The sequence below is a fragment of the Fukomys damarensis genome, unplaced genomic scaffold (assembly GCF_012274545.1).
Source record: "Fukomys damarensis isolate Sample0158 unplaced genomic scaffold, DMR_v1.0_HiC HiC_scaffold_38, whole genome shotgun sequence".
In the NCBI taxonomy this organism is placed as follows: domain Eukaryota; kingdom Metazoa; phylum Chordata; class Mammalia; order Rodentia; family Bathyergidae; genus Fukomys; species Fukomys damarensis.
The window spans coordinates 73,418,542-73,528,804 of NW_022900950.1; the positions used below are offsets into that span (position 1 = coordinate 73,418,542).

At 45.6% G+C, this 110,263-nt stretch overlaps 2 protein-coding genes and 1 non-coding gene across 7 annotated transcripts in view; 1 reads left to right on the forward strand and 2 right to left on the reverse strand.

Annotated features, from left to right (window-relative positions):
• The window catches only part of Fam160a1 (family with sequence similarity 160 member A1), a 256,696-nt gene extending 233,936 nt beyond the window's left edge, over positions 1–22,760 (forward strand). For all 4 annotated transcript variants that reach the window (XM_033760037.1, XM_010627911.3, XM_033760038.1 and 1 more), the window contains 5 exons: positions 851–1,041; positions 3,583–4,698; positions 10,847–11,025; positions 11,356–11,494; positions 17,024–22,760. In XM_033760037.1, coding sequence (XP_033615928.1) covers positions 851–1,041; positions 3,583–4,698; positions 10,847–11,025; positions 11,356–11,494; positions 17,024–17,277 — 1,879 coding nt within the window. In that variant the 3' untranslated portion in view covers positions 17,278–22,760. The remainder of the gene's footprint in view (positions 1–850; positions 1,042–3,582; positions 4,699–10,846; positions 11,026–11,355; positions 11,495–17,023) is intronic.
• Positions 22,761–24,164: 1,404 nt separating this feature from the next.
• Gatb (glutamyl-tRNA amidotransferase subunit B) lies at positions 24,165–101,589 on the reverse strand. Of its 2 annotated transcripts, XM_010627914.3 has the most exons (13): positions 101,356–101,589; positions 99,523–99,673; positions 74,783–74,896; positions 71,651–71,849; positions 71,117–71,239; positions 64,026–64,139; positions 61,847–61,931; positions 60,815–60,859; positions 58,893–59,082; positions 49,511–49,644; positions 42,097–42,175; positions 25,949–26,083; positions 24,165–24,644 (listed from the first exon to the last, which is right to left on the reverse strand). In XM_010627914.3, exons 1-13 carry the CDS (start codon positions 101,529–101,531, stop codon positions 24,519–24,521), a joined length of 1,671 nt encoding a protein of 556 aa, XP_010626216.1. In that variant the 5' UTR covers positions 101,532–101,589; the 3' UTR covers positions 24,165–24,518. The 2 variants fall into 2 exon arrangements, with proteins under 2 accessions (XP_010626216.1, XP_010626217.1); XM_010627915.3 differs by lacking the exon at positions 71,117–71,239.
• Positions 40,564–40,692, reverse strand: LOC117284673. The gene has a single exon (XR_004515764.1). It is a non-coding gene; the product is annotated as a small nucleolar RNA SNORA11 (small nucleolar RNA).
• Positions 101,590–110,263: the final 8,674 nt, after the last annotated feature.

Consider the following 110,263-nt stretch of genomic DNA (forward strand, 5'->3'; position numbering starts at 1 on the left):
AAAAAAAAAAAAAAAAGCCATGTAAATACTGCACTCTACCCAGGAAGCCCACTGATGTGTTCCCGCTGTCTTGTCTTCAGGTCCATGACACTAAGATGCTTTGGTCCCTAGCCAGCAGAATCTTGGGTGAAATGGAGTCTGGTGCTATTTGCCAAGCCCTTAGCCACCACGCTTTTTCCTGGCCACTCATGAGAATGTAAGAGGTTTACACTAAGCTAGGTATGGTGATGCAGCCTGTAATCCACAGTATGCTGGGAGACTGAGCAGGAGGATCCTAAGTTCCAGCCCAGTCTGGGCAACTTAGAAAGACCCTGTGTCAAGATTTAAAAACAAAAAACAACAAGTTTACGCTGCAGAGTTGTTGCGTGCTGTCCACTGAGCCAGAGTTTACAAGATCAGAAGACAAAAATGCTGAAGCAGGCCCTTTCTCAGGTAGCATATTATTATGTAGAGGCAGCAGATGCTCAAAGTGTGATACAGGCATAGTCCTTTACTGGGAGAGTGGGAGAGGTCCTCTTTGCCTGGGAACAGGGAGCTGGGAAGTCAGCTCAGAGCAGGTGGTGCTGAAGCTGCAGCTTTATAGGATGACAGTGTCAGGAAGGAAGAAGGAAGCGCACCCCAGGTGAGGGTCACAGTGGGTGAGAAGGTGCAGAGAGAGACAAAGGGAGAGGAGGAGTTGAAGAAAGGGAGCGAATGGATCCCGCTCTGGCCAACGTGATGAGCAGAGGAGAGTGTGGTGGTGGGGGCGCGTGTCCTTCCTGGGGCACCACTGGTCCTGAACGTGCTTCACCCTGTCCCATCCTGGGTTAGGACCCTGTGAGACTGAAGGCTGCTCTCTCTGTTGTTCTAGGTACCTGGTCCCCTGCAATCACATGATGCTGAGTCAGAGGTGGGCTGTGAAGGAGAGAGACTGCTACTCGGTGTCTGCTGCCAAGCTGCTCGCCCTGACCCCTGGCTGCTGCGCCAGCGGCATCACCCTGACTCTCGGGCACCAGGAGCGGGATCACATTCTCTGGTCAAAGGGCGCCCATGATGGCTCAGGTAGGAGCTTGCCAGCGATGCTCTTTAAACAGCACACCAGACCCCAGCTTTTTGGGCTCCTGTGTGTGCAGTCCCGTTTCTGTGGTGAGGGACTGGGAGTCCTCTGCTTCATGAACTGACGCCTGGTCAGTTGTCTCAGACCTTGATTGTAAGTGGCCTTGGTAGTGGCACTGTGTAACGTCTGTGTGTGATAATGTTCCTGTGCATGTCTTCCAAAGCAGAATCAAAGTTGTGGGTATGGGCATGGCTGTGGGAAAAATGAAATTAGGCCTTACTTTCATTTCCAAGATGATCCATGTGTGGATTGTCTGCCAGTCCATAATATATGACTGTAAAATTGAAAATTGTGATATGGCAACATTGTCTGAGTAATTTGATTGACATAATGGGGGTTCCATAAATATTCTGTTTTTATAGGAGTTATATTATGCACGGACTCTTTGCCAGCTATAATTCACTTTGTATAAGTACAATTTTAATGCTGCCGCTGTTAACCTCAGTCCTCTAGCCGGCAGTTGGTGGTGAGGGGCAGACATTTGTGTGTCTGTGATGGTCACATGGCTGTTTCAGTTCAGGAGCGCTCAGCCTATCCTGGGACCACTGGGAAATGGCTTGGGCCTGTTGCTGAGTCAAGTGTTTCCAAGTTATACTCTGATATTTCCTCCAGTAACGTCATCCCGCCCACCCAGCCACACCATTCTTTAAAGTGCATTTAAAGGCTGGGCTGCTTAACTAACGAACTGTAGCACATTTGATATAAATGTAATATTGAGAAGTTAATGTTCTTATATATGATCTTTAGATAATGATACCATGGATGCATGGAAATTAACAATTTATGTGACTGTATCTTAAATATATTTTTCTGTTACTCAAACTAGTGTGGATATCTTATTTTCTCATTCAGAAGTTATTTTTAAAAGCACATTTGAAAATGGGTGTCATTTTTATTTACTGTGAAAGTTGTTTCAGGAATGATTTTGTAGCTAAACTTGCCTCAGAATTCAAAATTCAAATTAAACGTGATGTCCACAACTTGCCCGGTTCTCTCTCTCTCTGTGACAATATTTAATGCTTTAAAGAAAGTATTTCATTTTCATAGATGAAGAAAACTCGAGTGGGGAACTGGCCTGCTTGAGGTGACATTGATAGGAGACGCACTGACTCCACATTCCGTGCCTTCTGCACGTCCTGGCAACCAGGGTTACCCTGCAGCAGGTGGAAACCTGAGGGTGGGCACATGGCTGGCCGGTGTAGTCCCCGTGCCCTGGTTAGCAGCTGAGGTTCTGAGTCATGGCACTGCCACTGTGTGGGGCAAATTACGTCACCTTCTGAGCTGTTCTCATCTGGAAAACAGGAGCTACCCCAAAGGGCTGTCCAAGGACAAGTGAATTAAGACACACAGTTCCTAGGAGACTGTGCGGCCTATAGTAAGTACCCAGTAAAATTGTTAGAAGTTGTTTTGGGCGTATTATCATTTAAGGTAGATAAGAAACATTAACCTTTTTGCAGTACAGTGGTAAAAAATAAGTTACTTACCGACATGACAGTGTGCACTCAGTCCTGACCCAGCTCTGTTCAGGTCCTGGAGGGAGCGACATTGCTGTGAGCACGAGGCCTGCCTTGAGGGCACCGTATTTTTGCCCTGGCCCTGGTGGGATGGGGGATCAGTGTTCTTCACCTGCAAGCCTCCACTTCATCTGTGTGTGGGGAAAGTAACGCTTACCGCAGAGGGTCCCTGGTTAAGGGTGACTGGATAACGTCAGTGCATTGACAAGGCACCTGTGCCATTCTGGCTGGTCAAGAAATGGTAGAACACGGGCTGGGGATTTAGCTCCGTGGTGCTGCCGCCAGCTTCCCAGGTGCAAGGTCCTGAGTTCGATCCCTGATACCAAAAAGAAAAGAAAAAAGAGAAATGACGGAATTACATTTTCCTAGTCTTTTTTTCCTTTAGGGGAAAATGTAAACTTGAAAATATTTTCACAGTTATTTGAGTAATGAGTAAAATAACTATATTGGCAGTGACTATGACTTTTAATAGACAATTTGGTAATGTTCATAGCCTGAGAGTCCCCAGGAAGGCAGAATGAGTTAATTGGCTTTTCTAAAAGATCAGTGTTTCTACAGAAGACCTGGTTCCCAAATTGATGGGTTACCAACCTCCCACTTTAGAGTCAAAGTGCAAAAACTGATTATTATGCACTCTGTGGGAGGGGCCCCGCCAAGTAGTTATGTATGGTGATCCCCTCACCTCGAGAGGTAGCCCTGTAGCTCTTGCTTCTCTAAGGACTGATGTCAACAGATAGTCTTCTGTGGGCTGTGGCCAGGATTTGGACATTTGGTTTTATATCTTCTGTGAGGTCAGACTCTCTGTTCAATTCTCAGTACTTCGAAGCAAAAGGAAACAAAAACTAAGCACCTTTTGTTATTCAGATATCATTTTATCAGAAATCACCAGCCACATGGTCACAGCTGGCACAGGTCACACCCCAGTCTTGCACACTTGTCACCTGTTGCTCTGACAGCTGTTTGTCCCCTCAGGGCCCATGGAGCCGCTGCCCGAGGCACCCTCGCCTTCGGCCTGCATCGTGGAGTATGGGAAGACCCTGGACATCAGCTACCTGCAGTACCTGTGGGAGGCCCACACCAACATCCTGTGCTGCATGAGGGACTGCCGTGTTTGGTCTGCGCTGTACGATGGGGACTGGCCCAGCTCTCAGACGTTTCTGCACAGCCTGCCGGAGGATGGCCACGTGCGATCAGAGTGCCCTGGCCCCCAGCTCCCACAGCACCCGGGGACAGGCGGCTCTCAGCCGGCTCCAGCCAAGGACAAGGGCCAGACAGAGCTGGAGTGGGACGACAGCTATGACACTGGCATCTCCTCGGGGGCGGATGCGGGTTCCCCTGGGGCTTATGATGGCCTGGAGACTTCTGACCCCCCAGTGCCTCTGGATCCCCCTAAGCACATCCAGGAGATGAAGAAGAATGCCATCTCTCTCTTCAAAGGGTCCTACATTGAGGAGTCGGACTTCCAGGATGATGTGATGGTGTACAGGCTCTGTGCAGAGAAGGATGCGGAGGAGGAAACTGTGAGTCTGCCCGCTGAGGCCCAGCCCGAGGTTCAGAGATCCCCTGTGAACAGCGGGCCCCACAGTCCCCTGCCAGAGACAGATTCGGAGGGGGAACACAAGAGGGACAGTGCAGACCTGTTTCAGAACACGTCCAAGGGCCCGGTGCAAGAGGATGACACGGCCCCAGGGTCAGAGTCAGAGCCAGCAGCCCCCACCTCTGAGGCAGAGCAAGGCCCAGACCTGCCTGGAATCAGCCCGGAGAGCAGAGACTTCAGTGTGCAGTATGACCAGATCATTCGAGAACTGGATTCGGGCTCCGAGAGCTTGATGGAGCAGAGCTTTCCCACGCTGGAGCCCTTGCTGCTCCCCAGAGAGGAAGAGGGTGGGGAAGAAGAGCAGCACGGAAAGGAGGAGGATGAGCAGGAGGAGCAGGAGAGGGACGTGGAAGCAGAGGAGGAGGAGGACTTTGACTCTCTCATCGCAGAAGCTCCTACTGCAGAGAGTGTACCTTCCCCGTTTGGGGTGAGAGAGGAGACTACCCTTGCCGGGCACCATCCCGGGAGGACTCTGGGCACTCCGTTCACAGGTGACCATCTTAAATTGCTCCGTGTGGTCAGGGTTTGAGAGTACTGTGCCTGAGGGAGCAGGAGTGTAAGGCACGTGAAAGAGCATTATCTGCTTACCTAGCAGGCAGAGAGAAGATGTTTGGAAAGAGCAGAGAGGGGTAGTCTTATTTTTATTTTGTCAGTTTTTGAAACGATCGCCTGATTTTTTTTTTTTTTAGCAAGTTGGGGAGGGGTTAAATTTTGCTATTTAGTAACTTGATATGCCTGTGATGAACTAATCGGACTGATTTAACCCACCGGAATCCAGTCTTGTTTATTTTTTAACCCCATATCCTTTAGTCTCATTTTTCTTCTTACCACTTGTACGTGTACTCTTTTTTATTACGGTCTCCTGCTCTCGAGTGCTGGTTTCATGCAAGGAGAGGTGTTTGTTCTGAGCTCTGCGCTGGGCAGTGAACAGAGCATACAGCAGGTGCCCAGAGCACTGTGCAGCGGCAGTAACTGTGCGTACACATTGAGGCCACTGGGGTAGTTGCGCCTTTGCCTGGGAGCTCATCCTGATAATCGTAGAATCTCGCCCCCACACAGGGAGACCAGAGCTGCACAGGTCATCACTCTTCTGCAGGTGTACGGATAGGTGACGCACTCACCGCTGCAGCAGGTCGGAATCACAGGAAGAGGCAAAGGTGCAGGATAGGTGATCAGAGGAGCAGGTCAGTGAGGAATTGGTTAGAAACATTAGATATTAACCAGTAAAACCAGAATCTGCAAGTGAAGGAATCTCTACAGATGAAGGCCCAGTAAGGTCAGAGAGGGACCCCTGATGAATGGTAGTCAGTAGTGAGGCACAGTGCTGGAAGAAGCTGGCGACACAGACAGTGCGGTCCCGCCTGGCCTGGGCAGTGTCCTGACTCTGAGCCGAGCGGTGCAGCCTTGGCAGGCCCAGCCTCACTTCCCACTGAGCACGGACCGGGTGGAGGTGGGGGCATGGCCACTGCTGCTGCAGGTCCCCTATGGCCTTGGGGCTGCACATTGCCTGGCATGGGAACCAGCATGGTGAGAAGGGACTGGGCCCCACTCCCCGCTCCCAGGAGGGGATGAAAGCAGTCTTCCCTTGGTCCAGACCAGTAGGCTTAATGCGATTTCAAGGGGCTCTTCCACCTCCTCCCCCAGTATTTGTTCTTTATTTATTGATGCCTGAAGACTTGTTTGAACAGGGGAAAGCTTTTAATACCACAATTATAAGGCTTGAGGAGAGATCTGGCTGAGATAACAGTTCAGTGTGAACAAGTTTTAATTAAAACTCAATCAGTCAATCCTAAGTAAAAAGGATTAGATCATCTCACGTTTCCCAGTTGTTGCGGGGCAAAGGGAGGCAGCTGGAGAGATGAGTCAGGAGAGGGCAGAAGCAGGAGCTCCGTGTGCTCTTCTGGCCTTTTGGGGCATCGGGGTGCCTGTGTGTCTTAGCTTTCTAACATTGTGGAAAATATCCAAGGATAACAACTTGCAGGAGGAAAGATGTATTTTGGCTGATGGTTTCAGTCTGTGATTGTCTGGTGCCATTGCCTTTGGGCCTGTGGCAAGGCAGAAACAGCATGGCAGAAAGGGCTGTAGAGAAAAGCAGGAGAGCAGAGAGGGCCAGGGAGGAAGGGGCTGGGAATGGGTGTCCACAGGGTGGTGTCCTGGTGCCCTACTGCCTTCAGCCAGGCCCCACCTCTTCCTTTCCCATCACCTCCCAGTAATGCTCTCGGATTGGAGTCTCAGTCCATTCATAGGTCATCCACAGATGAAGTTAGGGCCTTCCTGATCCACTCATGACCTTCCAAGAGCCCCACTGCTAATGCTGCTGTCCTGGTGATCAGGCCTTCCTCATGAGCCTTTTGGGGACTTTTCAGACCCAAACCAATAATGCCGTGGCTATGGAAGCTGTTCTTCAGGCTGTGAGCTTTCTCACAGTGGAGCTGCACCCCTGGGAAATGTGTAAATTAAGGAAACAAAGTATAGCTGGGGGCTGGGGCAGCTAATGAGACACCTTATTAAATAACATCAGTGCTTTACATATGATACAACTGAAAGTGGATGAAGCACCCTGGTTCTTTGATACAGCTGTGTAATTATAATGAAAGCCTTGTCTTTTCCCTCCTCCTTCCTTTGGAAGGAATTTATACACAGCTTCAGGAAACATCTTTTTCTTTCTGTTTGTGAGCTTTGTAGTTTCCGGACTTTTGAGTGTGTTCTGTAGCATTTGGCTTAACTTCCTTCTCTCCAGTGAATACTGATTTTTTTTCTGAAATTAATGCACATTCTAGCAAAATCAAAGCATTCCATTTATCTAATTTTTAAAAAATTCATATATTCAGCCTTTTTTATTGATCTCATAATATTTGGCAGGTTCTATACTTAACAGCTAAGGACATAAAATGAGAAGTGTTCAATCTTTCAGAGGAGACACCAGCAAGGAACTGTATTCTCTCAGTGAGAGTCCTTATCAGTATTGTACCCCAAGACCAAGGCGTCCAGAGGAGGGGCGCAGAGGACCCAGGGGTACATAGGAGCCCCTAGCAGGGAGGAGGGAGAGAAAGCCAGCATGTGTGGCTGATGTCAGCTTGCAGGGACTTCTGGGTCAAGCTGAAGAATGCAGTTCTTGTGCACCCAGCCCTTGAAGCATTAAAGTTGGGAGAAATGTGGCCAGGTCTGAAAAAGCCAGTCTTGTAGTGGTGTGGGAAGAGGTTGGTGCAGGAGAGGCTCCTGTTTTGTCAGAACTGAGGATGCATTGGTGCTTCAAGCTGCTCCTTCTATTTCTAGGAGTGGTCTCACTCTTCTGTGCCAAGCTTTGTATGTAGAGATGTTCACTGCAGCACCCAGTTTATAATAGAAAAGGGCTGGAAACAACCCCGATGCCCAGCAGGAGGAGTCCAGTATGTTATGGCCCTGAGATGATTGGGACAGCTCTGTATGTGCTGGTGTGGGGCAGTCTCATGTGTGAGCATGCTACACAACAGTGTAGAAAGGACATTGTAATTTCTTTTTAAAATACCAGGGTGCACACATACATGTGTGTATACACACGGGGCAAGGTCGTGTGTTGGCTAAGAGCACTGAAAATAGGGTCTCAGTTTGAAATTCTTACTCCATTTACTATCTGTATTCTCTCTTGCCTTCAGGAGAAATAATAAACATACTTCCTAGGGTAGTTGTATTAAGGGAGATGATACATAAAAAGCGTTTAGAACCCTGGCTGGCACATAGAATGTGCTTAATAAATATTTTCAAAAATTCACCTGCTTTATTCATAAGACATTTCTGGAGGTATACGCAAGAATCTGTTAGTACTGGTTTCCTGAGGGTGGGGTGGATTTCACTTTAAATCCTCATACTGTATTTAAAAATGTGTGTGTCTCCCAACCTGTATCTATTTTTATAATCATTTTAATTGCTATTAAAGTAGAAGTCCAAACAGGAAATGATGAGACTGTGGCTTCAGGCAGAGCTGGTAGGGAGTGAAGGTGAAGACTCACACTCAGGAGAGGTTTCCTGGGTGGAGTTTGGTGAGCTGGGGCACAGAACTGATGGCAGGTCTCTTCTTGGGGTTGGGACATGCAGGGCAAGGGAGCACAGGGACCAACGCAGGGGTAGGGTTCCTTGGGGAGAGAGAATAAATGACAGGGGTAGATGGAGATGGCCTTAGTCATCCTGAAAAATTGAGTATTTTGTGGATGGTATGTTAGCTTTCTGCTATGATAAGAAGAAACCTGAGAAAACAAATTTATAAGGCATGAAATTTTATTTTCGCTCACGGTTTTAGAGGTTTCAGTCCATGCTTGCTTGGCCGTGTTGCTTTCCGGAGAAGGACAGCACCTCATGGTAGGAACATTTGGCAGAGGAAGCTGCTTGCATTATAGTGGCAGGAAGTGAAAAAGAAAGATGGGATAAGGTCTCACTGTCCCCTTCAAGGGCACACCCCCAGTTATAAAACTAGCCCTGGGTTCCACCTCCTAAGCTTTCACCACCGCCCAGTAGCACCATAGTCTAGGGACCAAGCCTTCAGCACCTAGGTCTTTGGGGGACATTCAGGACCCAAGCTAACAAATAAGGCATTTATATGTCTCAGGAGAAGAGAGAAAAAACCCATCACACCTGTGGCTTTCTGAGTTACAGCTCAGCCTTCCAGTTTTCAGCTGTTTACCAGTTGCCCTAGCAACTGCTTTTTTGCCAAGTACTTTTTAAAAAAAAGTTCTAGAAACCAAGAATAAAGTAGGGATTTGAAATGCTTTATATCTCCATGCCAAGAAGCTAGCATCATTGGTGGATTGCGATGGCTTGGCCTATGTGCTGTTACTCACGTGAGACAATGACCAGATCCCGTTCTTCTCTGAGAGTGTGCTTCCAGCTGTTTTCCTCCCTCTCTGCAGTAGTGATGGGATGGATGGCTTATCTTCTTGATCACCGACAGTCAGTGTGTTTCACATCTGTAGGATGGCTGGGTAAGGACAGGCATAGATTGGGACTGGGGCAGTGGAATTAATTGGCCATTCACTTTAAGGACTTCACAGAGACTCTGCTCCCTGTGTGTGCCTTCACTGACCTGTTTCTGGCCCATCTAGACAGAGGCAAATAACAAGTCAGGGACTGCAGAGGAAGAGATAAGGAAGAGGGGAGACAGTGCCCCAGAGTGGAGGGTGATAGAAGCGTTCTCCTGTAGATCCACCTGGAAAGCCAGAACCATGCTGGGATGCATTTGGAAGAGTACATGAGCATTTCTGGGGTTCTTAACAGAAAATGGTTTGCTTTCCAATGGGGGTTTCTCCAAGTCTAGAGTTTCTGAATGTGTTTGCCAGTCCCTTCCAGGTTTTTGTAGGCTTCTCTAAGCATTTATTGACCCCCCTCTGCCACGAAAAGTGAATGTAGAGCTCTGCTTCTCATCGCATAGATGAAGAAGTAGAGGCTAAGCCTACACACACCACAGCAGGTGGTGCCTCTCCTGGATCTGAGACCCAGTGGAAACATCCTCAATGTCCTTCAAGACAGGAATATCAATCGTAGTTGCCCTGTTTGTCACCCACCCGGGCAGAGGTTTGGTGTTCCCATTTCTCGTGGTGACTGTTTCCCAGCAATGGACCTTACCCTTGCACACTAACAGGACTTCTGAGTGAAGCACCTCGTGTTTGTGTTAAAGTCACGTGGATGGTGGTGAGGTCTTCATAAGGCCTGCTTAGTTACTAAAGGTTATGTGATTTTGTTATAAATATGCCATAGTTTAGTGGCTTTATCAAGAGCTCCAGTGGGGGAAATACAAAATTCTCATTGATTTTGCTTAATGGAACATTTTTATGGCAAAAATTTACAACATCTTTAAGTAGTTTTATTAATGCCAGATTTTTTTGTTTTCCTTGCCTTTAGTGAATGCAAACATAAAGTATATTAATTTTCTAGTGATCCAAAGTAGCAGAAGCACTTTAATGCCTAATATTTGTATGAACAGCTTTGCAGTCATGCATATGGGTTTTCTTTCTGAAGAACTCCATGGCATACCAGACTGCATCCCCTAAGGCTGAGTCCCCTCTTTCTTTCTCATCTGAAAAATTAAAGTGTGATCTCTGGTCACAGTTGCTAATGCTGTAGTGCAGAGCATCCTCGTGTCTGTCTTTCCCGTCCTTCCCCATTGTTACACTCAACAAGCAGTCTTTGTAGAATGCCTGTTCAGGGTTTACAAGTTTCTGTTCAGTACATTTGCTTTGGTTGTGTTTGGTATTCCTTAATAACAAAGATTTTTTTGTTCCCCAAACTTTTGATGGGCTCTGATGTTTGTGCAAAACCTTACATAGTTTATAGCGTCTTGAGATGATGCGTTATGTTTGAGCACTGGTGACCACAGGAAAATAGAAACAGTGTACAAAAGCATATTTTTATAAATGTCTGATTTTTCTCAAGATCCATGATAATTTTAAAAGTACTAAATATGCTTATGGCGTCAAAATACTAGTCCCCATGAGTGATGTCTTGTCTTCCGCCTGGGCCTGGTGGCAGGGAAACTCTGGATGTGTGTGTCCTTTGGGTTTGTACTTTATGGTCCATGGTGATTGGGCTGTGGCTCTGGAGGCTCTGCAGGTGATGAGGAGACAGGTCCCCACCCGCCCAGTCATCCCTGCAGCTCTGTTCTCCCCACAGGCCCATTCATCAGTGTGGTTCTGTCAAAGCTGGAGAACATGCTGGAAAACTCGCTGCACGTTAACTTGCTACTTATCGGGATCATCACACAGTTGGCCAGCTACCCCCAGCCCCTTCTGCGCTCCTTTCTGCTCAACACCAACATGGTCTTCCAGCCCAGCGTGCGCTCCCTCTACCAGGTGTGTATGTCCACAGAGCCCACAGCGTACCTGGCCAGTTTCTACTTCCTCTCATGGTTTTTGTTGTTTTCCAGAAGTCCCACTGTCCTGATTGCTTTCCTTCCTTGTTTATTATATAGCTGTGTAGATTATTCCAGACAAATTGCGAAGCTCCATATAGTTTGACATTTTGAGGGTGTCCTACCATGAACACCCAGGCAGTGAAAAATGAGCAAATGCCCAATATCATAATAGTTCTCATAACGAGGGCCATACCCGAAAGATATATGGATAACTGAGAGTGGAGTTCCATTGTGGAGCACTTAACATCTTTACTGTTGCTCTTGACAGGTCCTTGCATCTGTGAAAAACAAGATTGAGCAGTTTGCCTCTGTGGAGAGAGACTTCCCAGGCCTCCTCATCCAAGCCCAGCAGTACCTGCTCTTCCGGGTGGACATGTCTGATGTGACCCCTGTGGCGCCAACCAAAGGTCAGCCACTTCCCCCACTGCTCCCTCCTATTCCCCACATGGGTTTGCATTCACTGTTGCTGCCCCTGCCCCAAAGCATCCAAAGACACTTTCACTTTCCCCAGCAGCAAGGAGCCTCCTCTTAGTGTTGCTAAATGTAAAGGCCAGCAGCTGGCCTGTGTCCCCCTTGGAGGGTCTGGTGAGGCACTGGTTTTCTTGAGTGTGGTTCAGGGAAGGAGCTGATGTGTGGGTTGTCACTGGGCTATGAGAAACAACAGCACCTTTGTGCCATTAGCGGTGTTACGTGCACTCCCTGAGCCATTTTTTTTGGGCAGCTCTGTCCTGAGGTGAGCTTCTGTTCTGTTTATTGTGTTTTCAGAGGCTCTGAGGCCAAAAAACAGATGTGCTTTAGGACTGTGTGAGGTGAGAACTGCTCCTCTGGACCAGGAGGAGTAAAGTTTGTGTGCAGCCCAGATCCCTGATGATGTCTTTGTCGGCCCCAGAGGATAGGCGAGGCTGGGCCATGCGGGTAGCTGTCACGAAGCAGGATGAGGGCAGCCGAGAGTGGGGCCTGGCACTGCTGCCTCCTCTCGGCTCTGGGTGGGCGGATTTGATGTCTGTTGTCTTCTGAGTTGTGACCTGGGCCTTGGTGAGCACAAACATGCCTCACTGCCTTTTCCTGGCGCATAGAGTCAGGCTCTCATGGTGAGTGGGTGGTAACAGGATAGGGCCCTTTCCTCTGGGTTTCAGACAGATGGTCAGGAATAGGATTGGGAGTGAGAGGCAGAAATAGCACCCAGCAGTTTTTAAATCTTTAAAAGAAGCCGAAAAGGACCCCAAACTGTGTGTTGCTACCAGATCCTGCCTCTGTGTGGCTGTTTGATCTTAATCATCTTGCCTTACTGGGCCCTTGACCTTTCCGTGGGGCTCAGGTAGGGGTGGAACCCAGGGCATGGAGCATACTCAGCACATGCTGTACTACTGAGCTGCCCACACCCCCTTGCTTTAATGAAGGCTTTGTCTCCCATCTCTCAGGTCCTTTCTGGCCATAGCCAGACTGGGTGTGATGAGTCCTTGGGGTTCTGCGAGGCTGACTTTGAAGTGGGCCATGTGCCACTCACTGGTAGACCAAGGGTCAGGCTCAAGCTGTTGAACTTGGAGCAGAGCAGGCACAGCTGCAGGGAGGGCAGGCAGCACCCTCCTTTTGGGAGAGGTGAGCCTGAGGCCCTGTGAGTCTCTGGGGCACACAGATGGTCGGTCTGTGGGTGGAGTCCTCCTGACTAGGGCTCATGCTGTGACATACTGTATAAGGAGGGTGTCTGTTGACTGTATGTGGCACAACCACTGACACAACTCAGTGGCTTAAAAAATAGCCCTTGACCATTGTGTATGTGTGGGTGTCAGACCGCTCCTGGGTGCCGTCGGGGTGGCTGTCGGCCAGGGCGACGGTGGTAGGGGTGTGTCTCACTGTCCAGCAGGTTAGTCTCAGCCACTCAGCTTGTGGGCAAGGAGCATGGCAGACTTCCTGATGCTCAGGCTGTGGGCTCTCACAGGGTTAATTAAGCCTGCTGCTTTTTGTCAGCTAAAGCTTGGCACAGGGCCAGCCCGGTTCAGGAATAGAGCAGAAGCCCCACCTCCCGATGGAAAGAGTTGCAGAGGACTCTGGCCACTTCTGCAGTCTGCTATATAACGAGGTGGCTTCTGGCTCTGCGCACAATGTTTTTACCTCTTAGGCTTGGTGTTCACTTATGTTTGACAGTTTGTAAGGTGCTTTCCCAGGCAGTCAGTGTTTATTGTCATACTGTGCTGTGAAATGGGGAGGAAAGGGGACATTAGCGCCATTTTCAAATAGGGAAGCCAGAGAGAGGCCAGGCCAGTCAGTGGGGTCATGGAGCTTGGGTGCCTGGGGGGCTGGACAAGGGTGTGCTGAACTGGAGGCATTGTGTTCTGGGTGGGCGGTGGCAGGTGCCGCTGTCACCTTGGGCTCTGGCTTCAGGCTTCCCAGCAGCCATGGGGTGAGGCATGTGCCTGGAGAACTTGTTCTCACTACATAAGGTCATCAAGTCAGTCAGCCAGGGTTGTGCTTTTATTTATTTATTTGGTGGTACTAGGGATAGAACCCAGGGCCTTCATACTGAGCTATATCTCCAGCCCTTTGTAAAATGTCTTGAGGCAGGGACTCACTAAGTTGCCCAGGCTGGGCTCTAACTTGCAGTCTTCCTGTCTCAGCCTCCTAGAATGCTGGGGTTACAGGCATGTACCACCATGCCTGGTAATGTTGATGCTTCTTAAGGTCTGGGACACTGGGGACTTTGGCTTGGAGGAAGATTCGCTTGGGAAAGAAGGCTCTCATCCTAACTTCTTTTATGTTATCAAAGTGACACCCTCCCTTGCAATTTGAAATTCTCTAAACTCACAGTGAGGTACTGTAGTTGCTGTCTCTGAAGCACTTCCTGTCATGCGACTGCCTGTAAGTTAGCAGAACTGGGGAGTCCTGGAGTCACTGGCACACTGAACAACTTAGAATCACGGCAGAGGGTAACATAGTAGGCTCTCTGTGTCCTTTCCTGATGCTGCTGCCAGATGAGCTCCTAACGCACTTCCCTCCTCACTTCCGAAATCTCCCGGGTATTAGTCTGGAACACCTTCTGTCACAGCTTTCAGGAAGCACTCCTCACGCCGACCATGATACTTCCCCTCCTCCGAGCCCTTTCCTTCCGGTACTGTGCATGTGTGCTAGACTCTTGCGTGAGGGGCGTAACTCAGGTTTGTGCACCCACTCGCCTCCTGGCAGCCTCCTCACTGGTCCCCAGCAGCTGGGAGAGGACCGCTGCTCACGGAGACTGCTTCCTGTTACCAGCTGCCACTCCCCGTCAGTGAGACTGTCGGGTCTCTCAGATTCCGCCACTTGCAAGGCTTCTCTTTTCCCCTTCACATGCTTTACAAACCGGACTGTATGTATATGCAGTCCTTTAGCTGACTCTCATTCTAGAAGGGAGGCCTGGTAAGTGGCATCCTGTTTTACAGAGAAGGAGACTGGGGCCCTACACGACAAGCTGGTTGCCAGGAAGGGACCATTACTCAGTCTGCTTGCACTTGACTCAAGAGCTGAAGATGCTTCGCAGGCAGCGAGAGGCTGCTTCCCTGTGGCAGTCCTCACGGATGCGGTGGTTGTTTGTGGCTGTCAGGGTTTCCCTCTTGTCCTCAGGCTGGTGCTCTTCTTCAGTAGCAGGGACTGGATGCTGGGATTCAAGCTGCGTCGGTCAGCCCTAGCAGTGACACAGGTTACCCTAGATTAGTGAGACATAGTAAAGCCTGTTTAGAGGAGAGCAGTGACTCTGAGTGGAAAGGTGAGCCTAGCTCTGCAGAGGGTCTCCAGGAGTAGGAGGACTGGTGTTGGTCATGCCTTCGCCCCCTCGCCCAGCAAATGCTGATACAGAAGAGTTGTAGGCTGTGAAACACATCATCAAAGGGCTCAGCCCTTACACGGCTCAGAGTGTATGTCGCAGAGGAGACAGAACATGAACCACAGTGCCAGGCTGAAGAGCAGTGCCAGCCCTCGTTGGCTGCTAGACTTCCCGGACTGGGAAGCTAGAGCAGGGGAGGACTCCTGGGACAGGGCTGGCGGTGTGCTGTGTAGTCAGCGGCAGATGACCGGAGACACTGTGGTGTTGCACTCCCCAGTGAACATACCTGTGGTCTCATTTAATTCTTAGGGTACTCCGTGGGCTTTTGACAGGTGAGGAGCTGAAAGTACAGAGGTAAAGCAACTTGCCTGAAGTAGCTCAACCAGTAAGTGACAGTCTGTGTCTTTACCACTCTAGTAGGACCTCTGAAGCTAGCAAGATCTAGGTGAACAGATCTGGAGGAAGGGAGCGCCAGTGGAGGAGCCAGCATGGGCTCTGTGGGTTTCGGTGTGGGTTTGGGAATGGTGCCTACCTGTGTCCCATCCTTGGTTTCCAGGCCTGTGAAGAGTGACAGTCGCTGAGGGCCAGGGCAGGTGGCGGTGAGCGGTGCTTTCCCAGCCTGACCATGGTCCTCAGTGACATCAGCACCTTTGCCCTCACTGTTGTCAGGGGACAGTGGGAGCTCCTGCCAAAAGGCTGTAGGAAGCAGATTCTCAACAACTTTTCCACTTCTTTATGGCATGAACTGTGCTAAGCTTTAATCTAAAATGATATTTAAAGCAGTAAAGTGGAAGATTTTTTTTAACACTAGAGACTATAGTAGTGAGATGTGGAAAGTACTATAAATGTCAAGAATTTTTAGTACTATAGTTAAGCAACACTTTGAAAAGAGTGTTGAAAAATGGGGCTGAATTCTAAAAGCAGCCAAAATAATGAAGAGCTTCAATATAATGATTTAGAAGGAATAATGAGAGTGTTTGGGTAGGGGGCAGAAAAAGGCATAAATAATTCTGACAAATATATGAGGGCTGGAGATGTTCAGGAATTAAATAGTCGGGAAGTTGAACCATTTTAATTAGTAAAACTGATTTGGTATGAAAATGTAAATCACTTGAATGTGTTAGAGCTTGGGCTCCTATCAACTTACACCTTAGACTGAAACTGAGACAGAAACTCCTAGAAACCTTCTTACATGCTGGCTTCCAAGCCATTTGTTGCCACTAGATTCCATTGGCCGCAGGAAGTTCTGACTCTAGTCTCTCCAGCACCCCAGTGTCCTCCCCATCATTCTGGATGAGGAGAAATCTTCTACCGTCCTTTTGTATGGAAGACTGGAGGTCTGACGGGGGGCGGGCAGGAAGCCCTCCAGGCCAGCATGGTGCAGCAGCTGCAGGGTGCACCGACCTCAGGGGCGGGGCTGCACTGTGTGGCCTGGGCTGGCTTGTGGAGATGGCACAGCAGTCGGCTGGGCACAGGGACCCCAGGAGAGCAGGCCGGCCACACAGTGTCCCTAGAGAAACATCCCAAGGATCCAAATCTTCACCCAATTGATGGAGTGGCAGGAGATGCCTTTTTCTTTTCTGCCCTTTTCCCACAGTCTGGGTGGAGAAGTCTCTGTCTCTCTGTCTCTCTCTCCCTCCCTCTCTCTCTCTCTCTCTGTCTCTGTCTCTCTGTCTCCCTCTCCCTCTCCTCCTCTGTCTCTCCTTCTCTGTCTCTCCCTCCGTTCCTCCCTCCCTATCTCCCTTTTTCTCTCTTTCAGGTGGGTATCACTGTTACCCAGACTGGGCTCCAGTGACTGCTCCCTCCTGAACGTCCTTGGCAGCTGGGATGAGAGGCACACACCACTGTGCCCAGCTGGGAGGCTTCTTGAAGAACCTGTGTTCTTGCCATAATTTCTACTCAGGGATGCTTAGATTTTGGGTAAATCTCACATCACATGTTGTATGCTGGGTACCTGCTGAACAGATAGGTGTGTCACAGGTGTGTAAGGGCTGTGTCTTCAAGATTTGGTCAGTTAGGGCAACTGCTGCTAAGGCTGACCCCTACAAGAGCTCTCCTTGCCTCCAAGCACACACACACTTCATGTAGAAGGTAGACGGAAGGTTGTGGAGGTTCTCCATGACAGTCTTCTTTCTGGTTTCAGATCCAGTTCCGGAGGCTTCCAGAACCGGAAGTAGCAGGAACCTTTTGGATGGTCCCCCAAGAGTGCTTCAGCCCTTCCTGACCAACAGAGCCAAGGTGGCCGGGGCACCCCCAGACCTGCCCCTGCCGGTGAGGAACACCATGCTGGCTGCCGCCCTCTTCCCCGAGTTCCTGAAGGAGCTGGCTGCACTGGCGCAGGAACACTCCATTCTGTGCTACAAGATCCTGGGGGACTTTGAGGAATCCTGTTGCTAGTGTTTTAAAAAATTGTCTTCGTAGACTCTTGTTTTGTAAGGTTGTAGTATCTTGACTGAATGTTAAATGCAAAGCTGCTTGTCAGATTCCACTTTGATGTTTCCTGACGATACTTGATTTACAGGGAGATTTCTGTCTGTCTGGCCGGGTCTTCCTTCTGTGCATTATATAGAATGTAAGTCTCATAAGCTGACTGCTTCCCTAGGCGGATCGTCTTTGCTCATTTTCCCCACCTCACACGTTTCTGTTATCTTCCCTTCCCTCTGAAGCACTCGGCCTGCTGCTCAGATCGTACCGAGCACCGATTCCTGACGTGCTGTGGCAGAAGGCCACTCTCAGAGCACACGAAGGTGGCTCCCCAGCATCTGCGCCCTGCTCTGCTGCCTTCCGCATTTTGGCTTTCATTTTATAAAAGGAAGAATTAAGATGGAGCTGTTCTCGCCTCCGTCACAGGAGCACACATCCTGTGCCCCTCTGAATCTTCCTTCTGGGACTCGTGTTCTCTCCACACTCATTGCCTTACGATACAGAAAGCCCCCCAGTCCCAGTCTCTGCCTGGGTTGTCACTTGGAGTTGGAGAGGAATCAGTGCAGAGAATAATTTCTTGTTGCTTGAGAGCTTTCTTTAATCCCTGCAACACTGCCTAAACACTGACGATAGCCTTATTTCAGTAAGATTTGCACTAAGCAAAGTGTGCCTATGCAAACTGTTACTTTAGTTTTTAGGAGTTCGATCAGATGGAGAAAGTGTGCTGTTTTATTATGCAAGAAGACAGTCATCATTTTTTCCAAGTGTTTTAGGAAACATTAAGTTGTGATGTGCTTCCATAGTGAGTTTTTTTTGGGAAAGACCGGAGTGGGGGCAAACGATAAAAGTCAGCTAAATGCAGCCTGTAAAAACCCTGGTCATTATTTTGAATTGTTTTCCTTTGCTAACATGTTGCACCTTATAGAGAAATAGGTGGGCACAGCCCACTTAGGGAGCTGGGACATAAACGTATCCAGGTCACTGCAGCCCTGCAAAGCCGAGTGCCTGCTGGTGGCTGCTCCACAATACTTCTGAATGCAGCTTCTCCAGAGGACCCTCAAGCCATCACTGCTCTTCAGCCTCCTCCAAGAGGCAGGATGGTATCCAGAGCCATGGCCACCCCAAGCTACCACCAACAGGGAGATGCACAGATAACGGTGGGTTAAAGTGAGACCGTACACAGCTGATGTAGATGGGTATCACATTGCACTCTCATCTGTCCTGGGCCCAGGTCTGTGGGGGAGAAGCAAGGCACAGGATGAGCCTGTTTGGAGGGAGACTGGAAAGCTGGGCTCCTTCTGATCCCGTTGTCGGCGTCTGTGCCGGGCCTGAGGCCAGCTGCAGGTATGGTGGTTGTACCCAGGGCACTCGTGTCTCAGGCCCCTGTAGAGAAGAGAAGTGGGAAGGTGATCCTCTGTGCTTTGGGGATCTTGAAGAGGCTGTGTACTGAGAGATGCAGAGCCAGTCTGGACCAGGAAAGCCATCGGGAGTCACCTTGGCATTGTTTCATAGCCCAGGCAAGAAACCCATTTACCTGTTTGTGGCACACGTCTGACTTCACATTTGCTTGTCATGAAAAAGGGTTTTGCCCGGCTGAGGCACCACAGCCAGAACATCTGAGGCACAACTCACTGGTCTGCCTGTGGCTTCCTAATGCCTCCTTGTATTTACACAGCCCACACATCTCCAGCAAGAAGAAGGTAGGGAAAGAACGGTTAAGCTGTAATATATTATGCTCAACTTAGTTTTGCACAAGTACACATCTGGTTGGTTGGACTTACCGGTCACAACATAGTGTTCTTTAGCTGCATTATCTGGTGGCAGGAGCTACTGCGTGGTGAGTGTTTCTTTATTGTAGAGCACCATGGTGCCCCACGTGGAAAGTGCCCATTAGGACGGGGATTGACTTTGTGCCTCCTGTTTTTTTCAGTCAGTACTGAAGCAGTTACTTTAAAAGGGGGACAGATGCTTGGAGCAGGAGAGAGGTGGGAACATGTGGCTTCTGTGGTGGGTTACCCGTGGCCCACTCACCACTGCCCTCCTCACATCCTGAGCTGGAAACTGGCTCCTGTTTCCGTAGCTATCACAGTTCTCCGCCAGGGGACTGTGCCCAGAGTATTGCAGAATGAAGTCGGAAAGCTGACCTGGAAGTACACTGCAGGACATCAGAAAGGCCCGTGTGGTTGGGCACAATTGCCCAGAATGGCTACTTGGGGAAAATAGAGAGTGGTGCTGGAAACAGGACTGGAACAGACCCGCAGCCGTTTGGAGGAGGAACGCTGTCTTAGGCAGATGTGAAGGTGCCAGCCAGGTGGGTGGTGACGAGACTCCCTGAAGGGGAAAAGACCACCGAATGAAGTAGAATGCTCCAGTCCTCAAGTCAACAGGCAGGACCCTTAGAGGTATCTTATTTTTGTTTCGTTTTTGGAAAAAGTTTTGGGAAGAATTTTAAAAAGCTTTGATGTCCAAGCTCGTGGCTCCTCTCCCTGTGAGCAGCCTGTGTCCACTGCCCTGCTCCTCACTGGAGGGAGACCTGAGGGGCACAGAGCTTCTGCTGCAGTCCTGGGCTGGTATCACTGTCTCCCCCCATGTCCCAGGAGGGAAACTGAGTGGAGGGCTCCTGGAACATCCCAGCATTAACCTCAGTTCATAATTCAGGGACTGACGGCAGTCTAGACGCAATCTTCTGGTTCAAAGTATGAGAGCACTGGCATATTTAAAATTGATTTTTTGAAAATGTCCATGTGATGTTTGCAAAATCTAAAACAGAAATTCCACCTTAGGTCCAGCCTAAAGCACAGTTTCATGAGAGGAGATTACAATTTCCCAGCCGTTAGGTGGAGAGGCTAGAATACCTAGCTACTCAGAGGTGTGACTTTCTTTTTATAGAGACTTTCTTTCCCTTGTATTTAGGAGCACTGTGAAATTGTGCCTGTTAGGTTGAGCATTATTTTAGAACCTCCCCTGACATGCTCAGGTTGGACTTGAGGCATTGGCTGTGTGCGGAGGACATAGGCAGCACTTTCCAGGCCCTCGTAGTACCCTTTCCCTAGCAGGGTTTTGACTGAGGTCAGATTTAGTTGGTTTTTGGTGCTATGACTTCACGAGGCCTGGGTGTGGTCAGGAGTGTGCTCTCATGCACGTGATCTAGAACCCAGATACGCAGGTCTGGGGTCCCACCCGAGGTGGGCATCCAGTGTGGTCAGGTTGAAGTGTGCAGTCTCTGTGCAGTGTTGTGTGGACTGACCGCCAGACCTGCGTGGAGGTTCCGGTGGCAGACGGGCTGCTCTTCACGTCGGCGCTCAGGTCGTGTTCAGTAGGTGGTATGTGATGTTAAATACCTTCCAGTGCCCCAGTTAGCATTTAAGGGCAGTTCAGTTTGACTGCTAAGTACCAGCTCTGTATTTACAGAAATGTCTGTCACACTCGCCATTTTTATGAAGTACTCGATTGTAGGACAGCTGTTACTGCATGTGCTATGCCAGTCACTGGGGGGATCGGTGTGATGTGGGGGTGCTGCAGGCCTGGGCCAATTCGGCAGTGTTGTCTCTGCCCGAGGCCTTGTCAGCTTTTAAGTCACTGGCCCCTTCTTAGGTGCCGGTCTGTAACTGGACAGCTTAGAACACGTCACACCAGTTCATTCCACCCCAGCACATCAGTGACGAGTTTTAAGAGGATGGAATTGACGTTTTTTCTTTCCTTTTGAATGACCATTGTAAACCTAATGCTTCAGAAAAAGCTCTTGGAAGGCTAAGAATGGGCTTTTGGATAATTTTGCCTCAGTAAATCCTCTCTACATTCAGACATCTACTAGGCCATTATGTTTTGGAGGACAGATTATCCTGGCAGTTCATTTCCTGGTAAAGCCCTGTTTACTCAGTTAAGCTTTCAGAGAGGTTCTTTAGGGAAAAGGATGACTGGGGTTCGGTGCGGGGGGGCTCCCAGTTTGGGCCTCACTCTCATGCCCCCAAACTGATTTTAGCAGGGCGATCTTCCTGTCCCATTAGGATCACTGTGAATGTTGCTCCTAGCGGAGCTGTCAGTGCAGTCTGCAGTGCTTTCAGGCATCTTTTGGGGAGCCTGGGTTTAATGTATCATTTCAGGACTCAAAGGTGAGGAAGCTCTTGGGCCGATCACACATTTCAGGGAGCTGAGGCTGACATTTTATTGGATAAGTGTACAAAACAAAGACCCCCCCCCATAACCAGGCTCCCCCTTTTCACTGGAGGTGTTTGAAGGAGAGAATTTAGTGTTGATGACCTTAAATGGTCTTTGCTCAGCTGCGTGACTAGGGATGCATTTGGCTAAAACTTGTGGCCACTTCCAGGAATGGGTGAATAATAGCATGACCTTTCACAGAGGGCCGGCACCTCCTTCCCCATAGTCATGGGGGGGCGTCCCCTGAAATGATGAAAAAGTCAATAAAAACTGTGGGTCGTAGTCACAAGTCATATGACAAATTAACCAAGTTAAGCGAGGGAGGGTCTGAACATTTCAGTTTTCTTGCAGATTAGCAGTAACTACTGAAAAAAACAAGGGGTGAGAACTCAGCCAAAGTCTTGTCTTGGTCTAATAACCTGAGTATTTTTCTATCTATACCTCGAGAGGCACAAACATTCACTTTGATGCCCAGGCTTGGACAGATGCAGAAAGCTCCTTTCTAGAGCCAGTGACCCAAAACTTCCTGTCTAGTAGTCGACCCCCCAGAAGACTGTTTTGTGAATCAGACAAGTTTTTCTCGAACTCTCTTTGCAGCGGGGTGCAGTGTTATCTTACCTTCCTCCAGAACCATCCAGCCTCCGTACACAACAGAACACAGGGCTCGGCTTCGCAGAGCTGTCCCGGGCAGCCTTTCCAGCACACCCCTCCCACGGTCTCATCATTATACACCAACCTACCTGTCGGCGTGTGTACAGGGCTGTGTACACGTGTGACTCCGTGACAGGTGGCAGTGGTGTGAGTGTGGCACCAACTCATACATTTTACTAAGTTCCCCTAAATGGCAGAGAAGGACCAAGCTAAATTTGTGCTCCTGCAAAAATGAAGTTGTATTTTACTGAGGTGCGTATAGCAGAGCTGTACTTGGTGAATTTCTTAGGGTGTTATATAAACATACCTTTCAAGTATCTCGTCAGCTGTGATAGCAACACACATTCTGGTTTTCAGGGTTTCAGAAGTGACAGAAGGCAGTGGTCAGAGCTAGTTAGGAAGTAGTCTTGCAAAGATCAAGTGTTTTTAATGGCGTTTTTCTGTGGGAGTAATTGGTCCATATGCAGTTTTCACTTGACATAATAGTTTGGGGACGCTGTCTGAATCTGACTATACCTCCACTTAAAGCTCTAGGTTTGAAATGGTCTGCAAAGATCCTTCAGTGCTTTCCATAAACTTCTGGTGAAAAGAAAACTGAATTTTATTTTTTCTTCTAAAATAAAGGGCCTGGGCCGGGGATTTAGCTCAGTGGTTCCACCACCTGCTTCGCAAGTGCAAGGACCTGAGTTCAATCCCTGGTACCAAAAAGATAAGATAAAGGTCCTGTCAGATTTGAACCTTAGCCGTTTGTGTTTAACAGACTTGCAGGGAGAGGGGGGCTCCACTCTCTCTCTTGTACAGGGGTTTAGCGCACATTCTTTGGAGCCCCAGTAGTGTTCAGTATTATAAAACGTGGGTTACATGGCTTCTTGAATTAAAAAAAAAAAAATTCCCATCCTCATGCTTGTCCAAGCTAAACTACACAACTGGTTTTCTCTACCCCTGCTTTCATGGCTGGGCAAATGGGGTACTTTTCCCACTCTTAACTCAGGGAAACTTTGAGCACTGCCTCCAAGCCAGAACCATCAGTTGCTCAGTTGGTGACAGAGGGCATGGTACTTTTCTCCGGGATCGTTGTGCCCCACAAAAATGCTGTTTCTTGTTCTTGGTATGTTAGGATTGAGTTTTAAAAATCAGGGTCTCAAGATATGTTACTATATCAGTCTGACAGGTACTTTTACAAACAGCACTTGCAGCCATGAGTATGACACACATCTGTAATCCCAGCACTGAGAGAAGAGGATCACAAGTTCAAGTCCCACCAGGGCAACTTAGTGAGACCTGCCTCAAAGTTCAGAGTGCTGGGGCTGGTAGGCCCTGGTGTGTGTTCTACCATAGTCTGGGGCTGGGGACGGTGTCACCAAGCATTTACAAAACTGGTTGGTAACCCATTTATAATGCCAAAGGTTACAACTTTTTGAATTTTTGCATGAAAGTCGTACGTTACCTAGGGGAAAAAAAAAAATCAGGAACAAGAATTTGAAGAGTAACATTTTTATGTTCCATTGTTACCTGCCGTTCCAAAAATGGAACACTAGACATAAAAGGATTAAAGGAAGCATTGTGAATCTGAGGTCCTAGACGTGTATGAACAAAGGGGCCTTGTGTTCGAGAAAGTGTTACTCTCACACAGAAAGGGGCAGCGGTGACGAGGCCCTCATCACGATACTGTCAACTACACCTCAGTTATTGTCAAAGGTCAAGATTTTATTAGTTTATAATCTTTTTCTTTACAAGCAAAACAAATTGTTATAGCTTTTTTCTTTATCTTTTTTGGCCTGATGGTGTGGGGGTGTCAATCGTACACAATCTTTGAAGTGTAAGTTAATTTTTACGTGATGTTTCCGTATATATTTTATTCATTAAATTTATTTGAAAACTTATGTTGTCTTTAAAAAATTCATTGAATCTCCAGCCTATGCGTTTAGGGTCCTCAGGAAGTTGAAAGGGCAGTATTACCTTTGCTCAGTAGATGGGTAGCTACTCTCCCGACCCTGGTGCCCTAAACCGATGTGTTTACATGGCACCGATCTGTTTTGCTTTGATCTTCGTTAACCTACTTTTAGGTCTGCACATACTGTATCCACATTCCAGTCTTTCTTGATCATGGTTGATGGCCAGCACTTGGGACAATCCAGGCCTTAGGAAGCACGCACCGTTGGCCGTGGAAGGAATTGCACAGTGGAGTGCTTGCAAAGTGGTCAGTCTCTGAAGTATGTTTTACTCAGCGGAGAACTACCCCACAGAATGTGCCCTTGCCTCACCACTGCTGCTGCAGCAAAGGGCTGTGGGGGGCTGCTGGTTTCCATGGAAGCTGCACCCCAAGGCCCAGAGTCTCAGAGAACCAGGGCACAGGAAATGCAACTCACAGAAAGTGAGTTCTCGGCAGGAGGAACCCTCACACATTACGCCAACAGCTTCTCCAGGAGGGCCTTTATCATAGCTGGGTCTGCTCGGTTTAGGGCCGCCTTCCGGACCAACCCGATCAGTTTATTTATAGCTCTGGGGTTTCCCTTCTTTATATCCATCACCTATGAAGAGAAGAAAAATAAAGACCCTCTTAACTAAAAATCCTCCAGTAAAGCTTAATTTTACTGCAAATTGAATGTTTGTCATTCCTGAATATCAGATATAAAATGAGGAAGAGGAAGAGATGGGGGATTAGCTAGTGAGGAGGCTTCAGGCTCCTGCAAAGCCAGCTCCAGCTCTACCTTCTACTTAATGAGCACAGAAGACCAGGAGGGATCTCGGTGACTGACACCAAAGCAGCAGGTGCGTGGGCACCAGGACCCTCCTCCGAGGCACCACACCGACAGGAGGACGAGGAGTGTGTACGTGGGGTGCCTCAAATGCCCCAGTGACGTTCGCCAGGCGCTCCTCTGCCTGCCCTCCTTGCCAGGAAGACGTGCTGAGTAGAAAACACTCTCCAAAGTGACAACCCTGGCAGGGTGTGCGCTGTGGGGGTGGGATGAGGAGGCAGGAGGTGCCGGGCTCCTGTCAACCATGCTGGCAGGGCCACCCGCACCGACCTCCCCTCAGCTGCAGTTAGCGACGTGCACTCGGGCGTCTGACTCCAGCACCACAGGACCGGCCTGAAACTAAGCGTCCTTATCAGTCCCTGCAGATGAAGAGGGGAGATGGAGATTCCGGGCCGGTGCAGGCTCATTTTCCATACCGAGAGCTCTGTAAAGAGCTCTCAGTGTCTCTGGCACACTGATGAGCAGGTGGGCATTATTCTGAAAGAGATGCTAGCAAGTTTTCCCCACTGAAAACCCCCTCTAGACAGTACGATTAGACGTGGGGAGGGAGAGCTGCCACATGCAGCTTTTCTGTCTTGTTGTACTTCTACACTAGGAACACAGCTTCCACCATGCTCCTGTCAAAGGACATTCTCCATCACTTAAAAATAACTTCTACCTTTCTTCTCCCCTCTGGAAGGCACGCTAAAGCCCTGTCTCCTTCCCCCTGCACCCAGGCCAGGTGGCTCATCACTGCAAGGCCCCTCCGGGGAGGCAGCGCTGGTCACATGGACTGGTAATGCTGACCCGGGAGAGGGTGACAGTCTGGGAGCTGGAACCCTGGAGTGCCGAGTTTGACAGTAAGCCGTCAAACTACCTCCGTGACAGCAAATGCCAGAGTGGAATTTTCCTTACAGGAAAGAAGTGGTTTCCCAAAATCCACCTCATTTCATCTCCTTTGGGCTGACACAGATAATTAAGCAATTACTGATGAAACTGGGCCAGCCCTTAGAAGAGCAGCCTTGGGCTCCCGAAGGACCTCAAGCAGGCATCTGGCTGTGTCCCCAGGATGACCCCGCCCTGCCCACGACAGTCACCACTCGAGGGTGTCCCTCCACCGTGGACTGGCAGAGCTGCTCCAAGGCCTCGCGGTCCTGCATCAGTCCCAGCTGCTTCTCTGAAACAATCTGCACTGCGGTCTTCCCCTCGCCCTTCCACAGTTCCTCGAACACCTGCGGCCAGAGTAGGGACAAGGGGAAGGAATCAGGAGTCAGTGCCTCCGCCACCTCCATGACTGCACAGCAGTGCAGAGCCAGGGCAGGAAGCACAGATCGAAATGCCATCCAGCCGTGCGCCCTGGCCACAGGAAAAGGGCCCTGGGCTGCATGGCCCAGCCTGACCACTCCCCGTGTCCCCGACAGAGCAGGGGACGCTGCCACCCTTGGTGGAGGTGAGTAGACTCAAGGCTCTTCCTGCGGCAGATTTCTCCTGCAGAGGTCCCAGGCCAGCCAGGTAGCCCTGGTGGCCAGTGAGGGGCGTGTCCACCCCTCTTGCTAAGTCAAGCCGGGCAGCTCCTCCCCACACATCACTCACAGGACTCCTGCTGCCAATGGCCCTGTGTCCACTGAACTCATTGATGGAGGCGACGTTTAGAGGAGGACAAGCTACTCAGGGGACAGGAAGTAACCACTGAACTTAAATCCACAAACTCGGCCTGCTGGGAACTGCGATTTTAGGAGGCAGCAGAAAGGAGCCCCACAATGAAGACAACGTGGAGAGTAAAAACCAGAAATTACAGTCGATGGGAACCCCTGGCCCCCCATGTTTATCCCTTCGGTAGAGCCAGACCCAGATCTGACCAGGATAATTTACAGGTAATGGTCTATTTTCTGCGTGAAAAATGCTGATGACAGCAACCAGTCCCCAAACTGATCAAATCTGGGGAAAGAAAAGCACCTTCAGGGAAGGCATTTTCTAGGGTGGTGGTTTTCCTCATTCCTCTTATTTTTCTAGTGTGAGCTGGGTGGGAGCTACAGGGTTCCTTGGCAGCTGGCAGCTGCCTCCTCTTGGCCCATGGTCACTGCTGCACACTGGAAGCTCTGTCACCATGCTGGCTTGGGCCCGGCCTGTGGGAGCCACTGTACCTGCAGAAAGAGCTCTGCAGTGATCAGCCCACCCATCAAGGCTGGCAAGGGGACTGATGCTATGCATCTCAGCAGGGTTCGAGTTCTTCCCAGTCTGAGTCAAACCACAGATGTTGCCGGGTGTGGTGGTGCACGCCTGTAATCCCAGCACTCTGGAGGCTGAGGCAGGAGGATCACTGAGTTCAAGACCAACCTGGGCTACAAAGTGAATTCTAGGTCAGTCTCAACTTCATAGTGAGACCCTGTCTCAAAAAAAACAAAAACAAAAACAAAAAAACCAAACCCCACAGGTGTTTATTGTGGCCTTGAGAGACCTTGTGCCTCTGTCCAGTGCCTCAGATGGTGCCATGATGTAGCCATGAAAGTGTCTGCCACAGTGTCCCTCTAACTTCTCACATGGTACCTCTTAGGCCACCACCACCCAGCCCTGGCTACTCAGATCTAGCTGGGCCAGGAGGGTGCCAAGTGGTGCAAAGATGGAGAAGTGAAACATAGCCAGAGCAATCAGACCAAAGGAATGAATGAATATAGATGGGAAAGGAAGAAGTCAAATTATTATTTACTGATGACATGATCCTCTACATAGAAGACCCTAAAAACTGCACCAAAAGACTCCTAGAACTAATAACCACACTCAGTAGATACAGTAAGTACAAAGTTAACACTCAAAAATCAGTAGCATTCCTGTACACCAATAACAAGCTCACCATGAGAGAAATTAAGGAAACAATACCTTTAACAATAGCACCAAGAAAAATGAAATACTTAGGAATTAACCTAATCAAAGAAGTGAAAGACCTCTGGAATGAAAACTACAATACTCTGAAAGAGATGGAAGAGGGCATCAGAAAATGGAAAGACAGCCCCATTCCTGGATAGGCAGAACCAATACAGTAAAATGGCTATACTTTCAAAATGGTAATACAGCTTTAATGTAATCCCAATCAAAATAGCAATAGCATTTTCCTTACAGATTTAGAGAAAATAATCCTAAAATTCATATGGAATCAGAAGAGACCTAGAATAGCAAAAGCAATTCTGGACAAGGGAAAGATGGGAGGCATCACAATCATTTATAGTTCTACTATAAAGCTACAGCATGGTATTGGCAAAATAAAACAAAACTGGACTTGTGGATAAATGGAACAGAATAAAGGATGCAGAAACTCCAGGCACACTCAACTGCCATTCTTTGACAAAGGGGCTAAACACCTCTGCTGGAGGAGAGACATCCTCTTTAACAAATGGTGCTGGAAAAACTGGCTTTCCACATTCTGAAGATTAAACCTGGAACCATCTCTCTCACCATGCACTAAATTAAAATCAAAATGAATAAAAAAGTATTAAAACAGAAGTACTTAATCTCTGGAAGACAGAACAGGTAAAATTCATGGAGATGTAAGTGTAGGTTAAGACTTTCTGAACAAAATCCAAGTTGCACAAGAAATATAACAATGAATCAACAAATGGGATCGCCTCAAATTTAAAACCTTTTGAACAGCCATAGAGACCACTGACAGAGTGAACACATAACCTATAGAACGGGGAAAAATTCTGCCAGCCGTTCTTCAGATAGAAGACTAATATTTAGAATATATAAAGAACACACAAAAAATTAGACCCCTCAAATTTAAGGACCCAATCCAAAAATGGATATCTGAAATGAATGGAAACGTCTCAGATGAAGTACAGATGGCTAATAAATACATGAAAAAAATGTTCAGCATTGCTGGCCATTAAATAAACGTAAATTAACACTGAGAGACTTCCAGGAAGATGGCAGAGCAGTAAACAGCAGCAAATCAGCCTCTCCAAGATTAGGAACCCAGACACTGGCGTATAACAACTTGGGGAAGAGGAGGAGGAAGGAGGTAGATCCCCAGGACTCAGGAAGGATCTGAGAAGAGAACTGCAGCCCACAGGCAAAGTGAAGAGACAGACCTCAATGCAGAAAAAGGAGATGGGAAACTGCACTTTCTCCCTGACTACCAGAGGCTCGAATTTACAGAGACAGAGTGAAGGCAGGTGACGCCAGAGGCCTCCTCGAAAAAATGAACTAGTGGAACAGAACAGTGGATGCTGTGAACTACAATAGCTGGTGAGTGACTCCAGTCCAACTGTCTTCTGGAGAAAATGCTGGGCCAGATGCCATTTTAGGGAGGGGCTAATTGAACCTGGGGCTCACAGCAGCCATGGGTTGTCTTCATCTCAGGGCTCCCCATAATTGGGTGAGGCACAAACACGGAAGACATCCAGGGTCAGGGAGCTGAGTTCAGGCTTGCAAGATACACAGTGTTGTAGGCTGAACTACTCAGGCTCCAACTGCACAGCCAGAGGCCAGGATCAACTTGAACTTCTAAGGAGTTAAAAGCACCAGAATCGGTACCCCACTCTGACCGTACTGAAGGCTTGCTGGGATTATCCAGCGTGGATCTGGGCTTTGTCTGCCTCTGTCTACCAGTGACGGCATCAAGTGAAAGACTTCTTAAAAATAGTAAGGGACTATGAGAAATCAATCCAAAAGCTGCTAGATGATGCAAATAAGGATAATATAAGATTGATTATCAATGAAAAACTACAGAAAACAAGAGAAATGAATAAAGATAGAAAAGGAAGATGTTAAATTATTATTTGCCAATGACATGATACTCTACATAGAAGACCCCCAAAACACCACCAAAAGACTGTGAGATTTAATAACCAAATTTAGTAACACAGCAGAATACAAAGTCAACACTTAAATCAACAGTATTCCTGCACACAAACTCAGAGAAATTAGGGAAACAACACTTTTCATAATAGCACCTAGAAAAATGAAATACTTCAGAATTGATCTAACAAGGGACGTAAAAGACCTTTACATCAAAAACTACAATACTCTGAAAAAGGAGACAGAAGAAGATATCAGAAAGTGGAAAGATATCCCTTGTTCTTGGATAGGCAAAACCAACATAGACAAAATAGCCATACTTCCAAAACTCTTATACAGATTTAATGTAATCCTGGTCAAAATACCAATAGCATACCTAACAGAACTAGAGAAAACAATCATTTAGAACCATAAGAGACCTAGAATACCAAACACAATTCTTGGCAACAAAGGCGGGGGGGGGGGCAGGTGTCATAATCACTAACCTGAAATTATACTAGAAAGCTACCGTGACTAAAAAGAGCATAATACTGGCAAAAAAGAACCAAGGATCAGTGGAGCAGATTAGAAGATGCAGAAACAACTCCAAATACACTCAGCTACCTTATCTTTGACAAAGGGGCCAAACACCTTCACTGGAAAAAAAGGATAGCCTCGGTGGGAAAACTGGTTTTCCATATGCCAAAGATTTTTAAGCTTAGACCCATATCTCACCATGCACGAAACTAAAATCTAAATGGATCAAAGGTCTAAATATTAAAACAAACACTTAATATGCTGGAAAATAAAATAGGTAAAACTCTTGAAGATGTAAGTGAGGCAAAGAGTTTCTGAATAAAACTCTGTATAGAAAAAATTACAAAGAATCTGCAGCAGGGATCTCATATTAAAAAGGCTTTGCACAGCAAAAGAAACCAACAGTGAAGCAACAACCCAAGAGAATGGGAAAAATTGTTTTCACCAACTGTTCCTCAGACAAAGGTCTAATATCTAGAATATATAAAGAGCCGATCAAAAAATGGGCACCTGAAATGAATAATTCTCAGATGAAGAAGTGCAAAGAGCAAATATCTGAAAAAATGTTCAACATCACCGGTCACTTGAGAAATGGCAAATTAAAACAACACTGAGATTCCACCTCACCCCAGAAAGAATATCTATCATGAAGAAATCAACCAGTAACAAATGCTGGTGCAGCTGTGGGGAAAAGGAACTGTGCTCCACTGTTGGTAGGAGTGCAGAGTGGTACAACCACTGTGGAAATCAGGAGAGATTCCTCAAAAAACCAAAACTATAGAGTTTCCAGTGGACTCTGCTAGTCCCTTACGAGGTATCTTCCCAAAAGAGTTAACTAAGTCATCATACAGAGGGATACATGCATATCTGTGTTAATAGCAGCACAATTTATAATACCAAAATCGCACACATAGCCCAGAAGCCCATGAACAGATGAAAAGATAAAGAAAATGTGCTGTTTATATACAGTGGATCACTACTCTGGCATAAAGAAGGACAAACAAGGCATTTTTAGGTAAATGGATGTACCGTGAGACCATAATCTTAAGTGAAACAAATCAGACACACAAATTTAAGCATCACATTGTTTTTCTTGTGTGAGAACCTCAAAGTAAGGTGCAAAATAAAGGATAGGTATTAAGGAGTAGGAAGAATTTTTTTCAAGAGGAAGGGGAAAAAGCGATGAGGGAACAGAGGAGTAAGGGAAAAGGGATTTAAAAAATCTGAAGGAAAAAAATGGAAATAGAACTTTTATAAACAGTGACAAAAACGAATGACGTCTTATGTACATGTACAAATTTGTACAAATGATAAATGTGATCCTTATGTACTGCAAACATTTACTGAAAAGCCAGAGAAGGACCCCAAGCCTTCTGTAAGGCAGGTGGCAGCACAAAACGGGGCGGAACAGTGTTCAGCGTGGATCACCCAAGGGAGCTGTGCCTAAGCAGGTGTCGGAGTTTCTCTGCCCCCTTTTTCTGATAGTTTTCTTTCTTGAATAAGAATAAAAATTTTAAACATTTTTCTAATTATATGTTAGTACGTGTTCACTTCAGAAAATAAGGAAAGGCAGACTAGATTTTTTAAAAAAACCTGCATTTCCATTTCCTGGAGATAGCTAGTGTATTTTGTTTTCCTTCCCATCCTTTTCTGTTTTGTAACATGGCTGTGATTACAGGTTACGTGCAATTCTATCCTGTTCTTTTTCACTTATTACAGAAGTATTTGTATTCATAAAAATCCAAGCTGGGGATTTAGCTCAGTGGTTCCACCACCTGCCTCACAAGCACAAGGACCAGAGTTCGATCACTGGTACCAAAAAAAAAAAAAAATAAATACCCACCGGGAAGTACGTGTTCACTTCAGAAAATAAGGAAAGGCAGACTAGATTTTTTAAAAAAACCTGCATTTCCATTTCCTGGAGATAGCTAGTGTATTTTGTTTTCCTTCCCATCCTTTTCTGTTTTGTAACATGGCTGTGATTACAGGTTACGTGCAATTCTATCCTGTTCTTTTTCACTTATTACAGAAGTATTTGTATTCATAAAAATCCAAGCTGGGGATTTAGCTCAGTGGTTCCACCACCTGCCTCACAAGCACAAGGACCAGAGTTCGATCACTGGTACCAAAAAAAAAAAAAAATCAATACCCACCGGGTGTATTTATCATAATTATTATTCCCTATTGGTAGGTATTTAGACTTGGGCAGCATTCACTTTCATTTGCATACCTCCTAAAAATATTTCTACCTGAGAGCACCCCACATTCAGGGAGGGAGAGGAGGTACCGCAAACCCTGACTCAGAACAGAAACTGCCAGCCAGGATTTCGCCCACGGAATCTACCTGTGGCCCTTTCCTGCCACGAGGTGGGTGCCTGGCCTCCCCAGCGTCGCTCTTGGGTTGGCCTCGCATGCACAGAAGAGGGAGCCATTTCTCTTGGCCCAGGACACGCCTGCAGGCGGACGAAGGCTCAGTCCTGGCTTAGGACAAAGTCCGGCTGGGCCCCTGTGGCTCAAATGTGGACTGGATTTGCCTGGGCGGAAATAACCAGAGCACGGCGGTGTGCTGGGGCCCAGAGGGAACAGTGCCTCGCTGGAAAGGAGCTCTCAGATGCTGATGCGCTGGCCGCTTCCTGAGAAAGAGGGGCAGGCGGGGTACAAAGCAGGGACATTACAGAGACGTCCTTCAGCCGCCTCCATTGCGCACAGCAGCTGAATGACTTCCCATGTTTATGGACTGGCCCCTGCAGCCCAGACAGCGGACTCTGCTGGCTAATCCTGCTCAAGACAAGGGCTGCACCCTCCCGGCTGGAGCCCAGCAGCGGGCACCCCCGCCAGCCCGTCTCCTGAGCCACTCCCTGGGCAGTGCTCTCCAAGTACAGCTGTCCTGCTGCTGCCACTCGGGGCAAACGCACCGACCAAGGGATTTCTGGTGCTGTGCTGATCCTAGACATCAATAAACGGCCCCCCAAAGTCCGGCATGATGCAAAATGGGAAGCCCCATAACACATACAAGGCTGAAACTCCCCTTCTGAGTCCCTGTGGGCTAAAGCCACACACTGTTCCCGCTGCCTCTTTCTCCAGCTGATATTTTTATTCTCATGCTGCCAGGCTGTCCCTTCCTGCCCTGAGCTTCTGAGGTCAGGGTGTGGAGGAAAGGCACAGCTAGAGAGGCTGCCCCTCTGGCCAAGGTGGCTACTGAGGTCACTCTTCCAGGAGGGCACAGAGGCCGCCCCCAGGGAGGCACATGGGAGAATGTGCAGGGAGGCCACAGCCCCAAGGGTGAGGGCAGTCGTGTCGTGCAGCTTTAGGGTACAGAGTTTTGGTGATTTCTCTGTTAAGCGCGATTTCTGTCTCTACAGATCCCCAGAGGCCCGGCCTGGTCCCACCAGAGCCTCAGCTGGCAGATGCTCAGGAGAGAGTGGGCTGCCACACAGAGCCGGTAAGGTGTTCCTTGAGCTGTGGACCTGCAGTGCCCCCTTGGTGAGGGGAGGACGCAGCGACTGCCACCTCACTTCAGTACACAGACACAGACCCTGTGAGATGAACGCAGAGTGCTCTTTTCTACAGTCACAGGAGGTTGTGCATGCTGATTTGCAATCTCAAGTTTCTATTTCTGTTTTTTAAAAATGGGGCTGTTTCACAGCAGCAACCCTCTAACAGCTCGGGCCCCGGAGTGCAAGGGACGAGACTGCAAATCTCCACAGCTCTGCTGGGGCACCGGGGAAGACGGTGCAGTGTCATGTGTGAGGGTGGGAATAACCGGCAAGGATGCCAGTGAGAGACGAGTGGAGACCGGCGGATTAGTAAGAAATCAAAGCACAGAATGAGAGAAGCTCTAGACTTGAGAATGTTCTCAGGACTGGATGGCTCTTTCTGCACCCCTAGGCACACAGGCAGCTTTCTTCTGCCTGCCCTGGTTCTCCCTCCGCTGCAGGCCAGACCAAGAGCCAGGAGATCCCAGGAATCTGCTCTTCACTCTAGGTTTCTATGCCCAGGGCATACTTGCACTTTTCAGTTAAATTTAGGAACATTAATTGCACTGCACTTTTTTCCCTTTTTAAAAAAGTGCGCTGTTAAAAATAAGACACAAAAAGATGCTCAATGTAATTAGTCATTAGAGAAATGCAAATCAAGCCTACAGTGCAATGCTACTGCACACAGGACGCTATAATAAAGAGGGACAATATGTCCCTAAGACTTCTCGGTGAGAATGTGGAAAAACGGGACCCCCACTCATGGCAGGTGGGAATGTAAATGGTGCAGCCATTTTGATCAACGGTTTGGTAGGGGTGTGGTTTAGATCCAGTGTCCCCCAAAGTCTCATGTGTTCAGAGGCGACTGGATCACGAGGGTGCTCTGCTCACGACGAGTTCGTAGCTGAATGCGCCGTCAGGAGGAGGGGCCTGAGCAGAAGGCTGCCCTGGCCCGAGGCTGACCTACAAGGCCGGGCCCTTGTCCCTCGCTCCTCCCTTCTCGCTATGCTTGCTGGCCGCCAAGTGTTGGACAGCTTCCTCCACCACGCCCTTCGGCCCTGCTGTTTCTGCTTTGGAGCCAGTGGACTGAACTATCTGAAACCGTGAGCCAAAATAAACCTCTCCTGAAGTTGGGCATGTTACGTGTTTTGTGGTACTGAGAGAAAAGTGACCAGTATAGCAGTTCTTCAACACAGAATTACCACATGACCCAGAAAGTCCATTTCTACACATCTATACCCAAGAACTTTGAAAACACATATTCAGATTTATACATGAATATTCAGAGCCGCATTATTTAGGACAGCCTGAAAATGAAAACAACTCAGATGTCCACCAATCAATGAACAGATAGAAAAAATGCGGTATATCTGTACAAGGGAATATTATTTAGCCACAAAAGAAATGAAGTACTGACACATGCTGCAGCATCAGTGAACCCTGACAACGTTAAGCTCAGTGACAGAGCCAGATATAAAAGTCCACATATTATACAATTCCACTTATACTCAATGTCAGACATAGGCAAATCCACAGAGACTGAAACCCGAAGAGGAATTTTCTAGGATGGAGAGTCACTTGGGAGTAATGAGCAGGGGCTTTCTTCTCTGGGAGGATGAAAATGTTCTGGAGTAGCTTTGTGAATAGAATAAACACCAATAAGATTTTCCAAGATGGCAGAATAGGGGCACCCAGCATTCATCTGCCCTCTACAAAGAAAAACCCAAGCAACAGGTACATAGCTGCATGTTTAGGTGAGTGACCACAGGGGAACACTGGAAATCAGCAGTTAAACCTTGTAAGATTTAGAGACCTGGAACCGTAGCACAGTAAGAGAAACCAAGCCCTGGTTCTGCAGTTAGTGGATGGGAGCCTCCCCATTGCAGAGTGGGGGGTGAAAGAAAGAATCTCATCAAACAGTCTGTTTGGATGCTTGTAATCCCCACCACCAGGAAGTTTTATAGCCCCAGGCTTGTTCATCATGTAGATGAGTAACATGAAGTCTGTAGAGACTTGTTTTGGAAAAGGGTCACACATTCTTAGTCATCAGTAGACTTCTCAGTGGAAACATCCAGGCCACAAGCAACTGGAACGAAGTCCTAAATCAAAGTAACTATCAGCCAGTATTACTACACCTAGCAAGACTATCCTTTTTAGAAATGAAGATAAAATAAAGAACTCCCAAGATAAACAAATATTGAATTTATGACCACCACAGCAGCCTTACAAAAGATGCTTAGGAGAGTTCTACATCCAGAAGCAAAAGAAAGATAACTCCCATCGTGACCACATACAAAAGTATAAATCCCACTAGAAGAACAGACACACAAGAGAAACAAAAAATAAAATTACCAATACAGTACACCATCAAAGTATAAAAGATGAACAAGGGGGAAAAAAAAAAAACGACAAAGAATATCTAAAAGAAGAAAATCAACAAAATGACAGGCATAAATCTGCAACTTTCAATAGTCTTGTAAATATATAACTTTGTGAATGTAAATGCACTAAATTCTCCAAGTAAAAGATGCAGACTGATTAAAAAAAGACACAGAATTTGCTGCTATGTGAAACTAACTTTACAAGTGAAGAAACACACGCTGAAAGACGAAGGCTATAAAATGATATTCCAAGGAAATGCAATCCTAAAACAAGCAGAAAGAGCTCCAACTATATGCTACAAAACAGACCTTAAGATAAAAAAAAAAAATCTTAAGAAGAGTAAACAAGGTTACTATATGATCAAGGGATCAAATCAAGAAGACATAATAATTATAAAATCTATATGCACGTAATAGCAGAGCAAACATTTTACAAAACATTACTAGAACGAGATAGGCTTCAATACATCAAAAGTAAGGACTTACTTCAACATCTCACTGTAATCAATGAACAGAACAAAAAAAAATCAAATTTCAGAGTTAAACTATATTTCAGATCAAATGAACTTAATAGATATTTACATAACACTCCACCTAGCACTTGTGGAATACATTCTTTTTAGTACCATTTGGACCCTTCTCTACAATGGCACAAAACAAGTCTTAACAAAGTGTAAAACAAAAGAAAACAAAACGAAACAACAAAAACTGAAATCATATCTTTTACCTCTTCTGATCATGGTAGAATGAAACTTTAGAAATTATCTCACTACATGGAGATTGAATAACACACATTTCAAAACAAGTACTGGGTCACTGAGGAAGCCAGAAGGGAAATTTAAAAATGTTTTGAAACAAATGAAAATGGAAAGAAAACATACCAAAAGCCTATGGGATGGAAGAAAAAAAAAGTAGTACTGAGAGGAAATGAGAGAGAAAGTTATAGTAATGAGTGCCTACATTAAAAAAGAAAAATTTCAAGTAACCTAACTACAATCTCAGGGACTTAGGAAAATAACAACAAACCAAACACCAAATTAGTAGAAGAAATAACAAAGATTGGAACAGAAATAAATGAAATATGCTAAAAGTTTAAAAAAGATAAATGACACAAGAGTTGGTTCTTTGAAAAGATAAAATTGACAAAACTTTAGCTAGACAAAGAGCAACTGTGAGCCCAAATAAAATTAGAAATGAAAAAGGAAACACTGCAAGTGATTCCACAGAAAAATAAAAGGTCATTAGGAATTATTTTGAAAAACTATATGCTACCAAATTATAAAATCTGGGCAAAATAAAAAAATTACCAGACACATGATCCATTTAAATTGAACCAAGAAGATACAAAAAACTCAAATAGACCAACAGCAAGTAATAAAATTAAATCAGCAATAAAATCTAACAAAGAAAAGCCCATGGTTGAATAGCTTCAATGCTAAATTTCTACCGACTTTTAAAGAATACCAATGCTTAAAGTATCCTATAGCACTGAAAGGTAAGGAACCTTTCCAAACTCATTTTATGAAGCCAGCATTATCCTGTTACCAAATCAGACACAGACAGACAGAAACTCATACGTGTGCAACAAAACCGTACACAAATATTCCTCATGAACACAGATATACAATTCTTCAACAAAACACCAGAAAATTGAATTTAATAGCACATGAAAAAGATCATGATCAAGTTGGTTTCAACTCACAGATTCAAGGAAGGTTCAACAGGTGCAAATCAAACAAAATACATCACACACATAGGATGAAGGATAAAATCATGATCTCAGTAAATGCAGAAAAAGCATTTGAAAACTTCATTAATGAAAATCTTGAACAAATGAGGTATGGGAGGATCATACCTCAGCATAACAGACTATTATTTATGACAAATGCACAGCCAACAACACACTGAACAGGGAAAAGCAGGAAGTGTTCCTCTAAGATCAAGAACAAGGTGAGGGTCTATTCTCATTGTTCTTAGTCAACAGAGTACTCAAGTTTTAGCCAGAGCAATCAGGCACAAGAAAGAAACAGAGCATAGAAATAGTGAGGACAAAGTCAAGTTATCCCTGTTTGCAGATGACATGATTTCATATAGAGAAAAACCTACGGACTCCACCAAAAGACTATTAGAACTGATACATTAATTCATACAAATGCATACAAATGTTGGGAGCTTTTCTTTATACCACTAACAGACTGGAAGAGAAAGAAACAGAAGCAACCCTATTCACAATAGCTACAAATACAACAATATCTAGGAATTAACTGAGGAAAGCTCTCTACATTGAAAATTATAAAACAGTGATGAAAGAAATTTAAAAACACATTAAGAGATGGAACGACCTCCCATGTTCATGACCAGAGTAATATTATTAAAATGTCCATGCTACCCAAAGCAATTCAGTGCGATCTCAAATCACCAATGATATTCTTCAAAGAACTAGTGTGTTAGTCACTTTCCACTGCTGTGACAAAACACTTGAGACAACTTAAAAGGGGGCAGGTTTCTATTGGCCCATGGCCTCAGTGGTTTGAGATCATAATAGGTTCTAGTTTGGGGCTTGTGGCAGGAAGTGTGTGGTGGAACAGATCTACTCACCTCATGGTGGCTGTAAAGGCAAGAGACACAGAGGAAGGAAGGAGATGGGCCCCATATACCCTTCAAGGGTACCCCACAACGGCCTGACTTCCTTCCACAAGGCCACTCCTTAAAGGACTTACCACTTTCCAGAAGAAAATCACCTTGGTACAAAGCCTTCAACAGTAAGCCTTTGGAGACATTTAAGATACAAGTCATATCAGCTAAAAAAACCCTAAAATTAATATGGAAGCACAAAAGACCTCAAGTAGCCAAAGCAATCATGAGCAAGAAGAACAAAACCAGAGACATCACACTAACTGATTTCAAAATATACTACAGAGCTCCAGTAACCAAAACAGTATGGCATAAAAGCAGACACAGAGACCAGTGGAACAGAACAGAGACTGGGAAATAAAGCCGTGCATCATGACCAACTGATTCTTCCCAAAGGCACCATCCCCTGAAGAAAGGACAGCCTTTTCAACAGACAGTGCAGGGAAAACTGAATGCTCATATGCAGAAACTGGACCTCTTCAGATTTCTCACTATGTATAAAAATCAACTCAAAATAGATCAAGGACCTAATGGTGAGACGTGAAACTCTGAAGCTATTAAAAGAAAACAGCAGAGACACTTTAAGACAGTGGTACAGGCAGTGATTTTCTGAATAGGACCCCACATGCATATTTGCAAGCGCAAAAGTCCCAAGTTTGATCCCCGGTTTAAAAAAAAAAAAAAATAGCTTCAGCACAGCAAAGGAAACAGAGTGAAGAGAATCTACAGAGATGGGAGAAAATACTTGTTAGCTATCCATCTGACAAGGGGCTAATACCTAGAACATTTAAAAGATGAATCCGATTAAAAATGGTCAAATGAGAGCTGGGGATTTAGCTCAGTCGTTCCGGTGCCCGCCTCGCAAGTACAAGGACCTGAGTTCAATCTCCGGTACCAAAAAGAAAATAAATAAATAAGTAAATAGGACAAATGAGCTGAATGGACACATCTCAAAGAAGAAATACAAATTCCAATAAACATGTGAATAATTGCTCAATATCATTAGCCATCAAGGAAATGCAAATTAAAAACTACAATAAGATAATATCTCACCCCAGTGAGAATGAATATTATGAGAAAAAACGCTGGCGAAAACGTGGAGAAAAAGGAACTCTTGTAAAAACTATTAATAGGTGAGTAAGTTCAGCCACTATGAGGTTCCTGGAAAAGGAAAAGAAGAACTACCATGTGATCCAGCTCGCCCCTCCTGGGCGTACACCCAAAGGAAGTGAAGTCAGCACACGGCACACCTGCCTGCCCGTGTGCATTATGGCACTGTCCTCAACATCAGCTAAGTACACGACAAGAGACAGAGAAAACATGTTTACTAGAGTCACAGTGGAGCACTAGTCGGCCTTCAAGAACAAAACCTGCTAGCTGTTGTAAAGTGGGTAGAACCGGACGACACTGTGTTAGGAGAAATAAGCCAGACACAGGGAGACAGGACTAGAAGTGGGAAGGGTGCCGGAGAGGAAGTGTGGTTGGGTGTGACAATGCACGCTGCAGGCGGGGGCAGACGTCACACTCTCACACGTGTAATACACATTACTAACAATAAAGTGTGTCACAGAACCGACAAACAGTTCACTTGGTGAACTCTACGCAAGCACACTAGAAGCCTGTGTGGAGGTCTCTGACTCCCTGTCTGTCCGCGCTTCTTGCTCATATGCGTCAACGCGCCTGGGATGAGCTGCGCTTGATGTCAGCGGCAGTTATTTCAAGGGTGTTTAGATGATTAACAAATCGTATTTTTCTGTTACTGCTTGTAACCAACATACATTATCTGCCCCAGAAATTCAGTCACCTTGTCTCTTTCCCTTCTTTCTTTGGTTCAGACTTTATAACTGGGCCTCCTCCCCTACCAGCCTTGCCCCTGGCCCCGTCCTGACACCTCCCGCAAGAGCACGGGGTGTGTGTAGGGCGTCTGGGCACAGGGAAGCCACAGCTGTGTCCCCTTTGTCCCAATGACCCCCGGCTTCCTGTTGGGTGTGTTGTAAACAGGGAAGCCATTCTTCAGGCCTCCTGCTCTGAGCACACTCCACAGTGATTTGTCTTCAAAGCAGAAAACAAAGAGCAGAAAACAAAACAATAAAAAACCCAAGGCAATGGCATGGAAGGGAGAGTCCCTTATGTGCAGCCCAGCATGAAACACCTTTCTACCTTTCTCCTCAGGCCTGTTTTAGTTCACCTGCCTCCTTTAAACTCGCTGGAAGCCGAGAAAAAGCAAGCCCGTGTCCATCCGAAAGCAAGCCCGTGTCCATCCGTCTGAACCCAGCCTCAGCAGCTCCGCCCTGCCTTCCTCACTGCACGGGGGTTTTGTTTCGTTGGCGGGGGAGAAGGGTGGGTTTTCCCTTCAGATGCTCAGTCCATCTGCGTGCGTGTGGATGTGTATGTACACAGTTTTTCTGCCCTGAACCAAGTAATCTTTCTACAACCGCTGCACTGTCACGGACATCTGTACCTCTCTGACACCGGCCCAAAGCCCTTTCTAAAGGGTGGGGCCGAACCCGGCAGCCGACAGCCTCGCCCAAGGTGGCTCCGCAGCGCCTTGATCGGCTCCGCCCTGACGCACAGCAGAGCCCCAGTGCAGGCTCGTGGCTCCTGATAATTAGCCACAAGCCACTCTTTGTAACCCGCCACTGCTGTCGGGGTGTATAAATATTAGATGCGAAGGCGCCATTAAAATAACATTAGGCTCTGGCTGCAGCACTGACAGCTGCGATCTCTGAAGTTGAGAAGAGGCTGCTGCCGAGATGTTCTTTATCTTGCTGGCTACCTATTTGTCCCGGTTTTCCCACTTCCAAGAATCTGGCACATTCAGCACCGCTGGATGGACTGGAGACAGGGAGAGGCCGCCTCACCTCAGCCTGCTCTTCTGACTTTGCTCCCTGGGTGCGTGCGAAGCCTGACTGGCTGGGTGTGCAGCAGCAGCGTGCCCTTGCCCTTCTTGCTGAGGACGGACCTGCGAGGGCAGCCTTGGGACACAGGCAGCCTCGGGAGCACAGTGAGGACATGAGAAGAGCAGGTGGCTGGGAGCCAAGCTGAGGCTGCCTTTGGCCTGAGGAAAACCCTTGAGAGCTACAGCGCCCCGGCCTTTTATACAAACAAGTGTTTGGGGAGACATCCAGGCAAAGCCATACAGTAACGATGGCCCCCAGTGAGCAGGGTGCACATGCTGCCTTTCTACCTTTGCTGAACAGTCTTTCTACCTTTCATTGGTGGTGACACATGCCTTGAATCCCAGCACTCAAGAGGCTGAGGCAGGAGGATCACCACACCTGGACTACACAGTGAGTTCAAGGCCAGCCTGAACTCCACAGTGAGACCCTGCCTCAAAAAACCAAAACAAATAAAGCACTCAATTACGAAACTCACTTAGTGATGGCATCTCAGTTTCATAGCAACGTTTACTGGGAGAGAGGAGCTCTGGAAGTGTAGACATACCTGTTTAGCTGCTGACGAAGAAATTGCCTTACTGTCCAGCAGGTCGAGAAGTCCAGCGAGTGCAGAGGGCGTGATGGGACTGGTGGCCACCAAAGGAGAAAGAGAAAGTGAGTTTGCATCCAAACTGGCACAGGACCCATCAATTGCTAGCAGAATCCAACACTCGCTCTTGCACACTTAAATGATCAGGAGCGCGCCCAGAGACAAAAATAATGGGCCAAATGGGCCATTTTATTTTACTTACTTTGTATTTTAGGATATAACAAACTCCCATGACTGGTAGTATTTTTCCCCCTCATTTTACCACCCAACAATGACAGCTGTTTGGCAGAATTGTAGCAATAGACAACTGCTCAGTATAATTAGTCAAAGAAGGAGGTGGCTGAAAAATTCATGAACCACAAAGAGAAAGGGAAACAAATCCAGTAATTATTTTCAACTGAAAGATCAGCCTAAAAATTACTTCAAACAAAGCAGCTAACAAAGCCAGTTTTGCGAGTATTTCTGTGCAAATATAAATTCCTTTTAATAGTAGATTTCCAGTAAGGGGACACAATGTGCACCAGCCCTGTGTCTGCCCGTCCTCACCGGCCCTCTCTATTCGCTATCAGCGTTTGGGACACTCAGGGGCCCAGATTTCATTACATCTACATTTCCACAACAGGATGTATGCACCAAGGTCCCGAGACGCAGAAGGTCAGGGGGAGCTAAACACACACAGTGTCATCAGTTCACAGCCGCAGCAGGGCGAGGGTGTGCAACAAGATGACTGAAAAGACAATGCATTACAGGCTTCTTAAATACACGGTTTTGCTAGAGTGCTACTGTACATAAAGCAACTAATGCACGCTGTCTGAGATCGTGAGGGAACCAGTTTAGAACAGGAATGCCACACAGAGCACACGAGTGCGTAAGTAAGTGCAGACTTCTGAAATACTCAAGGCCACTGAAAACACCTCGGGGCAAGTATTGGTTCCTGCCATTCCCTGTTAATTTATTTGGAAAGGAACAACACCTTAGCCCTGATGTCTGTTTCCGTGAACTCTAAACTAACAGGCTCATCCTTAAAGTGTTTGTCCAAAGGATGGTTAAAACGTGATTCCAAGTGGAAATTAAGTCAGGAGAGCATCTGGCTTACTAAGGTGATTCAGAATGTCTGTGCTCACCCTGATCAAACCCCAAAAGGAAGAGTGGCAGAGGACTGAAAAATCAGCCAATGTCCTTTCCCGACTTCCCATCTTTATTGAGAAGGATAAAGAGTTAGGTTCTTCTGAGAGGGTCGGTTGTGTAGATGTTCTGCAATCCTAGACAATACACCACTTATCCTACAGTGCGCACTGTGCAGAACCCGTAAGCACTGAGGGCAAAGTAGGTTTCCTGAGAGCGTGTAAGAGATGAAGTCCCCAGCCCTGTATGGGTCAATCATTATCTTGGTCCGTCCGGGCTGCTGTAACAGAACCCCACAGGCGGGTGGCTTATAAACCACAGGACCTTCCTTCTCATAGTGCTTCCGGCTGGGAAGCTGGAGACGAAGGTGCCGGCAGATTGTATCTGGTACCTTCTCAGGGACGGCACCTTCTTGCTGTCTTCACAGGCATTAGGGGTGAGCTAGCTCTCTGGGGCTTCCTTCAAAAGAGCATTAATCCCTTGTAGGGGCATAAATCCCTTCATCTGAGTGACTTAATCAGTCCCCCTGCAGGCCCTATAGCCTAACACCATCATCACCCTGGGGGTGAAAATTTCAACATAGGGATCTTGAGCAGAAACAAACATTCAAGCCATGGCAATGATGAAAGACATAGGTGGAGGAGGACAGAAAAAGAACACAAAATAACTGAAAATATTTCCCCCATGGAAAACTATCCGTGGACCCTAATTCATTAGTTATATTATAAATTTACACTATAGGTCTCTTGACTGACGTAACAGACCTCTGGAGTTCTCAATTACCTCTGTTCCCTGTTATGGCTTCTATCTAGATGTCCCCCCAAAGCCTCATGCACTTGTAGGTGGGGCTTTTCACAGCGGGCTGGACCCAGGTTGTATGAATATGCATTAAGAGCTGTGGTACTAAATGAGCCCACTGGTTTATTGGTTTAGTATATTTCTGGGTGTAGATACAATGGGAAGCTCTACCCTGGGTGTGAGTGGCACCAATCAACAGCCTGGATAGAATATAAAGGGATATAAAGAAGGTCACCATGCAGCTTGCTGCTCGCTATTTCCTGCCTGCCCTGCCATGGACTGTTTCTCCTCTGTCATGCCACCCTGTCTTCAAGCCAGGCAACTATGGACAGAAGCCTTGCACAACCTCCTGTATACTTTAAATCACTCCCAGATTACTGTATGTAATACAGTAAAATGCTATACAGTCATTAGACTATGTTGTTTAAGGAATATAATGAAGAAGAAAGTCTGAACATGTTCGGTGGAGATACAATTTTTTCCTTCAGATATTTTAATCTGCAGTTAGTCGAAGCCACAGATATAGAAGGCTGACTGTCCTAACTGCAGCTATGCCAGGGTTAAACTTGAGTAAGATGGCGAAGATCAGTACCTGTCATATGGACCCTTAAAGACTCCCCTCATCAGTTAAATAAACAAGCTGTCAGATTCAGGCATGACGGCAGCAGAAGCCCAAGCCACAAATTTGTGTTGTCAGATAATACTGGATTTTGGACAGCAAACGTGTCTCTAAAGAAGAAAGTGACATTGTAAGCTTAAGCTTTAAGTGCTTGTCTCTCTTCTGATTCTCCAAGCCAGTGTATCCACAGAGGGAAATGGGACCTTTCAAATGGACCAATTTCATCCAATCCCTTAGAGCCTTTTGGGATCACAGCTCCATATCCAGTCAAGATTCTGGAACAGAACCCTTGACAACTCTCAACCATGCCCACCCTGCAGAGAACGGCTGCCCACCTCAGTCCTACCTACCCTCATCCTAGGTCAGCATTGGCAAACCTATGGCACGCGTGCTGCAGTGGGCTGTTTGTATCATTGAAAGCCCTGTTATTGTGTTTTCCTTTTCAGACAAAAGATGTTAACGTATGAGCTGTTTTTTCTAAACTAAAACCTCAGTATTCGGGTTTAATGAACAGTCAGCAGTTTGCAGTAAGTGGCTCTTGGGTTGTGGCTTGGGGACTCCTCTCTAAAAGGTTCACCGTCATGGTCCTAGGTCCAAGTCCCCCTCCTCTGCTCCTGTTGAAAGAACCCAAGAAGCCCCTGGAGGAAGATGCAGGGACGTGGAGCTCTGGTGGCTCGTGCTGCTCACCGATCCTTTGGTTTCTCTCTCATTTCCCGCTGCCCCACACCTGGCATCCCGACCCCCTGACTCCCAGCAACTGCTCCGAGATGGCCTCCTCCCACCCGTCCCCTTCCACTTCCTGGTCCTGCGTTTTCTAGGATGGTCTCCTGCTTCCGGCCGACACCCCCTTCAAGCGTGCTCTCAATTCCCCCCATTCTATTCCTAGATTCCTCTCAGACCCGTACTTTCCTTTAATCTCACTGTTCCCAAATGCTCAGATCTTTTCTAGCTTCAAAGTGCCTCCTGTCAATCTGTCTTTGCAGCTACGTGATCTGCCTGGTTTCTCACCAGATTTTTGCCAATAAAAATCCGGCCTTAGTGGCTGCTGGTGCTATAAGCACATGTCACTTGGATTCCACCCTACCTCTCTACAGAAAACTACCCCTCATTGGCTGCCAAGTATTCAAATTTCCCTGTTTTACCTGACTCCAGGTGCAGCCCCTGTGAACAGCCTGGGCCTCCTGGATAACTTCCCCTTGGCTATCGCCTTCCACTCCCTGCTCGGAGCTCTGGGTGCCGGCATTTCTTCAGGGTACACAGGGAAGTGCGTCTGGTTCCTAGGGCCACTGTCATGCTCTGGATCTGCTCTCTACCTGCTTCATTTGCTCCTGTCCTGGGAGGTCCCGTGCTCAGCCAACACAGGCTCCACGCCAGGGGAGTGAGCTGGGAAGAACGACAGTAAACACTTGAGTTCTGTGGGCCTCACGCGGTCCAGGTCAGTCTTCACCGCCTGAGTGACTGCTGCTGGGAACTGAAGGCCTTGCAAATGCTAAATACACCCCCAGCTGAGCCTCAGCCCAGTAAGCCCCCTTTGGAGAAAAGGAAGGCAAATACTTCTCCCTTACAGGCTACACAAAACAGGCACCTGGCTTTCTCGCCAGAGAATGCCAAGACTTACTTTCTGCCCCACGGTTTCGGTTTCTGTCTCTCTGGACGACAGGACTGTTCTTCTGGTTACCTGGGTGCAGACCATCATGTGGGCTTTGCTTTATTCCTTGCCTACTCCTGCAAATCCAGCCCATTATTACCAAATCCTAGTGATCCCTCAACACACAAATCAGAGCCAGCCCTTCCTCTGCATGCCCTTCGCCATCTATGACATGCTGTCACCAGCCTCCAGGGGCCCTAAAAGGCTCCTGGCGCCTGCTGCCCCAGTTCTGGATGCTTTCCCAGATCACACTGCTGGACTAATCTCTGGGTCACCACCACTGGCTTCTCGGCTAAACAGTCTCCCCGGCTGGGCAGCATCGTGTGACTGCTGCTGCCTCTGCAGCGACAGCCCTACTAAGCGTGGGTCCAGGTGCCCTAGTGGCCGAGGCTGTTCATTAATCAATCACTTTCTGGTCCAATCATTTAAATACAGGATGGCCAAAAACTGCCTATTTTTTCATTAATTTTTATAAGATCACAGGAAATGTAAAAATGAGTTTTATCAAATTTACTCATTACAAGAATCGGGGTAAACTGTTCTGGGGCTAGTGTGGCCCCGTCAGGCTGGTCTATCAGGTGCCATGCGCTGCTAACACCGAAATCCCATCACCAGGGCGGGGCCAGGTGAGACCCTGCACCCCCAAGAGGGTGGGCTGTCTCCAGAGGGTCTGCTCTGAGGCCAAGGGGACCCCTCACCTGCTGCGTCACTACTGTGACACTCTATGTGGCTTCGGGACCGTGCCTGTGAGAAGGGCATCACCCGAGGCAGCCCCTCAACCTCGGAGCAGAAGCATGTGCGAAAACAATCCTCTTAAAAACAGATGTACCCAGTCTGTGGTGTTGCTATTAACAAGAGAAAATGGACTGAGACGCTAGTCTGGGTGAAAGCTCTTCGAACTGCGTAAAAGCAGAACTGCAATAGCTTGGTTCAGGCTTCTCAGTTCCTGTTCCACATAAATTACAAAACAGAATGGCTGCATGGCTTCTTTACTTACTTTGGAAAAACCTTGTGTATTTTTATTTAAAATTGGTACTGCTGGGATTCTGGGGCGAGGGCAGAGGCTACATGTTCACTCAACAGACCAGTCTGTCCCTACGCTCCAGCAGAAGCTACAGAGGGGCTGTACAGCACGCCCTTCATTTCAGGGACCGACACTGCAGATGTCCTAAGGCCTGGGTTGGGGATTGGCTTCTGGTCTTGGCCACTGTGCCACTGGGGGGAAGGCGCCTTGTCTCTGAGGGCCTCGTTTCCTTGGCTACTAGAGAAAGAGCCGAGCCAGAAGATGTTACGTTCACTCCCAAGACTGAAAGCGAGCAGCTCCATGAACTACAGCCCATGACGGGGTGAGTGAGACCTCCGAGCTGAGGCATCCATCCGTCCTCTGGAAGCGCAAGCCTCTTGTCCTTCCGGGGCCCTCCTGGGCTCTTCTGGCCTGAGTGAATTTCACTGCTCTCTGCTCCCACCACGCGGTGACTAGTTTCCTTGCCCTCTCTGTGTGACTTCCAACACTCAGGCGCAGGTCCACCCTCCCCGAAGACAGGGTCCTGCTCATTTCCACACTTGCACCACTGCGACCCACTCCCCTCGCCCCCAAACACAGACTCCGCCATTCCACCCTTGGCTTCCCCAAATCTCCCCAGCCTCTAAGGCTTTGGTAGCGTTGTCTCCACCGCCATTCCCGATGGCTCCCACCTTCTGAGTGGTCACAGCACCTTCAGGTAAACAGTGAGGTTTATGAACACAGAGGTCACACCTCGGAGGACGGGCATGAAAGACACGGCAGAGCGGAGGACAGGGACTCCGAGGCCCACCGTGTGCAGGCTCAGCACATCTTCCTCTCCAAACCCTTTGCGGAGGATGGCGGTGTTGCTTAGAAGGAGGGTGCTTGCCCAGCATGGGAGAGGAATCCAGGCCTGGCTCCCGTGCCCACCACTGCAAAGTTACACAGACCCACCAGCCAGAACACCCCTGCGAGGCCAGCAGCACCATATTCATTTCACACTGAGAGACCGAGGGTCAGAGTCAGGGGCCGAGGCAGAAGTGACCGGACCTCGTGTCGTCACAGCTCAACGTGGACACACACGCAAACAGTGTGGTGTTAACTGTGCACAGACACCTTTCGGAGTGCTGCAGGCACTGCCGCCCGGCTGTCCGCATCAAGGCACCCTCTTCCTTGTGCCCCGCACTCCAAGCTGGTGCTCATCCCTTCCTCTTGGAAGGTGCCCTCGGGGGAGCCTCAGGCTGCTCCCCAGCCAAGTCCACTGCTCTGCACTGCACACCCGGACGTCACGCATGCTGCTCCCCACGCCACTCCCGCCCAGCATCCCAGTGGCCCTGCCCGCCTCAGGTCTCCTGCCTCTGAGCAGCTCCTCCCCACTTCAATGTCACCAGCTCCTGCATGGTGCGAAGGCACCGCAGACGATGGCCACGTGCACGCAGGAAGTGACCCGAACTGGGAGGAACCTTGATGTGGGACATCCCCAGCCGGGAACAGGGGTCCGTCTGAGCCACCCAGACTGGAGCACCTGTGACAGCAACACAAGCTGAGTGCTGTACGCTGTACCCCAGTGTGGACGTGCAAGTGGAGCCCTGAGCTGAGGCTTTGTCCAAAAGCCCTCCGGGTGAACCCTGGTCTCTCCAGCTGTTCCCGCCGTGCCTCCTGCCTGAGCATGCTGCAGCCCCTGGGCTTTCTGAACCCACCGTAGCTGCGTGCCCCCGGGACGGCATTACTGCTGTCTTTGCCCGGATGACCGTCCTTCCCACCCCTCCGCAACTCCCTCTAGTTCCTCAGGGTGCAGCTCACGCATCAGCCGGGAGCAGCTCTGGCTGACTGCTGTGGCCCAGCTCAGCCCCCACGCCTCGCCTAACCCCATCACACGGAAATGACTGTTTCTTACAGGCTTGCATCTGCCACAGTGTGTAAATCCCTTGTTTGACTGATCTCAGGCTGCCACCCCCGGCACAGCACAGAGGATGCAGTGAGCAGCCAGAGGTGTGAACAGACAAGTGTTCGGGGGATGTGGGGTATTTTTAGAATCTGGAATGCACAGGGGTTTGTTGTCTTGTTAGGAGACGCTGGTGGAGAACAGGGAGAAGGGAGAACTCGCCCTGCCCTATTTCAGCTGCTTCTGGACACGGAATTCACCATAAAGAAGAAAGAATCCCCCGCCCTCACTCACCTCTCACTGACGGCAAGGTTCTGGTGCTTTAAATAGCCCAGGAGCACGTTGAGGACCCAGCTTGTCACCGTTTTTGGCTCTGCCCTAGTTTCTTTCATCACATTTTGGAAGAACTGCAGCAGGCCAACTTCGTTCTGTTAAAAAAATTACATAAAGCATCCAAGAAATGAAAGATCAGCATTCTGAAGGCAGAGCTGCAACTGCCACCCTCTGCCTCCTGCGAGACAGACATCCACTCCTTTCCTCAACTCTGGGCGCCACCAGGAAAATCGGATCATTCTCAACAAACAGCAAATATTCTACTCCTACCCTCTCACACAGCATTTTCTTTTCAAAGGGATAAAAGCCCTGACCATGGGGACCAGAGGACGGTGAACATCACGTCCCCAGCTTGCCTGCCCCTCCGGTGTTGTCCCACACCCGGCAGCCTCAGCCCACAACGTCTGGCCTGAGTCTGATGCCCCCTCTTTCCAGGCCTGGCCTCTGCCAGGGCCCTAGTGATTTCTAGAGGACAAAGTAAGGAATGGAGAAAAGCAAGAAGGAACGAACAGAATATCCATCTCTGAGAAAATTCGCAGTGCATCGTGACACCAGCCCAAGAGCCAGTATGGCCGGCCAGCCCCATAACCAGTGGAGGCACCGTTGGCCCCAGGCCTTCCAAGCCGAGCTGCATGGAGCCGGCCCTGCCTCAACCCCTGTGCTGAGCAATGGCAGAGCAAGGGAACCCGTTTCAAGGAGAGACTGCTGCTAGTTGCCCTCTCAACAGAAGTCAGAAACACACAGTTCTGCTCATTCCATACACAGTGCCAAGTCAGCGCTTGGGAAGGACCGGTAGATGGAACCAGAGGGTCCCCTCGCCACGGGCTCGCCAGAAGGCACAAGTGAGAGCGCGCTTGGTTTGCCTTTGAAACGCTGGAACTGCCACGGCTGTGCATGTCACTACTGGGGCACTCATCAGGTCACAGAGGCCAATGGCCAGCTCAGAGGGACCTGGCAGAACCAGAAATTTAGCGAGTCCTCCCCTTACCAGCCACACACATCAGTTAAATAACAACAGCATGTTTCACTTTCACGGGGAGGCCGGAGTTTCCCGATGCAGAAGGCACGCATTTTAAGTAGGTTTCCCTCACCTGCTGAAACCCAAACCAAACCACACTTTCTTTGAGATATTCTTTTGATACTACAGCTAGGGCTCCCACCTCTTTTCCTTTCTGAAGAGCCTTCATTAACTGAAAGAACCTTTTGGAAAAAAAACACTGGGAAGGAGCAAGCCACACGAACACAAGCTAGTATCCGAAGTTTAGCTACTGCAGAAGCTTTGATATATACACAGGTACACAGCTGCTAAGGTAGAAATTCCATTATACAAAAAAAAAAAAAAGCTACATGTCTTTTGTGACATAAATTATCTGGTGACAAGCCTGCTGAATACTCCCATAATAATGTTGCTGTCCTTTCAAGCCCAGGCTGCTGTTCTGCTCATGCTGACCCACGGCAAAGGCCATCTCAGCACCCCCCAGCTTGACTGGAGAGAAAGGCAAATCCAGGGACACAAAGAGGAAGTGTCGCCCAACTTCCGGGACAGAACTCAGACTTCCGCAATGTGTGCGAATCACCAGGCAAGAGGAGACCACCATGGGGCCCCAGTCAGAGAAGCAGAATTCCCTTTGTTCTGACCCAGGCACACAGGCCGCTGGGGAAGGGAGCTGTCAGAACTCTGCTCTGCCTAGGAAAGGCTCCCAAATCCACCTAGAAATACAACGCCACAGCCTTGCAGGCTTGGCCGAGTGGCTGAGAATATCTATTCCTCTACCCTTGGGTGGTTTTCTTATCGGATGGATACCGTGGTAAGTCAGATTTCTGTTTGTCTTTTCCTGTCAGTGCTGTGATGAAGCTCTCCGAGCTGGAACCAGACTTCAGTTGGCCATACATGGTTTCAGTGCACGATTTAAAGCAGACGTGCAAATCTGCTACGGGCAGCGGGGCCGAAGGAGGCTGCGTGTCTGCAGCAGCTGCCTGGAGAACGATGGATCAATAAGAGCTGTGCGGCTGCCGGCTCCGGCTCTTTAGAACAGCCAGGGGGAAAAACGCACAGGCGCTCTGCTTTTCCAGGCTCCTTAGTTCTTCTGAGACTGGCAAATGCTAATAAACTTGGTGCCAATCTAGGAAGTCTCTGGTGAACATGGCAGCGCGGCCATCTGGTTTTCTCAGAAAAGCGTGGACTGGTACTTCTCTCACATAAAAACCGTAGTAAGAGCAATGTGGGAAGACCACTGCCTCAGGGGACCTTTAGTATGGTTCCCCAGATCTACAGAAGGGAAACTTCAGCCTCACAGCGAGTGAGGGCTGATGGAACTCCCACTTTCCTTCAGAGACAGCTAAAGCAGCAGGACGAAAGGCTGGGTCTTGCTTAATACCAGAGAGTCACACAGCTCCCAGACCAGAAGGCACCCTTTTCACATTTTGATCAAATTTCCCCAAGCACCGATGACACCGTGAGTCGACACGTGGCAGCCTCCGCTTGCCATGGGGAACCATCCATCTCTGGCGACTCTGCAGCCCGTCAGTGGGGCAGTGGGGTGCTTCACTTCGCCGTCACTGCCTGCTCCGGGGGGAGCCTCGGTTTACCCTTTTGGGTACCACCTCCAGAGACGGCAGGATGTGGGGGACCATGCCCTGGAAGAGGATGAAGGCTGCTTTCTCAACGGTAATTCTTGTTCCGGGCCAAACGCACAGCGAACCTGATGACGGCCAGAAAGAGGTTGGACTATATTTATAAGCAGAATGAAACCTGAGAGAGACAGCTGCACGGGGAGACTAGGAGAAAAGGCGGCCCAGAAAGCACGAGCCCGGGGACAAGACAGCTGGTTATGCGACAGGGAGTGTCCTGGCAGCTCCACGGGACCTAGATTAGCACTCCCGGGCTGGCTGAGGGCTCTCAAGGGTACTTACTAATACAGCGCCCCGCGCACTGGGGACTTGGAAACCCTAGGTTTCCCCTACACACGCACAACTATGATAAAGTTTAACATATAAATTACGCAAACCAAGGACTGGAAATAAGATGAAATGGTGGCACTGGGGGTAGAAATGAAGGCAAGGTGAGGACAGAAGTAGAAACAACAGGAAGTAAAGGACTGGGATATTTGTGGGCAGGTGCTCCAGCCTGTGATAAGAATTAGTCCTCCATGGGCTGTGAGACTCCTGTAGTGGGTGCTGCCCATTGGAAACAGAAGCATAACTCACTGTGGGAAGTTTCTTCAGTGGAGAAAATGGGGAATTAACTGGTGGTATGAGGCTGGTCTAAGAAACAAGACTCTTATTTGAACATATCAGGAGAAAGCCAGAAGAATTCGGAACCACTGCTGCCACTTCCGAGAACTTAAGGATATAATAAATCCTGAAAAGAATCCCCAACACCAACGCCATGCTCTCGGGTTAAGAAATACACAGAGAAATCAACGGTCCTATGTTGGTCCCCACAATTTCCATCCCTATGTCCTTTTCTCAGCAGCCTGGGAGCCTCTAAAATTGGAGCAGAAAGAGTTCTCAGCTATTTCACTTGTGCCAACCTCCCAGCACAGCCAGGAAATACACACAGGCTGAGTTCAACCCAGGCCACCAGTTCTGCGCACAGAGCTTTTAGATGAATGCAAACATGGATTTATATTCTCAGAGATGCATTTGCTCTAGGAGAGAAGTTGAGAGAAACCAATTTGGGAATAAAATTTCCCTTGGATAATCAAGACACAAATAATTAAGGTAATAAAAGCTGACAGCTGAGCAGCACAACCACAAGACTGTATCTGCAAGAATGGGCCCATGCCGCATGTTGTCAAGAAATCAATCCTATTGCAGTCACATTGCAATGCGCCTAAAACCACCATCAACTGGTTCCCACCTGGGGAGAAGCTGGGCTCTCACTGGGAGCTTTCTGGATGCAGCTTAAAAGCAGCGTTGACACACACACCTCTAAGGTGTGCCACAAGCCTAAGACATGTACTATCTGCCTTCCAAAGGAAGCAATTCACAAAGTATGGAATCTGGCTTTAGGATTTGTAGGGACAGAACCAGCTTGGCTCCCAAGGCTGGGTACTCAGGACCTCACTCTGCCCTGCACTTCCCCGCCAGGGGCAGTTCTGGAGGGTCAGACAGCTGTGTGTGTCACTCACACCTGAAGAACTGAAGCGCTGCTTCTGCAGGGATAGAGTCACAAGAAGCATCTTTTTATTTAGCTTTACCAGAACAAGATTTTGGTTACTTTTCCAGTGTGTACGTTAACTGTAGAAAGCACCCTTAAGTTGGCAAGCCCTGGATGCAATTTGTAAAATGAATAAAATCAATTTTGAAAATTGCAGGGAGGTGAAATATGGCTGGTGACAGTGTTGAACCAACGGTTTTTCCTTCAACAGTAGTTAGAATGTGACTATAGAACTTTGCACCTTGGCAAGTCTGGGCCATCTGAAACCAGTCAATATAGTTTCAGACGCTATTTCAACTATCAGCTTTCAAGTATACTACATATGGGATGTACAGATATTTATCACAGGAAACTGTTTTATAGACAATTCATCCAGAAAGCAAAACCAGGCCATTTCTAGCTCACAAGACTTACAGGAAAATTGTTGAAAAATAATCCATTTAACAACCAACTGTAGTCATGATAGCTTTTCTGTTTCTTTGTCCCCTGGAGAAATCTTAACCTTTTCTATGATGTCAAAAACAAAGGGTTACGCCTTTCAATGAGGAAGAACCAGCTGGAGAAAATGAAGTTGTTTAAACAACACAACGCATCTCCAGGCTGAATACAAAGACTGGCGCACAGCCAAGGCAGCACAGGTTACTGATTCAGGAGTTCACAGTCATGTTTTCCTGCAGCCAGACTGGGTTTTTCTACACTTCTGCCTTGTGCGGCTCTCTGAACTCTGTGCGTGTGCGTGTGCGTGTGTATTTTCAGTACTGGGGATTGAACGCAGGACCTTGTGCTTGTGAGGCAGGCACAGCACCACTGAGCTAAATCCCGGGCCTTGAACTGTGTTTTATGTCGCTTGGTATCACGACCCTTCTCCCTGGGAGCACATATTTAGCTTTCTCACATTCTATGCAGATTCCGCTATGTCCCCCATATTTGGGGTGCATCATCCTCTTCTTCCAGCCAGCGAGGGGAACAGCTTTGGTTACCTTAGAGGGGTCTCCAAGTTCCCAAGCAGGAACCAAGAGCATCTCCCTGTGAGGGCTCTCAGAGAACATCCAAAGCAACACGGCTGGGCTGAAAGGCTTGTTTCCCAGCAGGACGGCGCCCCGTGGGAAGTGCGGCGAGCCCCGAGGAAACACTACACGGGGGCTGCCCACCGAAACCTCCCACGCAAGAGGGGATGCAGATCTTTCCATCTACTGACTTCGAGCACGGTCAGGTCTCCTGGGAGCTCATGTCCGGTCCTTACCGAGTGCTTCTGATGAGCCAGGCTGGATGAAAAGGGGGTCCCAGCCAAATCACCCCACAACCCGAGCTCCCCAGATGGAGACTCTTCTCAGTGATTCAGGTCGAAGGAGCCACTGTGCCTCTAACAAAACATTCATTTGTGGGAATGTATAAAGGATTAATGTTAGCAAAATAAAAACTTTGAAATGAAAGAGATCCCAACAGTCATTAACTAAAAACATCATTTCATTTGGCACTGTAGCACATTATATGCAACCAGGCAGCACGGTTCAGGAGCAAAGGGCCTGGTCCCTGAAGTCAGTGTGAGTGAACTTGGCTTCACCACAGGCGTGGGAAGAGTTCCTTAACCCAGGAGATTACATTTCCTCACAGGTGACCAGGGGAGAGCGACAACTCCTGGGCTGTCGTAAGGATACGCTAAAGTGGCAGGTGGCATAGGGCAAGATGGCACACGCCTGTAATCCCAGGACTCTGGGTGGCTGAGGCAGGAGGACCACCAGGCTCGATCCTGGCCTGGGCAACTTAGAGCTTGAGACCCTGCCTCGAACAAAAAAAATGAAAACGGACTGGGTATGCAGGTCAGTTTGGAGGCTCTGGGTTCAATCCCCAATACCGCCGCAAAGAAGGGGGCGGGGCACACCGTGAAGTTGGGAGCGTGCTGGAAGGAGGCAAGACACCCTGGGAAGTGCTGCTTAGACAAAGGCTATGGTTCTTTGTGGTCTCTGAAATAAGACACAAGTTCGGGGAGAGACGTCCTCATAGAAAACAGCCTGGGACGCATCTGCGGAGGAAAATGTACATATGTACGATACTGACCATTCTAATAATCACTTCTAGCTCACCAGCTCTGAGAAGGACTTGTTATATTATCAGACTCCCTCCTTTGTCAGAACCTCAGATCTCAGCTTCCGTGTTTCCATCCCTTAATCTTTACAGATGAGGTCAGAAAGCAAGGCAATTTGACACTGGATAGGAAAGAAAGACTAGCTAAATAGGTTAAAGTCCAAGACTGGGCAAGATACTTATAAGAACAGAAAAAAAAATTTAAAAAAACCCAGCAATATGGATTTTTTGTTTGTTGTTGCTTTCTAAACCAGGTATAGTAGCTCATGGTGTGGAGGCTGAGGCACGAGCAGTATGGGTTTGAGGCCAACCTGCACAACTTAGCAAGTCCCTGTCTTACAAAATTAAACAGGCTGGGAATGTAGCTCAGTGTTGGAGTGCCTGTCTTGCATATTCATGACTGAATTCAGTCCCCAGCAGACAGAAACAGAAACAGAAACAAAAACCGAACAAACTTGCAGTTTTCTGCCCTTCACTCATCTGTCCACCCAGTCACTGAAGGCCTGCTATGTCAGGGTTCTTTCAATATCAAAGATTGTGGTAACCAGAACGATTTGCTGCTTACTGCACAACACAATGCCAAGACAAAGGTGAGCTCGTCCTGAAGCCTGTCCTGTCGGGGGAGGCGTGTGTGTGTGTGGGGGGTCTGTGCCCGCCGCTTAATGAAGGTAGGCGGCCCGGAGGCGTGGAGCAGGAGCCCGGCTCTGCACAGCACACCTCCACCGCTGCTATTTATTTAATGAATCCTCCTGGGCACTCTTTAAATTGCAAGATGGTTCATTAGATTTGTGCACCTGTCCTTCTCAGCAATCTGCTGTGTTTCTGATGAGGACGGGGAAAAACATGAACGTATCATCTTCGGGAATGTTATGAGTAACTCAGCTTCCAATGATTACGGAATCATAAAGGGCCCAGGCTGCCTCATTTCGGGAAAACAATTTGTCCGAATCATTCTCTGCCTGTTCCTATCTTGTTCTAATCTCATTTATCTTGAAAATTTCAAGCACTAGTCCTTTAAAAAAAAAACAAAACGAATTACCTAATACATTATCTGTAATCTATAAAAATAAACATGCATTTCAGGTACCCAAGAGTAAATCGTTTAAAAAGATAGCTTAAAACATCACCTCCTTCTTGAAGCCCCCTTTGGTTGTCCCCTCAGAGTCAACTGCACCTCCTCTGGGCTCCCATACTATCTCTATGACAATCTGTCCGCGGGGCTGACGAGCTGTGGTATCGCCTGTGTACACAAGCTCTAGGAAGGCAGAAACAAAAATCTTAAAAACAAAACCAAAAGAGGCTGTCTCTGTCTCCATACCTGCTTCACAGGAGAGGCTAATGAAAGTGCTGAACACTACCAGGTTTTCCTACATGAACCGTTAAAACACACACGCACCCGTGTCCACCGTTTAACCAACACCTGCTCAAAGCCCGCTGGGTTTTGGCCTCTCAAAGGAAGCTTTCCACTTCCCCCTTCACAGACATGAACAACGACAGGACACAAACGTGACTGTGCCAGATGCCGGCCCAGAACACGCTCATCGTGGCCTGGAGTGCGACAATCTCACAGAGGTGTTCTCTGAGGATGCAAATATATTCAGACACTAAAACTGCCTTGTTTTTGAGGGAGATCTGACATGGTCCTTTCTCTTCTCTCGCAGAGAAGGATGGTATATATAAAGGACTTAGACCATTATATACAGTGGCTTCTTCTCTCAGTCACAGCCTTGCAGAAAGAAATGGCCAAGGAACCATTTCATCGCACGCTACCTCATAGGACTGGCTTAAGGCCCGGGGAAAGCAGTAAGTTTCTGTGGCGCCTAGCAGTCTTGGGCCACATCTTGCCATCCCTATCTCGGCTGGCCCACGGTAAGGAAGCACAGGTCTCGGGTTCAGCACTTCCTGCAAGTGGGCTGGAAATTCAACCAAAGATGGTAGGGAAGATGTGTTGGACTGAAACGCAGGTTTGTTCTATCAGACTGGAAGAGCGCACGAGGTGGAAGAGGCTCAGGTTAAGAGCTGTTCTGTGCAGGAACAGAGTGATGGATCCCTACTGTCAGAGAGCGGCGTTAAGAATACTGCTACGCTCATCTGTGCAGCGTGACAGAAACAGGGCTGCCCTCAAGACACCGGAAGTCACTGCGGTGCACTGAGAGGACTGCAAAGATGGACCGCTGAGGCACGGGGAGACCACGGGAGGCGGTGAGCACGGTAAAGTATCAGAAAGTGGGATGATTCCCAACCATCACTGGGACAAAGAGTTTTCCTGTGAGGCGCTCTGGATGCTCCTCATCCCTCATCATCAGTGAGCTGCTCTCCTTACTGTACACTGCTAGGCTGCTGTTACTGACGTGCATAAACATCGTTAACACGCGTGTCTCCCCATCCCCCTGTAGTTATTCCCGGTCTCACAAGAAGCAAAACCCCTGTTCCCACAGATTCTGCTGGTCCAAAAGATGCCTGGGGCCTAGACCTACTCCCTGAGCTACAGCTGCAAAGCTTTCCACTTCCTCCCTTCACAGACAAGACGACAACTGGGACCAAATGCTGCACTCACTGATGTGGCACCACTTTCATGTTGCTATGACAAAGAAACCCACAAAGCCCAGCTTTGAAAAGGATGGAAAATCCCTAAGCAGATTTCAGTAGAGTCAGGTTTTCTAACGGCCCCGTCAGGTGCACCCTCAAGCTTCAAAAGACGGATTCTTTTCGTCAGTCTGCAGTATCGTCTGGGAGAGATGTTTCCTTCCACACATGGTGAAACAACTGGGCAGTTTGTGAACCTAACATCCTGCCAGACCCTGTCACGGCTGGATACTGTTAGACATCTAGAAACCCACGCACTGATTTTCTTCCGTCCTGCAGACACCTGGGAACACACTCATCCATAACATCTGGACCGACTTCCACCTCCACGGCTGCTGTGTGCAGCCTTCGCTGCTACACCAGAGAAATGGCTGATGTGAAGTGGCGCCTCCTCCTCTGGTCTTATGAGGAACACGCACTGCCAGGGGTTACTGTGCCTCATTCTTCTGAGGCCTCTACAGTAGCAGGAAGAATCCGCCCCTCCTCCGCTGCCTTCCCCTGGGCACCCACCAGCAGCATGAAGCTGTGCTCCGGCAGCATCCCGTACCGCTGCACCAGCCGCTCTCGCGTCACGCTGGGGAGCTCGGGCAGCGCCTCCCGAATCTGGTCGATGTTGATCACTTGCTGAGGCTGTGCTCTCGCGGGCAGAGATGCTGTGTCGTAGAGCACCAGGGGAGGCAGGTTGGGCTCTGGCATAAACCTGGGCAGAGAGCAGACAGGACTTGAGTCCGGTGATCAGAACCTGGGCAGATCAGATCAGAATCACATGGCTAAATCTGATACGAATGTTTCCGGGCTTCGATGCTCTGTTACTTGCAAATGTTTTGCATGGCCTATTATGTCACTTTTCTGTTTCCCAAGAAAGTCTGTGTGTACAGGGCTTGCTAAGGGTCTAAGTCACCAAACCGCCACTGCCCACGCTTCTGAAGCAGTGGTGAGTGAAGTAAGTGTAACACAGGGCTGAACCACATGCTGATACACTACTGTGGATAAAGTGAAGATTCACAAAGACATAGGCTGGAAACGGCAGGACCCAATGAGAACAGCTGATGTGTTAGGGAGAAAAGTGACTTTCCCGTCTTTTAATTCTTACTTTTTGGAGTGTTTGTGTAGCAAACAAAAGGTCAAACGAAAAAACCCAAACTTTCTTTCTTGAGAGGTATAAGCACGCATGAATTCTGCCTAAAAATGTGGAAACTAGCGGGAAGGGATGTGCAGGTGGGGCATAGGGCATTTTAGGGGAGTGAAACAATTCTGTGTGACACCATCACGGTGCATGTGTGTTGTTACACATACAGCAAAACGCACAGAATGCATGACACTAAGGGTGGACCCTAATGTGAACTACAGACTTCAGTGAATAATGAGCTATCAGTACCAGCTCGTTACGGTAACAAAACGACCACACACATCCAAGATGTTAACAAAGGGTGCTGTGTTGGACAGGAGGAATGAGTATATCAGAGCTCGACTTTCCACTGAATTTTGCTGTAAATCTAAAGTCACTCAGAGGTAACAGACTGGAAGGGCAAACAACTCATCAACTCACTGCCCAACCCCTGCCATAAAGCAGTCTTACTTCTGATAAGAGGAAATGTAAAGGAGACTTCCTAAAACAGCCAACTTGAAGGACGGAGCAGAAGCCACTGGCTGAATTAAAAGGCAAAGTCCATGCTCCATGAGAAAGCAGCAAAAATACAGCAGGGAGTGACGCTGAGGGACAAAGGAAGCTCCTACCAGACACAGCCTGAACCTAGAAGCTCACGGTGACCAACCCTGACTTCGACACAGACATGACAGGGGTTCTTGGGGTGAGGGCTATGTGCTCCTGACAGCAACAACTGCTTGAGCAGCTCCTGCACTTGCAGAGGAAAAGTGGGCTCACGTCAGCAACTTCACTGCTTAAAGCGTCCATCTTTGCAATCTGCTAATCAGTGGACAAGGCAAAGGGCTCCATTTATCTCAAGCCCATCTTCCTAATGGCTTTCTTCGAAGGTCCCCTGTTAATTTCAACTTGTTTACTTTGTCGGTGAAGAAACACTCCCTGAGGTCTGGAGGGAACTGCCCTTAACATATACGGACACGCTTTTCATTTCCTCTCGGGGGCTGCAGGGCACTGCAGAATTTGCTGCAGAATGCAAGAACCAGAAAGGCCAGGACACTGACCTCTACCGGCATCCTCTTAGCCCAGCTACAGCTTTGACACCGAAGTGAGTGAACAAGGGTCTGCAACAGTTGAATCCCATCAAAGGATTCTGAGGCTCACGATTCCCAGTATGCACACAAAACAGGAAGTCTCAGTTTCCCATCACATAATAACAATAAAAAGTGGTTCGTAAGAGGTCTCCAGGATCATTATGATCTCTAAGTGGATCTGAAATACACCCATAACCCACAGTAGGCAATGACATCTTGACACGAGAAGTGATCACCTGTAGTCTTGTTTTCCTTCCTTGTCTCTCATTGGCACGGTGCAACTGTAATAGTTACAGAAGAAAATATTAAGCAGACGTTTCCGGCGAACAGGCAGACAAGGGGCACACTAGAGTTTGGATCTGGAGTCTTTCCTCAAGGTGCTACTGGGAGGTGGTACTTTATGAGGTGGTGCTGGCGGGACGCTCGTGGGTTGCTGGAGCACGTGCTTGAAGGGGACTGTGGCACCCTGGTCTCTCTCCCTCTTCCCCACCACGCTGTACCATCACAGGCCCAAAACCACTAACACTGTGTGTGTGAGGCCAAACAAACCTCTTCTCTTTGTATGTTGTTTAGCCAAGATAGCTGTCTCTATAGTGAAAACTGATTAAAAGGGTTTCCTCTGCCAATAAGGGACACAGGCAAATTCAAGTTCTTTAGCTTTCCATGGATGATATAGAAATACAATATAAGAAAAAGAGAAATTTAAAAATTACTTTACTGTTTCCTTTTTTGTTATGGTGTTGGAGATGGAACCCAGGGCCTCACATGTGCTAGGAAGAGCTCTACCACTGAGTTACATTCCAGCTGAGTTTTCACTCAAGCTTTTACACTCTGGAGTTTTCAGTAATATTCTGCTTGAGAAATACAATCCTCAGAACTGAGTCAGAAAATCAAGGTGAAAGCTAGCTCGAAACATACAAAGAAGCATCCCTACAACTGAGTTTCAGCTCTACCTCCTTCTAGCCTAAGCTGGTACAGGTCTGAGAGATTACTTAAAAGTAAAAATTCCTGTTACAAAGCAGGCAAGCTGGAGGTAAGGGAGGTCTAGGATGACAGCCAAGCACTTCTGAACAAGGCTGGGTCCATTTACATCTCTGGGAGCAGAGAGGGCATATTATAGCCCTGTGGGCTACAGTGCTCTTTGCTAAAGAGGAAAGCCAAGTGTGGGGAAGCTTGGGAGTCCTTTCAGCCACATCACTGGTCTGGGGCCATGCCCAGACTTCTTGTGCCCCCCACTGTACTCAGGGTGCATAGGAAGGCAAACTCACCCCAGCTTGCAATCAAATGAGCGAGTTTCATTCAGAATTTCACCTCCATTCTCAAGTTCATTGATCTGCCTCTGAATTTCATAGTCTACAAGAGACACAATAATTCAGTACCATACTCTGATTATATCCTTAATCAATTCAGGCAATAATGGGAAACCTTTCTCAATCTTAAAGTCAAAGAAAAATCAAGAAGATTGTGTAGAATAATCCTTCCCTTGCATGCTGTATTTTCTTCTCACTGCCGTCACGGAACACTGATGCTGGAAACGGCCCTAAGTTTTTGGAGAAAACTCAGGTTTGGAGAGATGAAGCCACCTGGTACAGATTACACAACTTGGTAGACATCAGGCTCGGACCCGTATGTGGGTTGGATGACTACAGACCTAGGACTGTTGCCAGCAGGGATCTGTACCCTGAGATCTGCGGACAGGCTGTGAAGGGCTCTGCTATCCAAGTTATAGATGAAATGCGGATTTTAGCAAGCGGGCCCACGTCCATGTCTTGTATACCGCTAAGCTCTTTTAGGAAAATAAATCTCCCCTCTAACTCCCCACCCTGCCACGCACCACCTTCCCTTGCTCAAATCCAAGCTGTCTAAGTAGTTAAGATGGCGGTAACACCAAACACGTCTACTTTTGGCTCTCACTCCTCTACTCCAAAGCTCTGATGTGAGATGATGGCGGCAAGGTCCAACATAGGGAGAAAAAGCCGGTGGAAAATGGCGGCCTTGGAGAAAGAAGCCCAGGCCGTGGAAGCGCTGGCTCCTCCGGCTGAGTCGGAGACCACAGGCGGAACCGACTGCTGCATGGAAGGGTATCAGGGCTGCCAAAGGCGTTAACTCACCGCCACTCAGTCTACTTAAAATCTGCTTGTTCGTCCTTTTCCTAGGTCACCCCCATGCTTTAGAATGACGGGCCCTGGACCCCACTGCACCGGGGGGAAGCGAAACACGCAGCTTTCTGTTCCAAGCTTCCCCTCACACACAGGCCACCAGCACAGGGCCCAATCCACAACTTCATGGTATCAGAAGTGCAGCTGCATCTTCCCCCAGACAGAGGAGTCCCCTCTTCAGTCTGTCTTTGCAAGGCAACGCTCCCTTCCCCTTCCCAGAAATGACCTCCTTGACCATTGTATGGTGTTTTTCTCCTGGACCTCTGTACACTACAAAGTGACTTCACCAAGCCTGATCATTTCGGGTCGGGATAATGAGATCTTACACCAGACCAGCATCATCTTTTCTGAACTGTTTCTAGAACTATTCTTGGCCAGACCCAGGATTCTACTAAACATTCTGACTATAGCAGTGCTCTGGAAACATGTCCAGCTATCTAGATCTTTGTACTTTCTTGGAGGGACACACTTTACACTCCGTCCCTGCCTCTTTCTCTCTCTCGGAATCTGTGGTGTTTGTTGTTATAGTTTTTAATGTTTTTAGACCTGAGATGACCTCCCCTCAGAGTCAGTTACCGGTTTCTAAGGGATTGCTCAGATATTTAGCCTGCTAAACTGTTCCATCTTCCTTACATATTTGTCATCCATGAGCACAGTACGGGGCTCCAGTAAGACCGATTCCGACTGCACAGGCACATACAATCTTTTAGGTGAAAAGAGTACAAAACCGAGAAACATACTGGCCAATTGGGCCATGCAATTTCCAACTTAAACAGATACAACCTCAACAAGTTCAAGCAGGAACTGAACAAATTTGACTTTATAAGGAATGCAGCACATGGCAAAACACAGAAGCAACATTCCGTGAATCCTCCGTGAAGAGCCAGAGTGTATTTCTCTCCCCTCAAGCCTGCTTTGAACGGGATGTGCTGGAGGTGACAGCGTGTGAGTTGTGCAGATTAGGACTCAGGCAGGCGTGTGGCTTCCGTCTCCTTTCTCCCAGACGTGCTCACCAGCAGCTAAGAAGCCTGGGTGAGGCAGGGGACGGGGCAAGGGCCGCGTGGGCAGGGAAGCCTCGTGGACAGGAGGGCACGTGAACGAGACCTCCTCTGACCTGTTTCTGTGGGCCTGTCAGCTTCCCCCAGCTGCAGCAGCGAGCAAAGGCATTACCCGAAAAAGAGCCAGCGTTGTCAAAGCTGAAGCGGTTGCTCCGTCAGTCACCGAATTCAGGCAGGCGACAAGTGATGACTGACAGAAAAGAATAGGAGCAGTGACAGCGGACACTCACCTATGGCTCTGGCCAAGAACCTGATGCTGTTGAGGTTCTTCACCTCTGTGCGGATGCCGAGGGGCTCCCCGGGGTGATGCACGGATATATTTGCGTCCACTCTCAGCTGGCCCTCTGGAGGGAGAGAAAGAGGAGAAAATCCTTGAGGCAGCGGGGTCTTTTTAAGGCGGGAAGAGTCAAGGTAAGCTGTACCTGCCATGCCGTCCAGTGACAGCCACTGGCCCTAGGGGTAGCAAGCCTGGTCCTGAAGCACACAGCCAGTCCCCTGTCGCTCGAGAGCGGTCAGAGGCCCAGGGCACCTCCGTGTTTATGCGTGTGTGGGTACACATGTGTGTCCTGTACATACAGGAGAAACATTTTAGATTTACCAGCTGAATCGAACCCCTTTTGTGAGAAATAAGAAAAATACTTTTAGGATGGAGATTTACTCTGCGGTTCTATGCTGAAGGTTTTTTTTTACAAAATGTCAAAACCAGAGTGGAGGTTGGGTGAGCCTCTAGAATGACTGCAGGAACCCCCCAGAGCTCTCCATGGAATGTGGGTGTCTAATGTGGACTCCAGGAGATTTACAGACAGTCCTGAGAATTTATGGCTCAAGGGCCAGAGCTGAATCCTGGGCTCTGCCCCTCCTCCTCCCCGCAGGTCCTGGACTGTGATCATCTCTTCCTTCCACACACGAGTCCAGATCCTGCCTGAGTGCTGTGAGGGTTTGCTGCAGCAGAAGACAGGAAGCGGGGACTCAGTGGTGGGAACGAGGCGCTGACCCTGTGCTGGGGGAATGTCCCTGTCCCCGAAAGTCCCTCCAGATCAGGAGCTGCAAGCACCCAGGGAGTAAAAATCCCAGGACAGGTAGCCAGAAAAAAGAAATCATCACGTTTCACACCTTATGGAGTAAAGTTCAGATTCTCTGTTCCCGAATTTCATCTGTAGCACTTGGAACAGAATGAGAAGACAATGTTGGACTTTACTTGCCTATGTAGGTTCCTCCTCTTTTAAATTAAGACGTAACCTATCAAACCTAAGTGTTTGGATGGGCCAAATAAATTCACTTTCCAAGGTTCTACAACAAAAGCATATTAAAATAAAAAAGCATACATCCATTCCATGCCAAGAAAGGCCCCTTGGAGTGGGTCCTCTGTCGCCCACCCAGGGCTGAGCTATGGGGCTCACAGTGACACCAAGTCCGAGCCTGCCCCTTCGCCGTCCGTCACAGTTCAGACGAGCGGTGGCTCCAAACACCTCTCAGACACCGCTCAGCTCTGAGGCTGTGCTATTACCCTTCCACCGTCTTCTGTGCCGGACCTGTGTGCAGACGCTACTGGGCCTTCCCTCCCAACACCTCGGATCCAGCGCTCCTGCTCATTTTCACTGCTGCCACCCGCAGCCCAGGTCTAGGAACCTGGGAACCAGGCCGGGGGACCCCAGACCCTACTCTCTGCACAGAGGGCCCTGTTCAGCGCCACAGCTGGCTCTGACTCTCACCCTGCTGTGACCCGGCTTCTGCTATTCCCATAGCTCACTTGCACGATGGCAGCTCCCATGGCATCGCCCGACCCTCAGACGCGACCTGCACTTACTCCCGCAGTTCTCCACTCCGTACCCCATGGGAAGGCTGCCTTCGGGTGAAAGGACCAGTGCGCGTGGCTCCCTGTCTACTCCGCCGACGCCTTGCTGCCCCTCTGCTCATCCCTCAGGGTCCCACGGTAAGTGTTACCACCTTCTACGACAGTCCCTCATCCACACGCGCACCCACGGGACTGAGACAGGAAGCAACCTCATCTCTTGGCCAAGATCAGGGCCCTGGGGAGAGCCCAGGCTGCAAATGCCCCCTTGTCCTCTCCCGCACCAGTCGTCCGTCTTCTCAGCATCCCCCGGCTGTGTCCATAAGCAACAGCATTTCTCATTAGGAGAACAAAGCCAAGCCCAAACACCTACTCCCCGAAGCCCAGGTCTTATCACATCAGTCATCCAGCGGGTGTTCCTGCTTCCTTCTCAGCCAATCCTCTTAAACAAGTTTTCTTTGTTGCCCACACTGTATCCACTATCTCACTTCCCATTTACTCCTAAACCCACTCCAGCCTGGATTCTGCCCCCGCCAACAATGCCCCCATAAGGGGCACCGGCAAGCGCCTGGCTGCCAAGCTGAGGGACGCAGGACACCTCCATGACACCTTCTGCGGCCTTACCACACTCTCTTGTTTTCATCCTGGGTTCTCTACTTCCATGTCGTTGTCTAGTGCTTTCTTTTCCATCCAAACTCAACCTAACAACCGATGTGCTCCTGACACCAAAATTTCTCTCTTCAGCCCAGCCCTCTCCTCTGAACTCCACAGCAGGCAACATTTCAGGCTCCAAAACGGCACCCCGACTGGCCCTTCACAGAGCCATTCCCACCACCATCTAGTTCCTCAAACTTCCGGAGGCATCCTCCCTCCGCACCTGTCTGCTACAAATCCTCTTCTTCTACAAACCACTTTAATCTCCCACCTCTCCACCACCACTGCCACTGTCACTCAGTGTCACCTTCTCTCCGAACTACTGCAAGCACCTCTCAAATGCTTTCCATGCTTTTCTCATCTCATCCTTCCGGAAGCCGCCTCCCACAGGCAGGCACAACATTATTAAGACTACATCATTCCCTGCTGAAGGCCCTTTCAGTGATTACTGCAGCGCTTGGACTGAGACCTAAACTTCCTGGTATCACCTGTCGTCTGTCACTCGCCCACCTCTATGCACCCCCTCCACAGTGGGGTAGAACATTTATTTTTTCCATGAAACAAAGTTTAGCTCAGTGAGAAATAATTTCAATCAAAGAATTGTACATCTTCCCCCATACACCCTACCTACTCTGAATTAGGAAGTGCCATCGCAATCCATTTCCCTACAAGTAAAATATTATGAAACATCTACATGAAAATATTAAAAATAACTCACACAAAAAGTAAAATGAAATAAACTTTTTTGAGAACACTCTCAAAAGCACGCAAGGGAGTCAAAACAAGTAAATATCTGACGCCACAGCTGTTTACGTTTTCTCTGCAGTGGCTCGTGTCACCTCGGTGCCTGCAGAGCATGCGCAGACCTCTTCTCAACTCAGGCGTCACCCGGTTCCGTGCTGGCAGGGCCTTCAGCCATTCTTCATGTCTGCCCTGGATGCCAGCACTTCTGAGAGGCCCCAGAGAGCCCCACTGTCACCTGCCGAGCAAGGTGTCAGCACCTATGCGCTCCCCAGAAGCGCGCGTCACTATAATTACTGCTCATCTGTTTATACGTACTGGTCTTTCTCAAGCTCTGTGTGGCAGGAACAAAGTGTTTCTCCGAACCTACAGCTGAGCCTGGCGCATGGTGATTGTTAGAAAAATAGACGCCGGGGCTGGTATATTCCTGAGCAAGGAGTAGGTAGCCTGGTTTCCATCTCACAGCAGCTTCCTGATGGCTTCTACATTTCTGCCTAACGAGGACTAATCTGCAGTTGGGATCGTCTAAAAGGCCCACTACACTCAGAGGAACACTCAAAGTATGCTGAGCTTTGTGCAACCAAATCTCCACATTTGAGAGACAACTTTTTCCCCCCTGAACACAGGGAACCCTGAATTACTCACTTGCTTATAAAAAGGAAACCATCTCTCACAATTTAGCATTCTAATTGGGAAGAGTAATAAAACCATGAATTTTAGTCTCTTCCACAGAAGACCACACTATATAAATGTCTGAGAGGAATCATTTAGTGCCCCGCAGTGTTGAAAGAGGGCTTGCCAGCCTGGATTCAAATACAGATTCAAACATTAACAAAAGACACTCTACCCAGTGAAGACAAAATACCTTTTAAACAAATTAAGTTAAATTACTCCAAGTGCATGAAAGCCTTTTGAGTCAGGTCTGCTCCGCGCGCCATGTCCACACCTCACGAAAACCTTACCCGGCTCAATTTGTCTTCTAGAAGCCAAGATTTCTAACAACAAAACTTAAACATTATACCGCTGAGTACAGTGACAGAGTGCAGTTACATGTTTTTTTTTCTAAAACCCATTCACACAACAGAAATAAAATATCAAGGTAGAAAACTGTTTCTGTAACAGCAGGGGCTTGAGGCTTTGGTAGGAAGGTCTGCTGAGCTATCTCACTCTGGCTCCTCAATACTCAGCGAAACTTAGTAAGAAAAACAACAAAAAAAAGTAATCTCCTTTGTTTTGCAGTGCGGGGGATGGAACCCAGTGCGGTACCTCACGCATGCCAGCTTAGTGTTCTACCACTGAGCTTCTTCCGGAGCTGAAAGGGAGCAAATGTTATCAAACACATTTCACAATGCGTATTCATCCAAATGAGTGGTGATGCTGTAAAAGCAATTCTATCCTACTTATCACTGCTAATAAAAACATTTATCCAGCACAGGCTTTTTGCCAGGCCCTGTGCTGTCCTATATATATTATTACACTCACTGCCCACAATGCAGCTTTAAGGACAAAGCCACCTGGACATCATCCCCCAAGGCAAACTTGGCATTTCCAAAATTCCAAACTTTCTTGCCCAAAGTCATGCATCTCATGTAGTTGCCCCAACTCTACCTGGTGACTCTGATGATTTCTTTTGCTTTTTGGCTTCTCCCTTTCTCCTCCCACAATTATTTGGAGTCTTCTTTGTTAAGTGTGGAAAGTGAGGCTCAGAGAAATCAAATAATTTGCCCAGGTTTCGACTACTGGCGGTCACAGGACAGGACTTCAACCCATGTCTGTGAACTGAGAGTCTTCGGCACTGGGTCATAGGCTGTAATCGGCCTTACCAAGTGGGTGTCACGGCAGTCACAATCCGGCGAGGAAGCGGAAGACTCTGTGCTTAGAGAAAGTGCGCCTGGAGTCAGACACACCTGGCCTCGAATCCTAGCTCAAGTGCTTCTTGCGAACCTCGGGCAACTAATCCAGCCCACCTGAGCCTCAGCTGCCTCACCTGTACAACAGGTAGGATACCACCTGTTTCTCAGGAATAGCTGTAATGCTTGAGAAGATAAAGCAGTTTTTAAAAATGTTCAGTGAGCTGACAAGCACATACATGTTCCAACTGACAGCTATGACTAGCGCTGGAACACTTAGGAGGCCTACTTCTGCCTACTTTCAACAACACACTGCTCTGAGGACCTCAACAGTGGCAAAATGCTGTCCACCGAGGAGAAAATGACTTGGAATCTGGGCTCAGCGGGTCCACGCTCATTCGCAAATCCACTGGGAACTCAACAAATCGCAGCACAGAACAAATTATGCTGCACTCAACAAGTACCGTGTCCACTAGTCTTCACGGCCACTTTTTAGTGACCTCAGTTTCCAGGCTGACACAGCAGCCCCATGGTGGTGGAAAGAAGGGTAAGCAAAGGAGTCGGCTGATAAAATGTGAACGGCATGGAGAAGCGGACTCCTGCAGACTCGGGCAGCCTCAGCTCCCCTGCACTGCAGAACAACCAGAGCCACTCGGCTGTGTGCTGGAAGCAAAGAGGCTGGATTTGTGTTTAAGAGAAACAAAAAGTGTCACAACAAATGAGATTTAATGAACGCTCTCAGCTGTCACTGACTCATGAGATCTTGCCATTATGGTTTATCTCCTGGCAAAGACCCAGATGGGACTGTTTCTCAGCTAACAGGTGGCTTGTTTATTATTCCACAGGGTTTGCAGGAATCACAGTGATTCTGAATAAGAATGAAATAATAAAAACTTTTAAAGTGATAGAGAATCAATGCTTAGTGCATTAATGGATAACCATCCAACCTTTCTATATTTAATTTATGTTCTGTGCATAAAAAAGCAGCACGAGTGATAAGCGGAGATTGGAGAATTCTCTTTCTGTAACAGTCTCATTTCTACGAAGGAAACTTGTAGGCAGCTACCCTTTATGTCCCTCAAACTCATATGGCTATATCTTTTAAGTCTTTAAAGAAGACAATAGCAAATAAGCAAGTTGTCTTCACATTCAACTTGCACCAGGGTTTTGATGTTATAATTTGTTGCTTGTAAAACATTCTGCAAGTGACAGATGTGGCATCACCAATTCAGAAGTCCCTCTGTAACATGCAAACAGACGATGTGACATGATAAGGGTGCCCACGGTACTATGAGAGGGCAGGAAGATGGCCACTTCCAGTGGGACCCACCAGGCACCCACAGTGACCTCTCTGCTGTGCGTGCCATGAAGCACACAACTGTAAATTCAGACTTGGGTGCTGCGAGGATGGTGGAAATCGTTAAAAAGCCTGGGAGAACAGAAAATAAGAAAGGACCACGGGAGAGATTAGCTTTTAGGGGCTTAAGGGAAGACAGAAGAGCCCTGGACAAGCACCAAAGCCCCGAAGACACTGAATTTGACCAAACTTGTGATTTTACGTACAATCTACAAATATCTAAAATGTTTAATCTGCTTGGTTCCCAAGAGTACAAGTGTTTCTTTGGCTTTCGGTTTCTTACTTTACATCTATTGAATTTAAGATTTGATTTCAGGATGAAATTTATGTAATCATAATCTTGGCTTACAGCCAATATAATTTGACTCCAGCTGCACATGGATGAAAGCTCTATTTTTAATTATCAATTTAACTGTACAAATGTATGGGATACACATGATAACTCAATACATGTGTATACTGTGTAATAGCCAAATCAGGGTAGTCCACATTTCATGGATGAAAATTTTACAAAAGAAAAGAAACAGATATTCGAAAAGTAGCAACTAGTTATCTGTTATAGAGAACTCACAAACTAAGAACTATTCTTGAAGAATAGTGCCTTCTTTCTGAGAAAGATTAATGCTCAGACACATTATTTTGAATCCCCACAGTTTTGACGTGAGAAGAAGAGGGAAGGTATCTAGGGTCCTAGATAACTCACATTCTTCGGTTCAGGGTCTCTGCACTGCTATTAGTGTTTTTATTTGGTTCAGGGCTCAGAAAGGAAGCCAAGAAAAATTCTAAAGGGGGAAAAAAGCTGGAGTGGAAAGGGATGAAAACAGATGTAAACAACTTCAACATAACAGACGGCAGAGTAAAAGTCAGGTCCAAAGTGACCTGGGGAGTAGAAAGTACCACGGGAAGGCCACTCCCCTGGGCTTCTACCTGCCATGTTTGCTTGGCTGGTCCCCAGGGCTTGAAGTATCAGCTGCAGCTCCCTGACAACCGTGGCTGCCTCTTCTCCACAGGACAGGTCAGGCTCCAGGACCACTTCCAAAAGGCCAACTCCTACCAGAAAGACAGAGTCAGCCTGACTGGGGCCTGCCAGTGTCCCCAGCAGATTAAGCCCCAGGAAAAGCCTGAATTACTGAGGGACTCTTAAGGTGTTTCTGGCCTTGACATCGTTTCTCTCCTCTCTACTTTTTGATTCTTAACTTTGGCTCATTTGTTTTAATGTTTACTTGAAATACCCAGCTATTGGATCTGAGGCCAGGTGGCTAAGGCTGTCTGATCTGAGATCACAGTCCAAGCTGCGCGCTCTCATGGGCTCTGACAATACTAACAGATACTTTGATCTTCTGTCAGATGCCTGTGTCTGCTTTCAGTCGGTTTGGGAAAACTCTAGAAAGGAAGAGAGGCGCCTAAAATCCAGGAACCGAGGGAGCCAGAGGGAGAAGCAATGAAAAACTTTAAGCCTACCTGCCCTGTTCAGGTCAATGAGTGTCTGGGACCTCAGGTCGTCGTGGAGGCTTTTGCCACTATCTTGCTCCAACTGGATCTGCTTGACCCTCACTGTCCTGGTGGCCATGTGACTCCGCTTACTGCCCACAAAGACTCCGAACATCAGGTTCCCATTGGCAGCTATCGGGAGCCTCTGCTGGGTGATCTGGTACCCTGCCTGCATGCAAGCGGACATGAGTTACGTCAGGAGCCCAGCACCAGAGGCTGGGTTCGAGTATGGTTCCTCTCAGTGTCACACAACAAAACAACAGAACGAGAATACAAGAAAAATTAGCTTATGCATGGCTGCCATAATTTAAAGACATTGCTTCTGGCTCTTCCCATCACCCCTTTTCTTTCCCCCCAATTCCTTCACCCCCAGTAACGATGCAATTAGAAACATGAATCCCATCTTCCTCACAAAAGTGCCATTTTTGAGAATAACAATAATCTCCCTGTCAGGAGCCCCTCAGAGAGGAATTGATTGTTTTCATTTAGCTCATTAGCCTGCATCCTGCATCTCATTACCGGGCTCCTGACAGACCCTCCTCATTAGGAAACACCGGCTAAGCACTTTCCCATCTCCTCTCAACACGACCGACGGCAGTTATCAGCAGGGTCAAGCATGTTCGGCTCCGCTCTTTCAGCCAACCAGTCATGCAGGCTGCCCTCACTGACCCAGCTTCCACTCCCACTCTAACCAGAACGCTACCACACTGGTGGATGCTGCCAGGACACTGTGCCTCCTTCTAAGGGTGAGACAAGAATCCCTTTTAGATGCATGCATCAGCACACACCAAGGAGACAGCCGGCTCATGCAGAGACTTGCACAATCCAGGACAACAGCTAAGTCACCTAAGCATCTGCGTCGCGCCTGGACACCAGACACGGTTGCTGATCTGTCACACTCATGTGGGGTCCCACAAGAGCCAGGGGAAGCAGTACAAGCACAGAAGGGCCATGGCCTCATGCAGAGCCACACGCAACTGGGAAGTCTCTGCATCAGCATGTTTCCTCAGATGCTCCGGCTCCAGGGTCTGGCTTCCTCATCACCAGGCCAGCCAGGGGTTTTAAAACATTAATGCCACCAGAAATGCCGGTGGGCTGGCCTGTCAAAACAGTGTGCGTAGTGCCACCTCAAGTGTTTCTAATTTAAGAGGTCTGGGGTGGGGCCTGAGGATTCTGTTTCTAACAAAGTCCCAGGAGATGCTGACAACTATATGATACCTTGGAACCACACTCTGAGAACCCCGCAGGAGGCTAACTCATCTCTACACTGAGAAAGGAAGTCTCAATTTGTAAAACTATGAAGTGTGATCAAAATATATGGTAAGGGCTTTAATTTTCTTAAAAGACTATTACAGTAAGATACTATGCCATAAATTCCCCTTAAAATATTCCCTCTCACTTCAAACACACTTATCGTTTGTATCACTTTTGGAAACAGTTCTGGAAGTTTTCTTTTGTGAGTACCCTTAAGAAGTGTGATCAAAATGTGAATGTGGCTGCTGATTACCATCCAATGGAAAGGCAGGCTTGTAAAAACACTACGATGGGTCCTTGTCCACCTTATTCATTGTGTCTGGTACTGTGCAACTTCTGGCTCTTCACCAAAGTCAAAATGACTATGAAAGGTAAATGTTTTGAATGGAATCAGGGCCTCAAGGCAGCCATGACAGAGTAACTAAAGACATTCAGGAGAGGACTTCCAGAACTGCTTCAGAGAGAGGCAAGAGCCATGGGATAAGTGTGTTAGAAGCAAAGGCTAATATTGGGAGAAGGATTAACGGCACTGTATCTTTTCCTGAAATATGTTTTTAAATTTAAAGGCTGACTGTATTTTTCAACTGTATCTTATAAACTTTGGAGAGGGTCACCAGATAAAATACAGCACACCCTGTTAAATTTAAATTTCAGATCAGCAAGTGACGATTTTTTAGTATAAGGACATCCCGTCTAATAGTTGGCGACACCAGCTGCAGATTATCTGAGTTACTTGTGTCAGAAAGAAGGCCATAAATAAAATAATCATTTTTGTCATACTGCTGATGTTCCCGCCTTAACCAAACTGGTTAAAAGATAAAAGAAATGGGGACTAAGGGTGTAGCTCAGCGGCAGAGCACTTGCCTACCATACACAAGGCCGTGTGTTGATCTGCAACACTGAAAAACAGCAACAAAAGAGATGAAGAAAAGCAGTTTAATTCTCTTCAACCTACAGAGCAGAACTCACTGGAAGGCAAGTAGCTGGAGCGGGGAAAGAAGCTGCAATTGGAGAATCAGGGTCCTGCTCCTATTTTTTATGGGTTCCTACCCTTACCCACTAAACATCAGCTCCCCTCTATCTTTAGTAGTTCAAAGGCAAATGAGCGGCAGCATTGTCACCTGTGTTTTTCTAAACCTAAAGGAGAGTCATACTTACTATTAGAGGCTCGGATCAAATGACACATTATTTTGGGAGATCCATTCAACATTTCAGTTTTGTTCCAACTCAATGTTATGAAAAACTGTCTCCCATTCACACCGGCACCTCTTAAAGAAAAAAGTTTCTAGTTTTAAGAAAAAAGCAGGCAAATATTGAGCCTATTGCTCTGCCAATTACTGCTGTTCGTGCCTGTTTCAGGTTCATGTTTCTGCTTACTACTGTCTACTTACTTGCTCCTTGGGAAGCGACAGCGCTGTCACTAAAGCAGACAGCTCTTATAGAGACCCTAGGCTTTAATGAGAGGCGCTTTCCCCCTGTCTGAAGAGCTACAGTGGGCAGTAGCCATCCATCAGCCACAGCCTCGGCCTTTGTCCTAACAGGCAATTAGCACCAGACTCCACGGCTGGCCCGGGCCTAACAACACTGGTTCCTCCGAGTCCCCGTTCAATTATGACAGAGCCACCAGAAGCATGAGGCTAAGCAAGGAGTCAGCAATCAGGACAATTGCATACAATCTAGTGAACATCAGGGGGCACCGCCTTCGTCCGGGCCCCAGCAGAGCCTCCTGCAGAGACGGGCAGCCTGCGGAGAGAAAACAGCAGAGGCGCGGCCCTGCCCCCTCCCTCCTGTCCCCCAGGCCGGGCTTCCCAGCTGGAAGGCTTCCAGGGTGACCACAACCATACTCACGGGGAGGTCAGCATAGAAGTAGTGCTTCCTGTCGAACAGGGACTTCTTGTTTATGTGGCAGTTCAGCGCCAGGCCTGTCATCACTGCCGCTTCCACACACCGCCTGTTGAGAACCTAGGGAAACACCACACAGGACCGTCTTTCAGGGCCTCGGGCCTCGGGCCTCGGGCCGAACAACTGCTTCTCCCACACCAACAGCCTCCCCAGGATGCAGCTGGCCCTTCAGCAGGCAGGACCTCAGTTTCTCTGTGCGGGCAGCTCCGGTTCACCGGCTGTTTGTCTGCGAACCAGGAAAGTGATATAAAAAGGGACATACGTGTGGCAGAGGGTCCCACTGGGCACCGAGTAAGCTGCCACAAGATCAAGGGGCAGAGGTGCCACGCGTGGCAGGGGACCTGAGATAGGCCTCCCACGGGCAGCTCGACAAACTGCCCGACAATGGTCAGGTGCAGGTGGCACCCACGAGGCTGCCAGTGGTGGCATCACTAACAGAACACAACTGAACTCTGAGAACCACAGGGTCACAGCCACTTCTTCAAGCCCTGGAGACGGGGCATGGTCCCCTCCAATGTTCAGTCCAGGCCTGACCGACCTCCCGATGGGGCTGTGACTGGGTGTCGGAGCCACATTCCTGACCCACTCGTGCTGTTCCAGTCCCCTCCGAACCTCGCTGTTCCACCTCAGGTGTGAAGGACTCAGAGACACTAGGAAATGGCCCAGCCCCAAGGGACACGAGCAGTTCTCGGCGCCTTTGTGAGTCAGGAGCTAAACAAGGACAGCTAACTATGCCCGAGGAGGAAGAGGGTCAGTTCCCTCATCTCCGTAAGAGGGGGTTAATATCCTGCAGAATAAAGAGGGTAGAGCAAAGCAGAGAAAGTCTAGAATACCTGTCCTATTGCAGGAACTCAATACACAGCTCTTCTCCCTATTCTCCTTTGGGGAGATTTGTGAGGATCCTGTACTTATATGGGTAAAATACATTTCCGTATTTCATTAGAATACTTTGATGTTCTTTAGCATATTTAATATTCATATATACTATCACACATAGGACATATATATTTGTATGTTTATGTACTACTTATATAGCTAAGGCTTTCCAGGGAAGCATATTTCACATTCAATGTTCTATCTCACCCTTATACCGACCCTATGAAGAAGTTCGTATTATTTCTTTTTTTTGGGGGGGATCAAAGTCGGGCCCTTGCGCTTGCAAGGCAGGCGCCAGAACCACTGAGCTAAATCCCCAGCCCCCAGAACCCAGCTTTCAAATAGAGCTACAGCTTAGCTTCTATCCTGAGTTCTTCACTTTGGGCCTAATAATCTTGTCAGCTCCACAGAAAAAATGATTTTCAGGAAGAGATGTGCATGGGGAACAGGATGCTCTCATTATTGATGTTTCCACTTGCTAATGTTTGGCATTTCACCGAACGGCAGTTAGTGCAATACAAATATAGCTGGTGGAGAATCCTGCCAAATCTTAGCCTGGTGACTGGGGTCACAGCACCCACAGCATGGATCTGGGTCCTGGCTCCACGCTGCGCTCTTGCAGGGGGCTAGGCTGTGCTGGCAGCCTGCACACTGTCCATCCCCTGGTCTGCTCCAATTCTGCCTTCTCATTCCCACTGCTGTTCTAACTACTGCTTTCACTCTCATTCTGGCTCATCTGCCCCTTTGGGGCTAACCTGCTTCCTCCTTCTGGGTCTGGAGAGAACTCGGGTCACTGTTTATTTTCGGGCATGCATAATAAACTGCCTGTGCCTGGCACCCGAGGGAGTTTGGGGCTGTAGGTGATCAGAGTCCCACTGTATCCAAGTACACAGGTACTTGAAAAACCATCGGTTTCCAAAGAATAAGGATGCAGTAAAACCCACAAACATTAGAGCAGTACTGAATACACTTTAATCTTTTTCTGATGATTTAGCAGGCTTGAAGTACCTCAGGGTCAGAATTGTAAGCATCAATCACCACCCCACCACAGTTGCGTGGAAGGGCTGGTAAACAGTGTGCCAGTTAAAAGAATGCCAAGAAAAGAGAATTTATTATGATCTGAGTCAAGCTGCTTCTGACAGATGGAGGTCCAGGTCAGCATGTTCTGAGGAGAGGATGCAGAGCTGGGAAATTCAACTCACACTGTCTTTGCTCCAAAACATTTCTTGCATGTCTGTGACATTAAACATTAGAGATGGGATACTGCAGACCCTGCCCCTACCCTCAGTGACTCTGTGGTGGTGACACAAACCTGCTATCTCCGATACACTTTTCAATCTTCCACACTAGGGTGATCCTGCTAAAAATGGGTCTTGTGGCATTTTGTTGCCTGAAGTGCTCCAAAGGTCCCCAAAGGCCCCAGGAGAGAGGCCAAGCTCTTACACGATCTATGCCTTACCTATATCTCCAACCTCCAACTATGGCCCTCCACACACCCATGATCCCGTTCTGTGTGAACTGTGGTCTGATCTCCTATCCCTGTTTCCTTTAAAATCTTTAAAATGTTACAGCCTCTCTGAAGCCTTCACCCTCTCCTTCCTGAACACCCCTGTGACCTGCACACTTGTTTGTGCTTGTATCACAGTGCACTGAGCTGTTCACATATATTACCATAGGATTATAAGCCTCATGAGGATGGGGACTACTTGTTTATCCCCGAAACCCTGGAGCCTACACAGAAACTGAAAAAGAGAGACACTCAATTCATGTGTGTTGAATTCAAATGCGAGGGGAGGCGATGCATATTTGTGGAAGGTTTCAGAAAGGCAGAGCTGACCCTTTACAGTGATACTTGCCACTTGCTGGCCTCTAAACTTCTGTAAGTTCTCTAAGTACAACTGTGTTATGTATTTAAGGTGCAATGTGATCAAAGGGATAACTAAAAACTCAAAACACTAATCTGTCATGAAGAAAGCCTGTATGTACCAGGGTCCTCTTCATAATTAACTGAAGTGACTATGAAGGATCACAGGGTTAGCCCTAACAGTTCTCACGTGCAAGGACAACAACGATTCTTGGGACTCGCATGCAGCTTTTTCAACTGGCCCTTTAGAACCTTCCCTCTGGCCCCAGGTATGATCAACAGCCATATCTACTGTCAGGAGGTACACGCTACACACCACATACAGCTGTCATTTAGTCTTCCTAGCAATCAGCATACAAACTACTACGGCCTTCATCTTACAGATATCGGAGGGAAGCAGAGAGATGACTGGCCAAGGTGATACACTTTCTTCTACTGTTAGGGAAGATTTCACAACCCATGCTCTCAACCATTGAATCTTCGCAGAATGGAGTGTACTAGTTTTAGATTTCAAGCCTACTAACATCACCTAGCCGAAACTCCAGAACAGCACGCACACTGAGTCCTACTTGGATAACTCAAGGCAGACACTGCCTATAATGCTTTACTTCTTGCCACATTCCACCTTGTCAGGTCTGTTTCGAGATGCTGAGCTTCCAGGGGGTAGACACGGTGCTTTTTTTACTTTCTGAAAATCTGGTACAGGGTCTTTGGCTTGTGGAGGGCTTGGTAGGGGTGGACTTGTAGGTTTTCTCAATTAGCAGAAGATGTTCTATTGCTGGACTCCTCACTCAGTGCTCATCAAGGTTTTATCAACTAGGAGGTTAATTATTTCATCAGATGAGAAAGCTGGGACCGGCAGAAGTGGGAGATGAGATAAATACGTGGTGGGTGTTTGACAACTTTCATGACCAGTAGAGAGAAACTGGGCAGACCACAGCCCTGAAAAGGGTTTCAGGGGTGATGGATGGTGAATAGGAGTAACGAATAGTTTTCAAAAGTAATCCAGTATTTGGCTTGCTTGTAAAATAGGAGCAGTGCTGCCACACACATCGCCTGTTAAGAACCTATGGAAACGCCACAAACAAGCTCCTTAATTTGTTTGGAATGTAAAATACATTCAGGGCATAAGGCAGAGTAAACAACCCAGAAATGTGCATGAGACTTCCAAGGAGACAGGGTGACCCCAACCTGAGAAAATCTCCCTTAGCCTAACCAAGCAAGCATGTTCTGACCTCTGAGTACAGCAACAGACCATCATTTAGTGATAACTCCGAAAACATCCAAATAATTCAACAAGTTCTACACATCCTACCCCTTAATACACCTCACTTTTCCCCCTCCTTCATTCAGGCCTCCAATCAAATACCAGTCTGCCAACCAGAGCTTCTGAGCCCTAAGCCCTGGCCAGCAGCTTTCTCTGCCTCCGGTGTCTCCTCTGAGATACTGGGCTGTGACCGTTGTAGGGATCAATTTGCTGGCCTACTTCCTCTGCCTAAATTCCTACTTCATTGTTCTCAGTCATTGAAGGAGTGCAGTCCAAGTGCTTAGCAGAATCTTCACGCCCTTGGTGATCTAGCCCATTACCTTCTGGCTTCCTTTTCCTCCACTGCCTCTAACACAAGACCTTCATGCAGCCAAGTGTAGGTGGAGTGCTAGGATAAGGGGCCAACAGAAGACGCGGGAAACATGGCGGACCTGTCTCCCCAAAGCTGGAGCCACAGCCAGACCCAGCCACCATCAGAGAGGCTGGCAGAGACAGATGGGAGAAATTCCTATAGCTTCCTATACCTGAACTCTTTCCCAGAGACTCCTGTTGGCCCAATCCAGTCAGAAGCCAGCTGACAGGGCACCAGGAGGCGCAGATCTGAGAGAACACGGGCCGCGGATGACACAGCAAATATGTACGTGTCTTTTCAAAAATGAATAATTAATCATTAAATGCTGCCACTCTCAAGTCTGTCCAGTCAACACAAAACCGTAAATTCTGTGGGCTCCTAGTTCATATATTGGCAGCTGAGAATTCTAAAATGCTGCTAATTTATAGGGAACAATTGTGATGACCTTGAACTGAGCTCTAATTCCACATTAAATACTAGGAAAAGATTTGCTAAGCGAATTAACAGAATAAAGATTACATAACCTACTTAAGTTTTAAAAAAGAAGCATTCTCTAGGAGTTCAGCATTTTTGTGTGAAATTCTACTAATTACCAATAAATGTGTTTACTGAAGCCAGCCTCCCGGACCTATACTGGGAAATATTTTGGGATGTAGTTCCAAGGAATAACACTGTATATCTTTCAAAACAATCTGCAGTTCACACCATTTCTCTGCCCTTCCTACTTTATTCCCCACTGGTGAGTCCACAATGCCACATGGCACCCAAAAGTACAGTGAGTATCAGAATTTCCTTGTGCAGTTCAGGTGACACGACAGGCCTGATGTTCTGTCTGAAAATCCAGTTGACAATTCCTCTGGATCACTCAAACAAAGACTACAAGGTGATGTTTTCCACAAATCACAAATGGCAATTACTCTTGTGAAATTTATGCTATTTATGACAAATCTGACAATTAGGATATACCATGGCAAATGTCTTAATTTATGGAAAGTAATTAAAATTTATTAAGTCAAAAATAAAGCAGCAAATGGGCCTTTATCTTACTAACCATAAATTTGTTTCAAAGCATGGACTCCGTGATTCATATTCAAAGCAAGTTATCACATGATAAATTTTCATTACCATAGAGAAAATGGTTCCCAGTTCCCTATCCCCACACCCCTTCCTACTAGCCAGTCCTTTTTATCTTCACCCAAAACAAATGCAAAACTTCTTGTGCTCAGATAATAAAGCATGCCAAAACTGATCAGTTAAGAGAATTTCTTTAAAGTGGAATTTCACCAACAAAATTACTGTCCTCAATGAATAAATAAATTTAATGAGGGGCCAGAAAGTGATTAAGAAGTACTGATTTTAGGTAGCTATTAAACATACATGAATAAATTCACATAAATATGTATGTTCCTTTACATTTAAACACAAGCATTCCCTAAGAAAGGGAGCAAGTGAATGCTCCAGCCTCTCTTTTGTTGAAGTCCCTTTTTAACAAGGGGAGAAAATCAAGTACTCACCACAGGGGCAATGATTGCTGGTCAGAGGAGAGAAGTGTGGTCAGCAGTTCCCGCTGTCTTTCAGCTCCCAGTGCTCTGCTCTGTCTCTGCCCTCTTGTACCACTGCCGCCCCCATGCTCAGGATCAAGGGACAGAATACTTTCTTACCTAGGATGCTTCCTCATGCCTGTCTTCCTGGCAAGGTCAAGTAGCTACACCAGTGCTTACAGTCCCCACCAGATAAGGCTGGAGACAGGCAGCCTATACAGTTTGGGTTTGGGCACTGGAGCGATCTCTCACTCTTCCATGGACTATTGGACTTGGTCCGTCCTTGGGTCTATGTCAGTCCTGGGCCTTGCTCTAATCTGAGGAAGAAGTTCTCACAAGACTCTGCCTGGCTCTTTTGGATTTACTTTGAGGCTGCAAGTCAATGGTCCAACTACTACAGCAGTATTCCACTACAGAGCTTTATACTTGGTCAGTTAGCCCACGTGGACATGAAGGTTAGAGAACAGCTGGCAATCAGTAAAACCCAAGACTGAGTCTGTAGGTCAACTGGTCTGTTCCCTGTCCCACTACAGTCCCCATAGTTATTAATCTGCCATTACTCAGTGGTAACCTGATCCTGGAGTAGACTTGTACAATCAAACTAGGGCAAAACTGAGTTAGTTAAGACCAGAACTGAGATCTCATGCCTACTATATAGTAACTGTGAGACCTTGTACAAATTACCTAACTTCTTCCAGGCTTCAGTTTCCTTATCTGCTAAGGGAAGACTAGTTATTTTATGGATTATGCCACCCGTAGATTAAATAAAGTATCTCCACCTTGGCAGACATTTAGTAATACTAGTTTTAGAAGTGAAGTGTTATTAAGTGCAAAGTGCTCACCTCAGCTGAATCCCCCACATGCAAACTTTTTCTGGGAGGCAAGGGAATCTAATGAAAAAAGGTCTAAACAGCTCCACAGATCCATTAGTCTGGATTTACAATTCAAGGTAAGGCACAACAGATGCTAAAATTATGTACTATATCAACATAGTATTTCCTCTTTAAATGATAACTAACACCTTTTGTGATAATTACTGTGCTACCTCCAGTGGAACAGAGACCATATTTCTTAATGTGTCGGGAAGCTCATATTGCTTCGTATTCTCTATTTTGTAGTGAAGCAAATTTTCCTGGATAATGTTGCATGCTCACCTATGTCTGGCAAAAGCTCTCATTCTCAGGTGAAAGAAACAAGCTTCTACCAAGCTGAACAATTAGAAACCAGCTAACTGACCCAATGGTTACCCACCTCACTGCAGCCCATCAACAACAGAATTGTTCATTACGGACAAAACTTTGGGATGGGGCCAAGATCTTTAATGACTAAAAATTTCCTTCTACTTCAACACTGAAAATTTATATTTCTCTTGTTTGAAACTTTAAAAGTACCTAAATGTTATAAAGGCTACAAGATACAAATGCCTTCCTTTTAAATTGCCCCACACTGAAAGAGTCGGTCTTTTTTTCCCTGAACTGTTGTAAAATTCACTGATGAGAAGCTACACCTGGAATGACTAGATGGGAATGACAAGCTATTTCCCAAGAAACATTAACTGCATGACTGAGATGCCCCAATGATTTAGAATGAGATCTACTTTCTTCTGTATGGAAAGAGTAGTATTAAGTTGAAGGATCTGCCTATTGCTGAGAAAGGAAACAAGTGGCCTAAACCAACCAAACCCTAAAGAAGAAATGCACGGGATACTTACTATTGGCATGGATGGTGGAACAAGGACTACAGATATCAAAGCAAGGTCACTGTATCAAAAATGCACCTGTTATGGTCACCAATCTCAAGAAGAGAGTATCAAGACATAATTTTTTAAAGGAAGAAAATTATCTTTAATTTCACATATCAAATAGGAATACAGAATCTTACAGAGGCTCCCTGCCAAGCCATTAAATCATGGCAGTTGAAAAAAAAGGCCAAACTTCCATAGCGGGGGGGGGGGATTCTTAATTTGCTTCAAGAATACATAAGACAAAATATCTACTCTGGATATTTAAAACTATCAGTACCATTAAGGAAAGGGAAAATGAAAAGCAAGGAAAAGGCAGGAAGAAGCATAGGTGGGAAGGAGGGAGGGAGGGAGGGAGGAGAAAAGAGAGAAAAGGAAAAAAGAAAACATGAGACCGTAGGGATAGGACAACTAAATACTATGTGTAACCTTTGACTGGAAACCAGATGGGAGGGAAAAATTAAAGATAATACTGAGACAAACATGGAAGCTTATGAATCTTGGAAGATGTGAAGATAAGCTACGTGGAAGATATGAATATTGTATCAATGTCAGCTTTCCTGAGTGTGACTGTTATACAGGGATCCACATAATAGAATGTTTTTGGTCCTAGGAGATAGATACTAAAATATTTAGAGATAAAAATGCTATGATATCTGTAAGTTATTCTCCAAAAGAGGGGGGCACACAACAATCTAGACACAGGATCAGTATTCACTGTTACTGTTCCTTCTACTTAAGTCTGAATTATTTCTAAATAAAAAATGCAGAGAAGGAGTAGCTGATCTTCCCACCTATGAGGATGGTGAGAATAAGAGATCTTCTTGCATGAAACTCGAGGAATGTATTAACTACAAAGAGGGGACATGGGGCCCAGAGGGGCAGGTGCTGTTTAAACTGATGCGAACTCAGAATCCACTCAGGTACTGGAAACTTCCATTCACTGTCACTAAAATCCACTGCCGAAATGAAAACATTCTATACAGTAATTAAATCCATCTACTGTATCTGCCTATGTTAGGGGTTTGATGAACTTATTGGACATATTAAGGCCCCCGTGTAGGTACGAAGCATGGTGCAACCCTCTCAGTGACATGCAAAAGAATCTGTGACTAGGGAATTCTGCAGTACAGCATCTCTACTAAATAAAGCCCACTTACAAACACCACACAATCAAATATACCTTTTCTAGTTGACAACACCTTCGACTTTGCCCAAAGTTGTGTTTTGTTTTCTATCAGTGCTTCCATTCTTTTGCTTCACTATGCAAATTTCTCAATTTGTGCTGCTCTAAAACAATCTATGATTGAAAACATTACAGTGACTGTTCCACTGTTGTGCCTATAGATACCACTTATGTTATTTCAGGAGACTGTTACCTTTCTCACCTCCCCTTCCTGCCTATCCCTCCTGGCCACTATGAAATGCAATTGCTTTTGGTGGGGCGGGGGGGAACCTGGGGATCAAACTCGGAACCTTGGGCTTGCAAGGCAGACGGTGGCACCACTGAGCTAAACCCCCCGCCCCTTGTGTCTGTATCTTAATGATGGAGGAACATGAGTATTATAACAATACCAAATAAAATTCACACACCACCTGAAAGTTTATGAAGTGTTTTCATACTATACACCAAGTTCTCTGCATAGATGTAAAAGCGGAAGAGAATAAGCAATAAGGTATAAGTAAATAGGCCAGCTAGCTGACTGTGATTAAGTAAACAAATGTGATGAGTGACTATAGGCATCTTAAAGGTTTACAAAAGCTATAAAGAAAAAACTCCCTGGTATGTTTCTTTGGAGATGAATAATTAGGAAATGCTGCAGAAAGAAATGCAGTCTGGTGCTTTACGATAAGAATGGGAACAAGGAAATTCTCATTTCTAATTTTAGCTGAGCTCCTGAATTCCCTGTGTTCTTGGGCAAATCAGTCAGGCCCTCAGTTTCCTCGCCTATCAACTAGGGGTGGAGCCCCCTGATCTTGTTCACTGGGGGTGGTTTGTGAGTTGGCAGCTAGCACTGGAAATTCAAAACACTACTGACAACCACAGACTCCTGCCTGTCTGTGTCTCCTGTGAGGAAGCTACAGGGCCTGACATGCAGAGCACGACAAAGAGTCTTGATTGATTATGCTCCTTGCTTCTATACTTGCAAAAGGAGATTCATGCATCAAAATCTGGAAAAGAATATTTAAGCCTCCTAGGGACATGACGAATTTTCATTCATTCTTAACGCATCGACCCCAGCTCTGGTCTTCACTGTAACAATGCGCCCAGAAATGGAAGGCTGGGGAGCACCAGGCTCAGTAGCAGGAACACTCTGCCACGAGGAACAGAACGCTCTGCAGAGGAGCCCAGCCTATGTATTGCTGCCAGAATCGCCATGCCTACGCTCATCTCTGGAAGGCCAGTGGCAAAGTGATTTCCTAATTTTGCCAAGATCTGAAAAAAGAACTAAGGGAAAAAAATTCCCCAAGATGCTGCAGTAAAGAAGATGGCCAACTCTTCCTCCTCCACCCTTCAATACCAAATGTGCAGCTGAGATTTTATGGCTGACTAAGCAAGGCCCATCCTAAAGGCCTTAGCTGGTCAACCGGGGCAGGCCTTAGTCTTACAGACCATAAATACATACTTGTGGCATGGACAAAGAATTCCATAGAACCCACCCTGGAAAGTATCTCACACGTCCTTCCAGACATGATGTAAGCACTAAAAATGGCTTCATGCTTTCTCCTTCTGAGAATTCAGGTGACCTCCATTACCAGGGCCTCATGATCTTATGTGGCAGAACCCGGCTACACTATATTCTCTTATCTTCAGAAGGGGACTGGCTTTTCTGACAAGGAACTTGGGTGAGCCACCTCAGCCAAGCATTTCTATTACGGGATTCTCATCAGAACAAAGCCTGCAGGAACTCTGATCAGCAATCCCACAGAGGCGGTACAGTCTGGTCTGTTCTGGTCACGTGGTAAGTTTTGCACAGAACCAAGTGCTTCTTCACAAATGGAAGGCCTGCAACTTGGGGAAATGAGGTCAACTTAGGCAGAAAGTACTATATAGAAGCCATGTGGCTACAAATCAAGTTGCATTTGCCCATCAAGTTTTATTATCAGTAATAAAGTTGATGTGTTCACGCCCACCTGTCTGACTTCTCTTTTGATTGGTTCTGATTCAAGGTGGGAGGGAGTATTATTTTTATTGGATCCTAAAACTGGACCATATTTCCCTGGCAATTCTTTTCTAGTAGCCATAAACCACTCCCACCCCCACCCCGAGAAAATCTCACTGCATCACAATGGATCTGTAAAGCGGCAGAAACCCAAGAGGGCAGCTCCATGCCCAGGTACACCTTTCCAGGGAAGGAAGAGCTTTTCCAGGTCTGCTGCAATGTTTTTAAGTTTTGGAACTGTCCATGGAGGAAAAATGAATGGTACCCAGCTGCACGATTTCAGGCTGCATTTTTATTATAGGCTTCTAATATAAATCAGCAGAACAAAGCCTGTATGTGTTACCCGAATGTCAGAGGCAGAAACAGTGTCACAGAACACTATGAGGTGTTGTTTTTTGATCTGCTACCTATTTATATCAACAAAAGATCCTTAAGCTTTTGTACTTCAAGCATCTTTGATAATGTTTATATTTTCTATACATGGCCACATCCCTGTCTAACATTTCAGTTTTTTTTAGGGGGGCAGGGATACACAAGATTCATTTTGACAATTAAGAGGTCTAAGTATGGCACTACCCACTCTAACAAGGGCTTGTCATTCCTGCGATCAATTTCTCATCCAAGGACACATTTTGAGTTGAAAAGAAAACAGTAAGGATATGTAGAAATGCGAGAAAGATCCTTCCTAAATATAATATGTAAGTTTCTTGCACAGAAATGAACCCGGAAAGATAAACATGCTGCCTGGAGATGTTTCACTATCAAAAAAGGAGCACAGAATTCCCAGAAATGCAGGTGAGCCTGAGAAGTGTTCTGATATCCAGGAGACTCTCCTGGGGTGAGGCTACCTGAGGTCCCTCGGGCTTCCCAGAGCTGGGGAAAATGAACTCCCAAGGTCCTCACTAATTCCTCCCACTAGCGTCAGCCACGACTCTCAGTGTTAGGGTATTGCTTTTTGTTATTCCTTATGTGAAATGACACAACAACATCACCTCCACACAGAGGTTCTGGAAATGATTCATTAAGGATGAGACTTTTTTCTAAACAGTCACTGCTACAGTTTAGGTATAAAATGTCTCCCAGAGGCCCAGGTGTTAAAGGATTGGTCCTCAGCTTGGTCCTATTGGAATGCGGCGGAATCATTAAGAGGTGGGCTTCAGCGGAAGTCTTAGGTCCCTGGATGTGCCTCTCTCATTCCTGGCTTCCCTGAAGTGAATGGGCTTCCCCTATTACAAGTTCCCACCACGACGTTCTGCCCCGTCACAGGCCCAAAGCATGGTCAAGTGATCATGGACTGAAATCTCTGAAACTGTGAGCCAAAATAGTCCTTTCCTCTTTTTAAATTGATTTTTTTTCCAGGTACTTTGTTATAGCACTACAAAACCAGCCAATACAACCACCATTAAATGCAATATGTGAGTATGTACATCCTTGCACATCTAGGGAGAATTTGGAAAAAGCTCCATCTCTTCACCCATGCTGGTGTCAAGAGAAGAGATACAATGAGTTAAGCAGAGGACAGAGCTGCACTTTGGCTGGTTCGAAGAACCACGACACATGCACAACAACAAAGAAGACCTGCAGCACTTATGACGGAGCAAGAGAAAGGGAGCCAAGAGAGACAGGTATGAGAAACACTGGTTTTACTCCAAGTGGAACATTAGGTAATTGCGTGACCTCCAGGAAGTGACAACAGTTCTTTCATACGTAAAAAGGATGGAACTGAGTGGCTTTCGGGATCTGTTTCTACTCTAGCCTCATACAGTTTTATACTTTCAAGAAGCTAGTTCCACACTGTTCATGTACTTTATTCCGAGGACAGTTCTCTATGCAGAACCTTGCTCTATTTATGTTAATAAATGTGACAATCTGGCTCTCCGGACTAATACAGATCAGAAATAATAATTGAGAAGTGGAAAATAAGCAAGAAAAGGTTTCTAGCATCAAACATACTGATAATGGCTTTTAAAAAGGTGAGAGGCAGTGTCCAAGTGCAATCCTCTGAAATCTAAAAAGAATGGGCTATCTCTAGCCATTTACTACATGAGCAGAAAGCTTTCCACACCTCAACAGCCCTTCAAGGGACCATTTTATTACAACACTGAGCAATAACTGAAGTTGCTGATAACCTTGGACAATCAAAGCAAGGTTACCTTATGTTCTACATCTTATTTAAAAGCAAGTAAGTATATAATGCATTTAAGAAAGAGTCCCATACCAAAGTTAAAAAAACATCAAAAGGGTTATAGAAGCTTGGAAAATTCTTTCATGTGGATCTTCATTTATGTGTAAGTGGACCGAAGAGAAATATTTATTATGCCTGTTATGCATGCATTATAAGTTACTGTCAAGTCATCCAAGGAAGATCCATGAATGATCTTTAGAACCTTAAACACATAAATTCAAAACAACATACATAAAAGGATGGCCAATCAACTTAGGAAAAAAAATCTTTTCACAGAAAGCAGAATACAGTATTACTGTAACACATTTTACATGTGGAAATGCTGCACATAAAACTGACAGAGGTGAGGGAAACGAATACGATGAAGAGGGAGGCTTTCAAGAATCCTGAAAGATATTATCTGTTCTTTTTCTCCTCTGTAAGATGGAATCTTTTTTCTTGGTCTATGTCTTGTACTCTGAGTAATTACTTTGAAGATGATACACAGTGCATTAATTTTTGCTCTTCTATTATTACTGCATTTTGCTATAAAATTGTTTTATTTTTTCATTTAAAAAAATCCTAACTGTGGAAACAAGGACCAAAATGTGTAACTGATAGTGTAATAGGAAGAAAAGGGCTAAAGGTATAGGCAAAGTGGTGGGGTAGGGGAAAGTTAAGAAGGGAAAAGAAAGAATAGGAGAAAAGGAACAAAATGGAAACAAAGTCTTTGTAAATAGGGAAGGGTGGAGGGGGAAGGGAGGACAGGGGAACGGGGAAAAATAAGAACCAAGGCACATCATGTAAAGGTACAAGACCCCAGTGATGAATGTAACTGTACTGTGTACCTACAAAGTACCCATGAATCCAATGAAAGGGGTGGGGTGGTCCACAGCAGGGAAGAGCGGTGAGGACCTACTTGCCTGCTGAAGGTCAAAGTCCATCTCTGTCAGGAACCATCCGAGTTCAGAGCAGACATCCAGTTAACAACGTGAAAAGGCAAGCTAGACCACTGGAAGAGTTAAGAGTGGAAAGGAAACCCTTCCACATTTGTGGGTGCGAACTCCGAGTCACAAAGAACTACAATCACAAAGACACACAGGGCAAAATACAGGGGGAACAAAGCACCACACTCCACGGGGACGGAGGGAAACTATAAAAGCGACTCTGGACTCCGGAGAGTGACTAGCAAGAATAAAGTCTGAGAACACAAGGTAATTAAGTTCTGTAGATTACATTAAAGTAAATCATTGGGATGGAAAAAATATTTAATAGAAAACTGTCGCATTTTGTATTGTTAGTCAAGTAACTGAACATTATCTAAATGTGAATGGACTCTGAATTAAATACAGATCTGATTATAAATGTACCCATTTAAATACTCTCCCCATAATGTTGTCTTGACTTTGTGTCATTTTTAAATTGAACAACTTCATAATCATATTTAGAACTAAGGGCCAGGAAAGCATGTCAGCCAGATGCCCCCTAGAACTAGACAAGTATTTCTAAACCTATTAGGTCCTTCAAAACAAAAGTTATCACTAAGGCCATTCAGAGGGCAAGAATGTTGCAGATTATCTAACTTTAAATAAGTCTGTCATAAGTAATTTTAAAAATAAATGAATCCTAAAGCCCCTTAAAAAGCATTCACATCATCATTTCTTTAGGGAGGCAAAACCTTTCCGGGGTAATCCATGTGGGTTTAAGAATGAATCGCCAACATAAAGCACGGTATTTGCATTGTTAGTTCCCGGCGGGAGGGCATCAAATCATATTTACTCCCCTTTTTATCCTCTTTCTTCTTGCCCAAAACAGTATATATACCCTTGGGAACAAGACAACGTGGTAAACAATGTTTCAGTTTTCATTCCATAGCTGCTAAGGCCAATTCTAACCACCTTTGGTATGCAGAGCCCAGAATACGTTTTTAGACAAGCTGATGAGAAAAGGGGAGAATGTTCTTGCATTCATGTGTGAAAAAGAGCTTTTCCCCAGTTCCGGAAAAGAGGCATTCACAGTTGCTAAGGGCTTCTGTGTTAACGTTCAGATAAAGCTTTCAGATAAACAAAACAAGAGCAGAGGCACTGGTTTCTAATTAATCCAGTCGGGGCACAGCTTGTTTATCAGAAGTTGTTATCTGCTAGGTGAACACTCCTACCAGCCAATGACAGCAAGGGTCAACAGCAGTCTCTTTCTTAGGGACTGACACCAGGAGGGATGAGCATTTCACATCATAAAGAGTGAGAGTGTGTACCTTCGTGTGGGTGAACACACAGGCTTGCTTTAAATTTCAGCAAACTTGATGCCTTGCTGAAACCTCAGCATTACTGGAAACATTATTTGGCAATTATGGAGGAAAAGAGTTGTTAATCCCATGACATTTCAGGAAATAAATATATTTTCTTTTCTAATTTTCTTCCCATTTCTCATCCACATTCAAAATATTTCAACTAGAGAAACTGGAATGACATTGATAAATAGGAAATCATCAACTCTAAGCAACTAATCTAGGATGCTGTCAATAGTTCTATAGGCAAATAATTAGTTAATAAATTAAGGAAGATCCTGTACCACGATAAGAGATTTCACTATGTCAAAACAATGAGGTTGACTCTCTGCTAGTAAAGAGGGCTGTCCTTAGTTTAGCTGTAATCCTGCCTACACCTGCAAAATGGGCTGAATGACCTTTTCAGTCGGAAGATTTATGATAGAATTCCATCAAATTCTAAAACCAAGGTAAAATAAGAAGATAAAATGCTTGTGCTCCTAAAATCCATTCAGAATGGTCACTACTCAGAATGGGGAGAGGGTGTTTACCCAGTCAGTAGTCAAGACAGAAGCCTAGGCAGACACAGATGTGTAGTTAAGAGCGGTGGAGGCAGGGACAAAAACCAAAACAACTGCTGTATTTATACACATACATTTATATCAGCCTACAGATTTATAAATACACACGACATACACTCATACACACATACAAGCACTGTCAAACTCAAAGCAAGGAAGAAAAATCCTCTCTGGCCACAGCAGTGGCAGGGGTTTATTTTTTGTTCGTTTGTTTGTTTTTTTGTTTTTTTTTAAGACAGGGTCTTAGAACTCACTATGTAGCCCAGGATGGTCTTGAACTCACAGCGATCCTCCTGCCTCGGCCTCCGGAGTGCTGGGATTACAGGTGTGCGCCACACCTGACCTGGCTAGGGGTTTAAAGTCACTTGACGCCCTGAGGTAACCACACAGGACAAGAGGGGTCAGGATCATGAACTCTGAAGCCAGACCACTGGGGCTGACTCTGACTTCTCCACTTACTTTCTGATTGCAACAACCACAGAAACTGCCTCTCACAGTTGTTAGGAAGAGGAGAGTCTTGTGAAATCAGAGCCCCTCACCCTGTACCCGGCTTGAGTGTGGGTCAGGACACTGGCTCCACCCAAGCTGAGGTGGGTGGCGAGGGGATGAGAAATTAGCAGAGAAACTGGTGCGCTTGAGGCCACCATGAATTCATCCAGCAGACACTTCCCACGGTCCAAGGTACAGTCTTTAAGTTAAAAAGCACACTGAGCCTGGAGCACAATAAATAAAAACAAATCCACACCTGGAAACATCTCGGCTCAAGCTATGAGAGAGAGGGAAAACAAATGACCTACAAAGGATGCAGACTGCTCATCAGCAATAACAGGCGCCTGAGGACAATGGGATAATGTCTTCAAAGGGCGGAGGGGAAATAAATGTCAACTCAGGATCCCATGCTATCATTCAAGAGTGCGGGAGCGGCGGAATGGAGGGACGCACACAGAAACTAAGAGTTCATCAGCCACAGGCCCAGAATGCAAGATACTCATACCGGAAGGAAGCAGCACCAGAAAGGAGAGCTGTAAGAAACCTGTTTGCTAGAAAAGGGAAAAAAAATCAGATGTGTGCTTCCTCCACTGTCCACACCCAAACCGCAAGACTAACCCGAGCCTGTGGGAGGCGGGACGGGCTTTTCACGGCGTTCCAGGCGGTGAGCCGTTTCTCCCTGTGCTCCAGACACATCGCCTGCTCGCTTGGGCAGTTTATTCTATCAATGACTCCTTCCCTCTTTATCTTTACTGATTTCAACGTACCCTTTAATTTTATTATTGAAGTATTATAGGCTTGTCCTTTGGAGTGATTGACAACGAAAAGCAGCAGTGCTCCACCGTGGCCTTCCGACATCCACTCCTGTTCACCCAGGCAGCAACCACTTCAGATCTTTGAGCTGTCTTGTCTGGTATTTACCTTCCTATTTTTAAATAATATGTTGTGCCAGGGGACCTTTGGAACATCCATCACCTGCTAGTGAAGGCTAAGGCTGCCTGGCCATGGGCCGATGTCACAATCCTTCCTTAATCTGGCAAAAAGACAGACTTGAAAACCTGTCACAATGACACAGTGTACTTGTTTTTAGAACTTGGAGCCACAAGACTCAGCTCATTCCATTACTGAGAGGACTTACATAAGTTACAAGGTGAGAGCTCAACAGCATGACACATTTTACAATATTTTTATATCTTACTCTACCAGAAGGATTTACTACTTTATTACGTTTCTACTCAAAACTACAATACGACCACTCCTAAGTGCTCACCCACCCCCACCACGACAGCTGGGTCACTGAAGTCCCCAAAGTCAGGGTTTACTTCACCCCAGGCAAGCAGAGAACCCAATCACAAGCATAAGCTTAAGTCTGAGGAATCTAGAAGGTGGATGAATCTATGCCTCTTAAAACCAGAGGAAGGGTGAGAGTTGCAAGGATGTGGGGAAGTAGGGGCTCTTTATTGTTTGGACTTTGAGAACAGAAAAAGAAATTTCACTAGCAAAAGGCTGAGAAACTAGTACAGGTAACATCTCATCATTATTGTTATTTTATGGATAAAACAAAAAGGAACTATTGGAAATACCCTTCTGTGACTAATGTTGTCACATAAGAGCAATAAATCTTACTTATTATCTAATTAAAAACAAGCAACAAGAAGTCAATAGCCTCACTTCCAACATCTCTGCCAAAATCCACTAACTTAAGAGTCTAAAAAGGAGAAAGAGGTCCCTAATCAGTGGCAAAGAATGTTCCAAAAGCGTATACATGTTACGTTTTCTTGCTTTACTAAATTAGAATATGACTTCCAATTATGGTAGATAAGAATTTAGTTTTTTTTATTTCCCAATATCCAACTCAGAACACAATTTTTGTTAAATCAGTACTTGGCGCTTCTATAATTACTTCCATATATTTCTCTCCTGAGATGTAACTACAGTTTGATTACATTTCCTTTCTTGAAAATATTCTTTTTCCTGGAGCTGATACACCTTTTTTTTTCCTCTGAGCCACCTTTTTTATGTACCTTCTGCTCACTCTTTTCAAAGACACCACACGACATGTAAATCCTCTTCTCCACATAAACATCAGAGATCCATTATTCGCATCCCCACCCCCATTGTTTTCTAGAGTCCTTTATTCTGGAGTCATCTTTTCTCTTTTCTCTGCAAATCTCGGTGCCTGTTACAGAGCTGGCAACCTAAAATTCCCCTTAACTCCAGTAGGTTCTCGGGATAACAGAAAGCAATTTTTTTTGGAGGCCACCTGTTAGAAAGTACTATTCCACCACCACACTTGACTGACAGTGCAGAATACAGAATCCTAGATTAGAATGGTTACTCTTCCCCCATTAGGAACTTTTAAGACTCGGTCCATTCTCTTCTAGTTCCTTTCCTGTCCAATTCACTGCACACGTTTCACTTTCGAGCGAAGATTCTCTTGACTTTATCTTCTAACTCTATGGGGGTTTGTTTGTGGGAAACAGATGCATCATAATTTTAATTTCAAAGAGCTTGTTTTAATTGTTCATTTTGAAAAGGTAGTAGTCTGTTCTTGTTTCAAGGATGCAGCTACTGTCTACTATGTCTAGTAGTTATTAAAGTCTTCAATTTTTAAAGTATTCTTTTACCCTATGCATTGTCTGCAATTTTCTTTAGCTTTTTTATTGTATTCTCTATCCATTATGTTGGAGAATTTTCTCAAATGTCTGTGGATTTTGATTATCAATTTATATTTCACAGTGAAGTGCTAAAATGCTGAATTCAAATTCTGTATAAATTTCCAGGGCTGGGCCGGGGATTTAGCTCCATGGCACTGCATCTGCCTTGTAAGCGCAGGGTCCCGAGAGTTCGATCCCCGGTACCAATCAATCATTCAAACAATCAATTTCCAGGGCTTACTGATTGGTGGCCCTCACTCTAGGACAGAGATGGTGAACCTTTTAGAACTTTCAGTGATACAAACAGCCTGCTGAGGCATGCATGCCATAGGTTCACCACAACTCCTCTAGGACAATCTGGTGGCTATGCAGCTTTTTTTACTGTCTTGCTCAAAGGTCAGTACATACCTGAAATTCTTCCCTCTAAAATTATATATGTACATTCTCCAAAGACATTTTTAGAGATTCTTGTCTGAGGGAGAGGGGAAGAGGAAAAGAGAGACAAACCAGATTACATGAGCTTCTGAAAAAACAGAGGAAGAAAAGAATTGGGCAGGGCCTGTAATTTCAAGCCAGACATTATCTGATACCTTATCAGTGCTTTTTGCTCTGCCTATGATCCATGAAACATGTTCTACCCTAGAGCAAATCATGTTCTGGTTTTCTCCTGGTCCTTGTACATTTCATTCACTTTTTACTTGGTGCATTTCACAAACTGTGTATCTGTGAATGCTCTCCTGTGCGATCCTCAAGCATATTATCTATCTTTTCACTACCAACATGCTGACTAACAGGTGCTCCAAGTGCCTGCTTCCTTGTCCGTGTTCCACAGGGAAGACTCGTGTCTACGCTACCTACTGTCCTAAGCTGTGTCAAGAGAGCTAGTGCAATGATCAGTACACGGTAAGCATCCAGTCAAAGTCAGCTAAGTGCATGAATGGAGACACAACTGACAAAGAAGCAGAATAAATCGTGTCTTACTTTTCTCATCGCTGAGACAAAATACTGGACACCCAAAATGAAAGGAGAAAAGGTTTATTGTACCTCATACTTTGAAGAGGTTTCAGTTCATGGCTGGCAGGGTGTCACGGAGAGGGGTATTGTAGAGGAGAAACAGTTCATGGCAGGCAGAAGGCAGCATGGCAACAAGCACTCTCTGTCCCTTATATCTTGTCTAGGCTACGCACCCACTCACACCCTAGTGTCTCATCCTTGATCCCAGCATCACACAACCCTAGATCCAGGCTCCTCCCAAAAAAGACCACCTATGGCTGCACGAGGCTTTACAGGGACATCTAGATATAAACCGTAACAAATGGGTACAGAAAGACATGTATTTTCTTAATGTCTTTAAGCAACAATCTTTTTTTTTCCTACTAAGTCAAGAGCACACTATGCGCTTGAAGGTACTCAATAAATATTTGGTAATCTTGAGACATTTTATTTATTTATTTTTGTACCGAGGATTGGACTCGGGACCTTGCACTTATGAAGCAGGTGGCAGAACCAATGGGCTAAATCTCCAGCCCTCTTGAGACATTTTAAGGCACTATTACTCTTTTAGCCACTTTGGGTTTCCATAATTATGAGCATCTCTTTAATGGGCCAGCTGGGGAAAAAATAAATTACATGTGACCCAAATCTGATCTATAAAAAACTGTGCATTAAAATCTAAATTCTTTTGGCTGCATTTTTCTATTCTCTTATTAGAGTATCTGAAAATCAGCTAGAAACTACTTTCTGTACCAAAACAAAACCCCAATCCTCTATATGGACTGGAGAAAAGAATCTTACCAACCTACTACTTGCAAATGCATTACCGCTACCTGAGAAGTACTTTTACCCATTGTATAACTATTATTCTCTTACTGCTCCCTTAATTCTCTAGACATCCTGGGGTGACAGGACCAACAGGTTAGTCTGTGTGTTGGATTCCTTAACTAATGTAATCCAGATTAAGTGGACAACTGTTATGTACATATTTACTTCTGCTGTCACTGGCAACATAATTGTGCTCAATGATCCAGGGCGGTCTTTGCGAAGATGACCTACACGAGACACTAACTTGCTTAAAAAGCACTGATTCATTTAATTCTCACAAAAATCCAATAGGCCATACAAGAAACTGAGGCAAAAGAATATTAAGTAGTCTATGTACAGGTAAATTCATCTCAATAAAATATTTACCTTTAGCATTTCCTTATGTCATCAAAAATCCTTCACAGACATTATTAGTTGTTTCATAATGTTCCCCTACATAGATATAACATAACTTGACTATTCCCCCAACACCAAGAAGTCCCCCAACTTTACACTATTACAAATAATCCTATCAGCATTTCTACATAGTCTTCATATACACATTTCATTATTTTCCTGTGATATATTCCAAAAAAGAATTAGTGGGTCAATAAATTTGTTGGATGAATAAAGTAGATAAATCTCTATCATTTTGTCTTATGAGTTTTTCCTCTTGCTTTTATGCTTAGAAAATTTCTTCCCATCCCAAGGGCAAATGAATAGTCTGTATTTCATTCTAGTTTAATTTTACTTTTAATTTGTAAATAAATATTTGAGTATTGTTTTGAGGTATGAAATGAGCTAGAATGATATATTCCTCTGAATAGCTAACCAAGCTTTCCAAACTGTCAGTTAAACAGATCTTCCTTTTCCTAGTAATTTTTTTATCTTTAATATTCATGTGTATGTATAGGATATACACATTTCCTCTCTAACTTCCATTTATGAGAAGATTCTTCTTTTCCACTTCCTGGTGTATTCTTTGGAGAGAAACGATAATAGATTCAATATTGTAAGTGCTGAACCTAACATACTAATAAGTCATTGGGATGGAAATATATAGTAGGACATTAGGCACACAGACTTGCTACCTAGCAGCTTTAGAAAGCTCCATTCGAGGGTGAAAGATTATGCAGGGGAACTCAGCTCTCACAGAATTGAGAGCCAAAGAATGAAGTATGGGAAGCTAGCGTGTCAGGGCTGGGTAAAGGAAACTGGCCACATGTGAAGAAGCAGTCAGTGGGTTAAGGAGAAGAAAAAGGAGAGAATGGAACAGTCTTGGGAAGATAGAGCACCAAGTATCATCAGGAATTATTTCTTGGCTTAAATGATCAACACAATAACATAATATTCTACTCCAGCCTTCAGAACATACTCTCAAAATCTGGGTTACCCAATTTTATCAGTAGTCACCAGATCCAGGGTCTGGATATTAGCACATCATTATACCATCTCTACAGCATGTACAGAAGGACACCTGTCTAAATGTCCTAGAACATTTTAAATTTGTTTATAGGCAAATCACAGCTTTGAAATGTTTTCAGTGATGTTTTATTCTGGGACTTGATATAATTTTATTCAAGTACTAAAATAGATGCTTTTAAGAGGAACACTTCTGAAAAGAGGTAGATTAGCTCAAGAGAATAACCAAATAGACTACACAAACTGACTGTTGAAAAAAAATATCTGAAGAAATAAAAATTCTGAAGAAAAAAATATCCTAGCTCGTGCAAGACTGTATTTTTAACCTTTGTGTACCATTTAATGTTAAGCCAAGCTCTTAAGGCTCAAATGTTCCCACTGTTTTGCTGACATGCTTATCACTGGACAAACACCTTTCTGGTGCATGACAAGAAGCCTGTTGTCCTGTTACTTTGAACTGTCTCTAATACTTGACTATTTTTAGTCATAACTGAAGAGTCTGTTTACAATAAAAATGACCCTATCTGCAAGTGGATCTGTTTCTAAATGTGAAATATATAACAAGTACCCTGTTAGATATCACATTTCCAGCTGGAAAACCTAGAAAGAACTCAAAGCTAGTCTCTTGTCAATGAATTACCACAAGGGGGAAAAATGTTTTCAGCTGAGAAGGAAAAAGAGTTGTTACATAAATTCCCTTCCACTTCACTTGTTTGAATATATATTATTTCATTTCTACTATATCTGAGCTTCCATTAAAAAAACAAACACAAAAATAACAAAATAAAACCAAAAAACACCCTCATATGTTTATAACTGAAAAACCGTCTCTCCCCAAACAAAAACTCTCTCCATAGATAGCTGCTCTAAGCTGTGGGGTGGGGACAGACCTCTACACCCACATTCCTCTAGAGAGAACCAACAGCAAATCAAAGGCAGCCTCGGATATGGTTGCAGAGATCGGAGTCCTCCATAACAAAAAGCATAAATGGGGGAAAAGTTCAAGACAGAGATGGCGCCCTGACACAAAGGCCGCACTAAATCAGGCACGGGGAAGGCAAGGCCAAGAACCTGCTTGTCTGAGCAGTGATTTTGAGAAAAGCAGACAGAGTCCCTGCAGGACTGCCAGCACTCAACTCTACCAGCTTTCATTTATATCAAATGTCTGAGAGACTGGAATTCACCCATGACCCTCCCTACATCCTGTTACCACCATGTATACCTGTTCTTGTCAAATGTGGCAGGATACCCTATACCCAGTCAGTACTATAGGTCCTACTTATTAGAGCAAACATTTACACTGCTCCATCATTTTCTTCAAAAGTCAGCCCATTATATGAAAACACATACTAAAAATCTTCCTGATGATACATCTGGCTCAGTCATTCCTTGAGATCATATGAAAATGAACAGTGAAATCACTGCATATTATGGTTGACTCTTCATTATTGACTGCTGCTTAATTTTCTTTTTTAATTGAGTTTATTGGTACAATCAAGGTCTACAATACAGTTACATTCATTACTGGAATCCTGTACCTTCACATGACAGGTGCTGCTTAATTTTCAATAACCGCAATCATTACTGATCTTTCATTGTCATTATCCTGTGACATACACTGCTTCCTTTTACTACACATTCTTCTTGCTCCATTTATCCACTGAACACCAACTTGGATTCTCAAATAGCTCAGTTACCGCCTCTTCCAGCCACCCTTCCTTAACCAAACATACCCTTTACAACATCTCATATTAGTCCTTGCTTTTGCCAAATTATGCATTCCTCCTCTGGGTTCCAAAACCATCCTTTCCCTATTACCTTCATAGAAGTACAGTGGACCCTCAAGTTATGACTGGCCTGACATACAAACAACTTGGGTTAATTAGGTTAATGAAAGATTCAATTGCCTCTTGTTATCTATAGTGTGTGCCTAGAGAAATATCCAGATCTCAGCTGCACTGACTTACAACCAACTTAACAGTGACAACCAGCTCAGGAATGGATTGAGATTGCAACTTAAGCGTCCACTGTAGTCACATCGTACTCTGTTTATAAGGCACATCACCACTACTAGTATTTGAACCCCTAAAAGGAAGGGATCTTTGCTCATCTTTATAAATGACTTCACAGCATAGTACCTGATATTTAATAGATATTCTAAAATGTGTGTGGAGTAACAAATGTATGAATACATTCAGAATTAGAAACAGAATTAGAGATGTCTTTAGCAACATTAGGTCCATCTCACTTTATCGAAAATTCCCTAAACAAGTATTTCCTAAAAGTGTGTCAAGATATTAAAACAAGGAAGTAATTATCTATTTCTAGTATAACAAATACTTACTAATGAAAATAAGGTCAGATAAGTTTACCGGCAGGGCCGGGGATTTAGCTCAGTGGTGCTGCTGTCTGCCTCGCAAGCGCAAGGTCAGGAGTTGATCCCCGGTACCCCCCACCCCTACCCCCAGTAAAAAAAAAGCAAAGCAAAACCTAAAACCTTACCGGCAAAGTTCCAGGCAGAGATGCATCAAAAAAGGAAACCAAAGAATTTGGAGGAGCTGCAAAGCACACTTCAGATCCAGAGAAAAGTTTGGAGTTGGAGGAGATTTGGGCATGAATTTCCAATCCTACCACAGCTGCCCACTTGTGTTCACTAAAAAGAATGAGAAAATTGTTAAGAAGAAGTTACATCTGGTACCATATATGAAGTTGTATAAGCCTAAACCACAAATGTTCATTTCCTATTTGTTTTTAACTTCTTAAAATTTTATATTCTCTAATTTTAAAATGTCATTTTATTGGTGACTAAGTCAAAAGTGATTCCTAATAAACATCTACAATGAGATTAGCAAGAAAAAAATAGTTCACAATGTGGCATTAGGAGGCTCACTGGTAATAGAGAATAAAATCACCTGATATTTTAACACAATTTAGAAATGGGTATTAGGTGCAACTGTTTGGCTGACTTCAGTGAAAAAGCAGTAAATGCTAATTAACTGTAACTTATCACTTAATCACTTAAGTGAAGAAAGCTGATCTTTCAGACATTTAAAATTCAAGTTAACTGGCAGGATACAACAACAGAATTAATGGTTAAAAAAAATTCTCAACTTTGCTTTGAATTCATTTTATAACAACAGCTTTATAACAAATAGCAGAATAAGAAAGATATTAAATGATATGCCTGAAATTTTTTGCAAAGAAAAACATTAAATCATCAGATGTAGCTTTTTGTTTTTGGTTCCTCAAACATTTCCAATTTCTGGGATCAGATTTCAAATTTTCACGTTCCCTTGTTTACTTTCTATCAAATCTAACAAAGTTTTAAATACTATATTATCTAGCCTTTTCTACTTTGCTGAATTGACACACAAGACTCTCCAGGTAACTGTGTTTACTCCTTGTGAAATCTATGTATGTTCCTACGCTGCTCTTCTCCTAAGCGATTTTGTGTATTATGTACATTTTGTTCACATTTGGGGTTTTAAAAAACCAACTTCAATACATGTTCTATAACCTGTGTGTTGCAAAAAGATTAATTCCTTTTTAACGTTTGGAGACAGCCTGTAAAAGAAATCAAACCAAAAATTTATTATTCAAAATATATTTGCAGTTTCATTACATCAGAGAAAAGTTTACTTTCCATTTACAGGAAGATTCTCTAATTTATGAAAAGAAAAGAAATTGAATGCATTGAACATTTTCTCTGTGTTCTAATTAGAAAATAAAGATAAGGTTAAGCTCCAAGTAAAACAATGTATGAGAAACGTGGCTTATACTTCTGTATTTTTTTAAAAAAAAACTATTTAAATCTTATACAGTGAATAATAAACAGCTGATCAGAAAACACGTAGCAAAATAAGCAAAACTCTTTACATAACCAGGGGCAATGTCTCTTCAGTTAACTACATCACCCTTGGTCCCATATGTCAACATAAAACGCCTTCACAAATAGCTGGCGTTTTCTAACTAATGATTTCTAACGAATGACATTATACCAGCACCACACACAGCCTGTAAACAAAGGATCTCTTTCTAGCCTTAGTAGTGCTGTGTCACTGACCCCGCTGCCAGTACAGACTTCGATTCAAAACACTTGCTATTTTACACGCGCGAGTTCCCCAAATATGCCTACTTAAGAGAGTGGTTTATTTATGGGCAAGGAGCTGAGAGAAGGCATGTTTTATTTTCATCTAGGTGTCAGGTCTCTTATATTACAGGCAAAAGCCCTCCCACCAAAACGTCTAAAGGCTGGGGTATAGAGGCTGTCATCTCCTTAGTCCCGCAGTTCCACTTCACATTTAGGTGTGCAGTAACGGTATGAAAAGTTTATACCCTTTCCTCAGTTTCTGGGCCGTGCGGAGGGGTTGCTGAGCCACTGAACTCTGTTCCCTCGTCCCGTTGGACGTTGACCCAGTCGGGGCCTCTCTTCGGTGGCGGGAACTTCTGTCCACCCATGCTAAAGCACAACGTCTTCCAGGGCCGACCCAACGCAGCATGGGGACCGCCATTTCAACTCCCGCATTCTGATCAGGTGACTCAGCCGTTCTCTGCCGCGAGGACCGCTGGGAGGCGTAGTTTTGCAAATGGTCTAACCCTCTATAGGCTTGCACCGGAAGACTACCACTCCCTGCGATCATTGCTACACGGAGGTTGCCGGAACTTTGGTCGGGAGGGTCGTGGGGTGGGGAGAGAAATAGAGGAGGTGGGAGGGGTTTTTTTTTGGGTTGGGAGGTGTGACTCCTCCTAGCAGGGAGTTGGTGAGGTTTGTGGTGTGAGGGTGAGGATAGGAGCTAGGTGCTGGAGACCCAAATCCTTGAAGGGGAGTTTATAGCCCAGTTACATTTGCGAGCTGAAGCAACTGACTTTGACATCACTATGAAGACTTTTTGATCCCCCAATCCATTTAGTTTGTCTGTTGGCTGTTCCGCTTCTCACATGAACTTGTGCATTAATGCAACCAGTTCTTATTTGTGTGCCTACTGTCAGCCAGGTGCAGTTCTTAGGCACTGGTGGTACAGCAGAGAGCAAAAACATTTATGGCTCTTGTGTTTTTGGAGTTTACATTCTGGAGAGAGGAGCACATAGAAAAATTAACTTCCGTGTACATAGTAAGTGCTATATTTAAGCAGAGGTACTTTGAGACAAACAGACCTAGACTGAACCATCATGTGCGTTTTGTGCTTATTTTTCTTGTTCTATGCCAGCATACAATCTATGCTCTAGGAAGCCTTAGTAACAGATACCATCATCCCAGCAGACTTTTATTCTTCTGCTTCAAACCTCATAACTCTCGTGGAAACACCCACGATTCCTTCTATTAGAACATATCTAAAATACAATTTTATGATTTTATTTTAATTCTCCACATAATGTTTATGACTATTTGATATTTATCTTCTGCCTCCACAGCTCCTTGTTTTTCACCACAGTATTTCCAGAGTGCAAAGTAGGCCCCTCACATGTACTTGTTAAATGACGTAGTGCAGTGCACTTAACAAAGGAAAGAGCGAATGCTATTTGGAGTAGTAGATGCTTTAGGAGAGAAATGGATGAAAATGGTGGTGAAGGTAGAGAAACTGACTTATTTGAAACAGATTTGGGAGGTAAGACTGAAGGACTTAGTAATGGATTGGATATAGTGGTGAAAGAATAAGGCTTTCTGGCCAGTGTAACTGGGTGGCTAATGTAGTTATTCGCTGAAATAAGGAGGCCAGAAAAGGAACAGGTTTTCAGTGAAAACATAAGAGTTTGGTTGCCTTGGAGACTTCCAAGAGGAGAAGTCAAGTAGACATCATCAATGCCTGAGTATAGGGCACGAAAAAAAGCTGCCTACTCTGCATACTTCACACAGATACAATTTTCCATAAGGATCTAACCTATTGATTAGACATCTGCAATTTATGATCTGTTTCTACTAATACCCCTGTGCAGTTATGGTATTATGCAAGTAATTCTTCTGTAATGAAGAAGGAAATTGCATTTACAAAGTAGTTAAAATGGTTACCATTTACTTTTGCTATTTTTTTTAACTTTTCCATCCACTATCATTGATCATGTTGCTACACTAGAAGTATTTTTCACATATTTAAAGATGAAAATAGAAAAAATGACTGTCTTGAAGGTAAAGGTAGAGATGTATTCTAAGCTTTAACTCTACTGCCCTTTATATCAGGTACAGATCCTTTATCTTAGAGTCTCTTTAGATCCTTTATCATAGTGTCTGTCCTCTGAATTTTCATATTTTTCTCTTTTACCCTAGGTAATTTTGCTTTCTTCTCATTGAGCTTCTCAGGTTTTTCTGGCCCTGATTAGGGGTCCAGAAAGCTGCCTATGAGTACCATATAGTTTCACATTTGATAGAACTGCAGAGGAGAAAGGAATCCTATATGTTTAACCAAAAAGAGAGCAGACCCTTGCTCCCTTGTCACTAATCAGAGTGCTTGGGAGGCAGTGCACTCCCTGGAGTGTGGGAGTTCTTTGGAAACAACCATAACAGACAGAAGTACGCCTAAAGAAAATCCTCTTTTTGGGGAAAATGCACTGTAATGGAAACATATCTTCATTTATGAAGCAGCATCATGCAGTGACAGGAGATCATGCAAAGGCTCCCACCCCACCACTAGAGGGAGAGAAAATCCAGTGCATGTAAATGTATTTGATTTCTTTTATAAATATAAACTTTCCACATTGGTGCATCTTAAATCTAGCCGTGGCCCTTTCAAAATCCCACAAGGGTTAATGATGGAAATAGGCACTTGTTACCTATCTTCCTGGCTTTTCTCTCTCTCGCTTGCTCCCTCTCAGGACTACCTGTCATTTCTAGAAGTGTCTGTTAGCTTCTTTGTGGTTGATCTGGTATATAGGAGGGAACTGTTTCCCAGTGTTCTTCCTGTCTTACTCACAGGGAGGTTCTCTCACTGAACCTACTTCCATGGGACCAATTCTTGCCTTCTTCCTGCGTGCCAAATCCAGTATCTGTCAGAACTCTCACTGACAGACAGCTCTCTAGCTGAGAGAGCTATTTTGGTTCCACCGACAAGGTGGCTGTCATTTAGAAGACACAGAGATTTTAATTTCCAAGGAGCTCAGGAGCTAGCAGGACAAAGTTTCTAACAAAACAATATTTTCTTAAGGAAGGTTTCTCAGCTCTTATTTTATCTATATAATCAACATAGTGCAAATAGATATAGAACAAAGTTTTGGAAAGATATGTAAGCCAAAGCAGATTTTGAGTTGCTACAAATAAACAGCGGTAGTTAGAAAGTATGTCTAAAATAACACACTTGGTTCTGCTTAGTATTCTTCAGAGAGTCTTTGAATGTCAGACTTGGAATCGATGGACTCCCTTCTGTATTTCGCTCAACATCCCCAAATATCTATAAAACATTGATTTCTGAATGCAAATATTACTTGTGTTTAGTTGCGATCCTTCCATTTCTCATCCTTTCAGTAGTTTGCAATGAACTTCTGCTCTTCAAAACCAAGTAAACAATTTTAATGGATACATTGCAGTGTCAAGTAAAATTAAAAGATCACTTCTGCTACCATGGCAGTGTATCTCAAAATCCATTTGTATATGCATTTGAATCTTAAAATTGCATGAATTGACTCGTTCTTTGATTAATTTAATTTTTGAAAAAGGGTCTAACTAGGTTGTCCACGCTGGTCTTGAAAAGATCCTCCTGCTTCAGTTTTTCTGGGATAACAGGTATGTGCCACTATATCTGGAAAGATTAACTACTTTTGTCCTATAGAAACAAAGATAATGCTTTTAAAAATTAGCAGAAGTATTTTTGAAATGTTCTTTGTAGCCTAACAGAGCCAGCTTTGGATTTTTATCTTAGTATTTCCTAACACCGTGGTTAATTTGATCTCTCTGTTGGCTGTCAGTTTCTGTTCTATGGCTACAGAAAGAAAACTGCTGTTGAAATGTCATGCCATATGAATAGAGAAGGGATGTATCTAGATCAGTATAAATTCTTTATAAAAATTAAACAGTAACAACAACAGACTCCCTTACAATGATGGACATATTATTCCAGGTAGTTAAATTACTTAGAAATTATTTTAAGGCAGGTAGACAGGGCCAGCCCTCGAGGAGCCAAAATGGAGGACAATCAAGACACAAACTACTATACCCTGTTGCTTCCCTAGGGATGAATAGCAATAGGTATCAATCACCTGGGTAGGGGACCAAGATCTTAACTCACCCCTTACAGGAAATCCTTGTTCCGGTCCTTGTATGCTTGCTAAGTGACTTGCTTTCCCATTGGATCCCCATTTAATCAATATACCTAGGTGACTATACTTGTAATTTTATTGGTTGATCATGCTTTTGTCCACCTTGTGGTTTCTCATTGAACCAATATTACCTAAGTGACCGTACTTACAATGTTACTAGTTGTCTATAATTTTGTCCCACCTTGACTCTGCCTCACCTCATGGCTTTGTCCCATAAAACACCTTTGAGAAGCAGAGTGGATGGGCAACCCTCTTTCTGGTCCCCTTCTATCTCTCTTAGAAACTATATTCCTCTTAACAAATTTCCCTACTCTTGCCCTCCATTGTTCCTAGAATTCATTCTTTGATTTTAGAGAATAGGAACTTGCATTTCAGATATCTAGCAGGTTTGGGAGTTACATCTATTCCCCCTATATCAATATGACAAAATTGACAGAATAATTTTCATGTAGGAAGAACACTGGAGCCAGAAAAGGTCCTGTATTTGAAAAAGCATTCTGAAAATATAAAACTTCTTCATAGAAAAACTCACATTTTAAGACCCAGTTAAGTGTTATTAGAAGAGAAAGAAGGACCGGAATACATTTCTGCTGAGCAACTGGGATAACAGGATTCATTTCCTTTTATTTTTTTCCATTAAACTCTTGATTCTGATAAAATACCAATGTGGAGAAAACACAGAAGACTGCTTTCTCTAGAAGACTGCTTTGAGGCAAAGAAATATGTAAGTCTTTCCTCCTTCCCAATGTAAGGACACAGAATGCCTTGTCCAGTGTGTTGGTGAAGATGCAATGCCATCTAGGGAAGATGAGGCTAGCATGTTGCTACTGCTGGTCTGGCATGTGAACCACAATCTCTCTGGGGTTTTCCTCCTTCTGTCTACTCTCAGGGGATGGTTTGCCATCTTTCCAGGGGTTTTCTGTTCTAGAAATCTGACAAATCCATGGTGCAAACAAGGAATCACATGTAAGTAAAAGCTACATTTGCATGTATCTCTTTCACCAGTTACTAGAAGGATGACACTCCTAAGTTGCAAAGAATGGATGGTAGAATGTATTAAACTCAGTGTTCTTTTCGTTGTCATTGTTTTGAGACAGAGTCTCACTATGTAGCTCAGGCTGGCCTGAAACTCACTACGTAACCAAGGTTGGCCTCGAAATCAGCGATCCTCCTGCGTCAGCTTCCTGAGTACTGCCACTATGCCCTGCAAATTCAGTGTTCTGATAAGCTATGTTTTGAATGTGATCAGATCCCTGTAATACACTTAGAAGCTCTCTCTTTTGTGTTTTGGAACTGAGTATGTGGCCTTCAAAGTTAGAGAATTTACATACATACACGCTTTCAAGTAGTATCTTAATATAGGATTGTGCACAAATAATAGGAACTTTTAGGTTTCAAAATAGGTGATGTTATTGTATGTTAGATGGTCCTCCTGATTTTAAGCTTGAAGATATTGAAGATAGCATTAAAAAACTACTCCATTAGGACTCATGGACTTCAACGTGACCCTCCTCCTAGTGAATGAAGTTTTACTTGATAACTGAAAGGAAGAGATATCAGCACACCAGGATGGTACTGAAGAAAAGAGAAAGGCTTATCTTACACATCCTGCTACTAATCAGTGTCATTACCTGTTCATATCTGAACTGGCATCTCTATCTAAGCTGCCTTTGAACCAAGAACAGACAAGCTACACAAAGAAATAGAGGTTGAACTCTTATTGGTGGTAGAGCCTTCAGGGCTCGCCACATTTATCAGATAGCCAATGAGAGGGAAGTACTGCCCCATTATGAGGTGCCAGGACAAATTAAAATAAAGCAGCAATCAAATGATGCAACAGGAGGAGACTGACTCCCACGGATGCATGGATACTAACTGGGGAGGGAAAGAGCAGCACAGACATTATCCATGTGGTCTTGTAGTCTGATTCTAGATTCTAATTCAACAGTGAGATTTGATGACTCCCTTTCAGTGTCTTCAAATCGACACTGGTTATACACTTAGAGCAACTTTGCTGCTGAAAGCACTCTTTCCACATTCAGTAAAGATGAAAAGAAATGGTTTCAAGAAGGGGGCTGGATACTGTTTCTCAAAAGGCAAACAGGAGAATATATGAAATGCCACTCCAGCTTGCCACAAGGACTTATCTAGTCTAATATTCTATTCCTATTTGTATGCATTCTCTAAACATGTTTCCTTTTTTTATGACTGCCACCATATTGGTATGGTATCTCTGGGAAACATTTTTCAATGTTTGAGAGCTCACAATTTTGAAAAATTTTATATAGACTTATTAAACCACACTGTCTTCTACTTATCACAATAAAATTCACACAGTCTCAAGAAATTTTCTCACAATTTCTGAGGGTCAGCTTGACATTTCACAATGTCTCAGAGCTGAGTATCCTTAGCAGATTTCAGAATGAAAAGTCTTGACTTTATAAAACATTTGTCTTTCTTGGTTTTCTAGGCCAACTATCTACCATTTTATCTAAAATTTTACCTGAGGCCTTTGTCTTGGGATTTACAATTAAAAAAGACATTAGTGTTATGTAACAAACCCCATTATGGCAACTACTGTTTCTAGAGTAGTAGTTTTCTTTCCCAAAAGAAGAACACAGATATTTTGATGCTGGCCTACATTTTCAAAAAATCACTTTCTAGAAACTTTTATGCCCCTATGTTGGCTTTACACAACAGAGATATGAGATGTCACTTATATCAAAGTAATAATATCCCTCTGTGTTGCATTTTTTGTGTGATGGATCAAATGAACTGCATCCTCACTATGTAAGTTAATGGAAATTGTCCATGGAGTTGAGAAATAAAATCAAGCATGTGTTTTTGGCTGGATTTCTATGACAACAATGAATCAGATATTATGTTTACTCTTCCTTCTTTCAAAAAATATTGTTATTCATTTTTACTTGTCAAGAGACAGTAAGCTTGAAAGTAGTAATTTTTGCTCTGAAATATAATGTGGTAAATCAGGCCAAATTACAGAAAATCAATTAGCTTCTGTCACATAGAGTCCTGTAACCAAGGTCTTGTTCTGTCTCTGGTTACTACAGCTGAAATCTACTGCACTCCAAAGAAATTCTTAGGAGAAAACTACCCAGAGACTTTTTTGTTGGTACCAGGAATCAAACTCAGGACCTCGAGCTTGCGAGGCAGGCAGCAGAACCACCGAGCTAAATCCCTGACACAGGCACACTTTTTGTAGAGCAAAAACCTGATAGAACTTGGGCATTTAACACTTATCAATTAAGACAGAGACAAAAATAAAAATTTTCCTGAATTATATCCTCTCTTCATGTAGTTTTAAACCAGATACTCTTGATACTTTAAACCATATACTCTTTAAACCTTGATACTCTTGAAAGAGCAGAACACTTGCTGAAGCCTAAAATTCCAAATACTATAACTTCTAAGTTATCTGAACTGGCATCTCTATCTAAGATGCCTTTGATAATATCTATGCATTCTAATGTAAAGACTATAATGCTTCCCAAGCATATAGTTTCATATGCTCTTTATTCTTTGATACGAGATCAATTAACAAATTCAGTTGGGCATTTGTGTCTATCCCAGTTTGTATTATTCATAATGTTACTCTTTCATGGATGTACATTTGAACCTGTCTTTTTGATAAGATAAACATTTCCCCTAAAATTTCCCTTGCTTTTCTCTTCTATTTCCTTTTAAGGAAAAGTCTTTTCTAGCAAAGGTATCATTTTATTGTCAGATATCTTCTTACAGTAAACACAGGACAACGTAAAGGAGCTCAAAGTGGGAATAAGACACACATATGCACACACATATAAACACACACATGAGAAACAGTATAGATCACTGATGTAAGAATATTGCTGACTTCATTTTTCCCACTGTAGAACCAGGCAGAAATAATCAACAAAATCTTCCATTAACATTGACTTGCACTTAAAAATCACAGATGTAGGATTGTTTTACAGAGTTTTTAAGAAACACAAGAAACGTGTAATGAGCTAATTATAACTCATGTGTTATTTGTGGCCTATAATTAATTCTTTAAAAATCAAAATACTTTAAAAAATAGTCTTGTTATTGAATTTCAGCATTGTGCTGCTCTTTGTAGAGGGATTTCTGTAAAATGCAAGTTTATTTATAGATAGCAAGTGACTCAAAGATGTTACAATATAAAAGAAAATGATACTCCAGAGTCTTTGTTCAGGCTGTTTGGGGCTATCTTGGAATGCACAATTCACTCTGAGGGATTGCTTTTAATCTTCTGAAGCAAAAGGAATTTTATAAATTGAAATTGTTGGCCAGATGGAATTTCCTGATTAACTTTTTAGTGTTTGGTAATAAACATAATAATGAAAAAGGGAGTTTTGAGAGTAACCCAAATAACATTTCATAAAATTTATTACTCTTAATATGACTTAACCTTTATTTCACAGTTTCTACTCACCACCTTCCTAAACAACCCAATTTTACCTTGAGAAACTGAACATGGTCAACTTGCATCCTAACTTCTTTCCATGCCTTCTTTTTCTTTTTCACTCACCTTCTTTCTCCTGGTTGCATTCTAGTCATTGAGTGTTTATAATGCTGCAGACACCATTTCAGGGTTTACTTTTTCCTATTTTTATGGTCCCTGGACCATCAGCAGTTTGTATAGCAAGTCCTGATGTTACAAAGGTGTTGCTCTCATTGTACAAGAGACTCCTAATCCCACTTATAATCACAGACTGCCTCATATTTTTATAAGACTAATCTTTGCTAGGTGAAAGGTACAGGTACACATCCTCCATGTATTTTTTTCTATTTACCACTTTCCTATGGCCGTTGGATTTCCTCATTAATTCTTAAGATGAATGTATTTCTTTGCATCTGTTGGGATTGGAGAATCAAATTTTTGAAAAGAAAAGCTGTCCCTCTAGACTATGAGATTGAGGACAAGAATTATGTCCTTCCTGTTTTTTTTTTTTTTTTTTTTTTTTTTTTTTTTTTTTTA

Bases quoted from the DNA above. Each gene is read 5' to 3' on its own strand.
- Gatb (XM_010627914.3), bottom strand. From the start codon at position 101,531: ATGGCGGTCCCCATGCTGCGTTGGGTCGGCCCTGGAAGACGTTGTGCT. The intron at 74,897-99,522 runs GTAAGGTTTTAG...GTGTTTCCCTAG, and splicing joins CTCTGCCTGGAACTTTGCCG to GTTCTCAACAGGCGGTGTGT. The intron at 42,176-49,510 runs GTGAGTGAGGGC...GGTGGCCACCAG, and splicing joins AACCTTGCCGTCAGTGAGAG to TCCCATCACGCCCTCTGCAC.